This window comes from Lygodium microphyllum, chromosome 5 (genome assembly GCF_053477565.2).
Source record: "Lygodium microphyllum isolate KBCC chromosome 5, Lygodium_microphyllum_v1.1.10, whole genome shotgun sequence".
In the NCBI taxonomy this organism is placed as follows: domain Eukaryota; kingdom Viridiplantae; phylum Streptophyta; class Polypodiopsida; order Schizaeales; family Lygodiaceae; genus Lygodium; species Lygodium microphyllum.
This window is the reverse complement of record NC_141139.1, coordinates 23,394,931-23,539,109: the sequence shown is the minus strand read 5'-3', so window position 1 is coordinate 23,539,109 and position 144,179 is coordinate 23,394,931. Positions and strand designations below refer to the sequence as shown.

Genomic DNA, 144,179 nt, shown 5'->3' with positions numbered 1-144,179 from the left:
TCTCTCTCTCTCTCTCTCTCTCGCAAAATTGAAAGCATGACTCATAAAACTCAAAATAGACTTAAAGAAGAGAAGAAAAATTGAGCGACACACCATTAGGTACAAATTTCCCCAGAACATGAAGTGAACATCTCCTGTAGGACGTATTTATAATATTAAAATGAATATTGCTTTGCCCAAAGATAGGCCCTTTACAATTACTCATTTTGCAAAAGAGTTTGAGTTAACTGAATTGATGGTTACAATTAGTTGCACATCTCACAATTGTTGAGAGCCATAAATATTTATTTAATATATCTCCTAAAATATTAAGTATCAATAAATACTTACAAAGAGGATGTACACATGCCTTAGAATAAATCATGGTGAGTCTATTTAAATAATTTAATGAAGAAGTCTTTGGAATAAATTGCGCTTGCTGTGTATATCCGATTCATCTTGCTTTACACATCAGTATCAAAAATTTTAAAAATCACGTTAGAAAAATAATTAACTAAATAAATGCAGCTAGCCATAATAAATCAAGTAATCATTGGAATTCCATTATATAATCAATTCACGTAGATGTTAGCACTTGAAATATGTATTCACACTTGCAAGTCTCATGTCAAAAAAGCATAGGCGTCCCCATCAACCTTCCGCCCAAGACAAAAAGTAATTTGTTCTTAGGAATGTGCCCTGCACTAATAGAGAACCATTCAAGGCACTCAATCCCTCAACATGCACACAAGGGAGAATCATTGAAGGTGCTCATCCCCTCGTGTAAGTGCCTTCGTGTAGGTGCCACCTGGCAGTAACTATGATCCTAGAGATGGGCATCACAACGTTGTGCCATATCACCCAACATTACTAGTCTAATGGGAGGGGTGACATGAACATTAAATAAGTAACAAATCCATCCATCTCATTCTACTTGTTGAAATATACAATGAAGGTCGAGCCAATGGGTAGATTAAACATTCAAACAAAAGATGTCAAAAGACTAGGCTTGCAAGACTTAGATTCAAACAAGCAAAAAGTAGTCTCTGCTGCAATACTTTTTAAGCAAATATCCCCAACCAAGGTGGCCTTGAACTACATGCAAATTCCAATGGTAACAAGAAGCAAGGTTGTTGAATATGCAGCCACCTCCCCTACTACTATACAACAGTGAAAGCTCACAAGGACATGGAATATTGCAATGCACCTTGTCAACCTACACTACACTCGTTCATTATGCTTAGACAACTTAACATTCTATGAGTATCGCAAAAACTATAGCATCACCAAACATACATCTATATCTGATCTCAAAGACAATCTACAAGACGCTTATGAAAACATTATCTAGCATCACAAAAGACTAGGACAATTCACTAATTTCCATTGAAGGCTCCAAATTGAAGGCTTTTTCTTCAACACATTATTGCAACAAGTAACGTTCAGATCTAAGAATGACCTAGTAAGCAATGAAAATACAACACAATCATACTATGCAGAGTGCAAACTCCATGATCTTACCATGAATGAGAAAGACCTTAAAATGTATGTCATTGAGTATACACAAAGGAATTTACTCACATCAGACACCCACCGACTAATGAATATGATCATTTGAAACATCCCATTCATTAAAGACAACCAACAACTTTCATAATAGCTTCAACATCATAGCTGAGCACTAGAACAATGTGGCATCAACATAAACCAAGATGTTGCAGTAAACCATTTACAACCAACTCATCAATGCAACATTTGACCAATACATCATTAGCGATGCACCAAGTGATAGAAAAAGCTTTCTAAAATTCTATTACAATTACAATCTCATTGCCAATAATAAAAGTATCATGCTAAACAATAAGTATAGGAGCAATTGCATCTAGACTATCTAGTATATCCTCCATGGTCCACTACCAATTCAAGATACCAATCAATATCATGTATCATTGCAAGAGAGGGATGAGCTGTACATTGCGATAAGAGAAGCATATAAAATCATCATTGATGAGATGTCGGTATTAACACGAATAACATTTGACATAATAGTATGCTATATAGTCAGCATTTGCCAAGGCTCTCTACTCAATCTATTTAATGAAAAGCTCATGATATTGTTTGGTGACCTTGCATAATTGCCACCAATCTACAACCATCGGACCAAGTTCTACCAACAATGTCACATCACCTTGTTTGCATATTAGACACATGCACAACACCACATTCTCTTCACTTCAGCCCAACATGCTCATACTTGCCATTCTTACAATTCCTACAAGTCATAAGGCACTAATATCCAACCAAGGAGGAGATATGACAGTGTTTGGATGAGTACATCATTGATGAGAAGGAGATCCTAGAATTCAAGAACAATCCTAAAGCTATTGGAGATGACGGGCAACGATCCCGCTACCTATCGCTTCATATGCACACACAAGGAAGATGTCCATAAGTACAACGAATAGCTACTGTATAAATATTACACATCCAAAGAGATCCATAGTGTCAATGTTCAAACAAATGCAAGTGAAGAGTCAACCTTGCAAAGCTAGTCACAAGACAAGAACTTCCATGAGATAGAAGAGATAAAAGTTGAAGCGATCACAATGATAACATAGAACATCAATCTTAATATAAGTGCCACAAACAATGCCACACATAAAATTAACTATATCAAGAGAACAAACGATGATATGATGTTTGAAATCCAAGTTATGATCTAATCTACCAACCAACGGCTAACACGACGATGTAGTAAGCACCAATACAAGGCATTAAACAACAAGTAGTACTACAAATCAACATTCTCACTTACACTTGTGTATGCAATCACAGATTACAAATCTCAAGGAGCTACAAATCACCCAAAAAGCTCTCCTACACATATAATGAGCACACTCATGCCTAGAGAGTAGTGTATGTGATGCTCTCTCACGTAACTGAAAGGAAAAACTTATATATAGTTGGACTTCTAGATCCATCTACCTTTACACCAATACCATACACTATAGTATAACTCACATATAGAAACAACACATCTCAACAAAATTCAACGTAGGCTACTACAGCACAACACAACCCCGAAACATTGCCTGCAATTCTTCCAACATGTATGAAAAACAAACAATTTGGTTGTTCCTTTACCAAATATTCTCTCTCATATTAGAATTCTTTAGAGTATACTAACACGATTACTTTTCACTTATTTTTATAAGTACTCAGTATCCACAAATGCAAAGATAACTCTAGATGAGGCATACACAATACAAACTATGCTACTTAGAATTTATAATGAAACCAATCACATAAATTCATCTAATAATATCAAACTATGTATGTAGATGTTCAAGTTGTACATTCAAAACCACAAGAACACCCAACAACATATCGAGCTCGCTGATGCACAACTGCGCAAGTATTTGACAACAAACTAGATGAGAATGGTAAACATCGTTGTCCAGAGACCATCAGATACATCGACAGCTTTACAAACTACACCAATCTCCAAAACTTGATGGGTACATCCAAATATATACTCAATAAGAACCCGCATGGAGAACAAAATAGCATCACAAACTATACAAACCTTGCTGTCATCTTCAATATTTTCTTTTTCCTTACAATCTAACCCCACTAACACAAACACATCTCATACGCAAGACTTAAACTCTACTACGAAGATACACATGACAATCCACTACAAACAGTTTTTGCCCAAGTCTTACTAGACACAATTGAGGTCTTACATTACAGATTGAACATCTCGCTCGAGGCCCCAACAAAAGTTAAAAAAGAAGAAGTCAACATAATACTAAAAAAACATATGGCAAAAACTAACTATATTCATGGTTGTGAGAAGCTTGCCATGACCATCGAAAAGGTCATGCACATACTCAACAGAGAGGTCTACAACCTACTCCATGGCACCCAAAGGGATCCATTCAACCCTATCATATCTTACTACTATATTATTTTAGCTATAGGTTCAGAAAGCCTCGAACCTCCAGAGGGCTTCCCGAACCTACCCCCTTTTCCAAACCTCTTTTCTTTAATCAAAACCCCTTCCCCTCCTCTCTTTCTCACGTGTAATATCTCATTTTATCTTCCTCTTCCCTTTTTTCATTAAAGCCTCATTTCCTCACCTCCCTTTTTAAAAATTAAAACCCCCTTCCCTTTTTAATTAAATTCCTCTCCTCTCCCCCCCTCCTCCCCTCTCTCTTATGTGTAGAGCCTAGGTTTCTCTCTCTCTCTCTCTCTCTCTCTCTCTCTCTCTCTCTCTCTCTCTCTTTAATTAAATCAAAATTCTTTTTAAATCAAAAGTTTCTCTCTCTCTCTCTCTCTCAGTTAGATTAAAAAATTTTTAATTCAACATTTTAAAAGTTTTTTTATTTTGAAATTTTTCGAACATAGTTTTTCACACACTTTGAAAAGGAGATAGAATGAAAGAGAGAGAGAGAGAGAAGAAGAAGAAGGATAAAAAGAAGAAGAGGGAGAGAGAAGGGGGAGAAAGAGGAAAGAGAATAGTCTTTTTTTTATTAAACATTTTTCTTCTCCCCCTCCCCCTCTCTCTCATGCGTAGGGCCTAGGTTTTTTTTTCTTTCTCTCTCTCTCAGATTAAACTTTTTAATGTAAACTTTTTGTTTAATTTTTATATATATATATAAAGAGAAAAAAAGAAAGAAGAGGAGAGGAAGGGAACAGAGAGAAATATAAAATTTAAGAGAGAGAGAGAGAGGAAAAGAAAAAATGAAAAAAGAGGAGAGAGGGGGGACAGAGACAGAGAGAGAAAATAATAATAAGAAGAGAGAGAATTTGAACATAGAGAGAATTATAGAGAAAGGAAAGATAAAATTTAAAAGAAAAAAAATTAAAGAGAAGAAAAAAAGAAAAAAGAGGAGAGAGAAGGAAAGGAGAGGAGAGGGAGGAGAGAGAGAGATAGAGAGAGAGAGAGAAGAAGAAGAAGAAGAAGAAGAGAGGGGAAAAGAGGAAGAGAGATGGAGAAAAAAAAAGAGAAAAGTCTCTTTAAATTTTAAATATTTTTTGAGAGAGAGAGGAAGGGAGTGAGAAGGAGAGGGGGGAAGAGAGAGAGAGAGAATATAAAATTTAAAAGAGAGAAGAAGAGAAGAAAAAGATAAAATTTAAAAGAGAGAGAGAGAGAGAGAAGAAAAAAAGAAAAATTAGGAGAAAGGGGAGAAGAAGAAAAGGGGAGAGAGAGAGAGAGAGAGAGAGAGAGTGAGAGAGAGAGAAAGAGAGAGTGTGAGAGAGTGAGAGAGAGAGAGAGAAGAAAAAAAGAAAAATTAGGAGAAAGGGGAGAAGAAGAAAAGGGGACGGAGAGAGAGAGAGAGAGAGAGAGAGAGAGAGAGAGAGAGAGAGAGAATATAAACATAAAGAGAGAATTATATATAAGAAAATGATAAAATTTACATACTTTAAGAGAGATTGAGGGGGGGGGAAAGAAAGTGAAAGAAGAAGAAGAGAGAGAGAACATGTAGAGAGAATTATAGAGAGAGAAAAGATAAAATTTAAAAAGAGAATAAAAAATAGAGGAGAGAGAGAGAGAGAGAGAGAGAGAGAGAAGAAAAACTTTAAAAAGAGAATGACGAGAGAGAAAAAGAAAAAAAGGAAAAAAGAGGAGAGGGAGAGAGAAGGAAAAGAGAGGAGAGAGGGGGGAGAATAAAAGGGGAGAGAGAGAGAGAGAGAGAGAGAGAGAGAGAGAGAGAGAAGAAAAGCGGGGAGAGAAAAAAAGGAGAGAGAGAGAGAGAGAAAATTAGACATAGGAAATTTTGGAGAGAGAGAGAGAGAGAGAGAGAAGAGGAGAGAGAAAGATGAGAAATGGATTGTTGAGCGAAGTTGCCGTGCGACTTCGCGTGCCGCTGCTTCGCTGCCACGAAGCGGCCTAGTGTTCTGTGCGCGCAAAGAACGCTAGTATCTTTTAAGCAAGTACTTAAAGCACAACTTCTTTAATATATTGAACTTAAAGCAAAAAATTGTCTCTAACAAGAATAACATCACTTATAGAAGAGCAGAGTCCAACAAACTAATAAGAAATCAAAGTTCTCATGGTGTTAGAACACTAACCTCAACCGCTACAAATGCTACTACTAGCTCAAGCATAGCTACATCATCTAACACCAACTCCAAGCAATTGACTATATGAGCCAATCCAAGAGTGACAATGCAAGGAAACATGTGCATGTACTTTGTTTACAACATCAAATGCAAAAAATGGAAATGTCTATATATGCCACACAACGAACATTGAAAAAAGACTCCATCAATACAAAAGAAAATCTATAAAAAAAAACTTCTAAAACTACCAACCATTCGAAGAAAATTTTGAGGCTAGCATTGAGGTAACAATTGATAGCATAGATAAGGCCAAGAAACTTGGTGCAAAATATGATTGTAAAAAGAATGCAACTACTGTAGGCTACAACAACTTATACAACATCCATCCAGATGTAAAAAATATCACTTCTTGAAGGGAAGAAACTTGATTTAGCATAGCAATATATTATACACCATCTGTTCTATGCTTGTCGACACTAAATAAATAAATACAATTACCCCACTTTGTACTTCATCTATATCTTTCAAAAAATTATTTTTCAAGTACATTCATCATTCTTTGAACTCCAATCAAACACTCAACAATCTTCATCATAAGTGCTACTTTTTAAATATTTATCAATAAAATACAACTTAATTTGATGTTGTTCTAATTTGATATTATTCTTTATAGACGATTCACAAATCAAAAACAATTTTTTAATATTTACCTTTCATTTCTTAGTAACAAAAACATAAAGAGCTCTGCTATATTTGCCTTGCGTGCCCTTCAGAAACGGGCGGTGGGAAGGTGCTCTTAATAGATAGGATCAAGGGTGATTGTACTTCCGATGTCTTCGGCTTTCGAACCCAATAATGGGTGGTGGCCCACTAGTGTGCTGTGTATTACTACACACACACACACACACACACACTCTCTCTCTCTCTCTCTCTTTCTCTCGTTAACAAAACATCTCAGATCATGAGCTACGGGATCGTGTCTCTAAAGAAAATGTGGTAACAAGCTGACTGGCAAACATTTTCTTTCAAGGACGTAGGCGGGCTTGATTCAAAGAAGGGCATGGCGTCTTTCTGCTGCTTCCCCTCTTCGTCATCAGACGAAGAGCTCCATCGCACAAACTTTCCTCCGGGATTCACCTTCGGAGTAGCAGCTTCCGCGTACCAGGTAATTATAGGCTCTACTAGATCTTCTTGCTAGTACCAAATCGCATTGTGTGTCTACTAAATGATTGACATGTTGGAAGAAAATTTCCAATTAACCCTTCTTGTTGTCAGATCGAAGGTGCCGCCTCCATGGACGGAAAGGGAATGAGTATTTGGGATTCTTTCTCACACTGGCCAGGTGAAGTCCAGTTTACTGGATCCTAATCCTCTGGAAAAAAAGGTCCAGCTTACTGATCAAAAAGCAAATCACGTAGAAATCGTTTGAATACTAGCCAGAATGTAAAGTCGGATTCCTTACCTTCCATAGCTGTGACAGGACATAATTATAAACCAAGCCCCGTACAAATAATTGCCAAGTGATAGATGTGACAGAATATCAACTAGAGATTACAGATTTCAGTGCGCAGAGGAAGGCTCGGTTATATACTAATAAGGGGTTCAGCTGTGTAAAATGAAATAGATTCCATAATGTCCTCTTTGAAACATAAATATCAGAGTACTATTGCTTTTTTTATAAAAAGGAATAGTGTGGATGTTCCCCTTGTGGGCGTTTGGTGGCTTCAATAAGCCATGGGCTGACATCATTTGGAGCCCAACATATGTTGCGCTTTGATTATCTTACTATAAGCTTCGTCATTGGCATCCTTCATTTGCCTATTGGAGATTATCTTCATTAGCATTCTGCCTTATGGAGTTGGCATCCATCACTTGCAGCTGTCCTTCATCATCAGACTGTAGTTGCCTTCATCCAGAGCAGCTATCATCTTCATCTTCAACCGCTTTACTCAAGGGACTATGTTTTGTTCTCTTCACAATATAGATCCCTTTACAGGTGTTGCTGCCGGGTAAGTCAGGAAAGTGTAGTCATCTTGCATCATTGACCCATCTCAGCTCACCTCAGTACCAGTCTATGAGACACGGAACCCTGAGGCTCCATTGTAATATCATTGTGCATGTTCCTGCACAAGGTATCAAAGTAGAGATGCTCCAAGAGCTAAAGATCCTCATCCTCTGTGAAGGTGAATAAAGGTTGCAAGAGGACATTTGCCCAGATTCTAGATTCTCCTTCATCTTAATGTGCCACCTAGGAGATACCATTATCTTTCTCTCCCTTCATCCTTCCCATTATGGACTTGGCACAGTAATGGTATGGCTTCTTTCCCATAGAGCATAGAACACTGGGTGCACTATTGTGGCAATAATGGTCACTCCTCTAAAGCTATTGCCATCGACCTTTGCTCCCTACACCAATGGAGTCTAGCTGTCTACTCCTAGGCACTCCTTGTGTCACTTTCCCATTTTGGGCAATAGAGATTATTTTGCATCATCTATCAAAAATCTATGCTCAAGGTAGTAGGATGCATATGATGCACAATAAGCCCTTTTGAGCAAAAGGAGGCCCTAAGATCTTGCAAGGTGGTAAGCCTTGCTTGAGACTGCCACAATTCGCTATGGAGGTTGAGAGATAGAGGCTATTGTCTAGTGTCCATAGCTCCATAAGAGCTGTCCATTTCTACTACTCCCTCCTATAACTCCACAAAAACATACTCCAATGAGGGCATTAAGTGGATCATTTGTGATACTCCTTACTTCCTTTCTAAGTGGATTTATGATACTCCTCCCTCCTTTCCCTCCTTTACTTAGATTTGGAAGGACACCTATGTGAGTTGTCAGGTCTCTATTCCATTGTAGTCTTAGATACCTTCTTCGATACTGATGGTGGTCATTCCTTCTTTATTAGACACACAAGAGGTTGTGACTCCTTGAGTTTCTCGATTCCCTATCTCCTTTAGAGGGGAATTCAAAGAAGGATATTCTTCCTCTAGTTCAAAGGGGATCACTATTCATGTAGACATTCATGCTTGGCCACAAGCCTTGGCCTTCTTCTCTACCATTTTCATCACTAACAATCCAGATCTATAGAATCTACATCCATCGGAGCCTTGGATGTTTTAACCATGACTTAGTGGCTGTGCCTTTGCGTCTTGTTCAACATAGGGCAGGGATAGTGTTCTCTCTCTCAAGGCCTTGGATCAAGCATGCCTTAACATGCTTACAAGCATGGAGACAAAAGCTAGTGGCTTCTTTGATGATCCTCGTTATCAAGAATCTTGCTACAAAGCTACTTTTAATTGGGGATCCTATTGTGTTTATATGTGCTGTACATTTTGTTGTACATGGGTGGAAAATGTGCCCCCCCCCTTTCTCTCTTTCTCTCTCTCTCTCTTAGGGTACCTTTTTGGACTCGAGAGGGCTATTGAGCTACCAAAATTAATCTCATGTATCAACAACTCATTTAGTGCATTAACATCTACTTTTGATCTTCATAACGGCCCCAAAAGGGTTGTATCTATATTTATGATATTTATTTCACTTTTAATAGGACAAATGCCCTAAAAAACCCCTATAAATAGGATATGTTATAGGCATTATGGTCTCTCCTCATCACCCTCACTTGTTCTTCCTCATCTAGATTAGATAATTTATATTTCTTATCACTCTCTCCCCTTCTTATTATAGGGTGACTTGTTCCTAGCAGCCCTTAATCTTCTTCATTGCTATAACAGTAGCATTTTGTAGATTGAGGGTCATCTTGCAGTTGACAATCAATCCATCTCAACTCTTGGTGACCTATTTTGTGCATTCTTGGCCTTGCGTTCTACTGTGCTTATGGTTATAGTATTATTATCGTAATTTTCCATCTTATTCACCACTTCACTTTACAATTGCCACCTTGCAATCAAATTAGGTGACACCTTCAGCAATTGGCATATCCGTTTAGGATTTTCTTGAAAGGTGGAAGGGCTAAGTAAGAATGAGAGCATAAGCGGAAGAAGAAAGCAAAAGCTATGGAGGCTGGAGCAAGAAGAGAGAACAAGAGTGTATTTGGGAACTCCAATAGTCACACTGTGTGATGTGCCTTCCCTTATTCTATTGTCATAGTAAGAATAAAGAATAAAGTAACAACAATGGGCAACTGCCACCTATAGTGTACATGTGTGTGAGCAGTAAGTACAAGATAAATGTAGGCGGCTAGGCACAGGCGGCCTTTAACCCTGAATAACCTCTCGCTTAAAGATGAATGTCCTTGAGTAAAAAAAAAACAAGAAAAAAGTAACAAAGTACAAAGGTACATATAAGTACAAGTGGATGAGGAATTGACATCATCTTTACCTACACTCATCATCTTCCTAAGGAATGGATAATATTACACTGGGAGACTTTTAGTGAGCAAATTAGTAGGATTCTCACCTATAGAGATATTGACAAGCTCTATCTGCTTGCCCTCAATCACCTCTGATAAGGTGGTAATGGACCTCCATATACTTGGTGTTCACATGAAAGACTGGATTACATGCCAATTAGATAGCACTCATAGAGTCTGAATACCATGTAGAAGTCATATTTGTGATACCAAGATTTGCAACCAAGTGGCCTAACCATAGGGCTTTCTTATAAGCCTCAATGGCTACGATGTATTCAGCCTTGGTAGCAAACAAGACATTGCATTTCTACACCCTAGACATTCAAGGAACAACACCTCTAGAAAAGGTGAAAACATAGCTAGAGATGGACTTTCTACTATCTGCATGTTGTGCATAATTTGAGTCTATGTAACCCATGACTTCAATATCGTGGCTTTCATAGCAAAGGCACAAGTTTGCAATGCCCTTAAGGCATCTCTCAATTCCCTTCACAATGTCCCAGTGTTGCTTGCCAAGTGTCACCATATAATGAGCCACAACTCCCATTGCAAATGCTATGTTAAGTCTAGTGGCTATCATGGCATACGTCAAGCTACCCACTACAACTGCATACGAGATCTTGGCTATCTTGGCCTTCTCATCATCTGAGTAGGGACAATTTGCTTGACTCACCTTCACATGAGAAGGTAAAGGAGTGCCAATTGGCTTTCCACCTTGCGTATGAAACCACTCAAGTACTTTATGAATGTACTTCTTTTATGACAAGTAGAGTTCTTTAAAGCAATTGCATGTAATGCGTATACCAAGTATGTGAGCAGTATGCCCCATGTCCTTCATCTCAAAGCTCTTCTTAAACTGAGTCTTCAAAGCATCCAACGCAGTTTGAGGACTCCCAGTAGTCAATACATTATCAACATATAGTACCAAAATGATAAGGTTACCATCACGGGCCTTCTTCATACAAAGGCACAAATCCATATCATTGTAGGAATATCCATGTGAATGCATAAAGGCTTCAAACTTGTGATACCACTCCCTAGTGTTGGGCTAAAATATGCATTACATGTTGATTAGCCTTTTAAATAGCCTTGAAATATACTTAATTAATGCAAAATCTTAAAACGGGGAGCGGTTCAAGAGAGTTACAATGGGAGAGGTTCTAGATTGTTGAGGACCCAAACTTTCTATAAATATGCATGCTGCCCTTCATTCAGCCTTAATCTCATTTTGCGAATTGCATGTGATAAATCTTTGTTGTTCACACCCCATTTGTAGAGAATATCTCAACAGGAGTTGCCCATCATCACCCTCCATCATTAGGTGTCTACTGTCCAACCATTCCACACTGTTTGTAACTTTCAGCCCTCTCTTTGCTACTCTCAGTCAAGTGACTTGTGCTGATCACTCCCTTGTTGTCATATAGCCTGCAAGTCAGCCCTACTGTTGCATTTGTAGGATTCAATTGCCGCCCAACTCATCTCCTCCAATTGTCACCACCTTCTTTGCTGCCTACATTTGCTGTCTTCTATCTCTTGATAGCTGCGTTTTCAACATTCTCTCTCTCTTCTACTTGTTTGGCATAAGATCCAATTGTCCCAATTGCATTTGCTACTAGTGCCTGACACCTTTAGAGATTGCCATTTGTGTCTGGGATCCATTCAAGAGTATGATGCACTCTTCACTTCAGTATCTCTTCCTCGGTCCTTAAGACATGAGAGTTCGAGGATTTCCTGCACGGTTTGTTTGCTGCATTAGCATTGTGTATTCACTATTCATTCACTTCTTTTATTCATTGTGCTCATTGTCTCTGAGTTGCCATATCCTTAACAGTGTTCTGTGTTCAGTTTGTGCTTTGTCGTATGATTGTCTTGCATTTTTTACGTTTAGAGCATTTCTTCACATGATATTAGAGCCAAGTACTCTTTGAGAAACCTTAGCCTTGATTTGAAAGCTCCTCACAGAAGCCAAAACCATAGAAGGGAAGATGACTTCGAATACATCTTCACTACATCATGATGCTCCTAAGCCCAGTACATTGAGATTTGAGCTAGAGTGGATTACACAGTCTGCTCCACAAAGGTCCGATGTAGCCAGTGAGTCATCAGACTACCATGGAGTCCCTTAGATTACATGAGCAAGTATAATCTTATCTTGATGCATCGAGCTCAACAATAGATAAAAGGTAAATTTGAGTTTTCCCCTTAAGAGTCGGTGCACCAGTCTAATGATTTTGGAGGAAGGATCTAAGCTCCACAAAGAACTGGCCATCTTGACATAGAAATTGGCATGGAGGATAAACCCTTGGTCTCTCTACCACCTTCATCTTCATCTCTACCTCTTTCATCTCTTCCATACATGTATCCACCTTCATTCACTCATATCTCAAGTATGCAAAATAACACTTCTCAATCTTTTGAATTTGCTTTCTCTTTTCTGTAAGATATATGTTGGGTTTTACTCATGCCTACGCTCACATAGGAGTGTCGGTAATTAGTAGGACACTGGGGCACTTTTTACTCTCGGTACAAGAGGTTTTTTCCCCCAGACTTATTGTCTTCTTTCGTATGTGCTTATGTTAACACACTTATGGGCACTTATCATGTTCAAGTGTGAACACTCCCTACAACCCTAAGGTTTAAGGGTTATACTTTGTACTTTCAGCTTACACTCTTTCAGTCTATTGCATTGGGTGTCGTGCTTCATTCTCCACACTGTCTACTGTACTCAGATGAGCTTTGATTCTCTCACCCTCTCACATTTGGTATCAGAACTGGGCTCAGCTCTGCTCAGCCTTTGAGAGTTCTCACATAGTCAAGCTCTGCTCCAGTCTGAAGCTGCCCGAACCACCATCTAGGAAGTAGCTGCCACTGCCCGACAGGTCTGCCACAGCTGCGCCAACTCCACTAGCACCAACTCCACCTGCGCCAGCTAATTTGTTAGCAGTGCGGTTGCCTTTGACAAGGGATGCCACTTGCAACAACCTCTCGTCTGCTAACCTGTCATTGCGCCCTTTGACCTGACGCGTGTGCCCTCTGTCATTGCCCAAGTTGCCCGCCAGCTTGACTTCACCAATGGCTGCGCTGTCTGCGTTCGCTAGTTTGTCTAGGGATGCCGCTTACGTGACACCCCTGCCATGTAGGCGTTGCCTTACCTACGACGCCCCCATCTCTGATGCCGCCTGTTAGCGACCACACTGGTCTGCGCAGCCTCTGACCTTTCGTTTGCTTGCCTATAATAGCGACCGCCTTCTCCAGATCCACCAACCACCAACGTGCACTTGTTGCCCCGCCTGCAGCTTCTCTTCTGCACTTCGGCCCTGGTCCACCAACCGCCTAGCCTAGCTCGCCTAGCAACTGCTTTGTCCACCAACTGTGCCGCCATCCCACCTTAGAATCGGAGATACAACTTTTAAAAAAATATATTTTTCTATTCCAGATTCATCTCTGGAAAAAGAGATTCTACAAGGGCAGGCACATCAATCAGAATACGTGTGTGGGACACGATTGATGCAAATATCTTGGCAAATAAGTCAAAAATTTTGGGGCTTTTAAGGTTTTTGAAGACATTGGCACATTTACTGCAGTCTGAGTTAGTGATAGTTTGTTTTGGACAATTTTGGGGTTTTTGCTCATATAGTATTGTTGAACATTAAATGCACCTTGGATTGCGTGCATTACAAACAGTTTTGATAGAGTGTACCTCAGTGTACTAATTGCAGCAATCTATTTGCTGTAATTTCTGGAAATTTTGGAGATTTCTAGGTTATTCTAGCTTGGACATTGCTCTTTTACCTTCTCTTGGTATTGATTATCATGAAAAATCAGGGAGAAGATGTATTTACCTATGTATCCAAGGAGGCCAAATTGGATGGTAACAACTACTCACTTTGGTCCTTTATGATGAAAAATGTGCTTGTTGCGAAAAATCTTCGGAACTACATTTAGTGGAGAAGAAGTGAGGCTCAGAGTTGTGGCTCCTACTTCTCCTCCTCCAGGAGGACGTGGAGGGCAGCTTTAGATTGTTCAGCCTGCTCCACTTCAGCCACTTCCCTAAAGATTAGTAGCTCAAAAAGCATGGGATACATGGGATGCACAGGCTTTGTCACTTATTGCATTGGCAGTTTAATGGACCATGATCCCTCATATTCGGTCTATAGCTTTTTCACGAGAAGCTTGGCTAACTTGGTTTTTTTATTGTGGTCCTTCTAGGCACATCACATCTCGCATAGATTTATTTGCTTTTGTTGGTGCAGCTCTAGTCGGCAAGTCTGTTTAGTGTGCCAACAATGTATCATACCCTATTCAAGATATTGGGGAGATTGTGCTTATAGCCATTGATGGCTCTATTCTCCGCTTACAGGATGCTTTGTTTGTACCAGGTATAAAGAAGAATCTGCTCTCTATTTCTTCTTTGACACGTTGTGGATTGCAGGTCACCTTTGATGATGACAGATGCATGGTGAGAGACAAGGAACACATGAATTTGGTCTTGATTGGCACTTTATGTCATGGGTTATATGAGTTGGATGCTCTTTTAGTTGATCAGTCAGCGTACTTGGCCTCCACTCTTACTCCTGCTATACAGACAGAGTTATGGCATGCTCGGATGGGAAATGTGAACTATGGTAGCTTGATGCTCTTACAGTATACACAGATGCTAGATGGATTACCTCTTTTGGAGAGACCTCTTGAGCACTTGTGCGAAGGATGTATTTTGGGGAAAATGCATTGGTTTTCGTTTCCCCGTGATGTTGCTTTTAGAGCCATAGCTAGGTTATAGTTAGTGGATTCAGATGTATGTGGGTGTATGCAGACAAAGTCATTGGGAGGATATTACTATTTTGTGACTTTTATTGATGACTTTACTCGCTTCTGCTGGGTCTATTCTTTGGTGAAAAAGTCAAGTGTGTATGATGCGTTCTTGGCTTTTGTAGCACTTGTTGAGAACCAATCTAGCTGTAAAATAAAGACTTTCCATTTGGACCAAGGGAGGAAATATTTGTCCTCTATGCTGAATTCCTTTTTGAAGTAGAAGGGCATTACTGCTTATACTCCACAACAGAATGGGGTTGCAGAGAGGAAGAATCAGTCACTCATGGAGATGGCTAAATGTATGTTGAAAGCAAAGAGCTTGCCACACAGTTTTTGGATGGAAGCCGTTATGTGGACTCGTCATGTTTTGAAGAGATGCCCCACCAAAGCATTAAAGAAAATTACACCTTTTGAGGCTTGGAACAGTTGGAAACCTTTTGTTGGGCACTTTCGTACCTTTGGGTGTCTTGCATATGCACACATTCCCCAGGTACTCAGAAAAAAGTTGGATAAAAAGGCTGTCAAATGCATTTTTGTGGGATATAGTAGTGAGAGCAAAGGCTACAGACTCTATGATCCTCTCTAAAAAGGTGTTTGTTAGTAGGGATGTACTATTTGATGAAAAATTAGAATTGTCCCTTGTTGGTTTTGACACATATCAGGTGCCCGTGATGTATTTGAAGGGCTGCTGCCCATTTCATTTGGTGATTCAATTGGAGTTTCAGCAACAAGTGAACTTAATGTTCAGCCAGTTGCTCTATTGGAAAATGTAGAAAATCAGCCATTGGCTGATCTGAATATTCAGCAAAGTGCGGAAACTAAAATTTGGCAAGAGCTTGTGCAAAGTCAGGAGGCAAGACAAATGCCTAGATGGTATTCATAGACTATGAGAGATAGTCATCTGGATGCACCCATGGCTGGTCGTACTAGAAAGCAAGCTCGTATGCATGGTTCTACACATACCATGGAGTTTGTTATGGTAGCAAATACAGTGGATGATGAGGAGGCTAAATGTTTTGAGGATGCATAACAAAGTGTACATTGGATGAAGCAAGCTGAATTTGATTCTATCATTAAGAATCAAACATGGGATTTAGTGTCTTTGCCCTTTGGGAAGAAAACCATTGGAACAAAATGGGTCTACAAGTTGAAACGGAATGCAGATGGATCCATTGACAAATATAAGGCAAGGCTTGTAGCTAAAGGCTATGCACAGAAGAAAGGCATTGACTATGATGAGACATTTGCTCCTACTTCTCGAATAACATAGCCCATTGGTTTTGCAGTTGAGGGATTCGAACACTTGGTTTTGCAAGTTGAAAAAGATTTATATGTCTTGAAACAAGCTCCTAGAGCTTGGTACGCAAAGATTGATGCCTTTTTACTCAGCCAAGGCTTTATAAGTAACTCATCTGAGTCTACGCTTTACGTAAGTCAAGAGGGGGGATCCGTGCTGATCATTTGTCTATATGTTGATGATCTTTTGCTTACAGGGACACATGTTGATCAGATTACAACATTTAAACAAAATTTGCAGCAAACTTTTGAGATGTTAGACTTGGGGTCTTTGCATTATTGCTTGGGCATTCAATTCATACATGATGCTAGAGGTATTAGTTTATCACAGTCAATATACATTGGTAAACTTCTTGAGAAGTTTGGCTTATAGAATTGCAAGTTAGTCTGTATACCAATGGAACTTGGACTAAAGCTGTCATTACATGATGACAGTGATTTGTTTGATATACACACATATGCTCCAACAGTTGGATGTCTTATTTACCTATGCAACACTAGACCAGACATACAATTTGTAGTTTTAACTGTGAGCAGATATATGCATTAGCCACGCATGTCACATTGGCAAGCTGTTAAGCGTGTCTTTCGTTACTTGCAGGGTACTAGATCTCTTGGATTGCTTTATGCCACGAGGGGACCACTACAGTTACATGCTTACAGTGATTCTAATTGGGCTGGTGATTATGATTCACGTCACTCCACTAGTGGCAATTGTTTCTTTCTTAGCTCATCTTGTATATCTTGGTTTAGCAAGAAACAATCCACTGTTGCCACATTGTCATGTGAAGCTGAATACAAGGCAACTTTCACTACCACAGTTGAATGTGTATGGATTAGACGCTTGCTAGCTGATCTGGATGTATTTGTTACGGAGCCTTCTTCTTTGTTCACTGACAGTCAGAGTGCCATTGCAGTGGCACGGAACCTAGTGTTTCATGCATGCACGAAACACATTGAGATACATTATCACTTTGTCAGAGAGAGGTTACATGCAGGTGATATCAACCTTGTCTATTGTCCTACCACCAGTAATGTGGTAGACATCTTCACTAAAGCTCTTCCTCGTGACAAATTTGAAGCATTTCTCAATGCTTTAAATTTGATCTCCTTTGGTGGTGGATGATTCTTGTATTTTTGATCACTCTTCACTCCAAGGGGGTTTGTTGGGTTTCACTCATGCTTATGCTCATAGAGGAGTGTCGGTGATTAGTAGGACACTAGGGCACTTTTTACTCTCGGTACGAGAGGTTTTTTCCCCCAGACTTATTGTCTTCTTTCGTATGTGTTTATGTTATACACTTACGGGCACTTATGGTGTTTGGGTGTGAACACCCCCTACAACCCTAGTGTTTAAGGGTTGTACTTTGTACTTTCAGTTTACATCTTTCAGTCTACTGCATTGGGTGTCGTGCGTCACTCTCTACACTGTCTACTGCACTCTCAGTTGAGCTTCGATCCTCTCACCCTCTCACAATATAGGTGCTTCTTAGGATAAACGAACTCTCCAAACCAAGTATTGGTTCATAAGCCTCGAAGAAGATAGATTTCTCCATTTGAACTTGAGAAAAAGTAAGCGAAGGATACAAGATTCATTGGTGAGTGCTCTTTCTCCATTGAAGCGTGAGAATCAATGGCTGACTTGTACCTCTTCAAAGAGTGCTCAAAACCAAGCCAAGAGAGTTGGGAGCAAGTGCTAGAGGTTTGTCCAAGTGCCAAGAACCAAGCAATGGCTGAGATGAAGTGTGGGCTGGAAATGACTGAAGAAGATCGACCTGGACAGCATGCGCTATCAGCGTGAGCTGTCCAGGAGGGGCTGCAAGCTGCTCCAAAGCTCAATGAAACACTTGGGGAAGCTCAAACAAAAGGTCCAAATTAAGGTTGGAACGCCCAGAAGTGATCCAAGGTGGGATAGGACTGATGCATACCTCAATGAGTGGCTGCCATGAAAATTGTGAATGAAGCTCTCTTCTTAGGCTGAAGTGAAGATCAATGAAGCTCCTTGAATGCCCATTCTAATACCAATTGAAAGGTGGAAGGACTGAGTAAGAATGAGAGCACAAGCGGAAGAAGAAAGCAAGAGCTGTGGAGGTTGGAGCAACGAGAGAGAGTAAGACTGTATGTGGGAACTCCAACAATCACACTATGTAACCTGCCTTCCCTTTTTCTATTGTCATAGTAATAATAAAGAACAAGGTGATAGTGATGGGTGGTTGTCACTTGCAATGTACAGGTGTGCGGGTAGTAAGTATAAGATAAATGTAAGTAGCTAGGCACATGTGGCCTTTAACCCTCAACATTTCTAGCCTCTAGGTGTTGCATCTTGCAACATTCCTGTCTTCCTCAGCAAGCGACCACACTCAACCATAAGCTAACATCATCAGAGCTCCACATCACTAGCCCACTTTGTGTTTTTCTCATCCTGTAGCAAGCTTCATCATTGGCTTCCTTCATTTGCCTTTCGAAGATAATCTTCATCAGCATGGGCATTATTCACCTTTAGTTGTCACACATCATCACTAAGCTGCTTTCATCCAGAGCAGCCCTCATGTTTGCCTTCAACCTCTTTGCTCAAGGGGCTGCATTTCATTGTCTTCACAATGTAGATCCCTCTACAAGTATTACTGCCTGGTTAGTCAGGAAAGAGCAGTCATTTTAGGTCATCAACTCATCTCAGCTCACCTCTAAACCGGTTACCAGACACGGAACCCTGAGGATCCATTCTATCATCATTGTATGTGATTCATTATTTCACTCATTCTTTGAGTTTATGACTTCATTGTCTTTGTGTTTGCCATACACACTATGTTCCTCCTTAGAAACCCTACTATCCTCCACAAGAGGGAGGGCTGAACGATGATGGAGTGCTTGATCTGGGATGATGATGGATGCCCTCATGTTCTTATGTGGGGGATTTTTGGGCATATGTCCTACTATGAAATAAAAGAGCCTTTTCGATGAACTAATTATGATTATTGATTTTGTGACTAGATTTTTTGTAAATTGGTCTGATTCTCCTTTACTATCTTGCTGAAGTCAATATGATGGATCAGATGGTTTGATATCCCTAATCCAATCAACGCGATCTTTGCAATGGCGAATTGAAGCTTATTGCTTTCAATTACTGTGGCCCTAACTGCTTCATCTCCACTTACAATGCTCCATGTTCCCTGTCGCATGAGTTGAAGGTGAATGTGGATTTGCGAACGAACAAATTTTCCCATACAATTTGTTGATTGAAAAAATAGATCTATGTGTGTGTGAGAGAGAGAGATCCACGTCGGAGGATGAGAGAGAAGGGAATGCATATGTACTGTGAGTGGCAGCAGGTAGAAGAGAGTTTTATAAGTGAAAAGGACAGTACTCAAAATTAGGAGAACATTGGTCGATAGCTGAATGGCTACCATATCGAGGTGAGACAATTGGCAAGTGTGTTCATGGTGACAGGCTTAGCAAGCAGGATAACTTTCTTTGATAACATGGCTGTTGAAGGCCACTGCCAACTGGAGTGATGGGCAGATCCAGATGCGATGAAGAATATGTGTGCAGCTTATCCGTCCTGCTCTGATACCAATCGAAAAGCGACGGTGAGAAAGAAGACACGGAGAGAGAACGCACAAAATGATTTTCTTGATTGACATGAAAGACCTACAGGCTACGAGCCTTAAGTCTTTATATCTGATACCTCGATCCGATCCACATTAAATGTGGAGTTTGAGCATGTTAGTGCTTTGAGGAATAGTGATTAAACCATACTATGAATGTCATCCGCGAGAGTCTGCACACATTTGTGTGGCGAAGGCCCAAAAGCGTCTTGAAGCTGTTCTCTTAACCCATAGCCTGCATTCCCCTGATTAGAGTTAACCAACAAAGGGCAATGCTTAAAAAAAAAAGTAAAGATAACATCTCCAAGTACACGTGTGTGTGTGACCCACTTGCTAGATGAGTATCTCACAATTCCTTTTATTTGGCCTGCCTGCACGTCAGGGTCCTTAATATGCCTGGGTTTTGCAGCGGATCTTACTTGCCCTTAATAAAATCTGTCTACCGCAGGAAACATTTATGATGGAAGCAATGGTGATGTCGCATGTGACCATTATCATCACTATAAGGTGTTCAACAAAAACTTGGGAGCAGAACTGTTTCTTCCTCCGTCAATGTTTCTGCAGACCACACTGAGCTTATTGAGATGTTTTGGTATTGAAGGATGACATTCAACTGATGCGTAAGTTGGGTGTTGATGCGTATCGGTTTTCAATATCTTGGTCCCGAATAATCCCAGGTTTGGCAAATGCTTCTAGAATCCTATCGATCTTTATAATGGGGCATCCATTAACTGCACCCTTGGCACTAAGTGGGATTTGTCTTTCGATAAGTTGCAGATGGTACTGGGGCAATAAATCAAAATGGAGTTTCGTTCTACAACAACCTGATTAATGAACTTGTGAAAAATGGTGCCTATAGTTTCACTTACACCTGAAATGGAGTGAATAGTACCCAAAGTCTTTGAAAAGTTTATTGACATTCCTGTAGACCATAGTGTTAATCTTACAAAAAGTAAGCTCTCTGATAATCATCTTTCAGGTATTGTTCCATACGTGACACTTTATCACTGGGATCTACCACAAGAATTAGAAAATAATCCTGACATTAAGGGCTGGCGAACAAAGGAAATCGTGTAATGTTCCTTTGACCCTATAAACCCCAGTCCCGAGTTGCTGAGCTGGTTTTTGTACTCCAGAAATATTGTACGAAATAAAGATAGAATGCGTCTTTCCAACACAAAAACGTAACTTTTGATGCAGAAAATTGATGGGCCAATCATTTCATTCTAACACAGGTGAACACCTTACCATGCAGAAATTTTTTTGCATATTATGCAGAGACTTGCTTCAGATTGTTTGGAGATAGAGTTAAAAATTGGTTAACGTTCAATCAGTTGAGTACACTTGCATACTTTGGCTATGGAACTGGCACGGAAGCACCTGGCAGATGCTCCGCAATTAGTGGCTCAAATAAGTCTGTATTCAACGGCAATTCTAGTACTGAGCCCTATATCGTTGTTCATAATGCCCTTCTTTCTCACGCTGCTGCAGTCAAGGTCTACAGAAAATTTCAGGTGAGCACTTAAATGTATGATATCAGAAACTGCATATTTGAGGATTACCACATCCTTGACGATTATCTGTGTGCATTTTGGAACTATTTCAAGCTCTCTAAGACCCACTTGTAACTTCTTTGCTAAGCGTTGACATTTTAGGGGCTTACATTTCTATGCAGACTGAACAAAAAGGTCGAATTGGGATAGCTGTCAATTCAAAATGGTATGAGCCTTACTCGAACAAGAAAGACGACCAGGTTGCAGCTCACAGATGTATCGAGTTTGAGTTATCATGGTAGAAAGCTTCTGTTTCTTGGTCAGCAAGACAATTTTCTTCCTGTTTAGAGAAGATTGTGATTATGGTTGGGTAACACTTTCTGAAAAACTTGATGCAGCTCACAACTATTTCAAACTTGTATTCCAGGGTTCTGGATCCAGTACTTCTTGGTAATTACCCTTACTCAATGAGATGCAATGTCAAAGAGCGTCTCCCTTCCTTTACAGAAGATGAGTCGAAAGAACTCAAAGGAAGTTTGGATTTTGTTGGTTTCAATTATTACACAGCTTATTATGCTGAAAATGCAAGTACAGAATTGGATCCTAACTTGAAGTGGTACCTTACAGATCGAGAGGCTACCGTAAGATGTGCGTGAGTTAAGTATTTGAATGAAGCAAAAAGTTGGTCTTTAAATAAATTCTCCAATGGAGATGTTCGATGGGATTCAAAAAAGATAGTCTTCAACATGTTTAAGATGTGACCTTACTTCTAGTTGGAGGTTTAGATGCTAAAACTGTGGTACTTAGGACATCAAATTGTTTGGATGGCCCTATTAGATACTGGACCAGATGGTAACTTGATTGGAGAAGCGATGGTGAGTATCTTGTCACAACATTGAGAAGTCAAGTGTAAACTGAGAATTTAAGTTGCAACGCCTAGTGCTGTAACTTGAGTGGTTGAACTAATTGTTGCAGGGTCCACCTGACATTGGATGGATATACAATTGCCCATGGGGATTGCCTAAGTTATTGGCTTGGATGGAAGCAAGATATGGAAAAGAACAGTTTCAAAAGACGCCAATTATTATTACTGAAAATGGCAAGGCCGATTGAAACCAAGTAAAGTATATATTGGCTTTCTAGTGGAGGGGAAAATGTATTCTTCTTATCATGTTTTGTTCTTGATGGGTTGGGCAGGCTGTATGGACCTTAAATTAGGGATGTCAAAGAAACAGGCTATGAAGGATACGAGGCGGGTCAACTATCTTCAAGGAACCCTGCAGCATTTGGCCAATGCTATCAAGTTTGTGACTGCATGTTTGGGGTTGCTCGCTACTGATAATCATTGTTAAGGGTGGTGCCACACCCAACACTTACTAGGCTTTGTAGAAGTCTTGAAAGTAAAGCGAACATGGTGTGGCACGCCCTTCTCCTCAGAATTACAGCCACCTTTACTTGCCAGGTTCTTGAAAATCTAGCAAAGTGTGTGGGTGTGGCATCACCCTAATGACGAAAATAGGTCTTATTTTAGCCCTCGTAAGAACACCAAAACTGACCAACACACTTAACCGTTTCTTTTTTTGGTCAACTGCAGGAATTGCAACTATAATGTGCAGGGCTACTTTGTCTGGTCCATTATGGATAACTTTGAATGGGAGTCGGGTCTTATATGCCGTTTTGGCCTGTACTATGTGGACTACAAAAAGAAGATGCAGCGCTCCCCAAAATGCTCAGCTAAATGGTACCGCCGGTTTCTCAAGCAAGAGGATACTACCGCCCCCGCATCCCACGGGCAGCAGCCCCATCGCTAGGATGGGTGATTGCGTGAGAAATCCATGGTCGAGAGGTTCCAATACCGGATTGAGCGGCTCAGCAGTGCCTTACCTTTGAGAGGTGCAAAGATAGGGATTGAAGCCCAATCTCACAATCATTTCAAACATTGACGCATTGAGAACCCACCACCCCCCAAAGTCACAAGCCTTAATTGTGAAAGATTAGGGCAAATGGATTCAATCATAAGGACACAAATGCGCTGCAGTGCCATCCAATGTAATATGCCCAACATTTCGAACATAATTGGAAATATTTTATGCATGCGTGGGAGCGCCCAAGAATCAATCATTTGGCAATTCAATAACTTGCGGGAAATTCATGGAGATAAATTGATAGGGGTTGAAGATGGCAGGAGGCAGCATTCAGAAGTAGTCGTAAGGTCTGGACGTTCGACTGAACCCTGATACAAAGACATCGAACAAGTATCCGCGTGCGTGCAGTGCAATATAACTGAAAGGCAGACAGTGAAAGTCAGCCGTTTTTTAAGCCTTTGGACTTCTGTCGAGAGCAGAGACCGAAACCTTCAAATGCACTTTCCGATGTTACGAATCATCATAATATTTGATGCAATCGTGGAAAACCAAAATCTGAGTTTACTTACAGAATGTGTTCGTATGCTCGACCCGTTGTCAAATCCATGCAACTGCTGTGCTCCCATGTAGGAGCATTGCCTTATGGTCCTTAGATGTTTTTAGCTTCATGCAAAAGATCAAGACGGTGAATTTTGCTAGGGAAAAGGATCCGAATCACTTTCTCTTTCGCATATTTCATACGACTAAGTAAATGTTTGGTTACGCAATTCTGTGCCAGCATCTCCTTTGGTGTCTTTTGCTTTTAATGCCTTCATGCTTTTCTAGGAGCTATTCCCTACACAATATCGTAGTACAAAAATGATTACATGGTTCTGCTTGGCAAATACACCGTCTTTTTGGGCATCCTAAACGATTGTTGGTGGGTTTTTGTCAAATTTTAGATTCATGTGGCCTTACTGAAGCATTCATCAGCTGCAAAACCCCCAACACCATGCTTCATGACAAGATGCAAAATGTGTTTTACATCCTCAATTGGAAAGAAAAATTCATTAAGAAGCCTAAAGTTGACCATGAAAATTCAACATCATACATAATTCATGACAAGATGTAAAATGTGTTTTGCATCTTCAAATGAAAAGAAGAGCTCATTAAGAAGCCTTTAAGTAGACCATGACAATTCAATACAATCTATACAACATTTTTGAAGAGAATATTTGTATCGTTGTTTTTTTTAGAAACCTTAGGGACAACTTTGAGCAACATCAATGATTATACTTGGGGTCAAGTAACATGCCAATTATTTCTTAAGCTTGAGCTCCCTTCTAGCTCGATGTACAATCGAGTTGAGATTCGAGAATAACAAATCACAAGACCATTCAAGAATCAAGATCCAAGAGAGGAAGATGAGAATGATAAGTCACAAGTGCTTGCTGAATTGGTGTGGAAGCATGGAGGAGAGGAGCACCTTTTGTAGATGAGAGAAGGGTCAAAGTTCAAACAGTCAAAGAGGGATCAACAGTCAAAGAGAGGGCTGCCAGCTACAAGGAATCCAAGGAGGGCTAGGGAGGGAAGTGGATGGCTGGAAAAGGGGGTGGGGTGAGTCTTCTAGCCCACATTCTCTTCGCTTGAGAAAGAATTGACAACCAAGGTCATATGTGATTGAGGTAGAAATAGAGTTGTGGCTATATGAAGAGTTAATTGAATGACACAGAGTTCCAATTGAAAGTTACTCTCACGATGTATCAATAATAACCAATAGAGAAAAGAATGGTGATTGTTTGTAAGGTTAGGCTTTCATCTACTTCAGTTATGTCTAGACATGGGAATTGAATTGGCAACTTATGATGGATTGCATATGTATTTCCATTTCAAGGTATTCTCCCAAGTCAAGCATTGAATAGTTTTGGAAACTAGTGATGCAAACTAGTCTCGTTGATACTATTGACGTCAGTCAAAAAGCATGGCTCCATGATGTGGCTAACTTGTCACACAAATAATTGCATGAGTGTTCTCTCCAAATTGTTTCTTTAACGAAATGTCCTAGGTTTAGGCCATTCACTACCAAACATGCACATTGACCCGATTCAAATGTAGTTAGAGCTCACAAACTAAAAACAAACATATGAGCCTCTCACTCACACATAAAGTTAGATCAATGAACAATTCCAATTCTTCCTTCAATGTCCCTCATGGATTCTTGCTAAAGATCACATGTTTTGATAAATATGCTTAGTCCCTAGCTTTTGTTTAATGTGCAAAATTTCTCCCTTAAAGCCACTTATTTCCTCATAAGAAGTGATGAAGGTTGATGTCATTATTGCAATATCTCCTTATATTGCCTTCTTTTAAACAAAGTTAAGTAAAAAAACATCTTATGTTAAATATATGTACAAATTTCTTTTTGGATTTAAAAACTGTCTTAATTTCTTCAAATGCTCTTTTTTCATTTGCAAGATATTGTGACTAGCCTTAGATTCAACATCATCTTCTTCCAAAATTAGCATAGACTATGCTACATTGTAGTCATCAATGCTAGAGTTATTCATTTTCATCCCCTTCTTCACACTCACTATCACAAGTCTTCAAGTTAAGTTTTCTCCTCCTCTTGCTGCTCTTCTCTCTCCAATACTTTCTTATCCATCATATTGTGCCCTTTTTTACCTCTCTTTTGTTGTACAAAGTGATTTGCACCCCTTCAATCCTATTTTACTAAGACATACATCAAACATGTTGTGCCTATAGTTAAGGGAAATGCTATTAATTGGCATTATGTGATAGTTTACTCTTATAGTCACACCAAGTACTTCTACCTTTGAATGCTTAACCACACCATGCATCTTACTTACTTTTAAATGATTAGCTAGATGTATTGTAAAATCAAATCATCACTCTATAAACCAAGACTTTTAACATATGATTGAGTTATTGTGCATACTTGAGCATTATTATAAATGTATGCTTCTCTCACATGTTGTCCTCTATTTCAAACCACAATGCATATATCAAGTATTTCTTGAAGGGAATCCACTTTGATTGCTATCCCTTTGTTTGGCTTGTTAGTTGTAGATTGACATCCAATTCATAAATTGAAATGGGAATAATGTTGGTTGCAAGACTATTTGAGTTGAGTTTCAATAGGCTTTCCCCTTAGGCTTTGGATGTATGGCCACTTGAACTAATCTCATTTTTATTCATATTAATTTTAAAATAATTGATTCTATAAGGTAGTTTGGACAACAATGGATACATATCTCCTCTTCTTGTCACTAGTTTATCAAAGTTGGTGCTAGTGTATCCCTATTCCCCACAATTCCAACAACTTTATGGCTTACACTTTTGGTGGAAAACTCTCCCTACCTCTACCCATAGGATCTACTTGACATTCATCAGTATTTTCACAAGGTGGTGGAGAGGAGCCATATATCCTCTCCCACTTCCACTACTTGAACCCATTAGGGTCAATCTTAGATTCATACACAAATTGACCACTTCATGCATTTCTTTCTTTAGTTTTTATATCTTTAGGGTTAGGTTGGACATTTTATGAAGATGTTTGAGATTGGGATTGATTGATTCTTCCATGATTGCAATTCTTGTAGGTTCATAAGTATCTCTTATTTCTTTACTAATTTGGTCTAAGTTATTCATTTCTTTTACAATGGCTACTACTTTAAATGCTCAAGTATTTTTTGAGTTATCGAATAAGACTACTTTAAATGTTGAAGCATAAGCGACACATTGCCAACAATGCATAGACTTATTCGATGGAGTAGTCTTAAAGTCTTCCTCACAAATTAAACATTGGGGTCTTAACCCTTTGATTGAGCTTGATGATTTATAAACTTCCCAAAGTCATTCTAAGGTTAATTAGTCTTTACAAATGCTATGTCTTTAGGGCTAGTGGATGCATCATAAGGACAACTGCCTATGTGCTTGATTCAAAGGAGAATCATTAGGGCCAAAAACGCTTCAAAAAATGCACTTTTGTTAATCACGGGATTAAGGAAAGGGCCAAAGAGAGTTCGCCACGTGTGCAAGAATATGGCATTCTTGTCTCCTCTTTTTTAGAGATAGTGGAGTCCATTTCGTGATTCTCTCTTCTTTTTTAGCCAAAACCCCTAAAGTCTGACATGTTTTGGAGTCCCAAAGACGTTATTTACTTACAAATCTGACAAAATACGTGACAGAGATGTGATGAAATTAATAATGAGTTTTTTGAAAGTCGGGAGATCTTTCAATATTGTTTTTGGCGCCCAATACATACTCATTTGGGTTCTTGGCGCTACTTTTTAGTTCATTCACCCCTCTTTGAGCTTCTTTCTCTGCGCTTTCATTCTTTTCATGGCTTCCTCCAGGCGCCCTTCTCGTTTAATACACTCTTGCACAGTCTATAGCCAGGGAGTAGATGGAAATTTTGAGCCCAAAACCTTTGCTGTAAACGATTGGGTTACCATGCTGCCATCTTGCAAGGGCTCTCATAAGGTGAAAAGAAGAAAACGAGATGATATAAAACATCACTGGAAGGGGCGTATCATTGCCTTCAAAATTATGCCCGAAGGTTGGTTTGTCAAGGTGCAACATGTTTACATGGCCAAGGATATGCACTTGCCTCCAAACGAACGTGTTCCCCAACAAACACATTGTAAGTTATAAGTTGAATAACATATATAATTCTTTTCCATTTATGCAAGTTCTAACAAACGGTTCGTCATTGTAGATATCTTTCCGTCAACAAGTATTGAATGGCAACCTGTGGAAAGCCTAAGTGGGACTTTCCATGCCATTCATAAGGTATTGGCAGACATTATTTATGCCGATCAAACTGTGTCTTTTTATAGTGAATGCAAGGTTTTTATATATTATGCACAGTATGTGGTTCCCTCTAAAGCGGATAGGTATGGGAATATCGAAGATTTGCCATTGCCAAGTCTTTCATCTCTAAACTGGGAGATTCCTGACAAGGTAACGGTGCAGAGTTTCAAATTCAAAATATCTCAGGATATTAAAAAGTCCATGACAGTTGGAAGGATCTCAAGAAGAATACGTTTATCATGGTTTGTACCCCTCCATATCTTCGTGGCTTGCTTCAAAACAACAAATTTACAAAGAACGAAGGTATCCTAGCTAAGTAGAAACTTTTCGGAAGAGGATTTGGACAACACTATAGGGACGCATTGGAAATCTAGAGAGTGCGACCATAAGGGTGATATCTTGAGGTGCAGTGCATGCCCTCAATCCTTGGCTTTGGCTTACAGTATCCCTCGCCAAACTCTTGCTTTGGGCTTTGATTACAGGAGATACAAACTAAGATTGGGTATTTGGGTTCCCTTGGATTCCGATACAGATTACACACCATATAAACTTGCGGTGCACGTTTTGCCGCATGAAGAAGTAAAGAAGGTGAATGTTACTTCCAATTGGAGTATGAAAGATGTGAGGGATACCTTGGAATTGCTAGACAATACATCCCCTAGATACGAGTTGTTTGTCTCCCACAATTGTGAGTTTTGAGCCTTGAGAATGAAAACTTGGCAGGAATTTATCTTAATAGACTGTCCTTAAGATATTTTTTAATGGGAACTCATAAGCTATCATGAAGCAAGTTGCCTTTCGAATGTGTATAAATAAAATGTACATTACATTCGATTTACAAGTGAAAATTTTCATTACACAATGAGGTACAAAATTTGCATAAAAATGTACAAAGCCAAAATAATAAGGCTCGTGTATGCTTATGCTTGCTATTTTCATTCTTTATCGATTTCTTCAAATATATTTTTTCTCACAGGGCCTTTCTTTGATTGTTGAAAAAATTTCACCTTTACAGGTAGTCTCTTTTCTTGGGGCTTAAGAGGGGATGGATCAAATTTAAGAGGAGAGAGCATTGGCATTCCTTTTTTCTTAGACTCTACAGCAGTGGTCCCATTGCCTTTGCCCTTGCCCTTGCCTTTACCATTGCCATTGTCCTTACCCTTTCCCTTGCCCTTTCCCTTGCTTGTGCCCTTGGCCATTGAAGTTTTGGGAGGAAGAGGGGAGTCAGGATCATATGGTGTGATTGCCTTGTCCAGAATCAGCTCGATGCATCTCTCCCTTATCCACCAAACATATGATTCAGGATAGTCTCTACACTGTAAGAATAAATGTTATAAGTTAGTGAAAAGAAATCATGATAAGGGTTACACAAACATCAAATGAAATTAACTTACATTCACTCCTTCTATTTGTAACAACTTTGAATTCACTGTTCTGCAAATGTTTGAGATAACTCTCCATCCACAAGAATGCGCATCGCTTTGCAATGGAACTTCTTGTAGAAGAAAAGTATAAGGCCTTTGAGGATCAACAAGATCCTCGTATGTTGTATCCAAAAATGTAGAAACGAGTCTACTAGCACTGCAAAAGGAAGCTTTGTAAGTTCAAAATATTCTTTATAAATAAAATCAAAGTAAGTAATTTTCTTTCAACATACATTCGTGCTTGACCATGAACACCACTGAGAGAATTCATAAATATAATTTCCCTTGAAAGACAATTAATGTAGATGAGACTCCAATGCCCTTTGCAAATTCATAAAAGAGGTGAGTAGAAGGGTGAAAGCAAATGAATATAAATTTTCCTCTACAGAAAAAGAAAAATACATTTCTACATAAGGGAAAAAGATGTGGTAATTTGTCACACTATCGAAGCTACGAAAAAACGGTGAAATATTAAAACCAGATTTTGCAAAAAGTTCCACAGAGAGAAGTGGATCAACAATGTATATGGTTCTTCGGATATCGAGAGTGAGAGAGGAGACCAATGCCCTGGAGACAATAGCAAAAGCTATTCAATACAAATTTCATCCAAAATATACTTGAACCTATAAGACTTAACTTACGCAAAAAAAAAAAAAAACCTTACCTTATGCAACAAAAAACCACGGAGTCAGATAGTTGGACATCCCTTTTTTCCAACATGGGCTTGTCCTCGGGAGATATACTAAGATATTCCTCCTCAGGTTCTGCAGAAACATTCACAAGAATCTGCCCATACACTTTGCCCATCCTCTCGCTGTTGACGGGAGCAAGTGATGCGGCTTTACTCTTGTAAATATCGTCTTCAGTTTCAAACACCTCCTGATTTTTTTCACTCAAGAAAGCCTCCTGCTGGGTGGCACCCCTTGTAGAGTAAAGGTGAGTAACATCCTCAACATTTAGCTTTTTCTCTTTCCTGGACAATTTTGGGGGAATGTTAAGGATTTCAAGGGCTTTTTGATCATTGGAAGGCAAGGGCCTCAACACTTTGTCAAACGTATACCTGACTCTACTGATGATGCTGAAATCTTTATTCATAAGGGTGATCCTATGAGCATGGGCGGCAGCAATGTAAGCATCGTTCATGAAATCAATAACAAAATCTTCTACGGCCTCTTGCAGGGCAAGAATGGCTGAGAGTTGCCGCTTCTTATTTAGACCAGAGACAGTTGCCACTTGAAACAATCTATCAGAGATCTCTTTAATGACCCTTATAAAAGCAGCTTTTGGAATGACATGCTGTGTAGCTCTCTGGGCTTTCTTGATCTCACTGAAACATCTCTGCATATAGAAGAACCTGGACTTCCTCTTTCTCTTTTGTGGCTTGGGAGGTTCAGTGGTTTCAGCAAATGTAGACTCAGGTGCCATTGTAGGGAATGAATCTTTCACAGGGCAAGCCTCACCCTTTGCTTCCTCAACTTCAGGAGAAGAAACATTTATAGAAGATGTTAGGCCAACACCTGGTGTAGGGGGGATTTCTGTTGTAAAATGCTCTGGGGCCTATGATGGACCAGCTTCAGGAAACTTGGAAGAGGGCTCCTCCTCAGATTCATCAAATTTTAACTTTCTTCTACCCCCACTGTCCTTCCCATCCAGATACACTCTTCTTGCAGTTTGCTTTGTCCTTGCCATCCAGAAAAGCAAAAATAACAACCAGAAGGACAATAACTGAAATAGTAAAAATCTGTAAACCCAACAGGCTAATTGGGGCGAAAAGGGACGAAATGAGCAATTCTGATACGACGCGATATGAACAAAACGAGCAGAATGGAACAGCGCCCTCGCTCCGTATTGGAGACCACAATGCTGATACGGCGCGATATGGAGGAAATGAAGACAGCGTATGGATGCCCTCGCTTCGTATTGGCAATGACACAAGCGAAATGTTAATAGACCTGCTCCGTATTGGTGAGACCAAACTGCTGATATGGCGCGATATGGAGGAAACGACGACAGCGTTTGGACGCCCTTGCTCTGTATCGGCACACCTCGTTTTGACTAGCGAATAAAGGACTCAGCCAAAAGACCACCGATACAACGTGAGAGATAAGAAACGGAGAAGACGCAAGTCTTGTATCGCACCGTATCGGCAAGCAAGGCGGAAGAGCTCGAGAAATGAAAAGTGTACACGTAGGAAAAATAACCACTTATATACCCACGTCAATCATGACACGTGTCGAACACGTGTCCGACGCTGATTGTGCCACGTGTCTATATTTATGGTCCGTATGCTATGTGTCAAGTAACAACTGGTCCACTTGTTTGCCACGTGGTTATCGGCCACGTGTTGGCCAACGGCTACTGCCACGTGTCGCAGACCAATGGATACTGCCAGGTGGCATAATTCCGCGCCTACATAAGGGTGTGTCCCTTATCCGTACGATTTTTTTCGGTTTTTTCGGGACCTTTGTTTCTTATCCTAATACGGTGCGAGAGTGACTGTTTGCCTTCTTCGCTTTCCTCTCTTCGCGTCGTTTTGGAGGTTCTGCAGAGTCTTCTTTCAGCTCTCCTCTCAAGCTCATTCTGCCCAAGCTCGTGTGACCACCGTTGTGGCTCTCTCGCTTCTTGCTGGAATCACCAATACGGCGCGAGGGGGCCTATCCGTTTGAATCGTTTCTCTCTTATCGCACCGTATCGGCAGAAGTTGTAAACATGTCTGAACCCATAGAATTCCTAGGATCCAAGGTTTCTCCAGGAACTGGTAAAAGAAGAAGGCTTTCAAAAGGCTCAAGGGCATCAACATGCGATGAGTCTGTGCATTCTTTTTCCTCTCCATCCTTTGCCACCAGTGTGAGAAGGCCAAGTACATCTCCAGGGAAGCGAATGTCGGTAGTGAGAGGTCAAGGAGTATCAGAGCTCACTGATATCACTCCATCAGAGAGGCTACTTGATTTTATGCTTCAGAATGGAATGGATCTCTCATTCTATGGAGTTGTGAAAAATATGTTTAATCCTGATTGGGAACTTGACAAAGTTCTGAAATCTTGTGAAAAATATATTGTGGAGGACTTTTTGGAGTTTGAAAATCTTGCAGGTCCTTCTCTTGAAGTTGGCACAATTGAATATGTCCATGTTCCCATTGGGTCAACAGGAAATGAAAAGTCAGTATTTACTAAAAAGTGCAGTGCCCACTCTCTGGAGAGGTTTTATTCAAGAGATATATTTTGCTGCACTCATTCCAAAAACTGCAAGATGATGAGAAAATCTGCTGCTTTTATTGTTTTCACCCTTGTCAAATACCCTGTGAAAGCTGAGGAGCAATAGTTGGAAGGAGCAAAGTCTACCAGCTTTTGCATGTTAGATGATTTGGTAGATGAAAAGGAAACAGAGGAGGTTGTAGATACAAATTTTGAGGCTTCTATTGCTGAGAATTTGAATGTTGCTCACTTCAAAGCTAAGACTATCATTGAGGAGAGCCAAGGAGATACAAACCCTCAACCTGATGAGAGTTCTCACCATATTGTTCCTTCCCTACCATGTATACCTTTCAAGGACAAGGAGTACATTTTACTGTCAGATATTCAAAAACTTTTTAATCTCAGGGAAGATTATTGTCTTGCAATTATTGCAGAGGCTTCTGATGCTACAAATGGGATAATTGACACAGAAAATGAATCAAAGGAAGAGATTCTGAAACTTGATAAAGAAACTCTAGATGATAAGTTTATTGATGCTGGTGAGGCCCTCTCTCTTTGTTTTGAAAAGGCCAAAGAAGCTGAGAAAGAGTTGAGTATTACTGATGAGGACTTTGATCGCATTCAAAGCGAACTCGGGATTTCCAATTTTGGAAGAGAGGAGTCTGAATATGTTAAAGGATTGACTAACACCAATGAGACAGCATCATCAATTAATTTATGGAATCCATTTAAATTGGAGTACGATGAAAATCAAGTGGTAAGATAATTTTGAATTTGCTTCTACACATTGGTAGGTTTACATTTCATGCTCATTCAGTATGGGTTTTATTTGTAGTTGGAGATTGCTGATATAGATAACTTCTTGGGGCGTGGCAAAGGATCGAGAGCTGCTAGTAACACATTTAAAGACATTGCACTCGACCACTACTTGGCTAGGATTGACCCTGATTCCTTTTTTGTACTTCATAGTAGTTTCTCAGAGGATGCAGCATGGCCCATACTTTGTATTAAAGCTCTTACAAGGCTTCTAGGTTTCTCAGGATTACAATATAATGCCCACAAAGTAATGTTTTTGGAAAAGACTGCAGCAATTAGGATTTTTGGCTACGGTCCAGGTTACTCTGCTTCTAGAGCAGGATACTTTTTGGCGTTTTCATCCTACGCCTTAGCTGCAGACCGAACTGATGTAAAATCTATAGTTGGCTACAAGAGAAAAAAATTTCTACGTTATAGAGGAAAGATTCATGAGGAGGAAGAGAATGTGAGAGTTTTGGAAAACTAGCTTTGTATATATTCTTTCTTATATATAAAAGTGCGATTGCTCATGTGTCATTGCCATCTTTTATTTGCATTCTTTGAAGTTGTCGTCGAAAAAACCAGTTGAATAGCTCCTCCAAAGCATTGCTTTTTGTAACTCCTCCCCCATGCCTTGTGCTTCGAAAATAACTTGTGCATGCTTGATAGTGGGATTTTTCCATGCCTTGGTTACTATAAGTTGCTAAGGGGCCATGCTCCTCCACAAAGAAAGGTCCATGAATATGAAGAATATGCTGCAATACAAAGTAACACAAATTTTATACCAATTGAAAAACCTATCAAAATAAGCCCATATTAAATAGTTATTACTTTACCAGATAAAAAGCGATATCTTTTTCTCCCCATGCCTCTTTTATCGCCTGAACAAGCTTTGTGATTGATCTTTTGAACTCTTCCGCATATGTATATGTTGTCTTATGTTGCTTGAGGAGTTTCAAAAAAACATCAAGGTGTATCCAGACCTCCATTCTAAGAAACACAAGCCTCGACATGCTTGCAACATTTGTTGTGATCTCACATAGCTCTCTCCAACACTCCCAAGCCGCATTCACCTGCCTTCCTGAATGGTTTCCTAAGAATCGTCTAGCTTTTGAGCCTCCCATAGAGACATCGGCCAAGATATCTCTTGTTTTTCCTGAAAGTATTGGATCCTTTCTCAAGTGAACTTGGCCCCCATGAAATCCCATTTTTGATAGCAATGCCTCGCATTTATCAATACACTCATTTGATAAAGATAATGGCTTAATGGAATATGTGTAGTCAAGATGCAACCTGAGAAGCTTATCGATTATTCTAATCTCTGCATGCAAAGTACAAATATGAACATTCTTAAGAGAGATGGAAAGAATGGGATCCCAGATGTCTTCTATGTTTTTAAATTTACTCAAATCTATAGAGTCTCTATTTGGGGCTTTTCTTACTGGTCGCAAACTACTCCAATCTTTGGATCCAATACTTTCCATGCAATAAATGCAATGATATTTTGCATTTGCACCATTACATATTCCAAGCATACATTTGATAGTTTTCAAATCAGCACTCATATGCCATTCCACATTAAATTTACCAACCCCATCAACTACCAACATTTCGCCTTCACTTTGAGACTTCATGATATTTGGAATACCTGTATGGTTGAACAACCATTTCAACGTTTGATGATTTTCAATTGGTACCTGGGCTGCACCAATCCACCAAATCTCCATCTCGGATTGGATCTTATGCAATGGAGCTTTGCCCTCGCCATTGCCATGGTCCAATGCCATGTTCATGAGGCAAATGCTAATTCTTTCCATCTTCTGTCCCTTTTGAATCTGTGCTTCATCCAACTTCAAGGCAAACTTTAGAACACCATAACTTTCTTCTACTGTGATTTTATACATGTGAACCATTGCAATTTGCACTTTTTTAGATCAACCCATATATTGTTAAACTCATTGTAATAAAAAATTGCCTGTTTTTTTTGTTTTTCATAGGACATAGACCTTTCGATGTGAATGTAATCTCCAAAAACATGTGGAATCTTGCGATTCATGGAAAATCTTGCAGTCGAAACTGCAAGGGCTCGGGGCAATCCAAATATAGTTACCCTATTGCGTTTAAGATTTTTAAACCATAATCCAGAGATAGCACGATAACCTTTTCGACTTATACCCACAGTATCACATGTCTCTACGATTTCATTTGCTTTCACTGTGCCTTTTAAATCCTTCACTAACTCTCTCAGAGTTGGACCTCTCAAATCCACATTTTCTGGTGACTTAAGAATCCTCAAAATATCTTTCTTATTCATGGTTTCCTTCAAAAGTTTGATTCTTTCCTCATTCTCTCGGATATTTATGCCTAGTATGTTAGAGACATATTTCTTTGTAAGATTTAGTCTCCTTTTCTTTGCTCTCTCACACAAGCTGGTTATATTTTTTAATGGTCTCTTCCTCTCTCTAAATCCTACTGGAGTTTCTCTCAAGCGTGGTAGCTTATCCTGCAATGAATTGTTAACATTTTTCAAAATATCAATCTGACTTGTCAACTCTAAAATATTTGTTTGTGTAGTTTCTAGTGCTTTTTTCATTTCGTGCACTTGAGCTATATATGTGTAAGATGCAGAGTATAACCTCATACAGTAGCCAAGCATTCCATTGTAACCTTCTCCAGCATATCTTATATCGTCATGGACATTCAAAAAAGGAGGTGATTTACCTGTAGAAGGATCCCTGGGATAGATATTTCCATCCACCCACAAATCTATATGCTTCATTCCTTGTGTTCACAACCTGTTGGCTTCAGTCTCATCTATCAATACTCGATGATGTATACTTCTCCAAGATGTGTAAGTTGGATCTAGCTGAATAGATAGCTTGTATTTACGTGTGCTTGTGCCTGTGTTATTTGAAGTAGTATTGCTAGACATTCTAGCAAATGAACCGAGCAAGAATCTCACAGTGATAGGAAGCAAGTGCAACAAAAGGAATGGTAAAAGAGAATAGTGTGTAGAAAGAAAACGCGGGAGCAAACAAATGCGAAGTTCGTACGAAAATCTCGAAAATACAAAATCTCTTGAGTTCCAAGACAATAAACGGCAGAAAAGGTGACCCCTGACCTGGATTAAAAGATGAGGGCAATTAATGGCCGACCTCTTCAATGAACCAAATATTCTCTCATTAATCACATCTGGACAACCAAATTTAGAGGTTTTATTCTTCCTAAACCTCAACTAATTAGCAACTTAATCACTTTCTTACAAGTGCCATTTTTGAAGCGTTTTTGGCCCTAATGTAATGTCTTTCTCTTGACAAGCAAGGATGGCCATTGTCCCAATCCCTGAATGAAATCATTAGGGTTCTAAAATGTATGGATCTTTTTAATCCTAATAATTGCCAATTCGATGTTGAAAAGCTACTTGAAGTATTGGGTTCATTTATCCATATAATAGAGCAATCAAGGTCACACTCCCCCACTTTCTAGCCAACTCACCCACATAGTTTAATTTTTTAAAGCAAGTTATGGTTCCACATTGTTGTGACATGGAAACATAGCTTTCTTAACTAACTATTAACACAAGGTTCACTATATGATTCTTTGGTTGGAGAGAGAGAGAGAGAGAGAGAGAGAGAGAGAGAGAGAGAGAGAGAGAGAGAGAGAGAGAGAGAGAGTTGTGTGGGTACAAAAAGAATGGTACCCTTATTCTTTGTTATCTTCACTTCTATATGAGTGTACACTGTATACATACACAAGGGGTGCATGTTCAGCTATAGGCCATTTGCATTTACCCCAATAACCTTCTACTTAAAGGGTAATGTACCTTTACAGGAGTATAAGAACAAAGTGAAGATGCTATCCAATGCCTATCAACACTCTACAATGTGCAAAGTGCTCAAAAGGTAAACTCTTTGTGAGAAGATCTACAAGGTTATCATCGATATGGATCTTGAGAAACTCAATATACGTGTCCTCACCATTAGGGGAAATTTGGACTCACTTTTGAGCCTTTTAATCTCTTTGGCATTCTAGGGAATATTCCATAAGGAGAAACGAGGGTGAGGCATTGTTGTGGAAATTTTGAGGTCACTTTTTTATTAGGTGGCCATAACTTGAGGATGTAAAATCCAAAATTTTCAGAGGTTTGTGGGATAGAATCCTCTCATCAAGGCTTTTCCAATGATATGTTATATTATATAGTTTCGAGATACAATGAATATAGTTATCTGTGGGTTCCTTTTTTAAAAATAGAATGATGACATGGCAATTCTCATAAGGCCTAAAAGTTAGAGGTTGGTGCAATAAAATCCTTTCATTAAGACCTTTCCAATTATATGTTAGATGATATAGTTTTGAGGTATAATAAATATAGTTATTTGTGGGTCCTCTTTTTTTAATAGAATGATGACATGGCAATTCTTGCAAAGCCTAGAATTGAGTCCAATTTTTCCTTAATGATGGTGCCAACCTGATGATGTGATATTGAACCTCAATGTGCTTTTGTCTTTCAATGAAAGGCATGGTTTCATGCCAATTGAATGGCACTTTGACTATCACACACTACAATCTAGAAACCTCTTCTATAACACCCAAGTTAGATGACTAAATCGTATATCTTCCTTGTAGTCCTTAGTGCCTGCAATATACTCTATCTCAATGGTAGATAAAGCCATACATGGTTGCAATTGAGAGACCCAAGAGATTGCACCACCCATGAAAGTGAAGACAAAATCTATATTAGGAAGCCTAGAGTCTACATTCCATGCAAAATTGGCATCTTTATATCCAAGAACAAATGCATTCTTTCTTTTAAAACATATATATGCACATATATCTATTGCTGTTCAAGTATCTAATGATACTCTTTACTACCTCACAATGCTTGTTGCTAGGGTTTACCATATACTTGCTCACAACTAGGCCATTGCCTTGGCATTTTTTGGAAGTATAGCAACCATGGCGTACATCAAGCTGCCAACTGCACATGCATAAGGAACCTTGGCCATTTTAGTATTCTACTTATCAAACTTGGGGCTATATTCTTAGCTAAGTTTCAAATATGGAGGCAACGGAACATTGATAGCCTTCTCCTTCTCCATATTGAAATGTGCCAATACCTTCATAATATATTCTATCTGAGACAAAGAGAATATCTTTTTGTCCAAGCATTTCAATCTAGTCTCATTTGGAGAATATATTTTTGTCCAAGCATTTCAATCTCATCTTGTTTGAGACAAGGCTGTCTCATGGACTAACGTTGACACCAATGAAAGGGAGCGACAGATTGAAGGTTGGACTCAAGAGCTATGGCGGGAGAGCAAGAGCAAGAAAGGGAGAGACTAGAAATGGGAACTCCAACAGTCACAATGTGTGACCGGGCCTTCTTTTATTCAAACTGTCACTAAAAGAATAAAGAATAAAGTGATGGTGACGGGCGCCCGCCACCTGCAGTGTGCAGTGGCAGTGAATCTCAGTGTAGTAATACACAAGCGGCTAGGCAGAGGCGCCTTTACCTCCAACAACCTCCCACTTAAAGGCGAATCTTCCCCAGTGAGGAGTGAAAAGAAAAAGAAAAAAGATAGTACAACATGTACACATGTACAATAGGATGAGGAAAGATGTCATCTCATCCCACGCCCATCAACCTCCTGAGGAAGGCAAAGCGCTCTGTAAAGAGGCTTTTCGTGAGCAGATCTACAGGATTCTGGTCAGTCAAGATCTTGACAAGATCAACAGACTTGTCCTCAACAACCCCACGTATGAAGTGATACCTCACCTCAATGTGTTTCATCTTCGCATGGAAGACCGGATTCTTGGCTAACTGAATAGCACTCATAGAATCCGAATGCAGTGTAGGGATAACATCAATACCAAGGTCAGCAACTAAACGACCCAACCAAATGGCCTCCTTGCAAGCCTCAGTGGTTGCGACATACTCGGCCTCTGTAGTAGAAAGGGCCGTGCATTTCTGCACCATGGACATCCAAGAAATAGCACCTCCAGCATAGGTGAATACATAACCGGAAGTGAACTTCCTACTATCTGCATGTCCTGCATAATCAGAGTCAGTGTACCCCACGACTCCTATATCCTAGCTACCATAGCATATGCACATATCTACAGTGCCTTTCATGTACCTCATGATACCCTTCATGGCATCCCAATGCTTCTTGCTAGGTGTAGCCATATAGCGTGCCACAACACCAACTGCAAAGGCAATATCTAGACGATTGGCTATCATGGCATACATAAGACTGCCCACTGCGGATGCATAGGGAATCTTGGCCATCTCCGCCCTCTACTCATCTGTGTGCGGACAATCAGCCTGTGATACCTTCACATAAGAAGGCAATGGACAGCCAATAGGCTTTACGTCCTGCATGCAGAAGCGCTCAAGGACTTTATGAATGTACCCCCTCTGTGACAAGTAGAGGAGTCCCTGATGCCTGTCGCGTGTAATGCGCATACCAAATATGTGAGCGGCCTGTCCCAGATCTTTCATCTCAAAGCTTTTCTTGAGCTGAGCCTTAAGAGCATCTAGCTCATCATGAGCTTTCCTTGCTATCAACATATCATCCACATAGAGTACCAAAATCAATAAAGAACCATCACGAGCTTTTTTCGGGTAAAGACACGGATCCATAGTACTCCGGCTGTAGCCCTATGACTGCATAAAGGCATCAAAATTATGATACCACTCCCTAGGTGCCTATTTCAAGCCATAAAGACTTTTCTTCAATTTGCACACTAGGTGCTCCCTGCCAGGTTTTGCAAAGCCCTTAGGCTGCTCCATATAAATCTCATCATGCAAGTCCCCATGTAAGAAAGCCATCTTGACATCCATCTGGTATAAATCCAAGTCAAGCTGAGCAACCAAAGCCAAGACTAAGCACAGGGTGGTCATCTTAACCACAGGAGAAAAGACCTCATCAAAGTCCACACCCAAGTGCACACCCCAAGTCTTGTATACAGGAGAAAAGACCTCATCAAAGTCCACACCCAAGTCGGTATACAGGGTGGTCAAGCTGAGCTACCAATCTAGCCTTGTATACCGGCTTGGGGTGTCCAGGAGTACTTTTTAGCTTGTACACCCACTTGCATGGCAAAGCCTTCTTGCCCGTAGGCAAGGAAACCAAATCCCAAGTGTCATTCTTATGTAGGGAGTCTATCTCAGACTGCATAGCCCTCTCCCATGAGTGAGTGTCACCCTTGCGCATAGCCTCATCATAGGCAAACGACTCTCCTACATCTATAACCAAGACATAATGCATCGAGGACTAAAATCTATCTGGTGGATGTCTGTCTCTAGTAGATCGTCTCACGGTAGGCTCTGCTGCTTGCCTAGCTGCCTGTCCAACACCTTGACCATGAGCATTTGTTGCAGCTGTAGGCTGTCCAACTGACTGTGTGGGAGCTCTCAGCTCCTCCTGAAATGTGACCCTGTGGATCCCAACAACTCTCTCAGGCTGCCTATGCATCTTGTCTTCATGGAAGATTACATCATGACTGCAGATGACTTTCCGTGCCTGCAGATCCCAGAGACGGTAACACATCTCACCTGCATCCCCATAACCAAGGAAAATGCATTTGACACTCTTGGGATCCAGCTTACTTCTCTTGTCCTTGGGCACATGGCAAAATGCCTCACATCCAAAGACACGGAGATGCGCATAAGAGGGGGGTTTTCCAGTCTATACCTCCTTTGCAACCTAGAAATCCAAACCACTAGAAGGTGATCTGTTTATGACATGCACAACTGTACTAACTGCCTCAGCCCAAAAGCTCTGTGGTAGGCCTGTATGACTAAGCACACTGCGTACACGCTCCTAGATGGTTCTATTCATCCGCTCAGCCAAACCATTCTAGGGGGGGGATGTAGGGGGCGGTCAACTGACGCTTAATACCTCTCTCATCACATAACTGCTCAAAAGCACGTGAGACATACTCACCCCCATTATCTGTCCTTAGGCATTTTAGCCTATACCCAGACTGGTTCTCAACCAATGCAAGCCATCTCTGAAACATAGCCAAGACATCGGCTTTCAGCTTAATGAGATAAGACCAAAATTTCCAGGAAAAATAATCTATGAACGTAACAAAATACTTTGCACCACCCATAGATTGACAAGGCATGGGCCCACAGACATCCGAATGTACCAATGCCAAGGGCTCACTCATGCGTGGCCTACCAGACTTCTTATGTGTAGACCTAGTCTGCATGCCATAAAGACAATGCTCACATGAATCAAAACATGCATAATCAAGGGGCGGTAAGTACTGCAAACCAGAAAGCATTTTCATTCCCTTCAAAGACATATGGTCCAAACAGGCATGCCAAAGAGATACATGTGGGATAGAACCCACAGACAAAACATGATCAAGGGAAGAAGCTGATACAATCGAGGGGTAGAGACTGCCAGCCTTGGCACCTCTCACAATCACAAGTCTCCCACGAGTGATCTTCCATGTAGAGTCTCCAAAAGATACATGATAACATGCGTCATCAAGCTGTCCAGCAGGCTGACATGAGATTGCGTGTCAAAGCAGGTACATGATGTACATCCTGTATAACAAAACTGCTGCTAGAAGGAAACTGCAGCCTAACATCACCAATGCCCACAATATCAAGAGAGCTGTCATCACCCAAGTGCACAGAACCCGAAACAGTACGATATGAATGAAACCACTCTCAGTAAGGTGTCACATGAAAGGATGCCCCTGAGTCCAAGAGCCAACACTGTGCATACATAAAGTGTCTCTCTGCCATCTGCGAAGCACTAGAAGAAGCTGCAAGGATATAATCATCATTATCAACATCCTCAGGTTACATAACATTGATCTCTTCAATTTTAACATTGGACTTTGCAGGCACTATGCTGCAATCAGAAGACTTATCCTGCACTTTATCTTTCCCCTTATCTTTGCGCCTTTCATTGCGCAATTCATGGCATTGTGGCCTAATATGGCCCTTTTTCCCACAATGGTGACAAGTAACATCTGCATTCCTACCACGGGATTTGCTACATGACTTCCCACAAGACTTGGACCGAGATTTTTGAGAATCCCGTCCATGGCTACAACCACTGCCATGCTTTCCATATCCATCATTCCTGCCTCTAACTGTCATAGCATGCAACACATGAGAGGCATCCAAATTCTTACGGTTAACCTCTTCTTGGAGAAGAGCACTCTCAACATCAGATAATTTCAAGGTAGCAGTAGAGGCACATAATGCAGTGCGGAATACATCCCATGACTCATTAAGAGTACCAAGCAAGAAAAGAGGAGTGACATCCTCTGCAAAAGTGATGTCCTGCAAAGTCAAGTTCTTGAGTATAGCATGGAACTAGCTCAAGTGAGGAGACATAGTCACATTCTCCTTCATGCGCAGATCCATAAGTTGCTTCAACCAATACATCTGACTCGCTGGACTTTTCTTGTCATAGAGATTTTTTACCTTTTCCCACAACTACCATGCACTTTGTTCTTCCTCAAAGACATTAAAGTGAACCTATTCTGTGAGAGACAATACAATAGTGGACTTGCATAACTCATCAAGCTCAAGCCATTCCTCATCTGGCATAGTTGCAGGTGGATGTCCGCTTAACCTCAAAGGTTTGATATGTGATTTCTGCACCAACACCTGCCAAATCTGGCTCTTTCAATAAGATTAATTCGTACCATCAAGCTTAGTGATGTTGAAAATAGCATGATCAGTGGATGAACTCGCCATAATGCAGGCTGGAAGACTGAAGCAAATGACAAAAAAATCACCAAAATCGAGGAAAAATGGCAAAGAAAGTGGAATCAAAGTTATTGCCCACCAAGTATTAGTGAAATTACATCATTTCAGAGTGTTTCAGCATGAAAAATCCATGTCAGTCCATACATATATGCTTGATGTAATAAATTTCAGATTTCAGTAAAAGAGAGCTAACAGTGCCAAAATCGGATCCCAAGGCAATCATATACTGCCAAGACCAAAGCCGGCATCATGCGGGCATAGCATAAGCATATGACGGTCGATAAGCATGAATTTAACACCCAAGTATGTCATACAAACACCTGCCACCAGTGAGTAGGCACACCCCCCAGTCAACGAGGCAAAGTGTTCCTGCCACTACCAAAACTTGACACAAGTAGGTGTCAGTTCACAAAGATACGGATCCAAAACTGAGACTTAGCTCATAAGTATACAATGAACCAAGACATATGATGTATCATCCCAAAAGGTAAGAAGTCCCAAAGTCTCAAGTGTCTGTAACTGCTCAATAGCATGTAACGGCTCAATGCATAAAAGTACCACCTGCTCAATGTCTCATAAGCATTCAAGAATGCTCCCACTGGCACAAAAGCCATATATACAAGCTCAAGAGCTCAAGCCAAGGCAAGACACAATGCCAATGACATAAGTCCAAGACAATACATCAACAGTACATCTCGAACATATAGGTGGTAGAGCATCCGTATGCCAAACAAAACTCCTATTCTAACCACTGCATATAAAGCTTCCTATACCTAACTAATCTGTAAAGAGATCAAATAGCCTCTGACTCCCTTGCTTCCTACGTAAAACCAAGTGTTGTTTTCAGAGTTGAACTCCTATTTCATTGAAGCATGCAAGCACTTTAAGCTTGAGTTCATTGGTCCTAGCAACGGAACCAAAATGTGGGAGCTCACACTTGACCGCCAAGACCCATGGATTGCTTATTGCTTCAAGTGTTTCAAGCCAAGTGCAATGGCTACCTCTCACATAGCCATGCCCGCTCTCACACCTATGAGTGTAGTGAGCTTACCTCCATGCCAATTGAGTTGCCTCGTCCCTCAAGCACTCCAATAGCTCCATGATCCAAGTGCAAGCTTCAAGCGAGCTCGATCCTCAACGCACACAAGACAAGAGAAGAGAAGAGAAGAAGAAGAAGAAAGGAGAAGATGGAGAGCTTTTCCACCATGGTCCCTTATCCTCACACACTCACTCCCTCACTCCTTCACACTCCCTCTCTCAAGCACAAGCTCAAGCAAGCAAGAAGAAGAAGAAGAAGAGAAGAGGAGAGCTAGTTTTGCCACACACAAGAATGAGCTTCTCCATTCATTTTTTGGCTTTTATACATGCCCTAGTCCCTTTTGGGCACCCACCCCTTTTTTACATGACTGACCATTTTAGCCTAGGTCCTCTTTTCCTATTCCCTTCTATTTACATTGTGGCTTCACCCATGTCTATCTACTCTTTACAAATTGCATAGAAGGGAGCATGGCAATCTTTTACAAAGATTTAGGGACGCTTTTCATTTTAAAATGTGCCTCTTTCATTTTTGCACTTGCCTTTGTTTTTTAAGGTGTCTTTTTGCTTTTGGCCCTTTTTGCTGTTGGGTCACTTTTTTCTAATTTGTCATGTATTTTAAAATTTTCTTTTGCTTGCTTCTTTTTTGTTTTTTGCCTTTCTTGCACTGGGGTTAACAAGGTAGCAAGCACCAATGTCATAGAAGAAACTCGAATCCTAAACCTTCATGACAAAGCTTCACTCATCGTGCTTCTCACTCTAAGTAGGAACTCCCACAAACATGAAATGGCGCTTTGCACTAGTTGAGAGGGAAGCAATGGTGGGATGTTAGATAAAAGCTATGCAGTGCAAGAGGTTTAAGAGAGAGAAGAGCACAAGAGAGTTATGTGGATACAAAATGAATGGTACCCTTCTTCTTTGTTATCTTGTATTTGATTGTACAATGTGTATATAGACAAGGGATGATAACTTGATTATAGGTCATTGGCCTTTATCCTAACACTACTTGGCCCTTGTCCTCATCATCTTGTTAAGATTTTGATTCGAGGATGCTTGAAGAAGACCCGAAGGGAGTGGGATAAGTGATGCAATGGTAGATGGCCCCAAAAATGATTAAGCATGGGAGTGGGACAAGAAGTATCATGTGCAAGTGATGTCCCTATCATATCGAGTAAAGCTCATTAGGAGGTCTCCTTTATGCTTAACATGCACTTTTGATATGTTAGATAATAGTTATTATGTTATTATTGGAATGAATAACAATATGTGAAATGCAACCATTAGGGTTCAAGCATCTTATGATGTTTTCAACTTCGATAGGTGAATTCTAAGTTTGGTACCCTAGTGTATTGCAAGACAATTATAGAATAGTTAACATAGTTTTTATGCTTATGATACTAGTATTTAGAATTGCCTATTTACTTTACTTTCAATAGGGTGTTAGATTGGTCTTAGTTTGGATTCCCTTAAAGAAGTTGGATCCAAAAATGACAATAGCTTTATAACGTTAATTTTGAAAGGACATTGAATTTTCTTGAAGAATGAGCCAAGTACTAACTAATTTTGCCTAAGTGAAAGAAGAAGGATGGCTAGTTTTGATTAGGTTAAAGAGTTTGAACATTGCTTATATCCATTCCATTGAAGGCTCTTCATAGAAGAGTTAGTTGAGAATAGTAAGTTAGTATATCCTAACAAAGGAACATTGTTTCTTGTACTAGTAGGGTTGTTGCATGCTTGAAATGATTGACTTTTTGGCTTTTCTTTTTTTAAAGTTGTAAGACTTATTCGATGTATGATTATGAGTGTTTTGACTCTTTTTTGAGTGATTTTTTTAAAGAGTATTGGGATGAGTTTGAGTTGATTAGATATCTTTGAAAAGCTCATTGTGATTTTATTGGGTTTGAAATATTATGATGTGTTCTGTTTGATAACTATTAGGTTATGTATGCTTCTATTGTAATGGACCAAGACCCACATAGCAATGGGGGAACTTGGGGATAGATTTTAAAAAAAATTAAGGTTAAGAACTTTAACCTTCTCATTAGTCTGGTTGTTGCTTGATAGCATGCCATTGCCCATCAAACTCATCCATGAGCTTTTGTTGGACGTTAGCACCCATGCTGCCTCCATCCTAACAATATCATACACTTGTGTGATTAGTATGAGCCTCCATAGGATCACCGTGAATGAAGGGGATTTCATTACAAGGTGACCATAGGTTGCGACGAGAGTAGAGAGGATTAGCCTTAAAACTAAGGCCATAAAAACCTTAGCCAAGGCTTGAAAAAATAGTTTTGGGACTGCTCCCTTTTAGGGCAATGAGACGAGATATGCCTTGGATGATCACATGTCCAATGGGTTCCTAGTTCTAAGCTCGTCCTAGACCTTTGTCTCTTCCTCTGCCTAAGGCCATGACCGTCATGGGTCTATAGATTGCCTTCTTCATCGTAAGAGATATAGGGGTTCAAATAAGGATCTTCCTCTAGGGGTTCCTCCACAAAGTGCACTGGAGCTTCGCTCAGTGGATGGATGACAATAGGTGCTGGAGGTCTAGGAATTCATGCAGGGTGATATTTATCCTAGGTGTGGCTAGCTTTGAATTGTTAGCCAAAGGGGCTCCCTAGATAGTATGGTTGCGTGTGAGGATGATGATAAGGCAACCATATTGGCAACTGACACAATGCATGACATCATGCCCGAATCTTCCACAATTGGCACAAGGCCTTGATTTGGGATCAACGTACTCAAATGGTAGGTGATTCCCTCCACAGTGTGCACACTGCACATGGGGTCACACAGGTCTTTGTAGTACTGACTCTTGTAGTCTAGCCACCTTCACTTTTAGGTTGGGCTATAGCTTGGGTTTGGTCAATACTCTTTCCTTTCTCCTGTTCACTAGAGATTTCTCATTCATTTAGTTGTTGCAACTCTCTTGGTGTTTCTAATTGCATTGCTACTTTGTTGTGCCATCGGAGAGCTTATCTGCCTAAGCAAGTCATCTACCCATATGGCTTCCACAAAGACTCTTGCAAGCACATCCCTCTGCATGTTTGAGTTGCTTGCTAGGGCCTTAAAGAGTTCCTCATTGTGGATCCCGTTAATGCACATGGTAGAGACTGCTCTCTCATTGGGTCACTTAGCTACAATAGGTATCCTCTTGTAGAGACTTATTACATGGGTGACATAGTCTCGTATGTCCTCTTTGTCTTCCTGAGTGGCATTCATTAGCTTAACAATGAGGTTATTAGAGTATCAAGCCTCCGAGAATCTCTTGATGAAGAGATCCTTACTGGGTGAAGTCATTACGTTCAACATTATCTAGACTAGTGAACTAAGTCTGTCCCTTGTCTCCTTAGCAAAGACTGAATGTCTGTGCTTGTTGAGCGGGGTCTGTGAGATTATTAGCCTCACACACCTGTTCAAACTACTCCACTAAGTTGTGGGGGTTATTCCCTACCTAGTATTTATCAATTTACTTTGCAACTACATGTATTTTTATTTGGCTCATGGCATTTGGGGTAACTCCGAGCACTAGTAATGATGCCACCTAAGATTGCCCCACTCTGCTCAATGCTAGTAGTATCTAGCAATCTCTTGGTGAGTAGCTTGCTTTTTAGTGTAAGATCGGCTTTTAGAATTCTCTCCCATATTGGTATTGCCTCCTGTTCTATTCCTACCCAATATGGCTAGGATCCTATGAAGCTCATTGAGATCTCTCTCATGACGTACTCTCTGAGCCCTTTGCTCCTGAGAACTTGCCATACACTACAATGCCATCCATGCCAGTCTCCTCTCTTCCTCAAGATTAGCTATGATGTCTAATCTTCCATGATGCACTATCCTCGTCTCCTAGCCGTATTGTGTGACAAGTAGCCGAATGTCATTGGGGTGCTCATCCAAGCTAAGGTCAAGGCTGAGGTCTAGACTGTTCTCATTTGAGTTGGTGCATGCCATAGTAGTTGCCTCCTGATCCACTAGTGCATCTATGAGGTCAACTAAGTTGACTAGAGACATAACCCTAATCTTGACAAGCCTTTCCTTTGCTTGGCGATGTGACGGTTCGGTCCCCTCTATGTCTTTGTCCCTAGTTTTCTGGGTCCCTTGACCAATTCCTGGGGTTTTACTCCTTGGAAGGTTTGTTTTTAGGTTGACTCCCCTTAGTGTGTTCCTTGTTAATCCACCAGTTTACAATTGTGTAACACTTATACACTTGCAACACATCTTGATGTGCATTGTGGAAAATTAAGCTTTTCTAGTTTCCATACATGCTTAAATGCCTACACTCTTGAGTGTGACCTTTGATGGAGTCAATTGCTTCATTCTATTTCTTACTCTTGATGTAGTTGGAAGGGATTTTGATTACCCTTGACTAGCTAAGACTAAGTTCTCTATGGATCGTGTGATAGGGGTCTGTTGGGCATCTGGCCTATCTTGGGTCTCTAATCAGTTAGCGGCCAAAGGTCAGATATTTTAATCATAACGAAGACAAGGCAAGTAACCCAAACAAGAAAGTACATTCATTCCTATTTGACTCATGTGTCCCAATTGGGCATGCCACAAAGAAACACTTGGCTGCTTGGTCACAGCAACAATATGATCACTCACACTAGATACATGGAGAGGATACAAGATATCACTTTTACAATCTGTGGCAATCACTCTAGATCCCTTACAGATCTTCCATTTCCCATCACCAAAGGTGGTATGAAATCCATCATCATCTAGCTGCCCTATGCTATCCTAGCATTGAGCTCAGCCATAAGTGCTTCGACTTTGGTGGTTTTTGCAATGGGCTCCTCATACTGCATGATCAGTAGTTTGTGTTCTCTCTGCATTTTCACAAGTTCTTGTGTTTCATTGTCTAGTAGCTGCCTCCAGTGCTCTTCCCTATCGTCCTTACCCTTCACTTCTTGCTTGAGATTCGAGATCTCCCTTTGCTGTATGCCTATCATTCTAGTTTTTTCAAGTTGGAAGGCAGCTACTGACTCCTTTTCAGCCGCCAACTTAGCCACAGTTATCTTTCGTTCCTCCTTAGCTTTCTCGTAGCTCGGCGACGTACTCATTGTAGTTAGCTGATGGCGTCATCGTTGTGTGGATTGGTGATGTCGAGGCTTCCACCTTCTGTCGTTTAGGGTCTTGCCTTGATTCTGCATTAGTGGCTGGCCTCTTTTGCCCTGTGGCCGTAGTTTTGGTGCTTTGTCCCTGGGCCATTTCTTTGTTGATGAAGTATTGCATACATGCCACGAAATTCGAAACATCGGCACTGGTCAGGATGCTGGGGGTGATGGTGGTTGGTTCGGTGGGAGACACCATGAGGGGAGGAATTAGGTGAATTGGGGCTTTGCCCTTGCCCTCAATGACAGCGGGCGGCACAAGTTTCGACGCTTGTGTGCTAGAACTAGGTCCTTTTTCTTTTTGCGGGCTCAGATTCCCCAATTCATCTGCCCAGTTTTGTTGTTCGATAGACCGGCGTGTAGCCTCAGCCAGGTCTTCTTCCTCCTTTTTGTCTTTTTCTTCCTTTTTTTTTCTTTTTTCTCTCCTCAGCCTCCTGTTTTGATGCCTTCTTTGCCTTCTATAATTCCTCCCTTTCCTTTTCTTCTTCCTGTTTCTTCTTCTTCTCCCTCTCCTTGGCCTCCTTAAGGGATTCTTTTTTGGCCCTTTCCAAGTCCTCTTTCTCCTTCTTGCGGCCTTCGTCATCCTCTTTCTTCCATTGGGCTGTTTTCTTCTTGGGTTTCTTGGTCGTCTTCTTGCTTTTCTGTTCTTCCCCTTTTTCCTCGGTCTCGGTTTTGTCGGTGGACCCTTCTTTGTCTTGGTGAGGGGGCGACCTATCAAGCGTTTCTCCTTCTCCTTCTTATGCATTATGTGTCTCTTTTACTGCCTCCTGGATGAGCGCAGTCAAAATGCTTATGTAGCCGATAAATGAGGCCTTGGACGAGGCCTTCTTCCTTTCTATGGCCTTGGAAGCTGGAGACTCTTCACTTACTGGCGTACTTCCCAAAGCCAGTGCTTTAGCCGCCTGGTCGATGGTTTCGCGGACATACCCATTCCAGTCGACTTCATCTAAGGTGTGGGCTGCTACATTCTCCAACACAAGCACGCTGATTCGATGCATTAAGGCGTTATAGTGCTGGCTAGAGAAGAGAGAGTGCACTAGCTTTGCCTGTAGCCTTGGCTTCAGCATCAGGGATGTCATGGATGCTGATACCGTCATTGGTTAGCATCTCCTCTCTTTTCATTTTTAGCATGGTGCAGACATCCCTTTTCTATTTTTTCTCTATCTTCGGTTCCAATCCCAATGCCTTCTCCACCAAGGCTGGGTTCAAGTGCACCTGTACCTGTTTAGCATTTTTTCCCCTTCCCACCGTCATGGTGCCGCACTCCTGGTCGGGGTCGTATGTCTTGAGAAACTCCGCACACATTGTGTGGTCAGGCTCTTATGCAAATTTCTTCAAGTACCTGGTGAGGTTGCACTGCTCGACAACTCTCTTAGCTGCTTCCTCCTTCGACACTACTTTGTCGATGTTCCGGATGGTCCAAAACTTTAGTTGATTGTAGGCGCAGTTTTCTAGGGATATGCCATACTGTGCTCTTTCCTCCTCCGTGAACGAGAGTCGGTGGGCACGGTCTTGTTGTGACATTTTATGTTCCTGTCATAAATCGTAATTTTCATTAGTGCTTTCCACATAGTAATTTACTGATTGCTGAAAAAAAAAACTCTATGCTTTTTGAATGAATTCATTAAGAACCAATGTAGATTTTCCTTTTTAGACTTTGACTTTTTGCCCTTTACTTCAAAGTTTCCATGCCCTTTTTCCTACCCCATCCGTTTTTCATAATATATGTTTATGTGTTTCACTAATTTTGATTTGATTGACCTGATTTGATTCACCTTACCCCCTCCCTGATTCGATTCACCTTACCCACTCCCCTTTCAGCTTGAGAAGAATCCTTCCTAGGATTTAGGGTCAGAAGGGCAAGGGCGTTCGGCATGGTGGTGTAGGAGTTACTTGTGAAGGATCCAATCATAGAACTCGGGGTTGTATTCTAAGTGAGTTTCGCGGTTCAAATCAAAGGGTCAAATCCCCACTTGCGTGATGTATGTGAGAACATCTATTAGGAAGTCACCAGAGTTGACACGGCTAGCAAAGTGTAACTCTTCCCCAGTCAACAAGCGGTCAAGGTAGGGGTGTCCTTTGATGTGTTCTTCCATGGGTCGGCCTCGGAGAGTGGTTAACACTCTATACGAGGTTGGTGCGACATATGTGGGGTCGTATTTCGCTGTTTTGATAGCGCGGCGCTGCTCAGCGTTGGTCATTATGCGGCACCCTTCAACTTCCCATTGCAGCCTAAGAGTGTACCAATGCCTCAAGAACGGGGAGTCAATATCAGCGAGCTTTGATAATGCTATGATTTCTTGATCAGTGATAGCAGAAGTGGTTTGCTGATCGTATGATGTGGTGAGGCGTTGTTTGATGGCTTGCTCCTTGGAGATCTCACTCTTGAGCAATTCAGCAGCAGAGCGAGAAGCTTTTGCAAATGCGAATTCAAAGGTCTCCCAGGAGCATGGCATCGTTTTAACTTTAGTTGCAAAGGGTTCCTCCAATAGTCCTAAGTCCAAGCGGTCATAGCTTAGTGCTAGCGACATGAAGGTGGCGTCTAGTCATTTAATGCATTCCACCACATCATCCCCGATGTCCTCAGCGAGGTCGGCAGGGCCAGCGCTAAAAATGACTTGCGCTCATAGGAGGGCATAAGATCGACGAGTGGTCGAGGTTTGCTAGAACTAGAGCCTGTGACAATGAAGAGTTGTGGTTGGCAGTGTTCTTGAGTCTGCGGTTGGGCTGCTTGGATTATGGGTGGATTAGGAGCAGCCACGATGGACGGACTGCTGCATTCAGGTTGGATTTGGGGAGTCGGATTGACTTGGTCGAGTGATGACTCTTGTGACGGAGTCTGTTGTTTGGGCCGATAGGCTTGTGTGACTCTCTTGGGTTTAGGCGTGGATGAGTCGGATGTCTGTGGTTTTGGAGAGAACTGCTGCTTATGGTTTGGAGGGTTTATGGGACTTGGGTTGATCAAGCTTGAGGGCGGCGTATGAGTAGTGCCTTTGGCCATGTAGGCCTTAGGAATCCACAACCAGGTGTTTTCCACGTAGTAGCCTTGCGCATGGAAGAGGGCTTTAGGGATCCATCTTTGCTTGATCATGCGACGCTTTCTGTGTGACTGTGTCTTGGCCTCTTAGAGTTTTTGGTTTTATGAATCTAGGAGGTGGTGGCCGCGCACTAGCCCCCTCTTTGGACTTGGTTAAGGATATTTCTACTGGTGTCGTTGCGGACAGTAATGAGGTCGCGCAGCCCTTGCTGAAAGCTGTGACAATGCGAACATTGTCTATTGCAAGGTGGATGCGCTGCGACTCATAATCAACATTGCAATGAGTCTACTTTTTGAAAGTTTGCCCCAGCAGTGACTCCGTGCTTGCGTTTTTAGCATTTGGCAACACGTAAAAAATCATCGGGATAATCTCAAACTCGATAGAAATGGCGGCTCTACACTTGCCGAGAAGTGCATAGAAATGGGCTCCATATGGGCTTAATTTTGCATTAGTGGGTTGAAGTGGCGATCTGCCAAGTTGAGTCCAATGATCGTGAGTTAAGACATTGAAGTCTGCTCCCTTGTTGATCAAAGCATTGAAAGCGCATGTTTGTTTTGCAGTGACCATGATATGGAGGTATGCAGGCTCTATGGCTTCCTCATCCTCATCATCAATCTCAGTGATTGTGGCCACTCGTATCTTGACAGGCGGTTCTAACATCGGGGGCTCGTGCAAAGGATGGGTGGGAGGGTAGCACTTCTTGACACGACTACTATTGAAGAAGCCTATGCCCTCACCATCTAAGGTCTCGAGCTGGACATTGCCTGTGCGGTTGATCGCATGAACTTTGAAAGGTCCAAGACCTCTAAATTTCATTTTTTGCTTATGTCCCTTACCTGAGTAGAGAAGCACTAAGTCGCTCTGTTCAAAGTCACACTGCTTGGCATGCTTGTCAAACCAACTCTTGCATCGGGCCTTCTCACATATAAGTGCATGGGTGGCTAGAAGGCGAGTCTCTGAGAGGCATTCGAGTTTGACCAAGCATTGCGTTCATGCCTCCTTCCCTTCCCATCATTCTTGAAGTGCTATTCTCGGGCTAGGAACAAAGAATACTAATGGTAGAACCACTTCAGTTCCATAGGTCAGCCTGAAGGGGGTTTGACCGACAACCGTTTTATAAGCTGTGCGGTAAGCCCACAAAGCTGCCATCAGCTTGTTGTCCCAGTCGCTGCGTGAGGCTGAGACCACCTTGGTCACGACATTGACAAGAATCTTATTCGTGGATTCTGCGTGATCGTTTGCCTGAGGGTAGTATGGCAAGGATTTGCGATGGATGATGAGAAAGGTGGATAGGAGATGTGCTATCACTTTGTTGATAAAGTGCATGCCTTGGTCATTGACCAGTTTGATGGGGCAGCTGAATCGCGAGATCACTTGCTCCCATAAGAACTTGGCAGTCATCCTAGCGTCGTTTTTTCGTGTCGCTCTTGCCTCTGCCCATTTCGTGAGGTAGTCCGTGGCCACAATGATGTACTTGGCCTGTAAATAATGGTGTCGCAGGATTGATGGGTCCTATGAAGTCAATTCTCCATTTTTCGAAGGGTTGTCATGCAATAACTGGGGTCAACACCATCTGGTCCTTGCGAATCGGAACTTTTGTCCGTTGGCACTCGCCACAATGCTTGACGAATCACACTGCATCGCAGAAAAGCGTGGGCCACCACAGTTGAGATTGCAACACCTTTCGTGCTATCGTATCTCCGCTAAAGTGCTCTCCAGCAATGCCGCTGTGTGCCTTTGAGAGCACATCGTGCATCTCATCTTTGCATACTCATTTGTGCAACAATCCATCTTGCCCCAGCCTATAAAGTTGACCTGCGATCAGCTGATAGGGCTGGATTTTAAGGATTAATTGCCTAAGTCGGCCTTTTTCTATCGGTTGATCAGGCAGTCCGCGTTCAATTGGACTATGTCATCTGCCCAATATGGTGTCAGATCAGCCTTGAATGAGTCTCTCTCGCTGGACAGGTTAAATAGATGGGTTCATGTAATTTGTCAACAATGCCTTGTCCAACGGCTTCTCCCGTGGGAATGCGTGATATATGGTCAATCATATAGTGTTGTTTTTCTTTTCGCACAACCACGGAGAAGTCAAATTCCAAGAGCAGAAGGAGCCACCGAGCTATGCGTCCTGTAGTGCAAGGTTTGTTTACTAGATAGAGCAGGGCTTAATGGTCCACAAAAAAGGTAAAAGGTGTGGCTAATACGGAATTTCTTCACAGCAAACACCATGGCTAATCCTTCTCTTTCTGTCATTGAGTAGTTCATTTCCGTCTCAGTGAGTTGTTTGCTAGCAAAGCTCATTGGATAGTCTAAGTTGTGTTTGCCAGGTTGGCACAACACCGCCCCCACGGAAAACTTAGAAGCTTCGATATGCACGTGCCAACTCCTTGAGAAGCATGTCTTTAAAGATGGTGCACATGAGGCGTTGGAAGGTGGCAGGGGCATTAGTCAACCCGAAGGGCATGACTATGTAAGCAAAGACGCCCCACTCAGTGGCAAAGGCAGTCTTGTGCATGTCTGCAGGATGCACTTGCACCTGGTTGTGTCCTGAGAAGCCGTCCAGAAAACTGTAGGCTTCCTTGCCTGCCACTCTCTCAAGCATGTGCTCAGTGTACGGCAATGGATAGTTGTCCCTCTTAGTAGCAGCATTCACCTTCTTGTAATTAACGCACACTCGGATTTTTCCATTCTTCTTCATCACGATGACTATGGGCGATACCCAGTCTGTGTGTTCAATTTTGTAAATGAATCCCGCTCTCATCAGCTTATCAATCTCCTCTTTGAGAGCATGAGCATGTTTTGGATTCATAGGGTATGGTCATTGCTTGACCGGCGTTGCGTTTGGCGTCATGGGTATGTTGTGAGTCACCACACTCGGATCTACCCCCTTAAGCTCTTCTAAGGACCAAGCGAGCATGTCTATGTACTCTTGCAAGAGAGCGACAAGACTTGTTTCTTCTTCCTCAGTCAAGTCATCGGCAATGAAGACTGGTCGGGGTGTTTCCCCTTCCTGGGCTAGGTTCACCTCCTTAACCTTGGCTGGTTCCTTGATCAGTTTGCTCGTTTGCCCTTAATGCTTTGGCATCTAACAGAACTACTACCCTATCCCCTTTTTTGAATTTCGTAAATCATTTAGGGAGGTCCTGCGGTTTTCGCTGTTGTTCCGTTCATGTATCCCTGTGTTGTTTTGCCTTTTTCTGCCTTAATCGTCTGCACCTCAGGTGGACGGGTAGGTCCCCCTTGGTGCATCTAGCCATGGGCGGCCTAGGGATTTCTGGATCACTATCCGAACTAACCTCCGACTCAGAGTCGAACTCCCAGTCCTCGCTAGAAGAGGTGGTCTCCCTTGGTGGGCGTAGTTCGGACGGCGACTCTGTCCTAAGCAGCACTGATGTCGTTCCTAGCTAGGCTAGGCCTGCTTGCTCAAGGTCTATGGCTCCTACGTGTTCCAACCAGGTACGATCACATACCATGCTCATGACTCCTCGCCCTATCTTGAAGATACTCTTTTTTTGCGGCTTGGAGTATGCTCATATTTGCTCTATTTCTTATCCTTCAATGTTGTATTCCACGGTATCTACCTCACCCTCACTTTCATCGCTGAAGGATTGGCAGTCTTCGTATTTATCGTTAGAATCCTCTTTGTCAGGCTGCTCATCGTCTCCTAGGGCTTGGTATATCTCTTGTCATTGGTCAAGAACTAGGGCCCAATTATACATGAGGTTTAAGTCATGCACTCTGGTCCATTGCCACCTGGATTTATCTAAGAGATCCTGGAGTAGTTTGAAGTTTTCAGCTGGATTGTCAGCTAGCTTGTCCGTTAAGTATTCCAGTATCTCTTGGAGTTCCCTTTTGTTGGTTGGGGCTTGGAAGTTGACAGGCTTAGGCTTCCCACGAAGGGTTCCTGCCATCATGCAGACTGGTACGGAGGGTGTGTCATTAGACTTGCTGATTGTTTTGATGGCTTGCTCATACGCCTCATGATCTGAGAATGGCAAGTCGATTGTAGCAAGGACGTGCATCCAATCCCGCTCGTCCTCTGGGCATGGGATATACTTGGTCAAGGGCCCACAGGACTTCTTGACCTGGGTGCTACCCTTGAGCGTAGCAGAGATGGCATCTAAGTCGACTGGTGAGGTCTTCCAAGTGTCCATCTCTATTCTCACGGCATCCGTTCTATTGCCAAGGAAGATCAAGCCGTTACCCCAATCTTCGATGACTCTAGCGTTGCGCATCCAGGGTCAGCCTAATAGGATATCGTAGTCCACTCCCTTCATGACTATAAAGTCCACAGAGAATTGGACACCTATGATCTTCACTGGCCAATTCTTAAGCACCCCGAATGGCTTGACTCTCATACCATTTGCTAATGTGACATTAAACCTAGAAGTTTTGACAAGCGGGTTTTTCCAAGTCTGAAGCACCGCATGGCTAAGCACACTAACCCCAGCTCCCGTGTCCATGATTCCCTTTCTTGTTGTATCGCCTAGGGCTAGAACCAGTAAGACCGCATGCATCTCGGAACCTTCCTAGAAGGCATTGACATGTAAGAATTTAGGCATAGAGTGCAGCGTCAAACTCGGTATTTTCATCTCTACATCATGGTCATGAGGGTCTGTTGTGACCTGCTCTCGTGACCCTTCAACCCACTGCTTAAGATCTTGCCATAGGGTGGGATGCTGCCTAAGCAGATCTCCCAGGCTAAGTGTTACAGGGGTAGTCACCAACATGGTCAGGAGATTCATCTTTCTCCTACCCTGGATTGTCCTGGCCAATGGCCGTGTGATCGATCTGCGGCCTTGTAGCATCAAGGCTTGGCCTTAGCGACACTACTTGTGGTGGACTTCTCCCAACTTTGGTTGAGGAGGTGAGATTGACGTGCTTATGCTGGAGAGATCATCGATCTCGTCCTCTATGATGGGTTCAGCGTCTTTTAGATGCTCTTGAGCCTCCTTCACCCATTCCTTCACTTTTTCTATGGCCTCTAACTGTCACTTCAGATGTGGGTACTCCCCTACCTTAGCACTTCCCTTTTCGGCCGTCTTAGGGGCTGAAGTCTCTGCCTTTGCATCAAAGACCTTCTTTTCAGCATGCAAAGTTGTAGCACTCTCCGTTTTTAGTGTGATTTTAGCTTCCGACCTCTTCTTCTTCTGCCTACGACTTTTCTTTCCTATCAAAGCTGCATCAAGATTGCTAGGTCCTGGCAGTGATATGCCGGCCTACTTTGTCTGGGCAGGGGTCATGACTCGCAATGGGATAGGTGTAGCCTCCCCATCGAGGTTCTCAACACCAAACAGCCCCAATGGAACAGATGGTACGTTGGCTGAGCTAGAAGATGGCTTTCGCTTTGGGCAATCGACAAAGAGATGAGTGATTCCACACTCAACACACCTTTGGTCAGCCTTGTCTCTGTTTTGCTGCTCCCTTTCAGGACAAAGTGATGAGACATGACCTGGGTGACCACAAGTCCAACAGGTAATTGGATCCTGCGTCCCCCTCCTAGGCCTCTACCTCGTCCTTTTCCTAACGCCATCACCGACACGGGGCAATAATCCATGAGGACAGCGTTGCCCTCATCGTCATGCGAGATGTAAGGGCATATGTAAGTTTCTTCCTTATTTGGTTCTTCCACACAGTGGACTGGAGCATCGCTCGGTGGATGGGTCACATAAGGACCAGGTGGTCTGGGTATGCCAGTAGGGTTTATGTCCATCCTAGGAACAACTGGCTTAATGTCGTTAGGCACAGGAAGGGCCAATGGGACTCCCCTTCCGAAGAATGGTTGCGGCCTGTTTGCTAGGTAAGGCTGGCCGTAGGGTTGCGAGTACGAAAGTCTTCTTGGTAATCTACAATGCGCGACATCATGACCGAACCTATCGCAGTTAGCACAAGGTCTTGACCTAGGTCTTGACACTCAGCTGGCAAGTGGTTTCTGCCACAGTACATGCATTGGACGTGTGGGCGCGTTGGTCGTCTCAACATGTCTTGTAACTTGGCTAACTCCATCTTTACATCAACCAAGTCTTGGTTCGTCTCGGTGGCCTTCCCCTTATCTTGGGATGATGAGACTGATCGCTCACTAGAGGCCGACGTTCTCACTGAGCTTCGCAAGTTGGTCTCTTCTAGGTTCGAGCTCTTGGAGCTCCGCTCTTTCAACTGATCATCGACTCTGATGGATTTCTCAAACACTCTAGCTAGCACGTCTCGCTGCAAGCTCGAATTGCCTGCCAAAGCCTTATATAACTCCTCGTCTCGAATTCCGCTGATGAATACAGTCGAAACTGCTCTTTCAGTCAGTCGCTCGCCCATAGGGATTCTCTTGAAGAGACTCTTTACGTGGGTTACATAGTCACGAATGTCCTCCTTCTCTTTCTGCTTAACGTTCATTAAGCATACTAGCAGATTATCGGAGTATCCAGGCTCGACAAATCTCTTAATGAAGAGATCCTTGAGGCCACTGAAGTTGGCTCATTCTGCGGGATCTAGGCTTGTATACCAAGTCCTTCCCTTGTCACCTAAGCAGAGCCCAAACGCTTGAGAGCATTGAGTCAGGTCGTTGAGGCCGTTGGCTTCACAGACTGTATGGATCGTCGTGGGGTTGGTATTTGTTGAGTTGCTTGGCAACAATAGGGATTTTAGACTAGCTCTTTGAGCCTTGGTTCGCTCCTAATCCTGCGAGTAGCGATGTCGCTAGTGCCACGGCACTTTGCTCTGTTGCCGTGTTATCTAGCAGTTGCTTCATGAGAAGCTCACTCAACGTTAAGTCTCCTTCTAGGGCCCTCTCATGATTTGTTCGGTTTCTACCTGCTAAGTTCAGCACTCGCTGTACCTCATGCAACTCCGTGCTTTGCCTTTGGCTCCTAGCTTGCTGGTCCCTATTGTATTCGACTATGCTTTGCAAAGCCTTGTGGGCTAGTTTTCTCTCTTCCTCTAGGTATGCGATGATAGCGTCTCTGCTGTCCTACCACGGTGCTCGTATCGGGCGTGTGCATCGTAGCTGCTGACCAGCTGCATGTTGAATAGCCTCAGGGAAGACGTTCAAGTCGAGTTCCTCATTAGACCTATGGTCTGAGTCTTCTTCTGCCATAGTCGTGTTGTCGTGCTCCACCAAGCTGTCGATCAAGTTGAGTAGATTTTTCAAATCCACGTCGTTGACGCCACCTGCTTGGTTCTACTTCGCGCGTTGATGGTTTGTCTATGTCTTGGGTCCTCTCCTACTACTGATGGGTTCCTTGAGTGGTTTATCTGAGTGAGTTCCTTCAGTTATTGAATACAATCCTTAATTTATGGTCACTCAGTGTGTGTTTCGCTTCTCATGCACTTGTACTCAATCCAACTTTCAATTTCCTTAAGTGCATTCAAGTGCGGAAATTCAAGGTGAGTGCAGCAAACAATCTCGAAGCGTCTTACGCACTCTCGCTTTGTTTCAGGCCTGATAGGCTTGTTGGTTAATTTTCTGGCCGCCTTGATAGGGTTCAGGGTTTTTCTAATATGTTGCCTCGTTTGTTTTTGGCCAATTAGGTTTTAATTGCTCAGCGCTTTGCATCTAGGTCTCTGGGTCTCGTTGCTGCCTACTTTAAGCTGCTAAGCGGCTACTCCCTACGATTTCGTCTATTCCATGTGCCAGAATCAAGTTTTGAGCGTTAGAAGAACTTTCAACAGTTTGCGTTGCTGAGGGTCAGGTCAAATTTGTGAGAATTTGATAAAAATTTACACTCGGCCCAACTGGTCTGAATTGCAGGATCCAAGTGGGTCACTCGGACGGGCCGAGGTACATGGGTCGAGGGCTGAATTCACGACTCGGACATGGTAGACTCGGACGGGCCAAGTGGTCAATTCAGACGAGGTCACTCGAACGGGCCGAGGCACTTGGGCCAAGGGTCGAATATGACACGTGGCCAAGGGCTGAATCCTATGGCTCGGATGGGCCGAATTAGTCGATGGTCCGAATGGTCGACTCGGACGAGCCGAGTAGGTCTGGGCTAGGGCTGGGCCGAGGGCCGCCGATTAGGATTTCGAGCCGAGTGGGCCGAATGAAAGAGGGCCGAGGGCCGATTCTGGGACTCTGCCAGTGACCGCTCGAACGGGCCGAACGCAGCGCGACGACGACAACGAGAGGTCGATTTTGCTCAATTCTTGCGATTTAATCAATCATAGCAAGCATAAACCTCCAGATCCTATCTAGGGGGATAGGGAAAGGGATTCATATACTTGAATAGAGCGGTAGGCTCATCGATAGTGAGATTGGATTGAATCGTGCGATGTCTCTCTCTCTCTCTCTCTCTCTCTCTCTCTCTCTCTCTCTCTCTCTCTCTCTCTCTCTCTCTCTCTCTCTCTCTCTCTGTGAAATGGTCACAAATGAGCTCTCCCTTGGCCTCTTGGCTCTTATACCCCTTCCCGGGTATAGTATTGATGCCCCCAGTTCACTCACTTGCCGATCTTAGGCATCACAAGCGAGCTTTTTACCATTTTTTGCACGATTTTTGCCCTGTTTTGCCCTGTTTTGCAACAGTAAACCCTACCCTTCTTCGGTGCGATTTTATAATCCTAACCTACGCTAAATGCAACAAGAATCGAAAGCAAAGAACTGAAATAATTTCTCCATGTTTCCCAATCATCAAACAAACAAAGTATCCCAAAATACTTACTTGTTTTGAAGATCAAAAACACCCAAACTTCCTACCTATCTCAAGCTTCGTTTCGGGGATGAATCCCTTACTTCGATGCTTGATATGAGGTGCGCAAATGCTCAAGCTTGAATTCGTTGGTCCCGGCAATGGATCCAAAATGTAATGGGAGCTCACGCTCAACCACCAAGACCCACGGACCGCTTATTGCTTCAAGTGTTTCAAGCGAGCTCTAATGGCTATCTCTCACCTAGCCGATGCACTGTTGATCCTATGAGTGTAGTGAGCTTACCTTGATGCCGATACAAGTTGCCTCCTCTCTCACACACCCTGGTAGCTCCACAATCCTAGATGCGAGCTCAAGCATCCTCAAGCCTCCTCCATCTCCAAGCTCCATCCTCCATAGCCACGCGCGCGAGAAAAGAGAAGAGAAGAGAAGAAGAGAGGAGGAGATGGTGAAGAGCTTCACCCTCTTGTTCCCTCACTCTCACACACTCACTCCCTCACACTCTCACACTCCCTCTCTCAAGAGCACACACAAAGCAAGAAGATGAGGAGAAGAGAAGAAGAAGAGAGCTCTTGTTAGCCACACACCAAAGAATAAGCTTCCATTCACTTTTTGAACTTTATATATACAAACCCTAAAATCCCATGGGCACCCATCCTTTTTTTACATGACCAGCCATTGTGGCAAGGTCCTTTTTCCATTTTCCTCTTCTAGCCTTATGCCTCTAGCCTACACCCATCTAATATTTTACAATTGGCACAGGAGGGAGCCTAGTGTTCTTTTACAAGAGTTTTCCAAGTTTTTTGAGACGCCTTTTATTTAAAATTATAATTTTTACCCCAGCTTAGCTTCGGAGGTCGCATGCGTGTCTTTGCTCTTTTTTCATGTTTTTTTCTGCTTTTCCTTCCTTTTTCCGCCATCTTGACTTGGGGTTAACAGTCAGCTAGAGACGTATCCCTAATCTCGGTGAGCCTTTCCTTCACTTAGTGATGTGATGGTTCAAATATGGAAACATTTGTACAAGCACTCCAAATCGATAGAACTTGTATAACATTGGATTGTGATGTATGTTGTAAATAACAAACAATTCTCTCTTTACTAATATATAGCTCTCTCTCTCTCTCTCTCTCTCATTTGCAACACAAAAGTATTTGTGCGAGTACTCTAGGTTTGACAAATTTTATTTTACATTGGATTATAATATGTGTTACAACAAATAGTTCTCTCTTTACTTGCAAATAGTTCTCTCTCTCTCTCTCTCTCTCTCTCTCTCTCTCTCTCTCTCTCTCTCTCTCTCATTTACAACATAAAATAATTTCTGTAAGCAATCTGGATTTAGATTTGTATTACATTGACCTCTAGCAAGTGTACTATTGTTCCACAAATGATAGACAATGATCATAAAAGATTTGTCATAAATTTGATCATAGCTAACCAAGCGAGGTATATATGTATTTTCTCAACAAAATAAAATGCATTTGCTCTAAGAATTGCATCCATTCCAAATACTCACTAAACATTTTTCTTTATACATGGCTCTAGTAATCTCATTAAACATTGACTAAAAAATAAAAACTCAATATTAAAGCTTGCACATTTATGAATTATTTGTTGTGATGGCAAGAAGGGATATTGATTGGTGAAAATAAGTTTAAATTCGATGCTCAATCAATATGCTAAGAGAGAGAGAGAGAGAGAGAGAGAGAGAGAGAGAGAGAGAGAGAGAGAGAGAGAGAGAGAGAGAGAGAGAGAGAGAGAGAGAGAGACCATCATCTTGATCTCTCATTGTGCATGTCTTTGTTAACTTGGCATCATGTTATTGTAATATTAATATACTTAGGCTATAAAATATTGTTATATTTATTTGAACTAATTGTATGTGTGTATATGTGTATGCGCTTGTTAGGACTTCCAATTTACACACAAATACATACACATATACATATGTATATATAGTTATACTTCTTTGAACCAATCATGTGTGTGTGCATGTGTTAGGACTTCCAATATACACATAAATACATGCACACATACATATGTACATATATTAATGAGAGAGAGGGAAATAAAAAAAGGTTTTTAGTGACAATAGTTTTTTAAAGAGAGAGAGAGAGAGAGAGATAGAAACAAGTTCTTAATGAGACACACATATGTGTGCATGCATGCACACACACATACACATAGAGAGACAAATCATGGTAGGTTTGTCTAATGTATATTATAGAACTAAAGACATAGCTTTAAATATTATTGCACATACAAACTCTAATCCACCTTGATTAAGTAATTCATCAATGGTTTGCCTAGTCTTTAAAATCAAAAATATATTCTAGATACTTTGAATGTAAGGAAATTCAATTGGAAGGGTGTTAGGATTCAACTGAGAAGAGAAAGAGGAAAGAAAGATAAAAATAACTTTTGGATGAGAGAGAGAAAGAGGAGAAAAAAACAATTATTGATGAGAGAAGAAAGAGATGTCTTTTTAAAAATTATTGATAAGAGAGAAGAGAAAGAAATGTGAAAAGTACTTTGGAAAGATAGGTACTTGTTTCAAATTAATGTAGGAGAGGCCCAAGAGTAGTATTGTAGCACTCCTACATTAATAGCCTTGGATCTTCGCACAATATACACACACACACTCTCTCTCTCAATACTATAATATTAACTTTTTTGCCTTTCTTACATATTAATAGTTTTGAATTTTTATCAAAACACACATGCACACATACTCTCTCTCTCTCTCTCTCTCTCTCTCTCTCTCTCTCTTTTCGTGTGGCTTTAAGAAATTCTAGCAACTCTCTCATATAATACCACAATACTACCTTTGGACTTCTCTTATATTAAGAGCTTTGGACCTTTATCAAAACACATACATACATACATGTTCTCTGTGTGTGCGTGCGTGCGCTCTTTTAACTTTCTCTTACAATACTACATTTGGGTCTTTCCTATACATTAATAGCTTTGGATCTTTATCAACACACACATACTCTCTCTCTCTCTCTCTCTCTCAATAATTATAGCAACTCTCTCCTATAATACTACAATACTACATTTCTCTTACATTAATAACTTTAGACCTTTATCAAAATACACACACACATTGTCTCTCTCTCTCTCTAACTTGAGATCAATTTCCTCTATTTAATAGTTTTTGGCCCAAGTACAATTTGACTAAAAAGTTACATTTTGATTATAATTTCAATAGTATAAAACTTTTTTAAATATTTGATAAGTCTTTATTTTTCCACATACACAATGCAAAAGACAATAGTCATTCTATATTATGTTAATATTAGTTTTCTATGTTAGGAGACAAAAGGTTTCAAAAGAGAAAACTGTTTTTTGTTCATAAGGTCCAAATATTTCAGTATAGTTCATTCAAAAAGTCTCAATCTACTATGTCTCATATTAAAGCATATCATAAATATACACATCATTTGATATTCCTAACAAGTAATTATTTTAAATATCTTCTCTCTCATCAAATATCATTTTAAAACTTTCTTCTTATCTTCTCTCTTATCAAAAAATTATTTCGATATCTATATCTCTCTTATCTCTTTCTTTATTGACTCTATTGATCCTAATGAAGAGAGAGAGAGAGAGAGAGAGAGAGAGAGAGAGAGAGAGAGAGAGAGAGAGAGAGAGAGAGAGAGATTGTAAGAAATACACATAGTGAGAAATGAAGATAAGGGCCATGCATAAATATATACATATGCACACATAAAGAGAGAGGTGCATACACACATGCACTACTTAATTTATTATTTAGTTAAAAATTTATGTTTATTTTAAATTAATTACTAAATAAAAATATAAAGAGAAGGGAGAGAAAGACAAAGATGAATTAGAGAAGGAGAAAGGGAGATAAATAGAGAGAGAAAGAGAAAGATGGAGATTATGTGACTTGGTTTATCTTTTTTTGGTCGATAAGGGGGTTGCTAGCAACTCGTCGAGAAGAGGGTTGCTTGCAACCCCTTTTCAAGATGAAATTTTTTCTCGCAAGTCTCTTCCATCATTTCTTCAAGAAGACTTATGAAAAAGTTTTTCACTGAATAAGGGGTTGCCAGCAATCCCTTCTCAACGAAATTTTTTTCACAAGTCCTTTCTATTTTTTTTTATACTAAATATGGAACTGTTAACAATCTCTTCCTAACCCCAAAAAATTTTCACAAGTCCCTTTAGAGAGATGGAGGCAACTTGTTAATTTTTGTCGTTGAGAAGGGGTTGCTGGCAACCCTTGTTTGGTGACAAAAAATTTCACGTCCCCTTAGAGAGATGATAGAGGGGAGCTGTGATTCAAAGCTCTCTCTCTCTCTCTCTCTCTCTCTCTCTCTCTCTCTCTCTCTCTCTCTCTCTCTCTCTCTCTCTCTCTCTCTCTCTCAGGAAAATACTACAACATTCAAGTGAACAAATATTTGTTCTTCTAGTTCACGTAGAACATAAAGAGAATTTCAAACCATATGATGATATTGAGTCTCAAAAGTCATGTAAGCTAGTAGCATGAAGACTTCTTTATATGGAAGGTATACTTCTATAGAGGTATTGTTTGTTAGGGAAATGCATAGACTAGATGCACTTGAAGGAAGAGTAACTCATATATAAGAATCACCAGATTGAGCAGTAGTGGAATGAGGAGGTGTACCAGAGATGTTCTATTTTCCTCAACTACCTAAAGGTGAATTCCCCTCCAACAAGAATGCATTACATAAAAATATTCAAAGAAAAAAAGTTGCAAGAGACATAAGGATCCAGATTCTTGGTAAGTAATTCCACATGTATTCTTTAGAATATGTTATACTTTTATGTCTTCTTCTAAAGAGAATTGACTCATTGTACGAAAGTGATACCTCCAGTGCATTTGTTCTTGTAACTCATTCTTCCGTAAGGAGTCAAGGTGAAGCCATAATTTCTAAAATGTTTTAATGATATTGATTGGCCACACTTTAGCCCTACAATGATACTATTTGTGGATGATAGCATAAAGAATGTAGCCCACCTAACTCCTTTACATATCCATTTACATTTCAAGAAAATCCTATGGATACCATCCTCTTCAAACACATGCTTTCCTATTTGATTAAGGAAAATCCCTTCAATACTATCTTCTTGGAATAAATGCTTTCATGTTTGACTGAGGTAGCAAGTTTTCATCTCTTAAGAGTTTGTTAGAGAACACACATTGTACCCTTTAGCAATGGATAGCTGGATTAATATTTAATGTATGCAATAAATATGTTCATTTTCTTTGCACATAGTAGCTCACTAACTTGCAAATGCATTTGTGAATTTAGTATATTTTTTTGTATTTGTAGTAAGTTCATGCAACACAATGTGAAATATATTAGTATATTAAAATATTTGACTGCTAAAGTGTGAAATTTAAAATGAAAAAATATTGAAAGGAATATCAGTTACAACTAATAAAGAAATATGGAGCTATCTTTTACAAAGATTGTGAAGCAATTGCTTGCAAGAGTCTATTGTAAATGAATGCATAACTTCAATCCATATGTAAGCCTAATCAAAAGAGAATGAGGGAACAATGTGCAAGTATAAGTGCACATGTCTATAGTTTTCTCTATGTGCATAGTTAAAATACTAACACATCAAGATATAATTATAAAATGCATGCAAAGAAGGGAGAGAGGGAGGATGTATATGTAATGTGATATCTCATATGAATGCATAATTGAACCATTAACATTGTGATAATATTATCAAAGAAAAGAAGATAAGCTTAATCTAGTGATGTAAATAAGTTAAGGAGAGATAACTACTAATGCATTGAGAGAGAGAGAGAGAGAAAGAGAGAGAGAGAGAGAGAGAGAGGATAAATGACAGAGTTGGGGGTGAAAAAGACAAAGAGAGAGAGATAGAGATAAAGGGTGTTATTGAGGGGGAGAAGGAGAGGGAGATGCATGTTATGGGTCTCCAAGATGAAAGAGAGAGAGATGTGTTGGAGGGGAGTGAGATATTAGTGGTTGGTCTCCAATATATGAGGAGAGAGAAAGATAGAGAGAATCGATTGTGGTTATGATAAGGAGGAGAGTAAGATGTGGTGGTGTAGTGGCAATGCTAGTGGTGGTAATGTTATTGAGGGGAGTGAGATATTAGTGGTTTGTCCCCAACATATGAGGGGAGAGAGAGGAGAATTAGTTGTGGTTCTAATGAGAAGGGGCAGAGTAAGATGTTGTGGTCATGGTGGCGATGCTAGTGTGGTGGTGGTGGTGGCAATAGAGGAGCAACATTTGTGCTTGCTATATGCCCAAAAGAAAAACAGAACTAAGTGGATTATGTGGAATAAAACTCAAGGTTGCCAAAAAAAGCTCGCCCAAAAGCTCGCTTCTCGCATGCACTCGCTTTGCCTTATGAAGTGAATACTATTAGGAGGCATTATGTGCTTGTGCATGATGAGACACCACCTTGAGCTAATACCAACAAACCTTTAGGGTGTGACTTCCCTCTTGCAAATTCATTGGGAAAGGTAGTTTTAGCTAATGCAAGTCCAACAATACATGGACCCTTGCAATAGTGTACTAGGTGCCTTTCTACGCTCCTATGGTTGTTTAGGGGTCTCTTGGGATTTTTCACTCTTAAGGGAATAGTGAAAGTGAGAGGAAGGACAATGGACTTCCTAACATATGAGTTAATGGTTACAATGTCCTGCCTTGGAGCATGATTACCAACTTAGCTAAACAAAAAAAAAAAGCCACTACAACATTAAGGGTTGAATTCAATTGCTATTTATGAGAGAGTTTTGATATGGAAAATCAAGGAGGCTAATTGATTACCATCTGTCACCCACTTGCAAGCATGCTTCCAATAATATTTTCATAAGCTATGTTATGAGAGAGTGAGCCAATGTAACTCGGAAGGCTCTTCTAAGTGACAAGGCATCATAGATACTATGTGCAAGGTAGTTATGAGGGTTTTTCTAATTGACAAGGCATTATAGATAGTATGTGCAAAGTAGTTATGAGGGTTATTCTAAGTGATAGGGCATCATAGATACAACTATGTTCAAGAGCCTCAAGAGCAAGTTTTCAAAAGAGACAAAGAAGGTGATGGTAGTAAGTGCATGCAATGGGTCTTGCAACATGCAGTGCATGAGATTCATGGGACAACATGTAGCACTACATAAGGATTCAATCAATATTACTTGATTTGGCATGCCTCATTCTTCCAAATTGGAATAGCATCATGTTCTCCTATACACACTTTTCCTTGGTTGAATACTCATTTTCAACAATCTAGTTTACCATTTGGGCCTAGTTTACCCCTTGCTACATGGATGGTTTCCCTTTATAAATCTCCATTCCTCACCTTTTGAATAGCCCTTATGAGTAGTTAGGGCAAAGAAGCTAGTTGGAAAAAGGATCAAACAAGGTAACACTTTTTTGTCACCAGGAAGGACAATTATTGTGACAAACTGGTTTGGTTTTTTCTAATGCACGATCTTTATATTGAGGTAATTGTAAATAATTACATCACCCAAAGATAGGGACAAAATATCTTCTCATGAAGACTAAACAACATTCTTAAAAAGCTTACAAATAGGCACAAGGGCCTTATCCTTCTTAAACATTCTTCTAATAATCATATGAGCCTCAACAAAAATACCATCTCTACATTAGTTAAAATACCCCTAGCATTGTGTAGCCTTCTAAAGGCAATGTCATCCTCAATGCCCAACTTTTCTGCATGATTAAACCTCGTAGCATAGACCAAAATTCTTCAAAGCATTCATTGAAGTTGCCCTTGTCACCTAGAAGCATTTGTTTCCAACTCATACTTAATGGAGGCTGATTTTTGTATGCACTTTCTTATCTTTTTCCAAAGACCATGCACTTCCTTGTAGTCCTAAAACGTTCATAAACACTTCCTTCTTGGACCGTGTGTAGGGTACAAACTAATGATACTTATCAAAATTTGGCGATCTTACTCCTAGTTTCTAGCTTGTTTGCCACAATCCTCCATAGCAAGATGTTGAGATTATGGGAGGAAGTAGCCACTAAGGCATTCTTAAGTCTCTTCTTCCAAGTCCACATCATAGCTCTAGAATCATCATTCTTCATTGTTTCAACTATTTTGAGAAATCAAGAGGTGTTCATCTCAAAATCTAGCCCATTTTTTCATTGCAACAACTGGTTTTCTATCTTTGTTGCCCCAGTGCTACAGTAGTTTGGTGGTATCCAGTATATTAGAGGAAGGCCATATTGCTTTAGTCTTCAACATGATCAATTGGAGCCAATTAAAATTCTCTTTATTAAGCCCAAATTGAATTACAATTTGATTAGTAGGAAGGAAGGACCCACAACTTGGGTCCCAAATATCAAGCCAAACAACCAAGCCCTTGTAATGTACTTTGTAGCAAAGTTTAGGATTGGCACTAGTGGGGATAAAGTGATCATCATAGTTAGCACTATTCATCTAGATATTAAACAATAGGGAAGGGAGATAAGTTGGTTTGTTGAAGTGGTTGGATTGGAGGTAAAAAGGTCCATGTAATTGGTTGGTGGGGGTTTAGCACTTAGCAACTTAATAGTCCATGATTCTCTTTTTGCTAAGTTGTCTCAATATCACCATTTATAAAGCCTTTATTTTATCACATGATGCTTTGCACGAGGTCGATGATGGTAAGGCTCTGCTATCATTTCTTGACATTTTTGCTTTAGCAAATGGGGATCCTATTTCGAACTAACATTCCATTATAAAAATTTTGCAATTCAACCTCCATGGATGAAGAGCGACATACATGTTTGTAGCAGCCATTGTAGTGGCTTCTCTACCCTAGTGTGAGGCTAGCCAAAAAATACATAAATAAGTGAGAGGCATGAACCTATGCCCACTTGTAGCCCTTGGTTTTAAAGGGTGACCCTATATTATCTTTCGAAAGGGAAATCTGAATATAGCTTTCATTACATTAACTTTTAAATGTAACCTTTCTTTTGAAGGGCAAAAATTAACACCCTTCTCTCAAGGGTAAAATCCCTTGACAAGGATGCTACACAAGCTTGAAAATTGAAGCTCTACCACAAGTTTCAATTTGAAGGCCCCAAATGAGGGGCGCGCCGCCTTCGAATGTTGCAACTAAAATTTTTTGAACTAGACTTCACCTAAAAGTTAATGCAACCCAAATTCTTCCAAAGGACTTCACATAAGAAAAATCACAAAGTTTTCATACATGTCAATGGATTCACAAAATATAGGCCAAGAATTTTTTATATAAGGATTCACAAATATAAAATTTTATTGAGACATCTCAAGCATACATATTTCAAATATATAAAAATTTGTAAGACATTTTTAAATAAATGTTCACCTATGATAATTGAGCATCTCAAAGATAAGCCACATATACTTTAGAACTCCACTTATTTCATTAGTCTGAAAAATAAGAGTAAAATGACTTTTAAGCACATAGCATAAATCTAAAAAGGTTTCAAAATCTTAGAAATAGGAAATAACTCATGTTCATGTGCATCTAGGAAAATGCTTAAAGTTGATGTATCTAAGATATAACTCAGAGTCATACAACTAAATATCTAATTCAAAAAAGAGCATACAATACTCATGCTATGAGTTCTTGAGGTCTATGAGCTCCCATAGAAGCCCAATTGTCAAAAAATTTCTCCCAATCAACTTCTTGCAAAGATTGTGGAGCTGAGAGGGATAAAACCACAAGAGTATCCAAAGTGGGAAGTGTCAAAGAATTCCTCTCATCATCCTTAATCCCATTTTGCTTTGAGAAACCATGTTCACAACATGCTGTACTAACTGAAATCACAAGCATAATTTGCCACAACTTCATGAGAGAGGAGTACGAATCAATCCATCTATCCTCACCACCACATTGCTTCCAAGCTTCAAAAAAGCAATACCTTGGAAATTCATTGTAAATGGCTGTAGAATAATGCTCCATTTCTCGCACTCATTGGCATTCACAATGTTTCCAAATCTCTCATGCATACATTATACGAAAGTATGATGTTCAATACTTCTAATCTCTATATCCTTATTATAATACTTTAGACAAAATACCTTTGCAAAATTAAATAAGGAAATATCCATAAAATGCTCATTCAATCCTGCAATGATTTTTTCCACAAATCAACCCCCAAGGCAATGCATCCAACAAGTGTTTTTTCACATTCAGTGGTGCAAAGGCATGAATAATGCAAAGCATGTTTGTGAATATTTCCTTCTTCATCAACATGACAAATGATCTCATCTTTTGAGTGTGACAAAAAATCTTTCAAATCTTTAGAGCCGTATCCAAAGGTTTATTGTAGATAATGCTTTTGAAAAAGCTCTATGATAACATCCAAAGCAATAGCTATCTTTATGAGCTTAATTATCTCCTTTTGAAACTTAAGATTAAGTACATTCATTTCATGTAAAATATCAATAAGAAAATGCAATAAAAATTATACTTGAAATGTAATAGCCATGGCATATAGTGAAGCATCACTTTGCTTAAATTCCTCAAGCAAAGCAGGCATCAACCTTCCTAATCTTTCCATATTTTGGCCTTGAGATACCAACATACATTATGTACCTTAAGGACTTCCAATGATCGAAACTTGAAATCTTTCATCAGCTCATCAATAGCTTTATGCCTCTTGGAAGATCTTCCAACCCATGCATATACTTTATTTGTAAAAGCATCCATAGAAGCAATTTTTTGAAAGTGATTGCATGCATCTAAAACAACCAAAGCCTCTTTGTGGCCACACAATGCACTCTAACAACATGGGGAATAAGCTCAATTAGTTTTGTGAGCATCCCTTTGTTTACTCCCTTCATGGCAAAAGCACCATCATAAGCAAAACCTTTGAGATGAGACATGGTCAATTCCATTTTGTTGACAAATTTAACAATTGCATTAAATTTAGTTTGTGCTTTTCTATTCTCTAAGGGAAACAAAGCTACATATTTGCATATACATTCACCCTTGCCCCCATCTTTCAAGTAGCTTACATAGATAATCGAACACTGCTCACTAATCAATACTATCATCAATCAAAACTAAAAAGAAAAGACTCTCTAGTATTTCATGCTTTAAAAGTGTGATATACACATCCTTTGCAACAATATAAAATTCAACTCATAAAGTGTGATTTGTGTATGTAGAATTCTCACTATTCACTAGTATGTTAGAAGTACACATAAAACATTGAAAAGCACATTAATGACTATAAGACTCCAAAGACATATCATGAAGAACTACAAAAAACATCACCTACATCACAATTATAATTCATTGCTTCTGAGCATCTGTCATGAGTTTTGCATGTTTTTGAAGTGGCAAAGTGTTTGGATCTTCTCTCATTTTCCACCTTCCACCTTTGAGTTGCTAGTTTATGAGCCTCAGACTCTTCATGCTTTAGCAATGTTGGTTTTTGAATGGTAGATGACCCATGAGTTGCAAAGGCATTACTAAAAAGCTGCACACCATTTACATTTCACTCTCACCCACCTATCCTCACCCAAAATTGGAGTAGCCCATTTATGAACTTGTGTCCACTCTATGCTAAAGTGTCTCTCAATTTTTCAAGTGCATTCACATTTAAATCAAGATATTAAATAATCCTTTTGGGGTTTCTTGATTCAAAAGCATCCATGATAGATTTTTGTGTAGGATGTTTTCTAGGTCACCTAGATTTAGAAGGTTCACTTTGTGTTTGCTCCATTGCTAGATAAAATATTAAAAGAAAAATGGTACTAATTAATATATCACCATTGTTTCCTTATTATTAATAACAAAAGCAAGATAAGAAAAAACTCATATCATTCTCACTAACTTATGTGCTAAACAAAGTTACATAAATATGCAGTACTAGAGGTTATAACAGAGCTGGATAAGGACATTTAAAAATTGAGAAGCCAATATACATAAGTACATTAATCTAATTGCATTATCATATTCTATATACATATTACAGACACTTATAAAAATTATTAGGACATAAAAATCAGAGCATAAAAGAGTGATAGTTGGAAGAATTGGAGTAAAAAGAGATATATAATTTCGAATGAGCTTTATCATCTATCGTAAGCTCTACTACAAGAAGCTGAAGTATGCTTCATATGAAACCTTATGATTCATGAATCATGATGAAAGCGGATTGTAAGCATCTTGCTAGCTTTACTATCTAGTATCAATATGCTATGAAAGAGTTGCTCAATTAAGTTTAGAAAATGACTCCAACTTCCAAGAGACGCTCTATTGAGTTCAGAAAATGATTGTAAGCTTATTAGACATAGCTAAATTGGACCGAAAATTATAGTCAAGCCAGGTTTCTATGATCCATTATAAGCTTCATCTAGATGATAGTTTTTCGATCTTAATCCTGTTAATACTTATGTAAAAATTTCAATCTATCAATGATGTTATGTGCCGAATAAAGTACACTTACAAAAAGAGATGGAAGTTTAGATGTATTAACATGTATGCTCCAGTTGTGGACTGAATCATGACAATGTTGATGTCAAACCAAGGAGTTGAAACTCAAGACTGATGCTCCATAATGTAGGACTGTAGCTCACAATTCAGCCCTCCAAGTAGCGCTCCACTAGAGGCTACGGCCCACACAATTGCTCATTTGATAAACGGCATGCTAGGAACTTGAGGTTGATGGTTCCAGTGTTGCCACCCCTAAGTCGTGGTGCTACATGAGTCACAACTACTCATTCCTCAGATGAATGATGGCATGTAAGGAAGTTGGAACTGGGGGTTGATGGTGGGCCGTGGCACTGTTGCCGCTCCTATTGCCACATGACTCATGGAGTCATGAGTCACAATCGCTCATAAACAACATATTTTAATGTTGGTGATCATGGTTGATGGTAGCACTATTGTTGTTGCGACACGATGGCACACAGCTTGTAGGACTATTAGTCTATAGAGAGCATCCTTCACAAACTCACATTGATTTGCTTACATAATCAAACTTTGAAGCTGGACTTTAATCTTTGGTCCTTGGATGAAATTGATGTGATTGGCGAAGCTATCACGAGGTGCTATAGCCTATAAAAGATTGTAGTAGCTAGTTGGACAAGGGCCAAGGGTCAAGGCCCTTAAGAGTTGAGAGTCAAGGGTGGTGATTCAGTGGAGCAAGTGAGCCTTGAGGCTATGATAAAGTGATCGACGTCCAACCTCCAGCTTTTGTGATGTTCAGACTGAGACTGTCAGGTCTTAGGTCTTGACCCTCAACTATATGATGAGCACTTGGATGTTCATTTCACAATCTCATTCAAATTCATAGAGTACACTCTCTACTGCATTTGTAGAGCTTCAAGGCCGAGTGGTGAGCATTTGAAAGAGATAAGATATATCATAAACAATTTGATTTTAAATCAAACTTTTATAGTGCCTATGGTCTAATTAGTAGTAGTAGTATTACCGTGTGACATGGCAATTCATACTTACAAGTTACGCATTGTTGCTAGTACTATTTAGTATACTTAAAAAAAATTTGGAGCCTTTTTCAAAGTTAGGTATTTAAAGTGTGAAGGCCAATTTCAGGCTTTAGTCTTCTAGTGCAATTTTTACAAAAGCAAAGGATTTCGTATGAAGGCCTAAGGAGCTATTAAGTCTAATGCAACCTAAATACACAAATTTTCATTCTAGTAAATAGGATGGATAAGGACACCTATGTTTTTCTCCCTTTCTTTTTTTGCACCATCTTACTACTATATTATTTTGGTTGCAGGTTCGAGAAGCCATGAATCTCTAGAGGGCTTCCCGAACTTACCCCCTTTTCCAAACCTTTCTTTTTAAAATTAAAACCCCCTCCCCTCTCTCTCATGTGTAATCTCTCCTTTTTTCTTCCCCCTCCCCTTTTTAATTAAAAGCTCCCCCCTCTCTCACATTGTAGGGCCTCTCTCTCTCTCTCTCTCTCTCTCTCTCTCTCTCTCTCTTTTTAAAATTAAAACCTCCTCCCTCTCTCTCACGTATAATCTTTTCCTTTCTCTTTTCTCTCCCCTTTTTAATTAAATTCTTCCCCCTCTTCTCTCTCTCTCTCTCTCTCTCTCTCTCTCATGTGTAAGGCCTCACACACGCACACACACACAATTATATAAAACTTTTAATTTATTTTTTTAATTAAATATTTTAAAAGCTCCTTTTCATTTAAAGTTTTTTGGACAGTTTTTCACACGCTTTGAGAGAGAGAGAGAGAGAGAGAGAGAGAGAGAGAGAGAGAGAGAGAGAGAGAATGAACATAGAGAGAATTATAGAGAGAAGGAAAGATAAATTTAGAGAGAGAGAATAAGCAAAAAAGGAAACAAGAGGAAAGAGAGAGAGAAGAAGAAATAGAAAGAGGGAGAGGGGAATAAAAGAAGAAAGAAAATAATCTTTTTAAAATTAAACCTTTTTTGATATAGTTTGACTTAGAGAGAGAGATAGAGTGGAATTACGTAATTTGAAAGAGAGAGAACATAGGGGGAGAGAAAGGGAAAGAGAGGAGAGAGAAAAAATAGAGAGAAGAAATATATAGAGAGAGAAAAAACTTGAAAGAGAGAGGAAAAGAAAAATGAGAGAGAGAGAGAGAGAATATAAAAAATTAAGAAAGATATAAAGAGAGCAAAAAAGAAAGAACATGAGAGAGAGAGAGGGGGGGAAATAGAGAGAAATAGAATTATAGAAAGAGAAAATATAAAAATTAAAAGAGAGAGAGAGAGAGAGAGAGAGAGAGAGAGAGAGAGAGAAATAAAAAAGAAAAAGAGAGGAGAGAGGGGGAGAAGAAATTAGGGAAGAGAGATAGAGAGACAAAGAGAAGAAAAGCAAGGAGAGAAGAAAAGGATAGAGAGAAAAGAATAAGAAGAAGATAGAGAATTTGAACACAAAGAGAGAAAATTATAGAGAGAAGAAAGATAAAAACTAAAAGAAAGAGAATAAAAAAATTAAAGAGGGAATGAAGAGAGAGAGAAGAAAAAAAAGAAGAGAGAGAGAGAGAGAAGAAGAAGAAAGAGGAAAAGAGGGAGAGAGATGGAGGGAGAAGAGGAAAGAGAAAAGGCTTTTTTAAATTTAAACATTTTTAAAGAGGAGGAAAGGGAGAGAGAAGGAGAGAGAGAGAGAGAAGATAAAATTTGAAAGAGGAAGAGAGGGAGTGAAGAAAAAAAAGGAAAATTAGGAGAAAGGGGAGGAAAATGAAAGGGGGGGAGAGAGAATAAAAGGAAAGAGAGAGAGAGAGAGAAGAAGAATAACAAGAGAGAATATGAACATAAAGAGAGAGAATTATAGATAGTAGAAATATAAAATTTATATATTTTAAAAAAAACTAAAGGGAGAGAGAGAATATGGAGAGAGAATTATAAAAGGAGAAAGGATAAAATTTAAAAGAGAGAGAAGGAAAAAAGAGGAGAGAGAGGGTGATGAGAAAAGAAAAGTGTGGAGGAAAAAGAGAGAGAAAAAATGAAAGAGAGAATAAAGAGAGGAAGAAAAGGAAGAAGAAAAAAAAGAAAAGAGAGGAGAGGGAGAGAGAACGAAGAGAGAGAGAGAGAGGAGAGAACTAGAGATAGCTACAGCCTTCAAAACGACGGGGCCACTTGGCAGTAGCTTGAGGTTTTTAGAGGAAAAAAGCGCTCCTCCTTTACGATCCGCGACGAGCAATAATATGGAAGAAGCGTGTGTGACTTGTTAAGTTCGGAAGGCCGGTCAATTTTACCATGGTCCTCGGGAGTGTCGACTTCGGGAGAAACGCGTCTTCCAATCTTCGTTATCGCGAGCCTTGTGGCCAATAGATTGCTTCCTCATGCAGTTCTCTGTTCATGCATGAAACCGATGGAGCCAACAACCGGAAAATTGGAGATTGAAACTCACACTGGTCTTGTGGAGTGCACTGACGTATACACTAAAGATGGGTCAGTTGATCTTCGAGGGCAGCCCGCTGTTAAAGCTAAGACAGGCACATGGAAGGCTTGTCCTTTCATCCTAGGTGAGTATTTTACTCGACTCTGATGGTGATCACTTTCAATGGATTTGCTTCCTGTGAATTGGGAGATGTTGCTGTCGGCATTTACCACCCACTGAATCTCCAGCGCCAAAGAGCTTGGGAATAGCCATGTAACTCCAAGTGTGTTCGAAATCATGTACGTGTATGAAAACTATTACACCTGCGAAATCAAGGGGAACTAGTTCCTCAAACCACCGCACAAGCTTGTCAACACTTGATGTAGAGTGTAGCCCGGAATCGCCAACGCACGAGCCCTCCTTTTAGCTAGACTGATCGGAGTCACAACAGTGGATGATGATGGAAGGAAATTCGGAGCATGAAGACCGAAGGTGAAGGCACGTTCAAATGCAAAGGCGGAGGGACATGCAAAGAGGCTCCATGGAAGCTCCATGAACGAGATCACTGCTAGGGGTGGAAGGAAGGTAGAATCTTCCTAGGTCTCTGGAGGTGCACCAGTTACCTAGAACTCTCCGTGCTGCTAGAGTGGTCCAAAAGGGCATTAAAAGGTCCAAATCCAGAAATCTGGTGTGCAACGATCACCAAAGGATAAAAGCGCCACAGGCTGCGAGCAGACGCCCACCAAATTGACTCAAACCTGGACCATATTTCAATTAGGAAACACATCTCCATGCTGAAAGCTTGAAGCGCAAGATATTAACAAGGCCCTGTGTCCAAGTCCAATGAGTACACAAGTACTGTCATGGGAATATCTACTGTCACGGAGATTTGCTAGGCCAAGCAAATGTACGTGTCGTGTGGCAGGGTGTTTTGTTCTTTTCTTTTCACTTTTGAGGGACTTTAGTACACAGCCTTAATGGAAGTAGAGGATGTGAAAGGCAAACATAAGCTGTTTAAAGGGAAGGAAAAATCTCAGTCCCCCTCCAATTCTAGGCACTCTATAGTTTGTCCACCATGCACAAGCCATCCCAATGTAAGTGGCCAGCAGGGCTCAGAAAACACCCCAAGGCCCAAGGCCTGGAATGCAAGAGTTTGCAGCATCAAGTTGTAAAGGCAGACATGTAGTAAACAACCATACTGGCTGATATCGCCTACACGGAGAGATCTCCTTTGGGGATGTGTCCAGATTCTAGGGAAGCCTGAAGGCGAGAAGACTAAAATGCAGCCTTCTCTTGCCAAATAATGGCAAATTCTGAATGTGAATGTCTTCAGGCCCCTGTAACCAGCAAAACATAGCTCCTTAGTCTCTTGATGACTGCCATGTGTCCCAGACTGCTGCACCCCCTTCTCCTCTGGCCCGTACAGAAAGGTCTTCAAGGGCACGAAGGGAGAAGACTCCAACTTCCTAAATGCAAACTAATAAGAATCTCTATCTCCTAGGTCCCCATGAAAAAGTTTCATGCCACTATCCCCTCTGAATGGGCTTGCCACCTGGGTTAAATACTATGGGTCCATGAAATGGATGCAGTGGGTGATGTCTCGTCTGTGGGATACCAGGCAAGCTCTGAGCTTCTCTATCTCACAATGGGTTTACTATCCTGATCAATCCTGGTCATTGCATATAACTGAGATGCCTTGATCTCAGCCCTAGGATGCAACAATAAAGGTGCAGTCTCAATGAGACTCTCATCGACAGGATATGGGCTCAGAGGGTAGACTTGTTAGCAAACATGTGTTCATTTGTCTACTTCTGTGGTCATTTCCTGCTTGTCCGCCCCAGCCAGAGTCTAGTGAGTACTTCTGGAGCTTTGACACTGTCTTTGTCCATCAGTCCTTAGGCATATCCGGTGGAGATTAGGGGTTTCTCTGACCTGTCCACCAGTCCCTCTATTGAAAAGCTTCCATCATAGGTACATTAGGTGGAGATTAGGGTTTCTTTGACCTGTCCATGGGTTCATGTACCCTCTCCAGCATGTCATACAACCTTCTTGGCACTTTCTTACAGGAGGTGTCATCGCCTTTGCTGTTCCTCGACTTTCCTACATGGGCAGCACATTTATGTTGCTGGGTGGATAGTTACAAACTGCTTTTATGGGCAGGCAGGACCTTTTCCTGGGCAGACAGACTTGTAGCTACTTATGGTACTTTGTTTATGCAGGGTGGCAGCATTTATTGCCATTTATGCAGCCAGCTCATTACTCCATGATCAGGTTGGTTAGCTCCTGCTGCAGGCATGGTATTTGCTATAAAGGAAAATTTGGCACTATCTTTTGGCGATGCCTTTTACCTTTTGTGTTAAACATCAAGTCTTGCTTTATCTTGTTAACAAACCTTACGCTACTGGACGCATTGCTTGATGGTTACTTCTACTTCTAGAGTTTGACTTCTCTATGGTTGTATGCAAAGGGAAGCAGCTTTACATGGCCGACCATATGTCTCGCATATCCATAGGAGAAGCCGCTGGACAGGGCATCATTGACGACTTGCCTGACACACATCTGTTTAACCTGCCTAGCGAAAGGGACTTGTTTAGAGTTGACTTGATACCATATTGGGCAGACAACATAGTCCAAGTGCTTGAGCATGGACTACCTGAAAGACCCATTGAGAAGGTCCCCGACTTAGGTGACTCATCCTTAAAATACAACCATATCAGTTGATAGCAAGACAACTCTATAGGTTAGGGCAAGACGGCTTGCTGCATAGATGCGTGTGCAAACATGAGATGCATGATGTACTTGCAAAAGCACACGGCAAAATTGTAGGAGGGCACTTTAGCGAAGACACAATGGCCTGCAAGGTGTTGCAGTTTTAACTGTGGTGGCCTACTCTTTTTCAAGATGCAACACGATTTGTAATTTACTGTGATGAGTGCCAATGGACCAAGGTACATGTCTGCAATGGAGCTAAGTCCAATCATTGCAAGACAACCATTCAAGAAATGGGGGATTGACTTTATTGGGCCGATTACCCGTGTGCAGCATAGTACTCACAGGCCAAGTACATCATCGTTGCTACTACAAACTATCTTACATAGTGGGTTGAAGCACGAGCCATGAGGAAAAATGATGCTAGAACCACTGCTAAGTTCCTTTTTGGGAGGAAGTGATCTTACGATTCGGTTGCCCCATTGAACTAGTTAGTGATCAAGGTACACACTTTATGAATGAAATAATCACCCACCTCCTATCAACCTTTTTGATCATCTATAAAAAATCCTCATCCTACTACTCTTAAGCAAATGGCCAAGCTAAGTCTACTAATAAGATCTTAGTAAGCGTCCTGACCAAAGTAGTCTCTGCCTCGCATAGCAACTGGGAAAACAAATTGATGGCAGCCTTATGGGCCTATTGAATGGCCTATAAAACAGTGGTAGGATAGACTCCCTTCAAGTTAACCTACGAAGTGCAATGGAAGAGGATCATGACATAGAGAGAAAGAGGAGGAGAGAGACTGAAAAAAGTGTAGAAAATAAATGACACAAAGAACATGAGATCTAGAGCGCTCTAACATAGAAGATGACGCCAAATTGGTCATCAAGTTGAGCGATCCTTACAATATTTCTTTAATATTGAAGATAAGTCTCTATACTAATCACTTGTGATCCACTTAGGCAATCAACAAGGCTGTCACAGACCAACACTATTTTTGCTACTTCACTAAAATAGATTCACTATAATTGCTATGTCCTTAGTTGCTCTCACTAACCTTGACCAATGAGCTTTGAGTATGTCTCAAATTACACGATCAAACCAACATGTCTTCAAGCATATAGAGCTGCAATCACTCTAATGTCCAACATGAAATTGAAAATTACATCCATGTTCTCTCACTGCTGCCACACTGCAATCAATGAGGAATTTGCACGAATCTCAATCTCATACTGATCCAATTTGCCAAATAAGGCCTCAGTCCAGATTATCTAACAATCTTGGAGCTTTGCACTAACCAACAAACCCTCAGTTCACTACAAAATTGAAGTAATTCACACATGTAAACCTATTGCCCATAAATCCTAATCTCTGACATGCATTTGCCGAGAGATTGGATACTCAATTTAATGCTTTCAACCGCCATTGGAAAATCAAATCTACATACCTGAATACATTTTCCCCGATGTTTGCCCTGAATCTTCAATGATTTGTCAATCCAAAAGAAGGGGGAAATTGGGGGTTTTAGTTGGAGTGTCTTCAACAAGCAATTGCACACCAAACTGATTGATTTCTATAAACCTTAGCTAGTAATCTGCTGTAAAATAGAGCGTACACAGCTAGTGAGAGAGAAAGGAGAAGAAAGAGATTGATTCCCCACTGTCCCATACCTTGGAATGCTGCAAAACAATCTCATCTTGTTGTTTATCACAAAAAATCAGCAAGCATGCATCTCCTTTTGTTACTACAGCTCTCCAAACTTAGGCTACTCCAAAAGTGAGAGAGAAGAAGAGTCCCAAATAGCCAAGATCAAGTTTCCAAATGAATAACCAACTGTTCCTTGATGAGATCGTGTTTTTTATTAAAGGCTAATCAATGACTTAATTATTAATTATAAGTGAGCTGCTCACTAGACCAAACTTAAGCTCAGGGTCTGCTTAATAATTTAAGTGCTCTAAGAGAGTTACTTACTAGGCCAAACTTTTAATAAACTCAAGTCTAAGGTGCAAACTTTTAATTCAATGAAAGTTTCCCATTGTATCTTGTTCCTTGTGCTTTGCTTTTGTACCACATAGTCTATACACTTGTCCACTACATGCCCAATGTCAAATCCTTCACTGATCACCATGCCAAGAGTTAGGGGTACCAAAATTATATTAAAAATCTTCGTGAAGTTTAAATAGATCATTAAGTTCATTTCTCATTTTGGTGACACTTTATGACAATCCTCATAGTGTCAATGGTCTTCGCAATGGTCCTTGTGGTCTTGATCAAGCTCCCTATCCACCCAATCCTGCCAATCATATTAGTTCCATAAAGAACCTTCTTTGAAATTTGCAAAAAATGGAAAAAATGCGTGTATTTAGAGATGACTTTGCCGATGATTACGCCTTAAAGAAGCCTCCACTTGAATGAGTATGTATGGACTAAGAAGAAGGTTGGAGAAGGTAAAAATGCAGCAACTTAAGGAAAACGTAGGGAGGTTGAAAGGTCTTGGTGTCACAACACACTTCGCGAACAAGTGTGACTGAGCAGGTCAGTGAGGGCACTAAAGTCCAAGGGACAGGAGATGACTGAGGAGCAAGAAGAGAGGAGAGAGAGAACATAACGGCTGGCTGAATATGACTGTGACAATAGAAGTGGGCAGAACTGGTCGCGGTAAGGAAGGAGCAAAAACAAAGGCTATTACAAGACATAAGTCCTAGTAGTCACTTACATTGATTGATAACCCAACCTTCTTCCCAACAAGTACAAAAGCATTGGTCTTTTCTTCGACTTAGGGTTTCCTAATCCTTGAGCTCTTTGCTTGTTGCCCTAAGGTTGTTGTTGCATCTGGCCCCAACCCCGAATAGGATTGATAAACATAGTAGTTATCAGGCGGATCCCAAGGCACCTTAACTCTAATCCTTATGGTCATTGTTTGTGTTAACTATGCACATTATCAAGATCCCAATGAACTAACAAATTCGTAATATTAGCGAGGGATTGGGCAAAGATCTTAGAGATTCAAGATTGTATTTTCCCCTAGGCTAAATTACTTATCATGCACTCCGTCAAGCATACAGGCTACAATATACTTTTAGTGTGGGGAAATACACGTCTATTATTTTCACGAAAAGGAGAGTCGACAATACCTTGGAATGCTATTATGCTATATGTGAGTTTGTCTCATAGCATCTGGATACAATTAACTTCTCTTGATACTTGCGCATTGCAACTTTATCTTTCGAATGTATGAGGTGAAGCCTATTCCTTCCCATATCCTATTCTCGTGCAGCATCTAATGTACTTCATGCGGGAATCGAAACAAGCATCTATTAATTTGAAAATACATTACTTACGGCTTGTATCGCAGTTGGATTGGCAGTGATGCCCTTGCCTGAGGCTTCATTGCTCGCAGAGGGATTACCATCTGGGTGCGACAATTTCCGCTTGGGTGCCATCCCCGATCTCTTCTCTTTTAGATGCGCTTTGCCCAAGATTTCCCGTCTTGTACTCGATTAGAAAGGGCTAGTTGGGAAGCGAAATGAGGTTGCGGTCGAAGGATAATCATGCAGAAACGGGGTACGGGTCCACGGCCAATGGGAGAGAAGAAATGCGTGTGGACACCCTCTACGGAGGGGAAGAGGAGGGAGCCCCTTGGATTATTATTCCTTTCACTCTCTCACCCGGCAACAGGGGCAAAGAGGTGGTATCCTCCCTTTATGATGGGGGGGGGGGGGGGGTTTTAGGGAGGGAAACGAGTATTATTAGGGGGGAATGAGGTAGTGGGAGGGGGAGTGAGGTGGCACACGTGTGTCCTCCCATCGTCGATCTCATCACCACCATGTGGATCGTCATCTCCTTGTCGTCTTCGTCTATGCTTTCACTTATCTTCTCTTCCATGCCATCGTCTTCCTCACCTACGTCGTCTTCTCCGCCGTCCCCTTCATCCTCCACGTCGCTCCCTCGTCCCATTGTCATCTCTCTCTTTCCCCCGCCACCTGTTCGGCGACGGCAGGGGGAGGGGAGGGTAATTAAAAAAAAATTGAATTACTTTTAATGAAAATTAGGGGGGGGGGGTAGTTTCTATGCGGGCAGATATTACACCATCTAGGGTCTCGAGCTCTAAATTTTCGGTTCGATTGATAGTGCAGACTCAAAAAGGCCCTAATCCCCTAAATTTCATCTTCTGTTTATGGTGTTTTATTAAGTACAACAAGAAAAAGTCACCTTGGTCAAATTCCTAGTGCTTGACATACTTGTCAAACCAACTATTGCGTCGAGCCTTTTCACAAATCAACACATGGGTAGCTAGAAGTCGAGTCTCTAATAAGCATTCTAGCTCGATTAGGTGCTCCATCCATATCTTCTTTCCATCCTATCCTATAAAACATGAGACCATCCACCTTTATGTAGCCCTTCCACCTCAATATTAGCTACTAATATAAGCCCTATATCTTGTGGAATAGGTCATCAGACCATTCTCAGTTGTTGCAAGTTTACCTAGATGCCTTTCAATTAGAGCCGACTTTAGTTCGGGCTCCATTAGGTTTAGTAGAGCAAGGGTCCGGAGTATTGCTTGATTCTCAAGGGGAAGGCAACATTTCCACTCCTCTAGTTATGGACAACTCTCGTATGTAGTGGATCTTGGATGTATTCAACATGTATCCAAGGTACTGCGCTGACAATATGTTTGACATGAGATCACTACTTAGTGTACTAGTCAATATGAGATGTATGCAGATGAGTATGAGTTTCATCCGAGCACTGGAACTATACTTTTGTATCAGTTTATTATCAATTTGGTATGAATTCTGTCTCGATTTTGAGACAAAAATTCTGATCAATTTCAACTCGGTTTTTGATCAGCTTGAGAGTAAATTGTTGCCAGAGGTTAGAATGGTGACACCAAGCTCGAGATTATGACGCCAGGCAAGGAGAAGATCTCTACACTGAAAAACGTAGGTGAAGGTGGAGCCTGATGGAAAAGGGTGTTAACGCCAAGTAGATGATGGTGACACTATGTGGAAGATGCTTCAAACGCAAGGCCTGATGCTGGAACAGGGCACTTGAAGCAGAAGAAGAAGGGTGAAGGCAGCGATGAGCCATGAACTGCAATGCCCTCCTGAAGGATTGTTAGGGCAATGGAAGGGGTTGTGAGAGAAGGGAAGTGGTGGTGGTCACCGAAGAAGATGGTGAAGAATCACTGAAGAGAGTGGTGAGATGGTGAAGAATAAATGAAGTGATTGCCTATTTATAGGCATAAGCTGTATAGGGTCATGCATCACTATGTGGGCGTCCACTGAAAAAGTGGCCAAAATATGGATACCAACTCTTTGTGCGGCTATTAGTGCGAAACTCTAAAATGAAGTGTGTGAATTGAAGAAGTGGTTTCTCAACACCTCCTTTCAGGCCTAGAAAGGGATGAAGAAAGAGGAGTGAAGAGAGATACGATGAAGAAGAAGAGGATCCCAAAGGTCCAAGATTTCCACTTGAAAAGTAACCTATAGTAAGGAATAGTAGATGGGATGAACTGTAGAACCTGACTTCACCTCGGGGGAGAAGCCACTAGCTCCGTAACTCCATACTAGAAGGAATTCAAAGGCCTTGTCACACCAAGTCGGGGTTGAATCTCCACGGACCCGATCTAGGTGGTCTTTGAAGATCTTGGGTATTGATAGGAGAAATGATTACTCGAGGATAGCCATTCCAAAAGAGTAAATGGTGGGTGACGAACTTCAGGATAAGTAGGTTCTCCCCCAGAGGGTGGAGACACAGGGGTCCCCTTTGAAGCCGAAGAGGTAGAAGCCCCCTCTAAGGGCAACGAGAGTATAGATTCCTCTTAATCCCCCTCTATGAGAGAGAAGGAATCTAAAAACTCATGGATCACGGACTCTGAATCATCTAATGACGAAGGAAGTGCTGTTGGTGGTGCCAAAGAAGGTATCTGGGGTATTGAAGATATTGAAGAACTCCTATAGGTGGTCCCTCGAACCTGAGTAGTCAAGGGTGGGAAAAAGGGAGTGGAGCCAAGGGTGGGCAATAGTCACTGTCTCTTAGTGGAGCTTACTGCGGAGCCGAAGTAATAGAATGTGTCAAACAATTGCTGTCTCTAAAAGGAGCGGACTGTCGAGGGGATGGTATCCAACAATCACTGTCTCTCGGGGAATTGGACTGTAGAACCGTGGGTTGTCGAGGTGGTATTCTTGAAACCCTAGAAGAAGTAGAAGCAATCTCTGTAGCGCATTGCGGTGTTCATGAGGAGGCCGTGATACTAGTCGATCCTTTTGTGGCTCGAAAGGGCTTAATGTACACATCAGATGAATCTTATTGCCTTGAGTATAAAAATCTGAAAGCCGATGCAGAATAAACTCTGTGGTCCAGAAGGAAGAGGTGGTACAATGAGTAGTTGGGGATAGACGCATATACTCCGGCGAGGTAGGGGGCAAAGATCCATATCGGCAAGTATCAGTGGGGGTTCCGATGATGCCAAAAGAGGAGCACCTAGTGGTTTGTCCATTTGCCTGTGGAGAAGTCATAGCATTGGAGTGTCAACTTGTAAAAGGGTAGGTGGGTGGCTAAGAGAGGAAGAGAAAGCTATCTGTCATGAGGACATGTATTTTTAAAACCTCACTTAACATGTGGATTAATTTTTAATCACATGATTAAGTAAATGTTGCACATGTGAGGTGCAACTGGGATTAAAGTAAATTTACAAGCCCAGGACCCGAGGAAATCATGGGATGTCAAAGGCAAAAGTTGCTATAAGTTATGCCGCACAGGTATTTGGTGGTATTTGGTGCCAGTTGTTGGCCTAGGTCATTCATTTGGCCATAAGTGTCAGTTGTTGGTGACACTAGAGAAGTGGCGTTTAATGGTACCTAACGCCAATCTGATGGTCAAAGATGGCGCAGAGACACTCGGGAGTGAAAGATGTGTAGCCAATTTAATTATTGGCCAGTCAGATTATTTTCCAAGGCACCGAAATAATTATTAAATTAATTTTCAGTATTTAAAGTTTGAAAATTAATATTTAATTATGGCAAATGCTAGAAAAACCATTTGGAAAGGCTGCCACTTGTCAAAAATACCCATGGAAGACTGAAAAACGTCTTTAGAGGCTGGAGAGAGGCATTTTTAGGTACTCAACTTGCAAGAGAGAGGGAGGAGATGTTGTTGGTCTGATTTGTAGCCATTAGAGGACCTTCTGAGGTAGCCAGGGGCTGGAGAAGACCAATCAATAGCAGGTGACAGCATCTACACGCTGTTGAGAAGGGCAGTAGCAGTAAATGAGTTATTTTCTTCAGTCTTTACATCTACAAGCTATTAAGACAGAGCAGCAGTAGCAAATGACAGATTTTCTTCAGTTCTTCGCGAAGAAACTCTGAATTTTCTCTCTCTACAGCTTTTTCTCTCATCTCCCAGTCATTTCACAGACTTGCTCTGAAGATCTCAGCATTTGGACCCTTGGAGGTTGAGAAACTGCAAATTTCTCTGTTTTAAACCCTAATTTATAGTAGAAATTAGGGTTTAGTAGCAGCCTCGGGAAGCATGCCAGAAATTGGAAGCTCTAAGACTTGGATTTTTTAGGGCTGACGGTGAATTTCAGCTAAATTTAGGTGAAGGAGTAGCCAGCCATTGAATTTTGGGCATTTCCATCGTCTATGAAGTGGGTGAAGGCCAATCAAGTGCTTGAATCAAGGGGCAAATCAGATTGAAGACTTGCTGGTCACTTTGGACAGCAAGGGGAGTTTGGATTGTAAAGGGGATCGGGAGAATCCCATTGTAAATCAACTTTTTCTTCAATAAAGCTAAACAAATACCGAAAGGGGTGCCAATTTTGGGGCCAGTTGGATGTGCATTGTCCAAGATTAGTAGGTAAATTTGTATTTTCAGATTTGCATTAATTGTTTGCTGCTGTAATGAAGTTGTAATCAAGGATTTACCACCCATCCATGAAAGGAAGGCTGGTTTCCAAATCCTTTGAATCGGTGGGCTTGTGGTACTTGATTGCAACTTGGAACTATTGTATTATTGCTGAAATTGTTCTCAGCAGTGAATTACAGCAGGCATGTCTTCACATGTTGATACGGGATCAAGTGGAGAGGATGCATCACTCCTTGGTCAATCATATTGTGAAGGGGAAAATGCAATGACTGATGTTGGGCATGGTTCTCAGCACGGACAGCATGCTGAAAATGTGGGAAATGATCCAAATGTTGGCACTTCAATGTATAAAGAGGCTGATGATCAGCAATGGGCTGAATAATTGCATGATAGCTTCAAGGATCAAATGCGTACAGCAGCAAATCTTTTTGCTGAATTGGCAAGGGATCCCTAGTTTACTCGATTCTTGAATGCCCCAAAGAAGGACAGCAACGGCAAAGAGAAGACACCTTCTACAGCTTTGGGACAGCCACAAGAACTGAAGGAAAATGCCTAAGCCTTCTTTAGAAGAGCCCACAATGCCTAATGAGCACAAACAATTGGTATTCACGGGGCAACAAGTGCAAATGCATGGCCAACTTGGTAGTGCCAATCCATGGGAACATGGGCAGCAAGGCAATTATGCACATGCAAGCATGGGACAGCAAGGATACTTTGGTGGTGGTACCATTTTTCATGCTATGGTTGGATAGGCACTGCATACGGAAATGTATGGCACAAATCCCTATGGTATGCAATAGCCAATGCATGGCTCACAACACCCAATGTATCCAGGTAATGCAAGTGGAATGCCTAATCCCATGTATGGCAGCAGAGGCATGATGCTTGAGGCACAAAGCGGGCCATATGGATATATATCGGCACCCCCAGGGACTGTTGAAGCACAAGGATTTGGTGCTGGTCATGTAGGTGTTTCAGATAGTGTTGGTTTTTATGCAAATACAGCCAATGCACCCTTTTTGCAGCAGCCCATTTATGATAACTTGATTCCCATAGGTCCGTCGAAGGACTATGATGAAGGTGGTAAAAGCGTGAAGTTTGAGTCTTTCAGTGGTGCACCAGATAGATTGAAAGTACTTGTTTTTATTAAGCAGTTTGATGCAGCCTATTCTGAAGGCAACTTCACAGAGGCATCTAAGATACGCAAGGTAGCCACATTTTTGAAGAGAAATACATTGCGGTGGTGGTCTACACTTCTTATTCAAGGGAAGTCACCTACCACTTGGGTCCAATTCAAGCAAATGTTTGCTTCAAGTTGGTTGACAAGTACCTTTGAAGTAGACATTATGACAGCTTGGAATTAGTTGAATTCCAAAGATTGCAAGAACTTGGATCAATACAATAAGAAGTTTTGGGATGCATTGCTACCAGTTACTTCTTATCGCACAGTACCCCTCCATGAGCAGGTGGAGAAGTATATTTGTGGTTTACCAAAGGGTATTCGGGATTTTTGCATTAAGTCCACTGTCTCCAACACATCTCAGCTTATAGAAACTGCTACTACGACTGACACATTGTTGCATGGAAAGGATGTAGGATTCCACGATGATGATGCCAAGTCACATATCAAAGAGGCAAAGGCTGAGAAAAAGGGTAAATCTGAAAATAAAGCTGAAAATTAGGGTAGATCTGAAAATAGGGCTGGAAAGCTGAATAGAGGGTGGTAAGAAAGTATCCCCTATTTTGCATACAAAAGATAAGATCTTTGAGTTTGATCGCTATGTGGAAAGCATGGATGCAGCTTATCAGAAGTTTAAGTATGCACTTCAAAGATCACAGGATAAGGAAAAGAGAGCAGCTCGTCATAGGCATGCTTTGCACTTTGCAGAGGGTGATTATGTATTGCTACGATTTGAAAAGGCATGGCTGAAAAAGATGAAGGGCAAAGAGCGATTGTATCCAAAGCTGTCTATGAGATACTATGGGCCATTTCAAGTGTTCGAGAGGATCAGTGATGTTGGGAGTAAAGGTGCCTCCGTCTAGCCGCCCATGTATTACTACACTGACAGTACCTGCCACTGCACACTGCAGGTGGCGGGTGCCCGTCACTGTCACTTTATTCTTTATTCTTTTAGTGACAGTTTGAATAAAGGAAGGCCCGGTCACACATTGTGACTTTTGGAGTTCCCATTTTGTGTCTCTCTCTTTCTTGCTCTTGCTCTCTTGCCACAGCTCTTCCAAGCAAGCTTCGATCCTTCTCACCTTTCAACTGGTATGAGAGTATGGATTTATGACTACTCGAGCTTGGTTCGTGGCATCTGCAGCTTCCTATTGATTACCTACACTCATTGGGTTTCCTTCCCGATAGCCATAGCCGATTCTCTCGAGCTCTTGTCACTCCCTGGCTTCCTGAGCACTTACCCGGCCCCTTTGGGCACCCTCAAGGCATTCCAACAACGGTATTCATTCATCTTCTTTAGGGTTTCATGTTGTTTACAGGTCTATAGGTTTGAGAAGAAGAAGGGGGCAGCACCATTGTATATTGCTGGCCCCATATCTTGACATAGGCCTTTGTGGGGCATCTTAGGCTTGTTGTATGCCTTCTTTGGCACCCCCTTGAGCTTTCTACCACCCTGACCAGCACAAAAACGTGAGTAGCAACCCCACACAGTCAGCGTGAATTTGTGCCAGTTTATGGCAGCCCTTGGATGGCTCATCCCAGTTATTGGCAGCCTCATTTGAACACTATACACTTGGTATGCTTGGCATTTGATCCCGAGGCTTGGCATTGAGCATTGATGTGATTTACTTCAGATTTGGGACTGTTATACACAGTTTACAGGCAGCCCACAGCAGTACTACATTAGCATTTTATGTTTGGATCACTTTGGCATTGACATTGGTTGCCTGGTTGGTCCTGAATGCTTCCCAAATGCTAGGGGAATGTATGCCTATGATGTGAGATGCTTTTGGGGCTGAATTTGCTCAGCCATTGACTATTTTACACAATCCACAAGCAGCCCCAAACAGGACAGCCCCCTGTCATTACATTTTATGCTTATGCTACATGGTCATTTGATGCTCGATTATGCCAGATTGGTGCCTATACATATGGGAATTTATGCCTATGGTTTGCCTATGGTTTTGAGCTTGCATTGAGCCACTGTTTGCTCAGTTTGGGACATTTATTTACTGCTGGAATATTCAGGGCTGAAGCTCATTTACTTATGTTTGGATACGTCTCTTGGAATCTAGATATGCTTTGGAGATGTACTTTGATGTATTGATTATCGAGGATTGACATAGAGCTTGGATTTGCTCTCAGATCATTGGTTGAGCTTGAGCCCACTTTGCATAGCATTTGGATCTCTATCTTTGATGTACTTATGACATATACTTTGCTTACGTCTAACCGGTCTTGACATGCTTGGTTTATGCCATCTCTATACATGCTAGTTACATTGTCTTGGAGTTGATTGCTACTGCGGCTTACTTGGGCCTGACATTTGATTGCCCAGAGCTTACTTTGACTATTTCTTGGCTTGCTAGAGTTACAGTTTGGCTTGATGTCTATGGATGCTATGTATGGATACTATGGAGCCTACATGCTTGGGATGTCTCATTGATGCTTGATCTTGGACACATATCACTGGTACACTCTTACATGCTTTGTTCGAGCTTTCTTGCTTGACATCTACGGCTTTTGTGCTAGTGGGAGCGTCTTGATACGCTCGATAGACATAGAGTAGGTGGGTTTATACTACTTGAGTATTCGGATACTTGAGATTGGGATCTTCACTTGGATGTTGCATGGTTGATATGTTGTGGTTCTCACAGATGTACTTGGGTTGATTTGGGCTTTGCACTTCCTGAGCATATATCTATCTGTGTCAAGTCTTGCCAGTGTTGTGTACACTTTGCCCTATTACACAGGGGATGTGCCGGCTTACTGACGGATTCATTTTGACACGATTGGGTGTTTACTCGATGTTCGTATGATTGTTACATGCTGATTTATGCCCGCTTGATGTTGGTTATGCTTTGACAGTCAGTGGTTGACTTAGTGCATTCATTTTGCCTACAGTTTGCTCTCCTTGTACTTGATTATAATTTATTACAGCAAGCATTTAAGTATAGACTGATGTGGAAATTTCATGCTGAATCATCCTGATTTTATGTACTTTTGATGGTACTCCATGGAAGCATCATTAGCTATCAGCTCATCGTCATTTTGCCTTGTTTTTGGTGGTATTTTGGCTATTTAGAGTAGAAAACAGCAAGTAGTTTTGAACCGTCTACACTGTTTCAGCTTGCAGTATGGCATCTTCTTCCACTGACAGTGCTATCTTCAACATCACTAAGCTTGATGGTATGAATTATGCCTATTGAAAGAGTCAAGTTTAGCAAGTATTGGTGCAGAAATCCAGATAAAACCACTAAGGTTGCATGGAGAGTAGCCTGAAACTATGATTAATGACGAATGGATGGAGCTTGATGAGTTATGCAAGTTCACCCTCATCTTGTCTCTCACTGAGCAGGTGCATTACAATGTGGTTGAGAAATCATAGAGTACTTGGCAACTTTGGGATAAGATCAAGAACCTCTATGACAAGAAAAGTCCAGCAAGTTAGATGTATTGGTTGAAGCAACTTATGGATCTGCGCATGAAGAATATGGCGATGTCTGCTCATTTGAGTTAGTTTCATGCTATCCTCAAGAACTTAACTTTGCAGGGTATTACTTTCAATGACGAGGTTACTCCATTGTTTTTGGTTGGGACTCTGAGTGAGTCATGGGATGTATTCCACACTGTCTTATGTGCTCTTGCTACTATTTATGCTTTGACTGTTAGAGGCAAAAATGGTAATGGTAAAAATGACTGTGGAAATGGCCATGGTAGAGACTCGTAGAAGTCTAGGTCTAAGTCACGTGGTAACTCGCACAGCAAGTCTCGTGGGAGAAATGCTAATGTGACATGTCATCATTGCGGCAAGAAGGGTCATATACTCCCACAGTGTCATGAGTTGCGCAAAGAGAAGGGGAAAGACAAAGTACAGGAAAAGCCCTCTGATCACATCATGGTACCTGTGAAATTTAGTGTGAAAATTGAGGTGATAAATGTCATGCAGACTGATGACTCTAATGGAGAGTACATACTTACAGCTAGTTCTTGTGATGCTACGCTGTTGACTGAGTTCACTCTAAGTATGCATAGTGCTGGCTTTTGGATTCTGGTGCTTCATTTCATGTTACACCATGCCGTGAGTGGTTCCACTTCTATCGCACTGTCTCTGGTTCAGCTCGCTTAGGTGATGACAGGTCACTTGCTATTGTTGGCATTGGGGATGTACGGCTGCAGTTCTCTACTGGCAGTACTTTTCTGTTACAGGATGTACGTCATGTACCTGCGCTTACACGCAGTCTTATATCTACAGGGCAGCTTGATGATATTGGGTTTCATGTCTCTTTTAGGGATTCTGCCTGGAAGATCACATGTGGTAGACTTGTGCTTACTAGAGGTGCCAAGGTTGGTAGGCTCTATCCTCTTGTAGTTGATGGGTCATTTGTTGACTATGTTTTGCCAATGGATTCCATCCCACAAGTATCTCTTTGGCATGCGTGTTTAGGTCATATGTCTTTGAAGGGGATGAAAATTCTTTTTGGTTTGCAGTACTTACCGCCCCTTGACTATGCATGTTTTGATTCATGTAAGCATTGTCTTTATGGTAGACAAACTAGGAATACGTATAAGAAGTTCGGTAGAATATGCATGAGTGAGCCCTTGGCATTAGTACATTCGGATGTTTGTGGCCCATGCCTTATCAGTGTATGGGTAGTGCAAAGTATTTTGACATTTATTGACGATTTTTCGCATAAAGTCTGGGCTTATTCCATTAAGCTTAAATTCGATGTCTTGGCTATGTTTCAGAGATGGCTTACATTGGTTGAGAACCAGACTGGGCATAGATTGAAATGCCTTAGGACTGACAATGGGGGAGAATATGTGTAACGTGTCTTTGAGCAGCTATGTGACGAGAGGGGTATTAAGCGTTAGTTGACCGCCCCCTATACCCCATCCCAGAATGGTTTGGCTGAGCGGATGAATAGAACCATCCAGGAGCATGCATGCAGTATGCTTAGCCATGTGGGCCTACCACAGAGCTTTTGGGCTGAGGCAGTCAGTACACAGCTGTGCATATCATAAATAAATCACCTTCTAGTAGTTTGGATTTCCAGATTACAGAGGAGGTATGGACTGGGAAACCTCCGTCTTATGCACATCTACGTGTCCTTGGATGTGAGGCATACTGCCATGTGTCCAAGGACAAGCGTAGTAAGCTGGATCCTAAGAGTGTTAAATGCATTTTCCTTGGCTATGGAGATGCAAGCGAGATGGGTTACTGCCTCTAGGATCCGCAAGCGAGGAAAGTCATTTGCAGCCATGATGTAGTCTTCCATGAAGACAGGATACATAGGCAGCCTGAGAAGGTGGTAGAGATACGTAGGGTTATATTCCAGGAGGAGCCACGTGCTCCAGTATAGCCTGCACAACCAGATGGTTAGCCTGCACCAGCAATTGGTACACATGGCCAGGGTGTTAGACAGGCAACAAAGCTTGCCGTGAGATGGCCTACTAGAGACAAATGTCCACTTGATAGATTTGAGCCCTCGATGCATTATCTCTTGGTTACAGATGCAGGAGAGCCTCTCACCTATGATGAGGCTATGCGCAAGGGTGACAGTCACTCTTGGGAGAGAGCTATGCAGTCTGAGATAGACTCCTTGCATAAGAATATGACTTGGGATTTGGTTTTCTTGCCTGTTGGCAAGAAGACTCTGCCATGCAAGTGGGTGTATAAGCTGAAAAGTACCTTTGGACACCCTAAGCCAGCTTATAAGGCAAGACTTGTTGCTAAGGGTTTTAAACAGGAGTATAGAGTTGACTTTGATGAAGTCTTTTCTCCCGTGGTCAAGATGACCACCCTACGCTTGATTTTGGCCTTAGTCGCGCAGCTTGAATTGGATATATATCAGATGGATTTCAAGATTGCATTCTTGTATGGGGATTTGTATAATGAGATTTACATGGAGCAGTCCAAGGGCTTTGCAGAACCTGGTAGGGAGCACCTAGTGTGTAAGTTGAAGAAAAGTCTTTATGGCTTGAAGCAGATACCTAGGGAGTGATATCATAAATTTGATGTCTTTTTGCAGTCACAGGACTACAGCAGGAGTGCTATGGATCCATGTATTTACACGAAGGAAACCCGTGATGGCTCATTGCTTATTTTGGTACTTTATGTGGATGATATGTTGATAGCAGGGAAAGCTCATGAGATGAGCTGGATACTCTTAAATCTCAGCTGAAGAAGAGCTTTGAGATGAAGGATTTGGGACAGGCCTCTCACATTCTTGGTATGCGCATTAAGCGCGACAGACATCAAGGACTACTCTACCTCTCACAGAGGGAGTACATTCATAAAGTCGAGCGTTTCCGCATGCAGGACGTGAAGCCTATTGGCTGTCCATTACCTTCTTATGTGAAGGTCTCATAGGCCGATTGTTTGCAGAGAGGTGAGCAGAGAGCCGAGATGGCCAAGATCCCTTATGCATCAGGCGTGGTTTGTTTGATGTATGCCATGATAGCCACTCGTCCAAATATTGCCTTTGCAGTTGGTGTTGTGGCATGCTATATGGCTACATGTGGCAAGAAGTATTGGGATGCTGTGAAGGGTATCATAAGATACCTGAAGGGCACAACAGATATGTATATTTGCTATGGCAGCCAGGATACAGGAGTTGTGGGGTACACAGACTCCGATTATGCAGGACATGTAGATAGTAGGAAGTCCACTTCTGGCTATGTATTCACCTATGCTAGAGGTGTTGTCTCTTGGATGTCCAGGGTTTAAAAGTGTACGGATCTCTCTACCACTGAGGCCGAGTATGTTACAGCCAGTGAGGCTTGCAAGGAGGCCATATGGTTGGGCCGTTTGGTTCATGACCTTGGGATTGATGCTATACCTACGCTGCATTCGGATTCTATGAGTGCTATTCAGCTAGCCAAGAATCCGGTCTTCCATGCGAAGAATAAACACATCGAGGTGAGGTATCACTTTATACGTGGGGTCGTGGAGGATAGGTCTGTTGACCTTGTCAAGATCTCCACTGATGAAAATCCTGCAGATCTACTCATGAAAAGCCTCACTACTGAGCGCTTTGCCTTTCTCAGGAAATTGATGGGCATTGGATGAGATGACGTTTTTTCTCATCCCGTTGTAGATGTGTACATTGTACTATCTTTTCTTTTCCTTTTCACTCCTCACTGGGGCAGATTCGCCTTTAAGTGGAAGGTTGTTGGGGTAAAGGCGCCTCCGTCTAGCCGCCTATGTATTACTACACTGACAGTATCCGCCACTGCATATTGCAGATGACGGGTGCTTGTCACCGTTACTTTATTCTTTATTCTTTTAGTGACAGTTTGAATAAAGGAAGACCCGGTCACACATTGTGATAGTTGGAGTTCTCATTTTGTGTCTCTCTTTCTTGCTCTTGCTTTTCCATCATAGCTCTTCCAAGCAAGCTTTGATCCTTCTCACCTTTTAAGTGAGGCATGCTATAGGTTGAAATTGCCTCCAGATTGGCGGATACACAATGCCTTTCATGTGAGCTTGCTTAGACCTTTTCATGGAGATGTGCCAGAGGATGTCTTTGCTGAAATTCAGTCGGAGGTTGAAGAGCTCGATGAAATACTAGTATCAGAGCAGATTTTGGCACACAAAGAGAGGAAGATCAGGGGTAAGGGTTCCAGAAGGTACTTGGTGAAGTTTCAAAATTATTCACCAATGGATGCCAAATGGATGGAGGAGGATGACTTGGCAGATCATCCTTTGTTGTTGCAGCTTTACCTTGATGCTTTTCAGTTAGAGCTGACTTTAGTTCGGGCTCCGTCAGGTTTAGTAGAGCAGAGGTCCAGAGTATTACCTGATGCTTGTGAGGGATCTAGCACCTCCGCTCCTTAGTAATGGACAGCTCTAGTGGTAGTGGATCTCGAATATATTCAGCATACATTCAGGGTATTGTAGCTGAACAGTATGTTGCTAGGGGATCACTATTCAGTATACTAGTCACTATGTTTGGTATGCAAATCGGTATGGTTTTTATTGCAGCTTTGAAAGTGTACATTTGTATCTGTTATGCTCAGTGTATAATCAATTATGCTTGGTGTAGCATCAGTTAATGATCATCAAGGGCTGATTATCGAATGTTGGTTTTCAGCGTATGATCATTCATATTAGGTGGTATTCAGCTCAGTTTTTGATCAGCTTGAGAACTGTTTATGGTCACTTTTTGGATTAGTTTTGCATCAGTTTGCATTGATTGCTGGTCAGTTTTTGCAATGAGTTTGTGGTCAGTTTGGGGTCACATTTGCAGCAGTTTGTGATTAGTTCTCAGATCAGCAAGTGATCAGTTTATGACCAAATTATGCTCAGTTTTCAATGGTTTACATCTAGTTCCATGGACAACAGCATATGTTATGATGCCATTGATGTTTTAGCCATGGTTTATGCTTGGTTATACTATGCTATGGTTTGGTTTTTCCAGATGAGTTGAGCTCATGAGAAATGGACATGTCACATGATAATCTGGAAATATTTTTGAGATTCTTTGTGAGTTTTATGTTATGTTATGTAGGTTGGTAATTTTTAGCATATGTTGGGCATATGGAATAGTTGAACAATGGAGCGCAATGTTGTGTTGACTATGATTCCCTATGGAAATTTTAGTATAGTACTTTACTTTTGATGCATTTGACAGTGCAATCAAGGACGATTGTAAGGATTTCAAGGGGCATGGCTGTCATGAGGACATGTATTTTTAAAACCTCACTTAACATGTGGATTAATTTTTAATCACATGATTAAGTAAATGTTGCACATGTGAGGTGTAACTGGGGTTAAAGTAAATTTACGAGCCTGGGACCCGAGGAAATCACGGGATGTCAAAGGCAAAAGTTGCTATAAGTTATGCCACAGAGGTACTTGGTGGTATTTGGTGCCAGTTGTTGGCCTAGGTCATTCATTTGGTCATAAGTGTCAGTTTTGGTGACACTAGAGAAGTGACGTTTAATGGTACCTAACACCAATCTGATGGTCAAAGATGGCGCAGAGACACTCGGGAGTGGAAGATGCGTAGCCAATTTAATTATTGGACAATTAGATTATTTTTCAGGGCACCGAAATAATTCTTAGATTAGTTTTCAGTATTTAAAGACTGAAAATTAATATTTAATTATGGCAAATGCTAGAAAAACCATTTGGGAAGGCTGCCACTTGTTAAAAATACCCATACAAGATTGAAAAACGTCTTTAGAGACTGGAGAGGCATTTTTAGGTACTCAGCCTGCAAGACAGAGGGAGGAGATGTTGTTGGTCTGATTTGTAGCCATTGGAGGACCTCTGAGGTAGCCAGGGGCTTGAGAAGACTAATCAACAACAGGTGACAACATCTATAGGCTGTTGAGATAGGGAAGCAACAATAAATGAGTGATTTTCTTCAGCTTTTGCATCTACAAGCTATTGAGACAGGACAGCAGTAGTAAATGACAGATTTTCTTCAGTTCTTCGTGAAGAAACTTTGAATTTTCTCTCTCTACAGCTTTCTCTCTCATCTCCCAGCCATTTCAGAGCCTTGCTCTGAAGATCTCAGCATTTGGACCCTTGGAGGTTGAGAAATTGCAAATTTCTCTACTGTAAACCCTATTTTACAGCCGAAATTAGGATTTAGCAGCAGCTTGGGGAAGCGTGCTAGAAATTGGAAGCTACAAGACTTGGATTTTTCAAGACTGAAGGTGAATTTCAGCTAAATTCAGGTGGACGACTAGCCAACCATTGAATTTGGGGCATCTCCATCGTCTATGAAGTGGATGAAGGCCAATCAAGTGCTCAAATCAAGGGGCAAATTAGATTGAAGACTTGCTGGTCACTTTGGATAGCAAGGGGAGTTTGGATTGCGAAGGGGATCGGAAGAATCCCATTGTAAATCAACTTTTTCTTCAATAAAGGTAAAGAAATTCTGAAAGGGGCGCCAACTTTGGGGCCAATCCGGTGTGCATTGTCCAAGATTAGTAGGTAAATTTGTATTTTCAGATTTGCATTAATTGTTTGCTGCTGTAATTAAGTTGTAATCAGGGATTTACCACCCATCCACGGAAGGAAGGCTGGTTTCACTATCTCTGTTTGTTGGTGATGCAATGAAAATAAAGGGGGAAATCAGTAGGCGATGTTGAATCCACAACCTGTCTTTGCCTTCTCTAATGAACATGGTCTTTAGCTCTCTGAGCTCTTGTACTCTAATATCATGTCAAAAATAACATGTATGCTCTGATACCATGTTAAAATAAGCGATGGTGTAGAGGGATAGCAAGGTTTGTGGGAAGTAACATAGAGTGTGTACGAAAAACATTGAGAGAGAAGAGAAACTCAGAAACTCAAGAACATGGTGATGATTTATGAGAAGAAAAGTTGATACAATGGAGCCAAAGCTCAAAAGATAACTGTACTCTCCTATTTGAATGGAGTGGCAACAACTGTGGGAAATCTGCACAGTGAAAGAAGCGAAATGCAATCCTTCGGGCAGTGGGCTATCGACGTAATCATTGGAAGGTAAAGGATAGCTATCGAGGGAGCAAACTGCAGTCCTCTGATGTTGTTGAAGATGTGGAAGATGATCACTAGCTGTCGAGGGAGCGAACCGTAGTCCTCTGATGCCAGGGAGTGATGTGGGTAGCAAAACACAAATCCTAAAACGTAAGTTGTAAAACGCAAGGAGAGCAGCCCAAATGCTGACGCTAGGTGGATAATGATGACGCCAAATGATGGAGGATGAGCCCAAGCTGCAAAAACGCAGGTCCCAACAACCTCTATGACAGACAAGAGACGCCAGGTGATAGAGAAGCCAGGCTGCAAAAACGCAGGTTCCAACAACCCCTGTGATAGATGAGTGACGCTAGGTGACAGAGGAGAAGCTAGGTTGCAAAAACGCAAGTCCCAGTAGCCCTTGTGATAGACGAGTGATGAAATCACATACGCTCGGTGATATAGACTGTTACGAGAGGCTAGGATGCTGACGCCAAGTTGGAGATGATGATGCTAGACAAGGAGAAGATCTTCACATTGAAAAACACAGGTGAAGGTGGAGCTTGATGAAGCTCTTTGTCAAATAACTAGCTTATCATGAACCTGGATGTCAATTCTAGCTCTAGGATTTGAACCTGCCAGACTTCAGTCGATGCGCTAGGGAAACCCCTCTTGGGAACATGTGTACATGTATACCTGTATAGATGAGGCTCTCCAACCCCATCTCACCACCCTCTCATAGTCCCTCTTTGGCATTGGAGAGTTGTGAGGGATGACTGCATCATTTATACTAGCAACTTGGAAGGGAGGGCCCTGCAACCATTGCCTGGGCCACAGAGTAGGAGCCTAATCCTGGACCTGGAGATGAGGAAGACTCGCCGAGAGAGTCGTCACCCTTTGTCACCGTCTGCTCTTGCTCCTGTTGTAAAGTTGCTAATGTCCTAAGTCCTTTCGGAGGTGTTCCTTCTTGTCACAATAATAGCACTGAGACTTCTTCTGTTGCATGGCACCCCTCTCTGAAACTGGAACATTTGAAGCACCAAGTGATAGCATCCCCACAGAAACCTGAAATTGTACACAGGAAGTCTCCAACATAACATTGGTAGATGAGTAAATAATGTGTGCATGCTGACCATTAGGAGGAGACGCAAGAGGAGCCATGATGAGGGAGATACAGAGAAGATGAAGAAAAAAAACAAGGTATCTTTAGGGAGAAAAGTATGCGAAAAATGCATGCTCACAAGGATTGCATGAGTTCTTTGTAGTAAAGAAAGCACATAGAGAAAAGAGCAACAGTAACCAGAGTATAGTGATGAGAACACGACAACGGATGCGCACAAACCATCTCTAAAGCTGAACAGTGTATCACTAAAGAAAAATAGGACCAAACACAGCCAAAACATAGCCTGAAACTTGTTGCCCAGCCCTGCACAAAAGCAAAAAAGACGAAATGCAGATGTTGATGACAACACAGTTAGGAACTGCAAATAATGCCGTTGTCCTATAGGAAACAGGTCGCCTCAGGTAGCAGATACCAAAAGGTTGATGTAGAAGGGTCAAAAACAGGGCCCCAGCCGTGAAGCAGCCCTAGAAAACAGTAATCGGAAATGGCAGACTGCAAAATGTTGATGAAACAGGCCAAAAATGATCAGAAGATGGTCGCCTAGGCTGGAAATTTGTCGCAGCAGTCAGAAACAGGTCTAAGCAGTAGATGAAAAATTAAAACTCAAACCTGAAATAATGTAAAACAGCAACAGGAACAATGATCCTGTCAAAAGATGATGTACTGGCGAGACAGTAGGGTTTGCGGGGAGGAACATGGAGTGAACTTGGCAAACATGGAGAAGAGAGAATAAACTCTGATGAATGGAAGGATGAAGTTTTGAATCATGGAGTGAATGTGATACAAGGGAACAAGGGTGCCGTAGCACAAGGAATATGATGAAGATAGCCACGAACCACGAACCGCAATGTCCTCTTGAAGGGGTGTGAGGGTAGTGGAGAGGCTGGAGAGAAGAGGTGACGGACTGAATGAATCAGCCGTAAGGAATGAATGAGAGAGTGGCCTATAAATAGGCATAGTCAGTCTAGGATGGCGTCCCTTTTTGGGGCTGCAAACCCTTAACGCAAAACGCAAAAATGCAAAAATGCAAATTGTGGATGAAGGGTGAAGGGTTTCTCAACACCCCCTCGCAGGCCCAAAAAGGGGAACAAGAGAAGAGTGAGGTGGAGATGCAATGCTACATGCTGAAGAATGCTCATGCAACAGGTGCCACTTGGATAGTGTCCCTTGTGGGGAAATTGTTCACTTGCCCAAGCGCCCTAGTACAAAGCTAATGAAAACGTGCAATGCATAGGAGGAATGTCGGACTTTGTGTGGTACCGAGAACCATAAGGATATGCCCGTACTCCATCTCGGGAGGTGGCTCCATGCTAACCAAGTGACCAAGGCAAGAAGAGAAGAGGAGGAAGAAGATGTAGAGGATCCCTAAGATCCAAGATTTCCACCGGAAAGGGAACCTGTAGTAAAGACTAGTAGACAGAGTGAATTGGAGAACCTGAAACACAACCTCGGGAGAGAAGCCACTAGCTCTGTGTATCCATGCTGGAAGGAATACGAAGGCCTCGTCACCAAGTCGCGGTTGAACCTCTGAGGTCCCGATCTAGGTGGTACCTAAAGATCCTGGATATCAGTAGAAGAGATGACTGATCGAAGACCGCCACCCCAAGAAAGTAGAGGATGGGTGAAGAACTTCATGTGGAGTAGGTTCCTCCTCTGAGGTGGGAGGTGGAGGGGCCCCTGCTGAAGTCGAAGAAGTAGATGCCCCCTATGAGGGCAAAGAAATAACATCCCCCTCTAAATCCCCCTCTGAAGTAGATAGAGAAGCCAAAAACTCATGGATCATGGACTCCGAAATGTTTGATGACGAAGGAAGTGCCATCGGCCGAAGAAGGTATCTGGGGTGCCGAAGAGCTTCCAGAGGTAGCCTCTCGAACCTGAGTAGTCTAGGGTGGGGAAGGGTGCGGGTCAGAATGAGCAAGAGGTGGGCAACAGTCGCTGTCTCTCAGTGGAGCGGACTGGGTAGTCGAAGAAGAGGAAGGAGTCAAGCAGCCATTGTCTCTGGAAGGAGCAGATTGATGAGGAGAGAAGACTGCCGCTGGCATTGCGACGATCTCCGGGAGGTCGTAGCGCCAATCGATTCTCCATGTGCTTGAAAGGACTTAGTGTACATTGGATGCGTCTTATTGCCTTGAGCATAGTACACTAAAAGCCCATGTAGAATGATCTCTGTGGCCCAAAAAAAAGGAGAGGTGGCACAAGGAGTGCCTGGTGGAAGATGCATATACTCTAGGGGGGTGGGGAGCAAAGGTCGAAGTCGGCAAGTATCGATGGTGTGTCCGGTGATATCACAGTAGGAGCACCCAATAGTCTGGTCATCTATTGGTAAAGAAGCCATGGATACTAGTGTGCCTTGCTGAAGAAGGAAGAGGTCAACCACCATGAACTACGAACCACAATGTTCACCTCAAGGGGTGTAAGGGCAGTATGAAGCACGAACCGCAATGTCCGCCTCAAGGGTTGGGAGGGTAGTGGAATGGCTGGAAGTGAGTTGTCAGTGGGAGGAGGATGCGACCAACAGTAAGAAGTTGCAACCAGTAGAAAACGCAGGTGAGGAGAGAGAAAGGCAAAAATCGTAGGCAGGACAGTCTGCAGGAGAGAGAAAGACTAAAAACGTAGGCAGCAGGTGAGAGAAAGACTAAAAACGCAGGCATGACAGCCTGCAGGAGAGATACTAAAAACGCAAGCAGCAGGAGAGAGAGACTAAAAACATAGGCAGGACAGCCTGCAGGAGAGAGAAAGACTAAAAACGTAAGAAAAAAACAGCAGCAGCAGTCAATATGCTGAAATCAGCTCCGAACAGTGTGTGGTAGGTTGGAAATAGGCGCCAGATTGTTGTAGACAGCAATGGCTAGCTTGAATTGCGATGTCCTCCATGTCTAGGGTGTGGGCAGCAAGTTGAAATACCTGAAATATGCAAAAAAGAGATTGTTTTCTGAATGGAGAGTGATTAGTAATAGTCACTTTGCTGTAAATAGCTGCAAACTGCAGGTGGAAGGCTGGAAACAGGTGCTAGATTGTAGATGACAGCAAGGGACAGCTAAGACTGCGATGTCCTCCGCGAAAGGAGTATGGGCAGCAAGTTGAAAACAATTGAAACCTGCAAAAACGAGATGTTGATGTTGCGGAAGAAGAAGAGAAGTGGATGCCGAACCCGCCACCGGTCTTTGCCTTCACTGGAGTGGAGGATCTTCGCTGCTAAGGTGAGTAGATCCAACTTTGATACCGTGTCAAAAGATGACGTACTAGCAAGACAGTAGGGTTGGTGGGGAGGAACACGGAGTGAACTTGGTAAACATGGAGAAGAGAAGAGAAGAGAGAAGAAACTCTGATGAATGGAAGGATGAAGTTCTGAATCATGGAGTGAATGTGATACAAGGGAACAAGGGTGCCGTAGCACAAGGAAGATGATGAAGACAGCCACGAACCATGAACCGCAATGTCCTCTTAAAGGGTTGTGAGGGTAGTGGAGAGGCTGGAGAGAAGAGGTGACGGACTGAATGAATCAACCGTAAGGAATGAATGAGAGAGTGGCCTATAAATATGCACAGTCAGTCTAGGATGGCGTCCCTTTTTGGGGCTGCAAACCCTAAACGCCAAACGCCAAACGCAAAAACTCAAACTGTGGGTGAAGGGTTTCTCAACAGATCTTGCAATCTGATACCATGTCAGAAGTGGATGCAATGATGGAAGCTTGGAAAATTGTTGTGATAGACTGCCAAACACGAGACAAAGGAAAGAGACACACTGCACAAAGAACTCAGAAGCAAAGAGATGCTTGGGAAATGGAATCCATATACCAAGATATGAGATAGTATAGAACCAATGTGAGTCACCGGCTGTGAAGGCACTAGCACTTCTCTCTCCACTACAACCTATTAAATGATGAATGTAATGACCATGGAGGAGTGCCTGAAATAAATAGGCAAAATAATGCCATAAATGGCGGCAGGGCGGCCAGCATTAAAATGCTTAAATAGCCATCATAAAATGCTAGATAAAATGCTTGAATAATCTAGAAAATAGAATGGTGCCCTAGCCCACTGGACCACATGCACAGACTCAACCATGAACTGACATATCTACTAACAACATGGCACAAAAATTTGGGGAGGTAAGACAATGTTCGATAGGATGGCATCGACTGGGAAATGCAGAAAATGCTTAAGAAACTCGAGAAATGCACACTAAAATGCCACATCTCCTATGTCTCTGTCAGACTCTGACAAGAGCTCACAACCAAGAGATGGCAGAATGACAACACTAAAAGTGGTAGGTTAGCAGCACTTAGACAGAAATATGGTATATTACTCCCTAATTTAGTCTCCTTAAAACAGCCCTAGAATGCAATTGATGCAACATTACCAAAATAAAATCTTGATTTTTGATAGTAGGAAAAATGCACCCCTGAGCCTCTATAAATAGGAGTCTTGTGTTTGTGCATCCTTTCTCTTGATCATTATTACTCTCAGCCCTCAATAACCAGCTTCTCTTTCTCACATTGCTGCCCAATACCCCTTCTAGAGGACATCACCAAAATAGTGGAGGACCTTCACTAGCATTACACTCACAAACACTTTTCATTGATGTTGAGGTATATGCGTTTCATGTTCTCATCTGGTGTTTTTTTCTCCTAACTTGTCTTTTGCAAGTTGACACTATCCGTACAAGATGTACCGGTTGATCCGAGAGGAAAACTTGGATCATTTGGCACTTCTTGGTTGCCCTTTCTTGACGGGGCTTCCCACTTTTTGACTAGCATGGAGTCTTCCTCTCCTGAGGCCCAGTTCTTCCCTTTCTTGAGATGCTCTTGGAGACCATACATTTCACAGGCTTTTGGCTGGACATGCAATTCCTTCTTCTTCCTTGGGCGTTTCTCCCTTTCCCTATTGATATCGACATCTTGTCTACAAGATTTTGATTACTTCATAAGCATTATTACTTTTGTACTTTGTATCATTATCGGTATCATGATCATCATTGTAAAAGGGTACTTGGGCAAGTAAACAATTCCTCTGTGAGGGCACTTTTTCATGGGGTTGTAAAATTTCGAGATGCTTTAATCTTGCTGATAAGATTTGATTAAATTATTACTCAAATGTGCGGTTGTTTAGCACGTGATGCACATGGTAGTCATTTCATGGTAATAGGCTAAGGATCTTGAGGATGTAGTGGGTGTCACATGCAAAATTTGTAATAAGTTATAGTTGATAGATACTAGGTAGTGCTTGGTGTTAGATTTGGGCCTAGACCAATTTATTGGCCACTAACGAGCATCCTTTGCCCGATGCCGTGGTTGCTTTGAGGTGGAATGCCTTGGGGAAATATTGGGCTTGAGCCATCTTAACAATCCCTTTATGGTTCAAGTTTTGGACTTGAGAGGGTGTTGAGCTAAAAATACATTATAACCTAATTAGCTTTTTATCGCAATACCAAAACTCAATTATTACCAAAGTTTCATTAAAAAGAAATGTGTTCCTAGAGTATATGTGTCCCATAAGCCAAATCCTAATTTGGGATGATCCACACTTCTATAAGTAGAGGCCCACCGCCACTCGTTGGCCTTCACTCTGCAGATCCAAGCCCCCCATGGCTCCAGCTTGACATAATCACCCGTGGCCCCGATGCCTCTACCGCCGTCAGAAAATAGACCCCCCCCGATCCTCGCTATAACACCTCTCCTCCCCCTTGTTGCTCCCTCCACTTGCACCAATACCCCCCCTTGACAGTACAGCAGTGTGATTGGTAGGTTCTCAGAAGGGACGTGCAATGGAAACCTCTGGTCAGATGCTAGTGTATTCTGCGAGTGCCCCCCAGTCAAATACCTTGCGCGTAGTCCTCTCTGAGGAACAACTCTTAGTAGTCCGTGCCACAAAGCTGGAGCTAAAAGAAACAACGATATTCGGTCAAGTCATAGGACACTCCCCATCCAAGGCTCAGCTTCGAGATTGGCTTCACTCCATGCTGCGCATGGGCACGGCGCAGATCGTGGAGGCGATTCTCATGGGGCAAGGGATCTTCATGGTATGGCTCACCTCGGCAGACGCAGCCTATGAGTTAGTGGTCAGTTCACCCTATGTCTCCACGAAGGGGGTCATATACATGGTCCCTTGGTACAGTGGCTTCACTGTGGAGGCATTCGTGCTCTGCAACAGTTTCCTTAGACACTCGGTCATCCTACTCTTCCCCGGCCTGGAGATAGAGTATCACTAGCTTGTGGAAGACTTTGGACGGCTCTTTGGCACTATCCTTCCCACCTCTTTTGCGGACGCAGTGATAGCCGTAGGAGTCCCAAAGGTACAGGTGGCAGTGAAGGAGACAAAGAACATACCATAGTTTCTAGAGATTGAGGCATGCGCATACTCCTTTAGGCAGCAGGTTATTGTGACTAGGCAGCCCAGGCAGTGCCTGCGTTGCCATGAATTTGGACATCTGGCAGCAAAGTGCACGCGCTTTCGAAGCCAAGGCAGCTTCGCCAACAGGCCCACAGGTGGACGTGGACGGCTTTACACGGGTCTAGAGACGACAGGGGGTGCCGCAACTAGCCCCTCAGATACAGCCATGGCAGCAGGTTCAAGAGGGTGAGCATCGGCCCACCCCCCCCCGGCAGAACACGACACGGCCCCCCCCTCCTCGCCCCACTCGACAGGACCACAGGCCTACACATCCGCCCCCCACGGAGGCGTCACAGGCCACATCACCTAAGGGTCCACATCCCCCCTCTCCAGAGCTACTGTCCCTCCCCTCCCTCCCCCCCCTTCCTCCCCCCCCCCCCCCACACACACACACACCCCTGCCGTGTGTCTCCGACCACCCCACCATCTTTTGATCCTTCCCCTCTCCACCATCACCCCCGCCGACCAGTACCCCTGATCCCCACCCAGCATGGGTGACCCCCCTTCCCCCCCACAAGAGGTAAGGAGTCCCATACATCGATATCCTCCACTCACCAGCAGTCTAGCCCCCCCTTCCCTCCCCACACAGCCACTAGCTCTTCTATCTATGTCGCCTGTCACACTTTCCTGAGAGACACGCGTAGTTGCTACCACAGGAGTTTTTTCGCAGTGGGCCGTGGTCTTACCTGAGAGTTGCGGAGTGCGGAGAGTTTCCACTACCTCTGGAGGTGGGAATCTTTGTGGTACGCAAGTCAAGGAGCGGCAAGGTCCATCTACTAGCACCACCGGATGGACCAAACTATGCCTTCTTCCTTTAGACGTCTCACACACAGGAGACTGGATGTCGACTCAGATAGAGGAGGACGTGAAGAGCTAGGTGGCAGATCATATATCCCAATGGATGGGAGAAGGTGGATTGATACTTTTCTCCCAGCCGTGGCCAAGTTGCATGATGGACATTAACTGGTAGGCTGGGGCCGAGGTCCCACATCTGAGTATTATCTTTCAAGCCCCTCCGCAGTGGAGAGCCCCAATGAATGTGATCAAGTGGCCCCTAGCACAGGCGGCCCGTTTCTACTAGTGTACAGAGTCTCGCCTCTTAGCAACTGTGAAGCCGCTAGAATGGGAATATAAGTATTAAGTTTGCGAAGAACTTGCTTTAGTTTCTTGGCATAGGCCTGGACATTCTCATTTGGCTCTTAGCGTATTACATTCAAGACACGCAACCAATACTGTCTACCCTTCTTAGGAGCAAACTCTCTATGGAAAGCCATAAAGAATTGGACACTGCTAGTTATGGTTCCAACTGCTAGACCGTGATACCACACTGCCGCTCTTCCTTTTAACGTCATGTTGAAGAACATCATTAGGTGTCCGTCGTCTTGGATCCGATAGTTGAACATCAGTGTCTGGAACTCCTTAATATGGAGTTTGGTTGATAGATGCCCTGGTGGTACCACGAGACGCATCCATTACCCCCATGGTCCTGCCCGAGGGCTACCATGGGGGAATGGAGTTCACCGTCCAGGCTGACAGCGAAGCGTATCCGCATGCCTCATAGCTTCTCTTCTTCATCAGCAGCTTCCACACCGAACAGATGCTTATTGGGTCAGCAGTTACATGTTTTCCCATGAGTTTACATCTTGCATCTTGGAATGTGAATAGTCTCCACTATAGTGGAGCACGTGGTTCCAAGAAGTTGATTGTTCGGCAGGATTGTAGCCTTGCCCTTGCAGGACGGATTGACATCTTACTTCTACAGGAGCACAAGCTCACTCCCGCCCAGGCCCAGCGGGTAGGGAAGGTACTCTCGAGTAGTTCACACATTTACTGGGAGCATGCCATTGGTGCCCACAACAGGAGTGGAGGTGTATGCACCTCTATTAGCCCAAGCCTCACCGCTTGTGTACGAGACCACAAGGACGATCGTGGCAGGGATGGTTCTATGGATCAGATTGGATATTGGGGACTCGTGCCTTGGAGTCCTCAATGTCTATGCCCTTACTGAGGTTAGGGCACACATCAGGTTTTGGGTGAAGATCGCAGTAGGACTCCCAGAGGTGGACTCTTGGATTGTTGGAGGAGACTTCAACAACTTGAAGGCCTTAGAGGACCAACAGGGCAGAGGTAGAAACTACCAGAGCATGGATGGGGAGGAGTAGGAGGCATGGGAGGTCTTCCTACTGGCAGTAGGAGCACACGATGCTTGGAGAGACCCAGCTTTCCATAGGAGGGAGAGGTTGCTGGACTTCTCTTGGGGATATAGGCGGCTAGGCCCAGTCCTGCTGGAGCGGCTGGACAGGTTCTATGTGGGAGAGTGGGGATGCTCTCATGGAGGCCAGGTAGGGTAGTTGGCGGGCACCATCTTGTCCGATCACTGTCCGGTTCTCTTGACACTTGATCCCCCAGCATCTGCCCTAGACACACGATCCTGTCGGATTCATGACTTGATCTATAGGAGGGAGGAGGTGAAGAGACAGATTGAGCACATTTGGACTAGGGAGTGGAGCAGGGGGGATCGGATCGTAGAGGAGGTTGCAGAGGTCCTAGCCGAGTCGAGCAGTATCTGCCAAGAGGCAGCCTTACAGGTCAGGTAGCAGAGCTGGGAGGAGGAGAGAGCACTCTGGTGGGACCTAGCAGCCATGCAGAGACTACTACATGAGTACTTGTGTGGTATAACTTATAGCAACTTTTGCCTTTGACATCCCGTGATTTCTTCGGGTCCCGGGCTCGTAAATTTACTTTAACCCCAGTTGCACCTCACATGTGCATCATTTACTTAATCATGCGATTAAAAATTAATCCACATGTTAAGTGAGGTTTCAAAAATACATGTCCTCATGACAACATCCTCATGTCTGTGGGAACAAACAAAAAGTGGGAACTCTCAAATTTGATTATTTTGTGATTGAATTGAGAAGATGTGATGATAAGATGTCATTAATTTGTCATGCAACCGTTGCCAAGTTATAGATGCTTCTTACTGTTTTTCTGTGCTACATTTTCTAGATGACCTTGAATGTTGTGCAATATTCTGCGTGTTATTGGTGGCAATGTACTATGTATCAAGAAGAGTTATTGAGATTATTGGGATCTTAATTTGAATGTAACGCTGCAATCAGTAATTTTTATATCCTTTCCATGGAGTTCGATATTTCCTTCTTTTGGTTTTTTGTCTTCATACTTGTACTGACCTTAATTTCCTCACGCGCATCATGCAGGCAATGAGGCTTCTGAGAGGCTAGCATACTATGGAATTGCTACAAATTTGGTTGTATATTTGACACGTCAGCTTCACCAGGGCAAATCAATAGCAGCTGTAAATGTTACCAATTGGTCTGGAACGTGTTACATAACACCCTTGCTTGGTGCTTTTCTGGCTGATGCGTATTTGGGACGCTATTGGACGATTGCTGCATTCTCCACAATCTATTTTGTGGTACCACTTGTCTCTCTAAGAATTGGAGTTCTAATGGATATTTTGGAAGCAAAGTACACTACACCTTGCTAATGTGGTCTGCACTTATGACAGGGGATGATTCTGTTAACATTGACAGCTGCTCTTCCCTCACTTACTCCACCAAAAGGGGGGGATGCAACAGGAGGCCAATTGGCTGCTTTTTATCTAGCACTTTATCTTATTGCCTTAGGAACAGGAGGAATCAAGCCTTGCGTGTCTTCTTTTGGGGCCGACCAGTTTGATGATAATGACCTAGCTGAGAAAAAAAGTAAAGTATCCTTTTTCAACTGGTTTTATTTTTCAATCAACATTGGGGCTCTTATATCTTCCAGCATCCTTGTCTACATACAAGACACTGTAAGTTGGGCATGGGGCTTTGGTATCCCAGCAGTAATGATGGGGGTAGCCATAGTCAGTTTCTTTACAGGCACCCCCCTCTTTAGACATCAGAAGCCAGGAGGTAGTCCCTTGTCTCGGATCTTGCAAGTTTTAGTTGCCACAATGCACAATTATAAAGTGGCTGTTCCACCTGACTCCAGCTTGCTGTATGAGACAAAAGTTTGTTCTATACAAGGCAGCAGAAAACTTGAACACACTGACGAGTTTCGGTAAGATCATACCTGCTTAGATTCTAACAAAAAGAGATTTAACCATCCTTATTTGTATCAAGTGCATTTTTAATGTGCCAGTTGCCTTACATACTGAAATCTTATTTTGAGCATGTGATTAAGATGATCATTATTAACATAGTGGGCTATTAAACAGAACAGGGTTGAGATTTTGAATGCATTGTATGCCATACATTTATGTGGTACCTGTGTGGTCTATCTGTCTGGAGTGGTTTCATATAGACAGCTTGATCCTGCTGTATATGTGACCATGCACATAAGCATCAAATAAAAGATTTGGAAACCGTGGACAGGTGCTGCTACATGGCCACTGATAGAAGGTGGAAAGCAAAAGAGAACAGAAGAACTTCAGAATGAAAGCTTATTTACACTCTTACAAGAGAGGAAAATGAGCAACCAAGCAACTTGCATGACCTGAAATGAAGTGTGTATATGAGAGAGCATGCTTGTGTATGCGAACACAACTCTGGATAGCCTAATATGGAAAGTGCCAAGAAAATTTTATGGCCATGGAGGGCATTTATTTGTTGAAGATGAGATGGGCATCATTGACTTCTCCTTTCACACTTTTGACATGTTGAGGTACCATGTGTGATAGACAACCACATTTCTCTCCATTATTTGTTCTTCTTATGGCAAAGGTGGATTGCTCGTCTTGAGGTCTGATGCTTTCATCATGTTCTCATGGTCTCATTTAGATAAGGGTGTGAGAGAGTGTGGCAGCAGTGGGCATTTGATGCTTTAATTTGGTGTTTTGCACGATTTCCTAGAGGCTTGCCACATGGCCTTGGGAGAGGCATACTTCTCACACTGATTAGACTGCATCTCAAATTACCTCTAACCGGAGAGGGGCATGTGTTGGAGATTTAGAGAGGGTATGTCAATGCAATATCCTAATGAGAGAGGGCATTTTGTGGTTGCTCTTCTTACGGTTTTTTGGGGTTATGGACTTGGTGGTAGTCAAGTTTTACTATCTATGTCTAACTGCTGTTTTGAGCCTCTACTGCAGAGAGACCTCATGATCGGCATGCTTGGATGATTCTCTCTAGCTAACTTATTGATTGTACTTGATTTAGATGAAAGAACCATCAGGCATCGATAATGCTCATGAGAGGAGTCCACATATGTTACATATGAAGCTTGTTTACCTCTTTTGTAACCTCGAAACATGATGACTTGGTCACCTATGAATTGAGAGAGGGTGTTACATGTTATTTTGGCACCTCATGTGTTCACATTGGTTGGATCACTTTTGGTTCTCATGCAGCACTCATTTGGGTTTTGCCCATATAAAACCAATCCTAGGTGCCACACTTTTACACTTGTACTTTGACATCTCATTGTGGGTGTTAGTAGTCATGTGTGTCTTGTATGGTCATCTCTTGCCTGTGAGCCTCAGTTTGAGTCAAACAAAGACATTAGGAGGTCTGACATTGTCTTTGTTTGTCATTTTATGTGTTTTAGACACTTTAGATGGAGGGCATATTAGTGTACTTCTTTTTGGGCACTTTTCGCCCTATTTAGGGTTTTGCCACTTTTTCCCTATATATTGGCGGCGTACCCTTCCACTTTCATTATCATCATTGATCCTTCGTGATCAGCCATCCCTCCTTATTCTCTCATCCCCCTACTACCGTTTGGGGTCCACACTGATGCGTAGAGCTATGTGTTGGGGCTGACTTTTGTAGCCTCGTACCTTCAGCCATTGCAGTCACATTGTTCCTTCTCTCTCCTGTATTCTCTCTTTGTCTCCTCCTCATGTTCACTTTCCTCTTTCTGTTACACAATCTCACATGGTATCACAGCTACGCGTGGGAGCCGAAGAACTTTAAGAGAAGTGTTTGTCCATGATGAAACTCGCCAAACAACATCCATACATGCTGTAGACCTTGTGTTTGGAGTCAAACAAGGTAGGGTGGCCTGTTTTCAGCCGTTTACAGTCTGCGTTTGATAGAGATTTGTTGCGTTACTCCTAGGCGGCCTCTGCCAGGTTGGGTGGCACCATTTTGCAAGTTTGGACTTGTGTTTCTTACAGGTAGCCCTCCTCCCTCTCCCCCCCCCCCCGTTATAGACCTTCATAGGACTTCAAGTCATAACCTGTCATGAGGCACAAAAAGGCACAGCAGAATGGCACACAAGATATATCAATAAGGAATCTTTGTATTCATGATATCAAAAGATATAATATTGAGGCACATCTTAGGACTACACCCTTGTGACACCGCACATGTGAGGGCTCACCATTGACCATAGGGAATCACATGTAGAGTAGAAACCAAGCAGAGCTCAGAGTCATTACTACTCCCTATATAGGTGTTTTTTGCTCCAACGCCATGGTATAGCTACAAAGCCCATATCCCTACGCTCATCCCCGCTTAATGAATTGCTCTCCTCAACAATCTAAGGGTGGTTTCTTGAATCATGCCGGGTTCTTAACATAGCTTATGCTATCAAGCTAGTCAGTGTCTGTTGGACTCCTTAGCGAGGTCTTAACGTAGCCTTTTCTATCAAGCTGACAACTTGACACCCAAAGGGACAACAAAAGACTATGATGAAGGTGGAAAAGCATTGAAGTTTGAGTCCTTAAGTGGTGTATAAGATAGGTTGAAAGCTTTGACTTTCATTTAGCAGTTTGATGCAGCTTTTTCAAGGGGGAACTTCACGGAGTCCTCGAAGATTCGAAAGGCAGCCACTTTCCTAAAAGGGAATGCATTACAGTGGTGGTTCACTCTTTTGATCCAAGGTAGAGCACCGTCAACGTGGGTACAATACAAGAAGGATGTGCCATCTAGATGGACAGGAGTGGAAATTTCAGCATTTGAAAAGTTGAAGGAAAAGATGACTTCGGATCCTGTGCTTGTGTTGCCCGATCTAAGGAAGTCATTCATAGTTCAATGTAATGCATGTGGTAATAGCATTGGGACTGTCCTTATGCAAGACGGCCAAGTTGTGGGTTATGAGAGCCGAATTCTCCATGGTGCAGAAAAGAACTTGTAGGTCTATGAGAAAGAGCTCTTGGCTGTAATTCATGCATTGTCTATGTGGAAACATTATTTGTTGGGAGCTGATTTATCAGTGTAGACAGACCATCACACTTTGAGGTACTTTCTAATGCAGACAAAGTTGTCAGAGAAGTATATGAGATGGGCAAATTTTCTCACTATGTTTCATTTTCAGATTGTACATATTGATGGTAAAAAAAATGTTGTGGCTGATGTATTGTCACATAAGCCACAAATTTCAGCCGTCAGCATGGTTTATCACACCGAGTTGGATGCCGTTACAGTCTGCGTTTGATAGAAATTTGTTGCGTTACTCCTAGGCGGCCTCTACCAGGCTGGAGGGCACCATTTTGCAAGTTTGGACTTGCGTTTCTTGCAAGTAGCCCTCCTCTTCCCCTCCCTGTTATAGACCTTCACGAGACTTCAAGGCATAACCTATCATGAGGCACAAAAAGGCACAGCGGAATGGCACTCAAGATATACCAATAAGGAATCTTTGTATTCATGATATCAAAAGATACAACATTGAGGCACATCTCGGGACTATATCCTTGTGACACTGCACATGTGAGGGTTCACCATTGACCATAGGGAATCACATGTAGAGTGGAAACCAAGCAGAGCTCAGAGTCATTACTACTCCCTATATAGGTGTTTTTGGCTCCAACGCCATGGTATAGCTACAAAGCCCATACCCTTACACTCATCCCCGCTTAATGAATTGCTCTCCTCAACAGTCTAAGGGTGGTTTTTTGACTCATGCCGGGGTCTTAACACAGCTTATGCTATCAAGATGGTCAGTGTCTGCTGGACTTCTTAGCGGAGTCTTAACGTAGCCTTTTCTATCAAGCTGGTCAGTGTCTGCCGCACTACGACTTGGGAGTCTTAATACAACTTATTCTATCAAGTTGGCCAGGGTCCACCCATCTAGACTTCATTCTTTTATTATTTTTGCATTCAAAAAGGATTTTTTAATTAGAATTAAAAAATTCGTAGGTTTAGTAAAGTAAAAGGGATTATTTTAAGACCACCCTAGACTCAATTACATTTGAAGAGTGGAGGTTTCGTAGTTCTAACTTGAGGTGGCTTGTCGCTTATGGATTTGCATGCCAAGCTTTGTAGGTGTGATTCCAAGTTGTCGTGCTGTTGGGGTCAAGGCGTGGTAGCATGGTTGTAGCCATGTTGTGCCATGCCTTAAGGGAGGCAGTCCATTGCGTTGCTCCTTGCTCCATTCCTCTCTTTCTTTGTGTTGTTACCTTGGTACTTGGGGACTTGGGTCTCTTGGTTCGTTTGCCAAGACGCTTTGCCCTTATTGCCAAGTCAAGAACTTGGGCTGTTTTCCTTGGCCTCCTTGCTAGATCTTTCTTGCTTGCCTTGAACTTAGACGAATCGGTTGGTTCAACTTGCCTTCTCGCACGGAAGGTGCGGTCTTGGTGCATGGCACCTCTTTGGCTCTTCTTAGCCTCATTTAAAGTGGAGGTTCTTGGAGAGGAACGGACTAAGTTGTCATACTTAGACCGGATTTTGGTTTGCAGAAGTAGAGGTATCTTTTAAGTTCTTGGGGTGATGCCCATATGGATGGTGCTTGGTGTGTCACGGATCCATAGGATCGGATGACAACTCCTTGGCACTGCTTGCGGCCTGAATGCTGAGATCTCAATCTTTACCAGCATTGAGTATGGTTCTAAGGGGTTTCATAGTCCAAAGACATTCATCTTAAGAGTGAGTTGGAGGATTCTCCAAGACTCAACTAGCAAGATTCCCTTCCATGGCACTAAGTTGCCTTGATTGGACCATATTGCGAGCACTCTCTCATGCTCTCCCTACTTTGAGGCTTTGTCCTTTGGCTCGTTTTGTCCTAGCTCATAAGGGTTTTCCTCTTCGGGTTCAAAGGCATAGTCAATGACTCCATTGCTGAAGTGCACTTGGTTCCTACTTTGATCCGAGTTGGCTGTGGGATGGGATGTGGCCTTGGATCAAAAGCTTGGTTTGCTTCGTCCTTAGCCACGAGTTTAGCATGGGGGGTTTTGGAGGCATCTTTATTCTTATCTCTCACCTTGGCTCTAGCGGCCTGCCTCCGTTTCTTGGCGTTTGGCCTATCTTCTTTCTTTGGCTTCCTAGCACTCTATACTCATTCTTTTAACTTGCTTTCTCTATCTCTTTCTACTTGCTCAATCTTTTCCTAACTTTCTTCTTGATTTCTTCTACTTGTTTCCTTATATCTTGCTCTAGCTTTTCTCTCTTCTAGTTTCTTTCTAGCTAACTCTACTTGCTCTTCTATCTCTTTTCTTCTCTTTTCTTGTCTCATATTTTCTTTGATCTTCTCTATGGCTCCATCTAATAAGTCTTTTTCTTCTTCTTTCATATCATCTTCTTTTGTCTCATCCCATATTTGCGTGATTCTCTCCTTCAACTCTTTTCCTAGACTATCATCATTGAATTGTGAGGGTTTGGCTGATTGTTGGGGTTGGGGTTGTCGGGTCAAGGTGTTCCAAGATCTAGGCTGAGCTCCTCCTCGCCCTTTGCTTCTTCTATGGTTTGTTGGGGATTTGACCTGAGCTCATCCTCCCCCTTTTCTTATTTCTTCTCTTCTAATTCCTCTCTTCTTTCTTTTCCTTCGCCTATATCATAATCTAAAGTAGAAATGTTAGCTCCATGTGGCAACATGTGCCTCATAAGAGGGCGCCAACCTGGCCTCACCCTCACTCTCAATTGGTGGAGGTGTTCTAAGATCAGTATCGAGCTTATCCTCCTCCTCTTCTTCTAACGCTGTTTCTTTATTCAATTGGGCTACAACCTGTGGGTGCAGTGGTTCATCCTTTTGACATATCCACCTTGCTTTATCTTGTTTTTTGTATCCTAACTCCATCATAATATTTTCGATCTTTGAACTCACATCCATTTTCGATCCTTCTCCCTTCACATAATATTCCATCATTTCTTCTTCTCCTTGTACTCCTTCGGGTTAGCATTCTTTGAGATAGGGGTAGTTGGTGTAGAGGTATTCTCCTTCTGGGTGGTAGTCGATGGGAACATCTTTAGGGTAGTAGTTGTCAGAGTGAAGCAATGCGGAAGCGAATGACCGTGACAAAGAGTGAACAAAGAGAGAAGAGAGAGAGAGAAAGAGATAGTGAAACTAAAAAAATCTGCAGTGAAGAATGGTGTATAAGGATGCAAAATTATACACGAGTGCAGAGCAAAATATCTGCGCATGTCTCCACCACAAAGGACTATGTGCTTCATCCGAGCACGAAATACGGGATTCTTTGCCAAGGCAATGCAACTCTCATTGTCGCACCGCAAAATAGTAGGACAAGTTTGGGGGTAGCCAAGCTCCTCCAACAACCGCCGAAGCCACACAATCTCACATGTGGTAGAAGACGCAATCCGATACTCTGCTTTTTGCTACTACAAGAGATAGCACCAACATCCAAGGTAAAACAATAACCTGTAGTAGACCGCCTTTGATCCACATCGCCAGCCCAATCTGAATCACTCCAACCTGTAAGAACAAGATCTGAAGCACTTGTATCTGCTGGATAGAAAATCTCAAGGTTGGAGGTTCCCCTCAGAAACCGAAGTATCCTTTGAGCAGCCTGACAATGCACATGCTGAGGGGCACTCATGAACTCAGCCAAGAGACCTACAACAAAACATAGATCAACCTGTGTGTTGAGGAGCCAAATCAACGATCCAATCAGTTGACGGTAGCAGGTAGCATCTGCCAAAGGAGAATCTACGTGTGAAGTGGCCTTCCAGTTCGAATCCATAGAAGTAGAAATGGACCAACAATCCTCCATCTCAAAACTCACCAAGAGCTCCTGTACATATCTTTGTTGAGAGATGAAAATCCCCCTCTGAGACTAATAAATCTCGTGGCCCAAAAAGAAATGGAGAAGTCCTAAATCGGTCATCTCGAACTTCTGATGTAGTTGACTTCCTGGGTATGATCACTTGTAACAATCAAGTCATCAACATACAAAACAAACAACACACGACCACCCTCGGAAGTGTGCACATAAAGCTGCGGATCAGCCCTAGAGCGCCGATATTCCAACTTGGCTTGGAGAAACGAATCAATCTTCTCGTTCCAAGTGCACGGAGCCTTCTTTAGGCCATACAAGGGCTTCTTTAACTTGTAAACCTTTCCATCTGAGGAACCAAAGCCAGGAGGCTACTCTACATGGAGCTCCTCCTTCAAATCACCATTCAAGAAGGCTGACTTCACATCCAACTGAAAAATAGGCCATCTCCTATGACTAGCCAAGGTAAGAATAGCACGAATAGTCTCCATGCGAGTTGTATGGGCAAAAGTATCATTGAAGTCAACACCTGGGCGCTGTGCAAAACCTTTAGCAACAAGGCAAGCCTTGTGCTTGTTCAAAGAGCCATCACTATATGGTACTTGGACTTAAAGATCCATTTGACACCAATCACCTTATGAGAGGGACGAGGCACAAGGAACCAAGTGCCATTCCGCTCAATAGCCTCCAACTCAGCTTCCATCACCTTCCGCCAATGATCAGATTGTAAATCCTCCTTCACTGATGTAGGCTCTCTATCCTGCATAACATGGGACATCAAACAATAGTTAGAGCAAACAAGCTCCGTAGAATGTGCTTGGTGCCTCCGCAACCTCCGTGGTCCATCTTGCGGTTCCTACTCCTCAGGGACCCCCTTGATCCTTGAATCTCAGAGTGTGTTATGGGCCGAACAAGGAGGAGACCGGATCTCTCCTCGTTGCTCTCCATCTACTGAAGACTCACGTGTTGTGCTAAGAAATGCACTTAGCCACTTAAACAGCCCCAAAACATGCTTATTTTAGGCTTATTTTAGCCAAAACCCTAAAATGGGAAGTGGATCGAGAGAGTTAAGTGGGAGAGGATCTAGAACCCTAATTTTCTATAAATAGGCAGTCAGCCCTCCACTCTTCTCTAATCTCGTTTTTGCAGATTTCAGGTGTTTCAGCTTGCTGCCCACACCCCGTTCGCAGAGGACATCTCAACCGAAGCTGTCCATTGCTGTCTCCATCAGTTGGCGCTTGATTTCCAGTACTCTTCACGCAGTTTGGAGTTGATTCCAGCCAGGCGACTGATGTTCCTGTGCAGACCTGTTGCCGTACAGCCTGCCACGTCATCACAGTCTTGCTGCCTACGTTTTTAGTCTTTCTCTCTCTTGTAGGTTGTCTTGCATGTGTTTTTAGTCTTTCTCTCACCTACTGCCTACGTTTTTAGTCTTTCTCTTGCCTATGTTTTTAGTCTCTCTCTTTTCTGCAGGCTGTCCTGCTTGCGTTTTCAGTCTTTCTCTCACCTGGTGCCTACGTTTTTAGTCTTTCTCTCTCCTACAAGCTGTTCTGCTTGCGTTTTTAGTCTTTCTCTCACGTGCTGCCTACGTTTTTAGTCTTTCTCTCTCCTCACTATTGTCTGCATCAGATTTAGCTTCTCATTGTTGTGTTTGTTGGTGTTCGACATTCGGAGGCTGCCTTGCTGCGATTCGGGATCCGTTTAGAGTACGACACGCTCTCTAGCTCATTATCCCTGCCTTGATCCTTGAGATACAGGAGTTCGAGGTTCAATATTCATTCACTACATAGTGTGTTTGCTGCATGAGCATCGTATTATTCAGTAGTTATATCACTTCATTTATTTACTGTGTTCATTGTCTCTGAGTTACCCTAACCCTAACTGTGTTCTTTTATCAGTCTGCTCTTTGTCGTATGGTTTCCGTTTATGTTTATCTGTTTTCTTTATATGGTATTAGAGCTTGGTACTCTCTGAGAAACCTAGGCCTTTGATCTGAAAGCTCTACACTAGAAGTAAGAACTATAGTAGGTTCAAATGACTTCGAACACAACACCGATTCAGTCTCCAAATCCAACTATGCCGAGAACCGAGCGAGAGTGGGCCGATCAACTGACTCCACAAAGTTCCGACATGGTGGAAGACACTTTTGATTACATGGATGAAAAGCTAGGTAAGTTGACCTCTGAAGAATATAAGCTTATCAGAGCTTATAGACGAAAGAAGATTAAGGAGCTCGATTGAAGAATTGCCCTTCAAGAAAAGCTTCTAAATGAAGGTATGCATGAATTTCTCTCTTCAGATATTGCGTATAAATCTAATGATGTTGCAGGGCCGTCGAGACCTTCATCAAGGATGGGCCCCCCTCTTGGAGAACAAGACCCGGAGTATGTTCCTTTCTTTCATCCTCTTCTGTCCACTTCGGTGCAAGGTACTTTAGATTCGTCTTTTGTTCCTCCTTTTACCTCTTCTGCTTTGCAATATTATGGTAGAGATCATGTGGGAGAAAGAGTCCAATCTGTTGACTACAAAAAATGTCCTCTTGAGAACCAATTCCTATATGTTAACACCTGTCGTGGGGATTATAAGAAAAAGCCAGGTACCTCTTTTTCTATCCTTCTTTATTTTCCGTCTACTTCACAAAACCAGAATGAATTTGATGTTCCTTTTTCTTCATTGTATAGTGTATCATCATCTTCACATTTTCATTTCCAATCATTAAATGATAAATATTAACAAAATGCATCTGCATCTCATACACCTCATTTTCAAAATCCACCCATCCCATCACATTCATATGTTGCTTTTCCACTTCCATTCACACCATTCACTTTTCCATTTCAGACACCTTATGTCGCACCCCACATGACATCGAGGGGTTATGGAAACATAGGCACATCTTTTAGAACCTCATCCTTATCTCTGTCGGGTGGTGTTCCACCTACTTCACATACACTTTTGGAATCATTGCAACCTGGGTATCCCCCCCAGTCTCTCCCGAGTATGGATCAATTGACTCCATAGTTTGCCTCCGTGGCTTTACCTAGTGGACCTTCTAGTTATACTACTGTGCCCTAGCCTCACTTTGGACAAGGCTTCCATGTCCCAATGCCTCCACCTACACCGGCACCTTATGGAAACATTCATATTTCAGTGTCTTTGCCTCAATCGGCACTCATTGGACACTCACAGCCTACTTCTGTCTACCCATCTTTTCCCCCTCCTCCTTCTTATCAGACTCATCCACCTCCACCATCTTACCCTCCACAATCTTATCCCCCACATCCATTTTATCCTACCTACTCGATACCTCATGGTTCTAGCTCATCTTCTGCCAAGTATGCATTTAATAACAAGAATCGTTTTAACGGGTCAAACTTTACTACTTGGTCGAACTTGATGAGACATGTCATTGACTCCCACAACCTATGGGATCTTGTGCAGGAGTTGGAACCCCAACCCAGTCCCGCATTTGTTCCATACGAGGTTGTCTGCTCATGGAAGGCTAGGAATGTCTCCGCTATTGTCGAGCTGATGCAAGGCTTATTGCTTGAGTTTCATTCTGAGCTTCAGCATTTTGACTTAGCGTCAAAGCGATGGGTACACTTGACTGACCGCTATGCGGCTCGGGATAGGACCCATCGTATTAATCTTGACCATGAGCTTCAGCTTTTCAAAATCACTGACCAGGATGACTTGAAAGCCAAGTTGGTTGAGTATCGGTGTCTGTCCACTGAATTCTCCACTACGGGGACTCCTAAGTCCTCTGACGATCAGGTCACATTGTTCCTAAACAAACTTCCCAGGAAATACTTCAATTTTGTGGAAGCCATAGTTTCAAAACCTGGCATGCCTACATTCTATAAATTTGAGTATTAGCTGTTGCGTTACGAACGGTTGTTCGATCAGTTTCATATGAATTTCTCTTCAGAGGGAGCTCTTATTACTCATTCTCAAAAAGGGCAACAAGGGAAGGGAAAACAAAACCAAACCTTCACTCAAAATCAAAATCAAAATCAAAAGCGAAATCCATCCAGGGAATCACAAGGAACATCCCAATCTCTCAAACTTGGGTGGTAGCATATACCCTAAGAAAAATAGGTATTGTCAACATTGTCAAAAGGTTGGCCATTTTGACGACGAGTGTCGATCAAAGACAAGAGACACATCACCAAAACCTAAGTCTTAGACCCCCGCCCCTCAGTCGGGCAACCCCCAGTAGGGGAAGCAGGGTGATGGCAAGGGGCAGTTTAAAGGTCAGACTCATACTGCCACCGCTCAGCCATCTCAGTCGACAATATTCTCAACTCCAGCGGACTTGTCTGACTGGTTTGCAGAGGCCCACATCGTCTCCATAGAGACATTAGATGCAAGTCTCGTCCACATCTGTGAGTTGCCTCCTGATGAGGTTACTGCAAAGGCCCACTCGTCATAGCCGAGTACTTCAGCTCCTGTTTGGATTGTGAATAGTGGAGCTACACATCATATGACTCCTATAGCGGACATTTTCCGTTCCCGAGCCCCTGCAGCTGGACGGATCCGCGTAGGAAACAACTCCTCAGTCAAGATTCAGGCTCAAGGTTGCGTCGGTTTTGCCACTGACAAGGGTCCGGATTTGGCTCCGTTGGACAATGTATATCATGTCCCTCAGCTTAGGGTGAACTTGTTATCTATTCAACAGCTTTGCCGGTTGGGGTGAGCGGTTTTCTTTACAACGACTACAGTCGAGATGCTTGACTCTCAAGCTGGTTTAGTGATTGCTTGTGGTGAGGCACAGCCTAATAGCCTATACCACATGAGTCACTTTTTGACTGAGCCAACAGCCGAGGACTCCATGTTTCATAGCTTCCAGGGCTTAGCCACATCTCGGGAGCCTACGAACAATGAGCATCTTTGGCATTTTCGCTTAGGGCATCTTGGTTATGACTCACTTTATGAGTTGTTACACCGTGAGCTGGTTGAGAGCCTTCCATGCCTGAAGCTAGCTCGAGATGTCTGTAAAGCTTGTCAGCTCGGGAAGCAGCACCATACCCCATTTCTTCATCAGACCTCACATAGAGCTGAGGCACCTCTTAGATTGATTCATGTTGATCTTTGTGGGTCGACATCCACTGCTGCCTTGAACGGCGCACTGTATTTCTTTTTGATAGTGGATGATCATTCTAGATACATGTGGGTGTACTTCCTCAAGCATAAGTCCGATAATTTCACATACTTTTGTGCTTGGGTGCTACTGGCTCATAACCAAACTGGTCTCGTGTTGGTTGCATGAGGAGTGATAGCAGTGGTGAGTTTATCTCCCACGAGTTCTCCGAGTTTCTACAACAACATGGCATTTCTTGCCAGCTCACCACTACCAACTTCCCTTCTTAGAATGGAGTCGTAGAGCATAGGAACTGGACAATCATGGAAATGGCACGCTCTATGCTATTTGTAGCAGAGCTTCCTGAGTGCCTTTGGGTCGAGGCTGTTAACACTTAGGTGTATATCCTTAACCAGTGCCCGACTGCGGCTCTTCCTTAGAAGACCTTGTATGAGGCATTCTTTGGCTCTGGGCCTGTTATTTTCCACTTCAGAGTCTTCGGGTGTCGTGCATATACACACATGCCTGATGACAAGATAGGAAAGCTCACTCCCCAAGTTGATCTCCTTATTTTTGTGGGATATTATTTTGAGGCGAAAGCCTATCGTTTGTTCGATCCTTGGATGAACAAGGTGATTGTTAGGCGGGATGTCGTCTTTGACGAGAGGGATATTGTGCAGTCTTTTGCACCGGATTCCGATCCGATTCCTTCTTCCATATCATTGGAGATCATGCCTACTAAGCTTGGTCTGCTTCCCGCTCTTGACCTTCCCGCAAATTCTTCAGTTCCCAGGCCTCCTTTATGAGACCCGTTACCTCGTTGGTACCAATAGACCATGCGGGATTTGGGGATCCTACCACTAGATTCCACCCCGGAGGGACCTAGAGAAGATCTATCCGGCTTGCTTCTTAGACATCATTTGTGTCGCTATTTATAGCTGATTACATATCGCATTCTGAGCCAGATACATGGCAGGGGGCTCTTCAGCACCCTCAATGGTGAGCGGCCATGGAGAAGGAGCTAGAGAGTATTGACCGAAATGTTACTTGGACATTGGTGGATCGTCTAAGCCACAAAAAAGTTATCGGGACAAAGTGGATTTTTAGAACTAAGCTAAAAGCTGATGGGACTTTAGCCAAGTGCAAGGCTTGCCTTGTAGTGTAAGGGTTTCGATAGAAGCACGGCATTGATTATGAAGAGACCTTGGCCCCTACTGCACGGTTGACTTTCTTTCGGTTGCTACTCGCGCTAGCCGCTCACCACGGTTGGCCGATACATCAGATGGATGTCAAAAGTGCCTTTCTAAATGGTTTTCTCGAGGATGAGGTCTATGTGGAGCAGCCACCAGGCTTTCCTTCGGGAAACCCAAGGAATAAGATATTCCACTTGCATAAAGCTCTTCATGGGCTCAAGCAGGCGCCGCGGTCTTGGTTCCATAGGATGGATGAGTTCTTACAGACTCATGGATATCATTCTACCCCTTATGGGTTATATGTTCGATCTACTACAGAGGGGCTTAGCTATATCCTGCTATACGTTGATGACTTACTCATCACAGGTTCAGATTCTGCTGCCATAGCGAAAATTCACGCTAAGCTTAAAGCTACATTTGAAATGACAGACCTTGGTTTGTTGTTCTATTTTTTGGGGATGGAGGTAGTTCGTTCTAGGGGCTATATTTTTGTGTCACAGTAGAAGTACACACTTCAGCTCGTGGAATAGTACACTACAAATCAAACACGGCCAATCGCCATGCCTCTTGATCCTACTATCCACTTGTTGAAGGATACCCTAGGACAGCCCTTCGACGAACATACCTATCGCTTTGTTGTAGGAAAACTTCTTTGGTTAATTCACACTAGGCCAGATTTAGCTTACTCAGTTAGCATACTCGGTTAGTATTTCACAGCACCTAGGATGTCACATTGGATTGCATGTCCTCGTGTGTTGCGTTATTTACGGTGTACTTATTCTTATGGCCTGACATATGGTTTTGGTTTATGTTTGCAGGGGTACACTGATTCTAATTGGACAGGAGATCCTGACACCCGGTATTCCCATGGCGGCTCTCTCTTTACCTTAGGCACGACTCCCATTTCTTGGTCTAGCCGTAAGCAGGAGATGGTGGCGACTTTCTCGGCTGAGGCTGAGTACCAAGCTCTCTTCGATGGCACCACCGAGGCCATCTAGCTGAGGAGTTTACTGGCGGTACTTCATTTTTCTTGTGTCTCTTCCACAATTGTCTATTGCGACAACCAGATTGCCATTGCCCTTGCGGGCAATTTGATCATCACACCACGGATGCAGCATGTGGGAGTCCACTTTCACTTTTCTCGAGAGCAGGTTGAGCTAGGCACGATTCGCCTAGAGTTTGTGCCTTCATCAGATAATTTTGTAGACATTTTGACCAAAGCGGTCAACCGGCCGGTTCTTCAGTACTTGCTTTCCAGGATCGACTTGGGTACACCCTCCCCTACTTCTTTAGCTTGAGGGGGAGAGGGTGCTTCCCTCTTGCTTTCCCTTCCAGTTTGAGACGAGGCGGCTTCTACTCTTGATTGTGACAGTGATGATGCTTACAGTTTTTAGATATTACATTCATTTATTCTTTTGTATTGTATTATAGACATTTCTAACTTTATCCGCACTGTCACGATGACCTGATTGTAAAAGGGTACTTGGACAAGTGAACAATTCTCCTGCGAGGGCACTATCCAAGTGGCACTGTTGCATAGCATATTGCATGAGCATGACATTTTGCATCTTCCTTTGCATTACCCCATGCATTGGCATTCTGTTCATGTAAACATGCATTTGTGCGCATTAATCCCTCTTCAGTCTTTTGGAGTGGTCGACTCTGGGATCCACCATATTCGTGGCATAACACATGGCAATTCTCCTAAAGGCAGTTTTCCTACCCTTGCTTGCTTTGCTTGTCTTGCTAAGCCCACTATCATCTTTTCACCACATGATTGGCACACACACACACACACACATACACACATTTATCATCCTTAGGCACTTATCCTAGTCAGTGTAAGGGACTTGCTTACTAGTTTTGTAAATGACTTGGGTTTAAAACTCTCTTTATCTTTTCCTATCTGTCACTTAATTGGTAGTTGTCCCTATATTTTTTATGTATTTTCAAAACACTTTTCAAAAAAAAAAAAAAAACAGTCAATTGTTGTTTCCATCTGCCTTTATAGGACTTGGTAGGCCCTTGGACAGCCACTGAGCACCCTTGATCTGATGCCCTGGCCTTTCTAGGGTGATCACTTGGGCTCCCTTGGTAAGATAACCATCGTCTCTGTAGTCTTGGTAGGCCACTGGGCAGCCGACGTGCACCCTTTGTCCGATGCCCTGGCTGCTTTGGGATGGGATGCCTTGGGGTAAATTAAAATTTAGGCTAGTCTACTTTTCTAGCCCTATTTTGGACGCCTGAGAGGGGATGTTGTGGTAAGAAATGCACTTAGTCACTTAAACAGTCCCAAAACATGCTTATTTTAGCCAAAACCCTAAAATGGTGAGTGAATCGAGAGAGTTAAGTGGAAAAGGATCTAGAACCCTAATTTTCTATAAATAGGTAGTCAGCTCTCCACTCTTGTCTAATCTCGCTTTTGCAGATTTCAGGTGTTTCAGCTTGCTGCCATACCTTGTTCACGAAGGACATCTCAGTTGAAGCTGTCCATTGCTGTCTCCATCAGTTGGTGCTTGATTTTCAGCCCTCTTCACACAGTTTGGAGTTGATTCCAGCCAGGCGACTGTTGTTCTTGTGCAGACTTGCTGTCGTATAGCTTGCCATGTCATCACAGTCCTGCTACCTACGTTTTTAGTCTTTCTCTCTCCTACCTGCACTTTTAGTATTTCTCTCACCTGTTGCCTACGTTTTTAGACTTTCTCTCTCCTGCAGGCTCTCTTGCTTGCGTTTTTAGTCTTTCTCTCACCTGCTGCCTACGTTTTTAGTCTTTCTCTCTCATACAGGCTGTTCTGCTTGCGTTTTTAGTATTTCTCTCACCTGCTACCTGCGTTTTTAGTATTTCTCTCTTCTCACTGCTGTTTGCTTATCAGATCCAGCTTCTCGCTGCTGCGTTTGTTGGTGTTCGACATTCGAAGGCTGCCTTATTGCGATTCGGGATCTGTTCGGAGTACGAGACACTGTCTAGCTCATTACCCCTACCCTGATCCTTGAGATACATGAGTTCGAAGTTCAGTATTCATTCACTGTATAATGTGTTTGCTACATGAGCATCATATTATTCAGTAGTTATATCACTTCATTTATTTATTGTGTTTATTGTCTCTAAGTTACCCTAACTCTAATTGTGTTCTTTTATCAATATGTGCTTTGTCGTACGGTTTATGTTTATGTTTCTGTGTTAGGGCATTTCTTTACATCGGGTATACCCACCAGCGGGATTTCCACTGGTGTGGCTGGTGGAAGAGAAAACTTGGAATCTGAAGAAGAATCTTCATAAAAAAGCTTTGGCTTCAAAGAAATTGTCTTGGGAGCCCAACTCTCCCCTGGATCTCCAAGTACGGGGTGTTCTTCACCCCCTTCTATGGCTGGAACTTCTACGAACCGCACATCTCGGCTTGTGTAGACATCCCACTTCATGGGATCATACAAGCGATAACCTTGGGATTGGGAGTTGTAGCCAACAAATACCTTGTCGTCGGGAAGCCGCCTCAAATTTGTCACATTGCGTCTTCGGGATGTGCACATAGGCATCACACCCAAAGATCCTGAAATAAGAGACATTAGGCCTAGTTCCAAAATAAGCCTCAAAAGGTGTCATCCTGTCAACGGCCAAAGTAAGGGATTGCCGTAGCCACTGTCTGGGTGCACAAAAACTAAGGTGTCTGTCGGTGCTCCATCATGGTGCGGGCCATCTCGATCACACTTTGGTTCTTCCGCTCCAAAATGTCATTCTCTTGAGAAGTGTTGGTATTAGCAAACTCTTGGTGAATGCCTCAATCTGCACAAAAACGAGCAAACTCATTAGAAACAAATTCACCACCCTTGTCAGATCGCAAGGTCTTCAATTTCCGGCCCAATCGGTTCTCCTCGAAGAGAAGCCAATCCTTGAATTGGGAGAAAGCCTCCAACTTCAGCGCCAAGAAGTAGGCCCACGTCATCCTACTGTAGTCATCTATGATCAACATGAAGTAGGAGCTTCCCTTCAAGGACTCATTCCTCATCGGGCCACAAAGATCCGTAGATACAAGCTCCATAGGTGATGTAGACCGCCTCGAAGCTTTGTTGGGAATCACATCCCTATGTTGCTTTCCACTAATGCAGGAGACGTATGGCTGCTAGCTTACCACTATGTTCGGCAAACCTCGAACAAGCGATCCTTGAGATGCCTTTCGAAGATACTCATAGTTCAGGTGGCCAAACCGAGCATGCCATAGCTCGGATTGTGTTTGAGAGATAAGAAGAAGAGAGGTAAGAGCGGAAGAAGACTTCAATTTGTAGATGCCATTCTCCTCATACCCTGAAGAGAGAACCTTCCTCGATCCACGATCAAGGACTTGAACAACATCACTATCAAACTCCACCAAGAGACCAAGAGAACAAATCTTATGTACCAAAAGCAAATGATACCCTAAACCTGGCACATGCAACACCTTGGAACCACGTCCATTTGAAATCAGCTACATCTCACCCCGTGCAGCAATAGACACAAAAGAGTTGTCTCCTATGAGAATCTGCCCACACGAAGGTCCCAAATGGGCAACACCAATTGTCGAAGGAGTCATGTGCCATGAGGCACCACTGTCCACAATCCACTCTCGAGCCTAGGAAGCTCTCATCATAGCATCAAAAGTCTTCGGTGAAGTGTTCTCAATGACTGCTAAGTGTAGAAAAGCAGCTGATGTGAGTGCAGCTATCGCTCCAGAATCCTTTCTGTCCTTCTTCTTGGTGTCCTTCTTGTCCTTGTCGGGGCAGTCCTTCCTCCAATGGCCAATCTTACCACAAATATGGCATGCCGATTCTTTCTCTTTGTCCTTTTTGGATTTTTTGTCCTCCTTTTGGTCCTTTTCCTTCTTCTGAGAGGCTTGATCAATCAATGCCTCCGATTTGGAAGCATTCTGTCCCTTCAACTATTCCTCTTGGTCCAAAACCATAGGAACTAACTCTTCCCAACGAAGAGTTGACTCCCACCGTGAAGCAATAAGAGTGGAATAAAAGGTACCGAATCGTGGTGGCAATTGGGACAATAAGGTGATTGCCATGTCTTCGGGGGAAATGGGCTTCCCCGCATTTTGAACTTGTATTTGAAGCTGCCGAAGCTTGTTGATGTGTTCCCGAAGTGAAGAAAACTTATTCACCGACAGGGTCCACATCTATATCGCCAAAGAAACCCTGTTCATAAGGGTCATCTGGTTGTACATCTGGTCAAGCTCCAACCATATCTCCCAAGCCACCGTCAAGTGCTCTATATGGGCTATCAGGGCTGTTGTATAAGATAGAAAAAGAAAAGAACGAATCCTGGCATTCAGCTTGTCCCAATGAGATTGGGCCTTGGTAAACTTCGCACGAGTATATGAAGAGAGTTTGGACTCATCTCTCACCGAGGGCCGGTTCATCTCCTCCATCACAAGCTCCGCCAAATCGTAAGACTCCAATATGGCCAACATCATCATACGCCAGATGCGGTAATTGTTGCACATAGCCTTGTGTCATGCTGAAAACTCCTCCTCAGATAGGTCCACCCTAGGTCAGTCCTTCAATGCTCTGATACCATGTCAGAGTGAAGCAATGTGGAAGCGAATGACCATGACAAAGAGTGAATGGCAAGAGAGAGAGAGAGAGAGAGAGAGAGAGAGAGAGAGAGAGAGAAAGAGACAGTGAAACGTAGAAAATCGGCAGTGAAGAATATTGTATAAGGATGCAGAATTATACATGGGTGCAGAGAAAATATCTGCGTATGTCTCCACCACGAGGACCTCGATCTCTGTCAGCCCCGAGTGCAATCTCTGTCACCAGCAGGCTGAGATCTGTCAAATACAAGTGTCGAAGTCTGCTGGAAACTCAGCCTCATAAAGGCTGAAAAGAATGCCTCAAAAATGACCTGTAATAACCAGGTTGGCTGCATTTAAAGCCGACTGCAGTTGGGACAGTCCGACTGCTGCCACGTGGCAGACTGGCATTGCTGACATGGCAGGAGACGATTCTCAACAGTAGTATCCATCTTTCAGGAGGGAATTCGTTGTAGAGGTATTGGTCTTCAGGGTAGTCTTCTTGGTAGTAGTCTTCTAGATAGTAGTCGGGGTAGTAGCCGTCAGCTCCTTGTTGGGGACAAGGTGTTCCAAGATGGATGGATCAAATGTGTGAATGCATGCATACATATACACAAACATGTCATGAGAAAATCATCATAGTTTTTGGGCCAATGGTGCACTCAAGAGATGTGTTGTAGAAGGCCCTTCATGAGACTCCCTATGATTACCTAAATTCTGCAATCAGATAACTTTCTGCTCGCCCAGAGTACCTCACAGAAGTAAGATTGGATAAAGTGAGGATGGAAGCAGCCATTAAACACAAAAAAGTGTACATTTCCTTATTTGTTCCTTTCTGTATGTAAAGAACCTCTCAAAGACACCCAAAGATGCCACACTCTTGTACATCCATCTTGATGTTTGTGGCCAGTGGGGCACTCAAGGGATGGGATGAAGACAATAAAGACATTCATGCATGCCGAGCCTTCTTGAGACCAATGTTGAGTCAAGAGAGAAAACGCTTCATGATATAAAAGAAAGGATTCGTAATATTACATATGGAGGCTTGTTTATATATGTCTAAAAGTACACCTTTTCACAGAAGGGGGAGGGGAGGATTGGTGGGCGATATGTTGTAGAAGGCCCTCATGACACTCCCTATGATTACTGAAATTCAACAATTGGATAAGTCTAATAGCATTAGTAACTTCTGCTCGCCCGGAATGCCTCACAGCTGTTACATTTTTTTATTTGTTCCTTTCTGTATTTTAAGAACCTCTCAAAGACACCCAAAGATGCCACACTGTTGTACATCCATCTTAACATGTTTGTGGCCAATGGGGCATTCAAGAGATATGTTGTAGAAGGCCCTTCATTAGACTCCCTATGATTACCAAAATTCTGCAATCAGATAACTTTCTGCTCGCCCAGAGTACCTCACAGCAGTAAGATTGGATAAAGTGAGGATGGAAGCAGCCACTAAACACAAAAAACTGTGCATTTCCTTATTTGTTCCTTTCTGTATGTAAAGAACCTCTCAAAGACATCCAAAGATGCCACACGCTTGTACATCCATCTTGACATGTTTGTGGCCAGGGGGGCACTCAAGGGATGGAATGAAGACAAAAAAGACATGCATGCATGCTGAGCCTGCTTGAGACCAAGGTTGAGTCAAGAGAGAAAAAGCTTCATTATATAAACGAAAGGATTTATAATATTACATATGGAGGCTTATATATGTCTAAAAGTACACCTTTTGAGTCCACTATCATAAATGCACCTTGGGTGTTTCCCATGCCAGACACACACATGCATGTGCACATGCACACATCCTTGTGTGTGATCACTCTAGGAGACCATATTTAACAACCATGCGATACTTGTGGGCTCCTAATGAGGGTGTATTCAAGCGATTAATGGGCAAGTTTTATAGCCAAACTGAGAGGAGAAGAACAATGACAAAAAACAGAAAAGCTATCAGTAGACTTTTAGTCTCCATTCCATTTCCTTTCCCCCCCCCCCCACACAGGCCAGCCCTGTGTTGTACCAGACAGTTCATGGCATTCCTTTGATTACCAAAATTCTGCCATTGGATAACTAATACCATTGATTACTTTCTGCTTACACAAAATATCATAGTTTAAGACTGGATAAGGTGATCATGGACTGGCAGTCATTAAGCATTTACAAAACTTTTGTTGAGCTGTCTTAATTTGGCACAAACTCTTTGTGAGGATTTCTAATAAAACCTTGTGTCTTGTTTTTAAAGTTGTCTCGATAAGGCTGCAACTCCGACAAATTCAGAGGAAACTACTCCCAGTCCATGGAAACTCTGTACTGTTACACAAGTAGAGGAAGTCAAGACACTAATCCGCATTCTTCCTATCTGGGCTACAAGCATAGTCTTCTCAACAGTTTACTCTCAAATGTCAACTTTGTTTGTGGAACAAGGAGAAGGCATGGATACATCATTGGGCCCCCATTTCAAGATTCCTGCAGCATCTCTTACTATATTTGATACTTTGAGCGTCATTGTATGGGTGCCTATCTATGACCGCTTAATTGTGCCAACTGTACGACATTACACTAGGCATGTCAATGGTTTTTCTCAGCTCCAACGGATGGGGATTGGATTGATAATTTCAATGGTAGCCATGATAGTGGCTGCTGTTGTTGAAATCAAAAGGCTGCAGTTAGCAAGGCGTCATGACTTAATGGATCCCACCTCTGACACAATTCCAGTTCCATTGAGTATTTTATGGCAGATACCACAATATTTCTTGGTTGGTGCTTCAGAGGTTTTCACATTTATTGGACAACTCGAATTTTTTTATGACCAGTCACCAGATGCTATGCGAAGCCTATGCAGTGCACTCTCTCTTGCAACAGTAGCTTTGGGAAATTACTTGAGCTCATTGCTCGTTACTATTGTTACAAAGATCACTGCCAAGCACCAGAATCCAGGATGGATTCCTAATGACAATTTGAATGTTGGCCATATTGACTACTTTTTCTGGCTGTTAGCTATGTTGAGCCTGATCAATTTCTTCTGCTATCTGGGCTGTGCACACTGGTACAAGTACAAACATGTTCATACCGATGACAAATCTGGGGCAGCATAACTTGCAGATCACTGATAACGTTTCAGAAATGTTCTCATTTCCCCATGTAATAACCAAATGTAAGGTTGGAAAAACTGACTTGAACATCTAGTGTAATTGATACGTATGATGGTTATATATGACATTTACACAGAGGCAACTAACTATGAAGCTTCATTTCTTTTCATCACCAAACTGTATACGAGTTCATAATCGGATCTCTGACATGCATACAGTCATACAGACTTCTAAAAGTGGCGTGATGATATTAAAACGAGTTCTACTATCTCTGAAATTTAACTGCCTAGATCTATTTTTGTGTATGCTTGATGACGTCCAATGGAGAGCAGAGACCAGCAATCAAAATCAAAAGGTTTACCAGTGGCCTAATGGCATTGCAATGAATTTGGATCAACGAGTATAGGTTTTGACTGGCAGTTGATAAGCTTCAGAGTTGTTAGCGAGACTAACAAGAAACTTGGAAGATACCTCTGATGATCCACAGAGAGTAGCACATTTCATGAAATACATCTGAAGAGAAATACTCCAGGTTAACCATGTACTTTGATTTTCTCCTAGTTAATAATCATTTTTCACAAAAGCGGTTACTTCACTTCTTGCTTTCTTTACCTTACACATCTACCTGTGTGTTCCTCCAAGAGGCTGCTAAAAGGCAATGCTCATGCGTCTTCCTGTGCACCCTTGATTTGTCTAGGAGTATGATTATGACGTCCTTTAAAATGTTTCAAACATACCAAAGGTGAAGCTAATTTTGGGCGTGCACATTCAAAAAACTTGCATCATACAATATATTCTAGCTCCTAACTCACTTTCAAGCTGGAACAAGGACACCTCCTATGAGGTACTTGTTCCAATTTCATTCAAATCCAAATATGGAAAGGGTTTTTGGAAAGGACCTCCCCCATAGGTGTTTTTGGGGAAAACCCTTGGTTTTGGAGGAAATTTGGAAAACCCCCATGTGGCCTAGAGTGGTTTCCAATTCTCTATCAAAACCATTCAAATGCCCCCTCCAAAAAACTGTACGAGAAGAGCTCCAATAATTACTTAATGCCATTGGAGGATATCCTCGTGTGACAAATCTATATCTATCTATATCTAATCTTCTATACTTGTATATCCAATTCCCCAAACCTATCACCAAACTTGACATATTTTACAATTTCTTCAACCTACCGCCAAACCTGACATATTTTACTATCCCCCACACGTGCCATCAAACTGACAAAGTCCTATGTGGCACATGTTCTATGCGAACCTTCGAGAACAAAAAATTATGATCTTATTTTCAAAAACTCTCAAAGTGTAGTAGACTCTCTAAACATCAACTAACACTCTCAAAAGAAAGCTCACAAGTTGAGTTGCTACTCTTTTTTTTTGTAATAGATAATTGTATTAATTATGAAAAAAAGTACAAGATTACAAAATGCATGATGGCTCTAGGCCATTGAGCATAGACCAAATACAACAGACTCAAAGTACAAAGGAACTAGATGGCCTAAAGGGAAGCTGAAGAAATTGCAGTGTGCCAAGAAAGCAAATCTTGTCTATGGAGAATATCCGCCAAGTCAAGCTACCAATGAAGGACTTTCAAGCCAACTATATGACTCTGCACTCTTGATGAAGCATCAAAGATGAATGTCTTCCTCATAGTCCATATGTGCCAGCAATCCCAAAAAACATAAAAAATGAAAGAGCACTTTCATATTGGCCTGTACAAGATCCACAAACTTGAGATATCTAGAGACCCAGTCTTTTGGAATCATCGATAGCCCAACTACTCAGAACCAGATGGTCAATAGTAGTGACCAAACTCCACACCACTGGGTTAGTAAGGAATTAATTGCAGGGGGTTTCTATAGATATCTGACAAAAGAAACAACCACCATTGGAAATCTGTCGCTTGGAGAGTGCATAGGCAAGAGGAAGAGCATCGATCAATATTCACCAAATGAAAACTTTGGATCTAAAAGGCGTTTTGTTAAGCCAGCCTATCATTACCACAGATTTCCATTGTGCTTGACCTTTATGGAGACCCCAAGTAGTGTTGCCCTTCTGAGTAAACCAATCCTTATCGCATATTTAAGCAAGTGGTATATTTGATTCATTGAAGCATGGCTCAAACGCAATCGACCCATTAATCATCCAATCTTGTGAAGGGATCTCTTGGTCTAAAGAGGGAAGAGGCTACATGGCCCGTAATAAAGAGGTTGAGATGGAGGAACACTAAAGTAACATTGAACTGAACTGAAAGACACGACAACCCCACTTGTAGGTAGAAGAGCATTAGCAATAGTAACCAATCCCAAGCATGCCATCCTATTCAACATTAGCATGTGTTCCTATTTGCCTTACCAAGTGAAAAGCTTTGAAACAACCAATACTTTAGCTCTCAAGGAGTTTGCCTACTCCCAATCCAGAGGTGGATGCCATGAAGATTTAAGGACTGATTTCTAGGAGTGGACAAAATGATTCAAAAGCATGGAAGACTTAAGATGAAGAATTTGTAGTATTAACCACGTGCCACCGTGAAGCAGAAATAGTGGTGTTCGTATGTTGAACACCTTAAGTCTCAAGGAAGAACTTCACAATCAAAGATCGGGGCTACATACCCCCGCACAAATCCTGGAATAGTGACCCGTGGAGAGCAATCATATGTGTCTCCAAATCCAAAACAGGCCCACCACCCATTCTTTTGGGAGTGCAAACACGGTGCCAGGAGATCTAGGATATACCCATCCATGTATAGTTTTTTTTCCAAAGCAAGGTCTGGATGGGTTGAGTAATTTCTGTAAATTAGACTTTGGCCAAGAAAGCAAGGGGAGGTAATATGAAACCATTGGTACCATGATTATCTGAGCTATTTTCAATCTTACGTGAAAAGGCCAAGCTTATGATTTCCCATACACAAACATATCCATAATGCATCACAATATCCAATTCATTAGTAGTCTAGGCAAGACTTCCACCGCCAAAGGATAGCCCAAATGCCTGAAGACAAAGCCTTTAAGCACAACCTCGCCTTGCTAGCCCAAGGCCTAAAGATCGCTCTCAGTGCAACTGATAAGGGCCGATTTAGATGCAATAATGTGGAGCCCCAAAGAAAGGGCAAATAAGTCCCATGTATGCATTGATTTTCATATATTATTAGGATCAGCCTCCTTGAGAAACATGAAAGTGCCATCACGAAAACTTGGCCAACCAACTGCTCCTGTGAAGGGAGAGAGAGTCTAACCACCTCACCATCAACTTCCAAGCCAAACAACATAGTTAAAATGGGATGAGTGGCCAAGGCACAAAATAAAGGATTCAATGGGGAATACTGCTTAACAAACTGGTGGAGGGCAAAGGGGTCTATGGTGCCACCATTGAGTAGAACTCTTGAAGAGGAGTCCTCATCATTGATAAAATGATAATAAGTCATGCATTCTCAAATCAAATTACAAGCATTGCATTAGCTGACCCAAGAAAGGCCATTCCAAGTAACACCATATTAGGGAATTTGGGAATTTCCATGCACTTTGGGAACCCCCAATACCTTTATTATTTGACCACTTGGTCATCTTACTTAAAGGTGGAGTCTATCCTAAATGCCATATAAGCTACCTTTCCAAATTTCAATTTCAAATATGGATCAAGATTTAGCCACATAGTTATTTATCACTTATTTGAAATTGGGACTTCGTAATTTCCCAAATTGTCTAATTGAACTGTCATGATCTTTTGCTTTGTGTAGTGAGTATAATCTATCCCCATTTGGACATTCAAGATATTGTGTAGAATATTTTTTCCTTCAATGAATCTATACTATGCAGGATGAATAAGGTCCAAAAGGTATTTATGCAATCTATTAGCCAAGACTCCAACTCATTACTTAGGAGTTTTGAGCTAGGATGTTGGCAGTTGCCCGACAGCAAAGTTGCAGTACTGCTTAGTACCACTATCAACATATTGGGCCCTAATAGCTGAAATATTGAGTGGCAAGTGCTATTGTTGCTAGCTTGTGCGGATAAGGTACAGGAAGACAACCAGATAAGGCAGCAAGAAGACGAGTTGAAGCCGTAGGAAGATGAACTAAACTTGCACACTACACATTCCTAAGAGAAAATTTGATATCCACTTAGAAGTTTATTTATATATATATATATATATATATATATATATATATATATATATATATATATATATATATATATATATATATATATATATATATATATATATATATATATAGAGAGAGAGAGAGAGAGAGAGAGAGAGAGAGAGAGAGAGAGAGAGAGAGATCATGTGTCAAATATGCCCCAATGATCTCTAGCTACACTATCAAATACTACCATGCCATCATGTGTGTGTAAAAAAAAGTAACCAATGGTTCACACAGAGCCAATAACTAGCTCAACCCTGGTAAATGATAACAAAAGTAGCTCTTATAAAGATTGTTCAAAACTCACATTGATTTATGTTCAAAATCTAGTGGGGATTGCTATTTCTATTGTGCACTATTGTTATATTTTGGTATGCATGAAGGAGATATCAAGAAGACTATGATTTATTGGAGGGGTGTGCATTCAAGTAATGTCAATGTGTTTGTAATATGTGAGTTGCCTGAAGTATTGTGCCACATTCATGTGTTGGAGAGAGAATATTTATGAGATATCTACTTAAGTATGCATGTGTTTGTCTAAATAACAAAGAAAATTACAATGTCATGCATGCACAAGCAATGTTATGTGTATTTTGGTAAAATTTCAATGTAATATGTTATTAAAGAAAGATCTCAAAGTTGTTGAATCAAGTTGCTATATGGTTCCATTTTTGAAAATCTCTTCATTTATATGAGGCTCACAATTTTCAAGTTTCATTTTTAGTATTACATGTTCCAAGGGGGTGACAATACTAGAGGAAGTCTAGGGAGTCATCATCTATCTCATAAAGCCTATCAAGCTTGGAAGATGACATGGGAGAACATTGTACTTCATCAACATCCTTTGATTGCAATCTAATTAAGAGACTATATTTAGTAATAAAGCACTTGGCAACCCTTAGCATAGTTTTTTATACAAATGATCTATCTTTTTACTATAAATTTCATTCTTTTCATTATTAACATTCATATGTTTGAGAGTAGTATTGAGAGGATGTCACACCTACTTGCACCTTGGAAAAGTGTTTTTAGGCAATATGAAAGATTGGGCTAACCTTTCTAATGGCTTTGAGCATAGATAATACACTATCTACACAAGACTAAAATAGTGTGCATGTGCTTTTCATGACCATGTGGTGAGTGAGAGAGAGAGAGAGAGAGAGAGAGAGAGAGAGAGAGAGAGAGAGAGAGAGAGAGAGAGAGAGAGAGAGAGAGAGAGAGAGAGAGAGAGAGAGAGAGAGAGAGAGAGAGAGAGAGAGAGAGAGAGTGTGTGTGTGTGTGTGTGTGTGTGTGTGTGTGTGTGTGTGTGTGCATGTGCATGTGTTTGTGGGAATGGGAATTACACATACTCAATATATATGCCCCTTACAAGTGCTATGTTGTTTATATGTATGAACAACATGAAACTTACAGAACTCCTAATAAGGCTATGGTCCTCCCACATCTTAAGAGGGAGCAACACTTGGATACATGCACATAGGCAGACATATGTATCCATATATGTATTGATAAATTAGATATGTATGTATGTATGTATGTATGTATGTATGTATGTATGTATGTATGTATGTATGTGCAATTGTGCTAAATGTTGTCTCATAAACATAAGCATCATATTTGTGATCATAAATAACCATCAAAAGACTTAATTCAATTTGATTCATTTGTCATGCTAAATAACATGTCAAGCTTGATCACTTTTCTCATGTGAAGTCTTAAATTCATATGCAACATGCTAAAGTTCAGAAGGGACAGTAAAATTGTCTTATGTCTAATGTGAATATATAGTTGTACAGTGTACACAAGATGTTAAAGCTAAAAAAGGGACGAGGCGATTATCTTGTGTTTAGTGTGTGAAAGCTTGTGTCTAACATGAATGTATAGTTGTACACAATCCACAGCTTAAGAGGTTGACATCAATAGAGTCCAAAAAGATCGAGCAAGTATCTTATATGCAAAAAAATTAAAAGTTAGATTTTGCACAATAAGCAATAAGAGGTTGAACCTACAACCTGCATATTAGCAAGCCAAGCATTTTCCACAATTGTTTGAAATGATATGGATAATTATACATATCTCATAACCTATGCCTAACCTATTGACTCCACCACAACTAAGGTGGTGCACATCCCATTGTCTTCATTCTTGCTACCTATAGACTTCAATTGCAAATGCCCTCTTCTACTCATAGTTCATCGGCAACCCTCTTATGCTTAAATTTTGAAATATTTAGACAAAACTCAATAATATGAGACACATCAACAGAGCATACTATGCTTGCTCAAAATGAATAGTTACCCCCCCCACCCCACCGAGTTTCCCATCATGCTTGATTCTACATCCTTGTACTTGTTTACATTGGCTCTCCTTGATTTGTTGCCTTGTCCTTTAGATAAATACGCTAGATTTCCTCTTCTTTAACTGTCCATAGGTCAAACTTGTCTCCCAAAGGTGTTTAGACCTATTCAGTTTGGTCATAGCGTTATGCTTGAAAGTTGGCACTTGGATCTAACTCCAAGTCATTATCCTTAAACTCCTTTTGAGCATTTTCACCCAATATTTTTACCTTCTTGATCAATCTTAATTGTTCCTTGGGGTCAAGATACTTACCTACCTTTACACTCTTGGCATTGTTGGCTTTAGGGGCTAAGGTGGTGCCTCTACATTTATGACTACTCTTCTTTCAAGAAAAAGTGGTTAAGCCTTTCCTTTTTAAGTTCACTTTGGCTAATCTATTTTATTTTAAGCCTTTGTTTTAGTGTTTCTCTTTCATATTTCAAATTCATCCACTCTACGTAATATTGGAAGGTTAATCCCTACTTTCTTTCTTTGAGCTTTGTCATGACATCAACTATGATTGAAAGAGGAGCTTTCTCCATGTAATGCTCAACTCCAAAAATACTAAGGGGATAGAAGCCTTGATTTTCTTCCAATTTGATGCATTTGGCTCAAGAAAATCTATATAAAAAGACCTATAAATCTTCATTTAGGGCATGTTTGCTCCACCTTCTTATCTCTCTTCGAGTCCTACTTTTAAGGACATTGCAATGCCAAGTGACTTGGTTGCCTATAGTGCCCATTGGTTCTCTCTATTATTATATATCATGTCTATGACTCTTCCTAATACCATCATTGGAATTGGTTGATAGTCCATAAGGACATCATCATAAGTAACATAAGGGCTTGTGTAGATTTCATCCTCAATTGTTCTTCAACATATTTTATTGGTACATCGCTAAGTGATGGGTTATGATCATGAGGGATTATGATGGGATTTCTAATGGGTTGATTTTGACTCTAGGAAGAAATGGATCAAGATTCTAGAGGGGTTGGTAAAAAAACATTGTGTGTATGGATTATTGCAGGATTTCTAATGGGTTAATTTTGACTAGACTAGGAGAAATGGGTCAAGATTCTAGAGGGGTTGGTATAGAAAGCATTGTGTGAGTGGATTATCATGGGATTTCTAATGGCTTGATTTTGACTATAGGTGAAATGAGGGATTATCATGGAATTTCTAATGAGGGATTATCACAATGTTTTCTATTGAGTTCATAAGTATTGGGGCATAAAAGCCTTTTTAGTGCATGACAAATGGTTGCATACCATATGCAGTTGGAACAAAATATGGGTCTATATTCAAGATATTCCAACGACAAGTGATTGTGATGGTAATGGACACATTGGATACTGATTTTGTAATGTCTAAGACTCAATTCATTAACTCTTTCAAGTTGTCATCTTAATCTTTCCACCTCTTGTACAAGGTCACACTCTTTCTCCTTACCTTTCTTGCTACTCTTTGTGATTACTCCAAACGCTTGGGTTCTTCTTTTGCCTCTCTCTTAGAAGCTTTAGATCCTAATTAATTATAGTTTTTCTATCTCCTAAATTGTGAGAAACAAAAAGTAGAACGATTCAAGAAGAAAAAATGATTTAAGTAAATAGAGATTCCTTCAGAAAAGTGCTGTGGTTTTTGCGCTTAACCCAAAAGATTATCTCAAATCATAGAACTTATTAGGTATCGACATACCATAGTATGGTACCTAATAAGTTTTACCTACTATTGGATTCGAACCAATGACTCTCGCCGTATGAAAGCGATACTCTAACCGCTGAGTCAAGTAGGCCTTTTCTCTCTCTGTGAATTCCATTATACTTGGTGGAATGACTGAAAACAACGATGAGACCAACAAATAGTGGATCTAAGCTGTAAAAGAGATTTTTTCCTTTTTTATGTGTGCAGATCATCTAGCTTTTTTGAAAAATCCTATTGGATTGATCAAGTTCAAGGTCAAATTGCTAACTAAAGATTTTTATAACTCCTCAACATGGATATCACTATAATAAAGACTATTGAGATAGCCTTTTGTTTGGGCATGTATTGGCCTATTCTACCATAGCAAAATAAGAATAACAACCAATATAGAAATTGGCCCTAAATACTCATAATTCAGCCCATAGATTTCTTGAATCAAAAAGCCATAAATATTTTTCAAGAAAATGGTATAGCTATTAAGGTAACATTGTAGACAATAGAAGGAAAATGTTGTCCTAAAAATACTACAACCTATATTCATTTTGAATTAGAAAATGATAGAAAATGATATTCAATTTTCAAGAAAGTGGTCCAAGATTTTAGGTCACATCATAGATAGCCAATAATAGTCATTGTCCTGAATATTATTGATCACATATTTTCTGAATGAAGAAACCATAGTAAATGACATTTGATTTTTAGGTGATAGAGATAAACATTTAGGTTACGACCTTAATCACCCCAATAGGGCATCATCCTAAAGGATTTCGATTATGCATGAAAGATAGATTCGCAAAGATGCTTACAAGGAATTACAACTAGGATGTCCACCCTTCACATGATTTCACATGACATTCAAGTTCTATTTCATACATAGTAAATATGGCACCTACATGCATACTAAGGTTAAGAGTGTAATTTGAGCCTTAGCACACCTCTCACAACCTGATGGATGGCTACATGGTAGCCATGACCTGAATCCACATATCCCTTAATCCAAAGTGAAATACAATGCACTCATTTCAAAGCAACATACCATGGGTAGGAACCCATAAAATATAATGACATCCATAGAATATCATAGAGAATGAAGATATAGAACTATGATTAAATAAGTAGATCAATACTTGAATGACAAAGAGTAGTTGCATTATTGATCAAGAAATATGGCGATGATACTTCATCATTTGCATCATAAGAAATATATGGCAATCTACCACACAACTTGAATCTCGAAGAAGACATTGCATCACCAAAGAAATATGCAAGATAATCCAAGAAAACTTGCAAAATAAAGCAATACAAAATTGCATTTGAATTTGCATCATAATCTTCCATAACTTCAATTTGCATCATATCATCTACAAAGTATTGCTTGGTATTGATCCAAACTAATAGAACCTATATTTCCTAACTCTTAGATCTATTTTCAAGTTCTTAAAACTTTTGATTTTCAGATTGCTACTATAATTGTTGTTTTTGAGGTTGTTGCAGCACTTCTTGCTTTATATCCTACATTTTAAAATGCTGCAACATTTTCCAATGCTATTGCAAGAAATGTTGTTGTTTAAAGAATTTAGGTTGTAAAAATTTAGGTTTTTGTTGTCCATTCTATAAATCTAACACTATCAATAGACCTAAACACTCCTACATTACTAAAATTTGATGGAAACCTGAAAATTCATTCAAGCAATTGTACATCACATTTCCTATTATAATCAAAAAGAGAATTTGTGAATGGAATTGGGAACATACAAGAAATTATTGCTATATTTCGATTTTGCTTTTGTGTGATCAATGTGGCATCCTTCTTCAAATTAGTTTTGTGTTGATAGGCAGTGGGATCAAAGCCTTTCATGTTAGTGTAATTCCATGCAAATATGTCTTGTAACTCTTTATATAGCTTTATGAGATCCTTCTTGAAGTCCTCCTCAACATATATACTTACTTTGAGTGGTTTAGGCCCTCCTTCCTCATACAAGTTGACCTCGTGTACTTCATCCTCCACCACTCTTACATACCTTCTCAATGTGTTTTCATATCTTTGCTTATCTTGAATAGTAGCCATTTGTCCTTCTTCATGTTAGTGTAATTCCATGCAAATATGTCTTGTAACTCTTTATATAGCTTTATGAGATCCTTCTTGAAGTCCTCCTCAACATATATACTTACTTTGAGTGGTTTAGGCCCTCCTTCCTCATACAAGTTGACCTCGTGTACTTCATCCTCCACCACTCTTACATACCTTCTCAATGTGTTTTCATATCTTTGCTTATCTTGAATAGTAGCCATTTGTCCTTCTTCATCTTGCACATATGAGCTATCTATATGTTGAGCTTCCTTGATTTCCATATTTTTAAATTTCCCTTACTATTCTAATTCAAGATGATGGATTCCATGGTCTTGAACCACTTTATACTCCTCACTTCCTAACCTTTCCTGAATTTCAAACCACTCCTAACTTGTAAAAGGATCTTCAAGATGTTGTCTTGATAGGTTTTGATATGCATGTTGAATAGTTTGATGTTCAAGAACTCCATTTCTAGCACTTATGGGCTACTCTTGATACCCTTGAATGATATTGTCAACATATATTTCAAACACTGATACTATGGACGAATTTTCCTAAAGAAATAACTCCTCATCACCCTCTACTTCATCCACCAAACTAACTATTTGTGCATATAAATCCTCAGGAATAACATCCTGACTTGGAACATGAGATAATGCTAATTAAGTATGTAAATTAGCAATTTCATTATCATTCTCCAAAATAACTTTCTCAAGAGCATTAAAAACGTCAAAACAATGTGAAATTTGCAATTCTATTATATTTTTGACATGAGAAACCTCTTGTTGAAGCAAAATTTTCTCTTTTTAAAACCTATTGATAGCATATAAACCCTTAACTCTTGCAATTTTAGATGCATTTCTTTCCATTTTCAACTCAAAAGAAAGCCATTGAACTATCACATTTGAAGATCAATTCATGGAGCATATCCCCCTTGTAAATCTTCATCAAAACCACACAAATTGAGCAATATTTGTAATTCCTAACATTCAATCTACTGTTGTAAACTTGAATATTGTTGAAAGCTAATCATTTATTGTCCTGAAACTTGATGTCTTAAAAACTGCTCATATATGTAATCAACCTAAAAGTTTACAACAGCATAAACTTGCTGAATTTCTTCAAGTTGAATAGTATAATGACTTGGACTAATATTCAACATTATGGAAATATAGGTATCTTGAAAAAATACATCTAAAAATGATACATGCTGCACTATAGATAATGGCATTTCAAGTAGTTGCAAAGCCTCTTCACTGAAATCTAACTTCCTTACTACATTATCCCTCTCAAAA

General features: G+C 41.7%; 2 protein-coding genes and 1 long non-coding RNA gene across 6 annotated transcripts; 2 read left to right on the top strand and 1 right to left on the bottom strand.

Annotated features, from left to right (window-relative positions):
* Positions 1–6,847: 6,847 nt before the first annotated feature.
* On the top strand, positions 6,848–24,239 carry LOC148035609 (beta-glucosidase 25-like). Of its 4 annotated transcripts, none has more exons than XR_015690848.1 (13): positions 6,848–7,213; positions 7,324–7,390; positions 20,579–20,637; positions 20,732–20,807; positions 20,908–20,979; positions 21,110–21,203; positions 21,386–21,644; positions 21,806–21,921; positions 22,051–22,271; positions 22,461–22,498; positions 22,599–22,722; positions 22,821–23,085; positions 23,218–23,353. XR_015690848.1 is itself a non-coding variant. In XM_087677574.1 (13 exons), exons 1-13 carry the CDS (start codon positions 7,109–7,111, stop codon positions 23,432–23,434), a joined length of 1,554 nt encoding a protein of 517 aa, XP_087533700.1. In that variant the 5' UTR covers positions 6,855–7,108; the 3' UTR covers positions 23,435–24,239. The 4 variants fall into 4 exon arrangements, 2 of the variants coding, with proteins under 2 accessions (XP_087533701.1, XP_087533700.1); XR_015690849.1 differs by having other exon boundaries at positions 22,599–22,742; positions 22,821–22,926; positions 23,218–23,251; XM_087677574.1 differs by having other exon boundaries at positions 6,855–7,213; positions 22,821–22,926; positions 23,218–24,239.
* A 52,665-nt stretch (positions 24,240–76,904) lies between these two features.
* Positions 76,905–133,005, top strand: LOC148035608 (protein NRT1/ PTR FAMILY 8.2-like). Its single transcript, XM_087677573.1, has 4 exons — positions 76,905–77,229; positions 110,038–110,255; positions 110,349–110,884; positions 131,781–133,005. Exons 1-4 carry the CDS (start codon positions 77,067–77,069, stop codon positions 132,631–132,633), a joined length of 1,770 nt encoding a protein of 589 aa, XP_087533699.1. The 5' UTR covers positions 76,905–77,066; the 3' UTR covers positions 132,634–133,005.
* Positions 111,098–133,309, bottom strand: LOC148035607 (uncharacterized). Its single transcript, XR_015690847.1, has 3 exons — positions 133,243–133,309; positions 132,992–133,143; positions 111,098–111,215 (listed from the first exon to the last, which is right to left on the bottom strand). It is a non-coding gene; the product is annotated as an uncharacterized LOC148035607 (long non-coding RNA).
* Positions 133,310–144,179: the final 10,870 nt, after the last annotated feature.

Excerpts from the sequence above, each read along its gene's own strand:
- LOC148035609 (XM_087677574.1), top strand. The coding sequence starts at position 7,109 with ATGGCGTCTTTCTGCTGCTTCCCCTCTTCGTCATCAGACGAAGAGCTC. Across the intron at positions 20,980-21,109 it reads TAATGAACTTGTGAAAAATG|GTATTGTTCCATACGTGACA; the intron begins GTGCCTATAGTT and ends ATCATCTTTCAG. Across the intron at positions 21,204-21,385 it reads TGGCGAACAAAGGAAATCGT|AAATTTTTTTGCATATTATG; the intron begins GTAATGTTCCTT and ends CTTACCATGCAG.
- LOC148035608 (XM_087677573.1), top strand. The coding sequence starts at position 77,067 with ATGAAACCGATGGAGCCAACAACCGGAAAATTGGAGATTGAAACTCAC. Across the intron at positions 110,256-110,348 it reads TCTCCACAATCTATTTTGTG|GGGATGATTCTGTTAACATT; the intron begins GTACCACTTGTC and ends CACTTATGACAG. Across the intron at positions 110,885-131,780 it reads GAACACACTGACGAGTTTCG|TTGTCTCGATAAGGCTGCAA; the intron begins GTAAGATCATAC and ends TTGTTTTTAAAG.